The 139,938-nt window shown below is 49.5% G+C and overlaps 5 protein-coding genes and 1 non-coding gene across 9 annotated transcripts; 4 read left to right on the forward strand and 2 right to left on the reverse strand.

The window, feature by feature from the left end:
- The first annotated feature begins 6,308 nt into the window (after positions 1 to 6,308).
- Positions 6,309 to 10,505, forward strand: EMC4 (ER membrane protein complex subunit 4). Of its 3 annotated transcripts, none has more exons than XM_055791411.1 (6): positions 6,309 to 6,501; positions 6,603 to 6,702; positions 6,841 to 6,994; positions 7,623 to 7,783; positions 7,908 to 7,975; positions 10,323 to 10,505. In XM_055791411.1, the coding sequence occupies exons 1-5, from the start codon at positions 6,428 to 6,430 to the stop codon at positions 7,941 to 7,943; spliced, it is 525 nt and encodes a 174-aa protein (XP_055647386.1). In that variant the 5' UTR covers positions 6,309 to 6,427; the 3' UTR covers positions 7,944 to 7,975; positions 10,323 to 10,505. The 3 variants fall into 3 exon arrangements, 2 of the variants coding, with proteins under 2 accessions (XP_055647386.1, XP_055647385.1); XR_008744877.1 differs by having other exon boundaries at positions 6,310 to 6,501; positions 7,908 to 8,075; XM_055791410.1 differs by having other exon boundaries at positions 6,310 to 6,501; positions 7,908 to 10,505.
- A 22,698-nt stretch (positions 10,506 to 33,203) lies between these two features.
- LOC101911045 (uncharacterized) lies at positions 33,204 to 37,730 on the forward strand. The gene is made up of 4 exons (XR_008744815.1): positions 33,204 to 35,071; positions 36,101 to 36,217; positions 36,524 to 36,676; positions 37,437 to 37,730. It is a non-coding gene; the product is annotated as an uncharacterized LOC101911045 (transcript).
- Positions 37,731 to 41,494: 3,764 nt separating this feature from the next.
- TOMM5 (translocase of outer mitochondrial membrane 5) lies at positions 41,495 to 42,567 on the reverse strand. The gene is made up of 2 exons (XM_055791627.1): positions 42,383 to 42,567; positions 41,495 to 42,014 (listed from the first exon to the last, which is right to left on the reverse strand). The coding sequence occupies exons 1-2, from the start codon at positions 42,501 to 42,503 to the stop codon at positions 41,980 to 41,982; spliced, it is 156 nt and encodes a 51-aa protein (XP_055647602.1). The 5' UTR covers positions 42,504 to 42,567; the 3' UTR covers positions 41,495 to 41,979.
- A 249-nt stretch (positions 42,568 to 42,816) lies between these two features.
- FRMPD1 (FERM and PDZ domain containing 1) lies at positions 42,817 to 103,908 on the forward strand. The gene is given in 18 exon segments (XM_027784844.2): positions 42,817 to 43,325; positions 79,261 to 79,417; positions 80,682 to 80,786; positions 81,580 to 81,737; positions 83,707 to 83,809; positions 84,142 to 84,187; positions 86,337 to 86,444; positions 90,505 to 90,600; positions 93,031 to 93,156; positions 94,289 to 94,408; positions 94,701 to 94,837; positions 96,081 to 96,207; positions 96,605 to 96,700; positions 97,967 to 98,149; positions 98,581 to 98,728; positions 99,395 to 100,201; positions 101,586 to 103,075; positions 103,077 to 103,908. Coding segments are annotated over 16 exon segments (4,422 nt in total). The 5' UTR covers positions 42,817 to 43,325; positions 79,261 to 79,417; positions 80,682 to 80,685; the 3' UTR covers positions 103,653 to 103,908.
- A 1,439-nt stretch (positions 103,909 to 105,347) lies between these two features.
- Positions 105,348 to 110,698, reverse strand: TRMT10B (tRNA methyltransferase 10B). The gene is made up of 8 exons (XM_055790384.1): positions 110,517 to 110,698; positions 110,328 to 110,436; positions 110,109 to 110,233; positions 108,679 to 108,831; positions 108,012 to 108,090; positions 107,097 to 107,164; positions 106,655 to 106,778; positions 105,348 to 106,085 (listed from the first exon to the last, which is right to left on the reverse strand). Exons 1-8 carry the CDS (start codon positions 110,673 to 110,675, stop codon positions 105,979 to 105,981), a joined length of 924 nt encoding a protein of 307 aa, XP_055646359.1. The 5' UTR covers positions 110,676 to 110,698; the 3' UTR covers positions 105,348 to 105,978.
- Positions 110,699 to 120,356: 9,658 nt separating this feature from the next.
- On the forward strand, positions 120,357 to 135,773 carry DCAF10 (DDB1 and CUL4 associated factor 10). 2 transcript variants are annotated; one of them, XM_055791025.1, is made up of 7 exons: positions 120,357 to 120,689; positions 124,367 to 124,480; positions 129,437 to 129,634; positions 130,066 to 130,268; positions 131,062 to 131,172; positions 132,413 to 132,558; positions 134,236 to 135,773. In XM_055791025.1, exons 1-7 carry the CDS (start codon positions 120,397 to 120,399, stop codon positions 134,578 to 134,580), a joined length of 1,410 nt encoding a protein of 469 aa, XP_055647000.1. In that variant the 5' UTR covers positions 120,357 to 120,396; the 3' UTR covers positions 134,581 to 135,773. The 2 variants fall into 2 exon arrangements, with proteins under 2 accessions (XP_055647000.1, XP_055646998.1); XM_055791023.1 differs by having other exon boundaries at positions 120,360 to 120,689; positions 134,212 to 135,773.
- The last annotated feature ends 4,165 nt before the right edge of the window (positions 135,774 to 139,938 follow it).

A 139,938-nucleotide genomic window follows, 5' to 3' on the forward strand; every position in this document is an offset into this window, starting at 1 on the left:
CATTGTAATACCAAAGCACACCTCCCTCTCAAAGCTACCTGCCTCCAAGGTATGACCACCCCTCACTAAGCATGCACTTTATATTTTTATTGACTGTACCTTTAAAGGTAAAGCAAGAGGATTTGACACCTGGAAGTAACAAAAGTATGTATGACTAGAGTCACACAAGCTCCAGTGAGAAGTAAAGAGATAATACAAGTTAGGAAGAGGAAAAGTTAGAGAAGACTCCATCGTAGTTATTGGAATCAGTCGAAGGGCTGTTTGACAAACCTGTCTTCTCCCCAGTAGAGCTGCCTGTCTGCTAAGAACTACCCTGTACTCTATGCACGCTTAATGATTAACTCCAGCTGACTTTTATTAGTGATTAGATTTTGTGTGCATACTATTTCACATTTGTTCTTGCAGTCAGGGTACTACCAATGGTGATCTTGAACCTTAATCTGTCACAAATCTCTATAACAAAAAATTCTCAGCTGAGCTCGGGTTTGTGTGATTTTCTGGAAACTTGAATAATTGATTTGACTAGTGAATCTATCACCGTGAATCCCTGAATAGGATGGGTGAATCACGCTCCAATGCCATGTGCTGTCCGGTAGAGTCTGTAGCAAGCTGTGACAGGCTGGTCAGGCACAAAGTTCTTGTCTTTCCTGGGGCATTGACAGACTAGCTGAACACAAAGGGTTGGGGGAAAACCTCCCCCTAATGTGACAGTGATAAAGAAAAGCAAGGGCAATGGACCTACAGAGGAGATTCAGTACTTGGGAATAAAATGGCAAGATGGACATCATATGTGCCTATGGATGTGGTCAACAAGACAGCAACTACTTCTCCGCTAGCTAACACAAAGGGAACACAAGATTTCCTAGGCCTTGTAGGGTTCTGGAGAATGCGTATTCTAGGTTATAGTCAGCTGATGAGCCTTCTCTACTGAGTAATCCAAGAGAAGAACTACTTTGACTGGGGTTCTGAGCCTTTGAGCAGGTCAAACAGGAGCTTGTGCAGTAGCTCTTGGGCCTGTCTGGACTGGACCAGCTGTGCAAAATGCACTCTACACTGCAGCTGGGGAGCATGGTCTCACATGGAGCCTCTGGCAGAAAACATCAGGAGGAATTCAAGGTTGACCATTAGGGGGTTTGGGCCTGGGGTATTGAGGATCAGAAGCCCACTACACTCCAACTGAAACAGAAACAGCAGCAGCATATGAGGGGGTTCGAGCTGCTTCAGAAGTTGTTGGTACAGCAGCACATCTCCTCTTGGCACCCCTATTGCCTGTGCTACACTAGATGTTCAAAGGAAACATCCCCTCCAAAGATCATGCAAAGCATGCTACACGGAATAAGTGGGTAGTATTGACGATGGAACAAGCTTGACTGGGACCCAGCTGCCCAGGAATCCTGGAAGAGATCGTAGCAAGAAGGTAGAGGGTCTGGGTTGTTGCCTGAGGAGGTGGCTCACGCCTAAGAGGTAACACCATATAATGAGCTATGAGAAGATGCAAGGCATTATGCTTTGTTCACTGATGGATCCTGTCATGTGGTACAAAACCGTTGGAAGTGGAAAGCTGCTGTGCGGAATCCCACACAATAAGTTGTTGAGGCCCCTGAAGGAGAAGCTAAGTCAAGTGAGTTTGCAGAAATGAAAGCCATCCAACTAGCCCTAGAGACTGCTGAATGACAAAAGTGGTCAGTACTCTATACTCAAGTATAGTCTATACTGACTATATTGGACCACTGTCACGAACACGGCAAGGCAAGGACTACATAGTCACTCACCATGGTGGAAGCAACTACTGGTTGGCTAGAAGTATACCCTGTAAACCATGCAACTGCCTGAAGCACCATCTTGGGCCTTTAAAGGCAGATTTTGTGGATGTGGTACCCCCAGAAAGAATTGAATCAGACGACGGGACTTACCTCCGAAATAACCTCGTAAAGTCCCGGGCGAAGAAACGTGGCACTGAGTAGGTGTATCACATCCCCTATCAGCCACGAGCCTTTGGAAAGACCGAGAGAGATAACGGCCTGTTAAAACCTCCACTGAGTGCGTTGGGCAGTGGTGCATGGAAGCGCTGGGATACAAAGCTAGCGGAAGCCACTTGGCTGGTTAACACTAGAGGATCTGCTAACCATCCTGATCCTGTAGGAGCAAACCCCCTCTGGTGCTGTGGGAGGAGATAAGGTCCCCACACCACACACAGGAAAGTGGCTGGGCAAGGTGCTGTGGGTTGCTCCTCCCAGGGGAAAAAGCCAACCCGTTCATGACAGTGTCTTCACACAAGGACCTGTGCGTACTTAAGTGGTTATTGGGAAGGACGGGGAGACCTGGTGTGTGCCTCAAAGAGATTTAACCCTAGGGGAAAAATCATCTGTGACGTGAGTTGTATGTTGTAGGAAGGAATGTAGTTGGAATGACCTGAACTGATGAAGAGTGAGTTTCACCAGGAACCTGACAAGTGCAACGATGACCCAAACCAAGCTGATGTTGGTGTCCCACAACTGAACATACCACTTCTGTCCTGAGCACCCATCTTGACAGATGGGGCCCAAGCAAAGGACGGGGAGTAGCAGTTAGTGAGAATGTACAAATCTGTATGTTGGGTATAAAGACGCTTTAAGTATGTCATTAAAGTTGTAAGTGTTGGTAAGAAGGGATTTCAGTCATGAGAATTAAATACAATGGAGTAGTTAGGAAAGACAGATAGATACATATGTGTATGTATGTATTAAATTATGTGGGACCTGAGCGTGATGCAAGTGATACGGAAAGTGGTGGAGACTGTACTGGGTCTGGCTGAGCCCGAGTTAATTCTGCCCACAGCAGTCCTCACATTGCTGTGCTTCAGCTAGAAAGGTGTTGGTGTTCAGTCACTGCTGAGCAGCGCTAGCACAGCATCAAGGCCATCTCTCCAACATCCCCCCTCACCAGCAGGCTGGGGGTGAGCAAGAATTTGGGAGGGGACGCAGCCAGGACGGCTGACCCAAGCTGACTGAAGGGATATTCCATACCATATGATGTCTGCTCAGCAATAAAAGCTAAGAGAAAGGAGGAGGAAGAATAATTTATGACATTTGTCTTCTGGAGCAACCGCTACAGGTCCTGCGGCCCTGCTTCCTGGGAAGTGGCCAGACATCACCAGCTGATGGGGAGTAGCAAATAATGTCTTTTGTTTTCCTTTGCTTCTGCATGCAACCTTTGCTATTGCTTTATTAGACTGCCTTTATCTTGACCCACGAGGTTTTTTTCATCTTATTTTCTCCCCCCATGTCCTGCTGAGGAGGGGATAGAGCAGCTTGGTGAGCACCTGGCATCCAGCCAAGGTCAGCCCACCACAGGGGTAAAAGAAAGACAGCCCAGAATTAAAAAACAGGGAGCAGGAGCTGGATACAGAGAGACGTAGAAAAAAATTCAGAAGGCCACAGGGTACAGGGCAGCGTTGGTAGAAGAGGAAAAAGTTATTCTGGGGAACTGAACAGGCACAAGAGGGAGACAGAGGCAGGGACAGGCAGGCAGGAAGGCAGAAATGTAGAGAAGAGTGACAAAGATCTGCTGCAGCCACCAATCACACACTGCACAGGGCTACTGTGACAACCAACCCAACTCCAGCACAGCCAAAACCAGGACTGCTCCTTCCCATCCTATGATAGCTGTGCAGGTATGAGTCCCTCAGTCTCCATAATAAAACATCAATAAATTGTCCATTTTTTTTTTTTTTTGGACATTTGCTGTAGTCATGTAGTCCATGACTCGGGCTCCAGGACAGGAGAGGCAGCGCAGGGCCTCGGAGAGGAGCTCAGGTGGGGTCACTCCTCCTCCACCAATTTAGGTGGCTCCAGCTGCGCCACTTCCTACCACATAAGCACCTCCAACGAGATGTCCATACAGCATCCCTTGGCACCAGGCCACAGGGTTTACTGTCACAGCAATCCCCTGGCTTCTTCTCTGGGGGCAGCTGCAGGCCAGCAGATCTTCAGGGTGTAGCTGCTCCGGTGGGGACTTCTCCACAAGTCCCCGTGGCAACTTCTGGAGTTGGGTGGGAGATGAAGCAGGACAGAGTGGAAAGAGAGGGGGAAAAGGGCACAGGGGGACTGAGAAAGGGGGAGAGGGACAGACCGGAGTCGGGAGACAAACAGAGAGGGGGGCAGAAGCAGGGACAAGGAGAAGAACGCAGCAGTGCTGCGGGGCAGGACAGGGGCAGAGAAGGAGAAGAGAGGGAGAAAGGACAGGGGGGAATGAAAGGGGAGAGGCGGATGGCGAGAGGGGTAAAAAGGAGCAGGGAGGAGGAAAGGGATGGGGAAAGCGATGGGATAAAGGGAGAGAGAAATTAAGAAGACCCAGGGGCAGGACAGGGAGATGGGGAGGCAGGAGGAGAGAAGGAAAAGGGAGAGGCAAAGGAGCAGGAGGAGGGAAAGATAGGAAGGGGAGAGGGACAGAGGGGTGGGGGAAGGGGAGGGTATACAGGGTGAGGAAGGACTAAGGAGCCAGAGAGGAAGGAGGGTACAGTGAGGAGGGCTGGAACAGGGAGAAAAAAAAAACAACCCCAAGTTGAAAAAAAGAAGGGTAGCAAGACATCAAAATACTGCCCTAAGAAATAAAAAGGAGAAAAAAAGTAAAACAAATCTAGAAATCAACCCACACAAGAAATAACACTATAAGTCAAAAAAAACAACCCAAGTTAAAAAAAAAAAAATCAAAATAGCTTAAGAACTAAAATATATGCTAAAAAAAGAAAAAATAACAAGAAAAAAAAACTACAAGGAAAAAAAGAGAGAAAACCAACCCCAAGAGATCAAATTAACCCAAGAAATCAAAAAAAAATTAAATAACCCACAAGAAAATAAGGGGGAAGGGAAAAAAAAAAGAAGGAAAAAAGAAAAAAAAAAAAGAACAAAAATTACCCCCTCCCCGTTGTGAATGGGCGATTTAGATTGCTTAGAGAACCACCAGCAAACGTATTAGCAAAAGCAGTTTTATTGAAATATAAGGCTGTAAAACTGTGACTTAAAAGTTCAATAGCAAGGTTAGCTCTATTGCTGTACTGCACAGTAATTTGAAAAAAGATTCTAAACTACCAAGGCAGAGCCCAGGTTACCAAGACAAAAATCAAAGTTAACAGGTCACAACTCAGTTACTGTAAAACAAAGTTATGCGCGGTATTGGTCACTTAACAAGGATCTGCCGTTGGCGAAAGGCACCTTTGCCCCGACAACCCCAGAGATGTGTCCCAGCCCCAGGGGAGATCACTGCTGCCACAGAGAGCTGGCAGGGTTCAAGGTCAGCTCGCTTTGGGCTGTCAAATACGGAATAAAGTGCTTGGCTCACAGTCAAATTACCCGTGATGGCAAAGGCATGCATGAGACTCCTTGTAGCGACAACTGGCTTTTGTTCCTTGAGAAACGAGTCTTGGAAACGCCACCTGCTATTCATGTCTTAATTGCACTTAATTTTTAATGTCTTAAAAGCACAGGCTGGTGTTTCCAAGCTCACACGCCTGGATGCTCACTGGGTCACACCGCTCCTCTGTGGGGTCTCCAGGAGTTCTTCACCCATCTACGGTGCAGGCCTTTGCTTCCTTTGGAGCCTTTACCAAACTACTGCCAGTCTGGTTCAGGAGTTGAGTGCCTCCATCAGCCCCTCTCCAAGAAATAAATTAAAAAAAAAAAAACCCAAACAAACAAAAAAAAAGAAACCACAAAAAAACACAAAAAAATCAAAAACCAAAAAAACCCACCCACAAACCCACCCCCCCCCCCAAAACCAAAAAAACCCACAAAAAACCCTAAAAAACCCCCAAAAATAAAAAGGAAAAAAGTCTGCCCCAGGAAATCAAAAGCAGTCCTGGAAGAAGTTAAAAAATAAAACCAACAAAAAAAAAAAAAAAAAAAAAAGGAAAAACCAACCCAAAGAAATAAAAAACCACAGAGCCAAGAAATAAAATACGAAAAGCAAAATCCTTCTCAAGAAAGAACTAAATAAATAAGTACTTTAAAAGTAAATGAATAATAAAGAGGCCAGCCGCAAGAACTTTAAAAAGAGAAGAAAAAAAAAAAAAAAAAGTACAAACCAGCGTAAGGACGCGGCACGGGCTGCAACAAGGCGGGCCGGGGGTGAAAGCTGGAGCGACCGGGGGCTGGGGGGGCGCGGCCAGAGCGTCCCCGCCACCGGCCCCGGCCGGAACCCGCGGCCGGAACCTTTAGTTCCAGGCAGGAACGGACCGGGAGGGAGCTGCAGGGCGCGGGTGGCCTGTGGCGCTGCTATAAGGAAGGACGCGGGGCTGCTGTAGGGCTGGGGGGGGTGTCGGTGTCTGCGGGGTTCCTGTGGGGCTGCTATGGGGTAGGGCGTAGCGAAGGCGCCGCGTAGGCCCCAGGCGCCCGGGGTTGTTTGCCGGGACACGCCCCGTGACTCCGCTTCCTGTTCGGGCGCTCGCAGGATGGCGGCGGCGGCGGCGGTTCGGGGCCGGCGGTTCAAGTGGTCGCTGGAGCTGGCGGCGGCGCCGGGGGGGCGGTGAGGCCCCGGGGTGTGGGGGGAGGGGGGATTTGGGGGGCGGATGTGGGGGGTCCAGGGAGCTCCTTGGCCTCACCTGCCCTCCTCTATCCCACCCCCAGGCCCCGCGGAGCCGCCGAGGGCCGCGGGCCGCTGGGGTTCGCCGAGCGGCAGCTGGGGGAGGGCGGCGTCCACGAGAGCGACAAAATCCTCATGGAGAAGGTGGGCGGGGGGGGACCCGGGAGGGAGAGGGACGTCCCCTACGCCGGGTTCCCCCGTGGAGGGGATCGTCCCCGTCCCCCATGGCTGGGTACGAGGTATCCCCACATGGCGGACGCCTCGTTGGCCTCTTTCCTGCAGCGTTGCTGGGACGTGGCACTGGCGCCGCTGAAGCAGATCCCCATGAACTTGTTCATCATGTACATGGCCGGCAACACCATCTCCATCTTCCCTGCAATGATGGTGTGCATGATGGGCTGGCGGCCGCTGCAGGCCCTCATGTCCCTCTCTGCCAGTGAGTACAACCCCACGCTACAGCCCCGGGTGACAGCTCCCTGGGTGATCCCCCGTGGTCGTTCTCTGCCATGTGACGGTTCGCCCAAATACTTGTGGTGGTTCCCTGGCCCGTACCTCTTCTGGCAACATTCATCCCCACATATCTCCCAGCAGTGGTCCCTGCAACAGACCCCACCACATACGTTCCCCTCCAACAGTTGCCCCTATGTCAGTTGCCCCCACGTGTCCCTCAACAGTTGTACCTGTGACAGTCACCCCCTCGTGTCCCTGAACGGTTGCCCACGTGTCAGTTGTTCCCCCGTGTTCGCTAACAGTCACCCCCACATCACTCACCCCCATGCATCCCCCCCGCCCCCAGTTGACCCTGTTGCAGTCAACTTGTATGTCAGACCCTGCCCCACACCCCCTAACAGTCACCCATGTGACAGTCATCCCTACGTTGTCACTGCCATGCGTTCCTCGACAGCCATCGCCATGCCATCCACCCTGCGCCTCCCCCACCGCTTCCCCCATGATGCTCCCCGGCTGCTCCCCACTCATCATTACCCCGGTCCCCTGCAGTGCCACACGTGGGTGACAGTGACGGGGTCCCCCAGTCCCAGTGTCCCACCCTGTTCCCCCTGCAGCACTGAAGGCCCTGGAAAGCTCAAGCCGGCGGGCCCTCCAGGGGCTGGTGTTCCTGGTGGGCAACGGGCTGGGGCTGGCCCTGGCCCTCTACAAGTGCCAGGCCATGGGGCTGCTGCCCACCCGCCCTTCCGACTGGTTGGCCTTCGTCGCCCCACCACAGGTGCGTCCAGATGCCAGGGTCCCCCCACCCCCGCTGCCCTGCACGCCAGGGTTCCCGCTGGCCTGGCCGGCAGGGTCCCCCCGCTCACCCCCCTTCTCTCTCTCTCTCTCTCTTACCTTGGCAGCGGATGGAGTTCACTGGGGGGGGCCTGATCCTGTGACCCAACTCGCCTGTCCACCAGTAAAGGCAGAGGCAAGGCTGGTGAAGTTACTCTGGGGAAAAATTCAGAGGGTTTGGAGGTTCAGCCTTAGGAGGCACCAGGATGGGTTGAAGCGAAAACCGTTTATTGGTGGTATGTGCTGAGAGCGCTGGGGCCTGTACTGGTAGTGCCAGGGCCCATACTGGGGACACTGGGAGTGCACTGCAGGAGTGTTGAAGCCTGTACTGAGAGTGCCCTGAGAGCCTTGGGGCCTGTACTGGGAGTGCACTGGAGCAGCAGTCAGAGCCTTGGGGCCCATACTGGGAGCCTTAGGGCCCTTACTGGGAGCACTGGGGGAACCTTGGGGATCACACTGGGAATGCACTGGAGCTGCACTTGGAGCCTCAGGGCCCATACTGAGTGCATACTGGGCCTTAGGTTGCATACTGGCAACGCTGGGATTGGGGCCCATACTGGGATCATCCTTGGAGAGGTGCAGCCCAGGCTGGTACTGTACTGGGAATACTGAGTCCATACTAGGATCTTAGTTTAAGTGTAGCTCACATTGCCGTCATACTGGGAGCGCTGCGTCCACACTGGTAGTGTTGGGGCCATACTGGGATCCTACTTGAAGAGTTACGACCCAGACTGGCATTTGATCGCATTTGCTTGCCCTGTTTTGGCCTATTCTCCCAGTTCTTGCCCCAACCCCCGTAACTGGCTGGTTTTGCCCCTTGTTGCCTTGGGTTTGCCTTTTTTTTTTCCCCCGGTTTTGACCTGTTCTGCCTTGTTTGTGCCCGGGTTTGTCCCTCCCGTTTCCCCTGTTTTCCCTGTTTCTCCATTTCTTCTCTGTTTTCCATTATTTCCCTCACTTTCTCCAAGTTTCTTCTGGTTTTTTCCTGGGTTTACTCCTTTGCCACCATTTCCTTCCTTTCCCCCCATTCCCAAGCCATTTCCCCACATTTTTCCTGTTTTCCCACAATTTCTCTCGGTTTTCTATGTTCCTGTTTTCCCCTGGGGTATTCCTGTTTCTGCCCCATTTTACCCTGTTTTCCCCCATTTCCTTTGGTTTTGCCCTGGTTTTCTCCCTACTGTTTGCCCATTTGTGCACCAGTGTTTCACTGTGTTTCCCTTTTCTCTTGTTTTTTTCCCCACATTTTTCCCCATTTTCACTCATTTTTGCCCCATTTCTTTCCCCATTCCCCCCATTTTCACTCGGCTCCTCCCCCCCTTTTTCCCATTTACCCATGTCTTCCATTTTCTGTCATTTTTCCCCAGTTTCCCCATCTTGCCCCAGTTTCTTCCTCCATCCTGTCGTTTTCCCAGTTACTCCCTTATTCCCATTTGTCTCCGTATTCTCCCCTATCTCCCCCTTTTATCTCTTTTTTTTTTTCTTTCCTTACTTTCTCCCTGCTTTTTGCCCTGCTTTATCCCCCATTCCCCCCTTTTTTTCCCGTTCCTGCCATTTCTTTTATTCTGGCCACCAGCAGCACCAGCCAATCCCACTCACTCATTCAGTCACTCTGTCACATGTGCATATGTGGCACACATTCCACCTCCCCAGTGTCCACCAGTAAGCATTGGTATGCACCAGTGCCCACTTGTGTCCCCCCCCAACATTCCCCCCCATCTCCCAGTATGGCCCAGAGCTCCCCCTGCCTCCCAGCGCAGCCCACAGCCCCAGAACCCTCCTCCCCAGTATGCCCCCATGCCTCCCAGCACCTTCCAGTATGGCCCAAGACTCTCCCAGTATGGCCCAGAGCCTCCTCATGCCCCCCAGCATAGCCCAGAGCCCTAGATCCATGCCTCCCAGAATGGACCACTGCTTCCCAGTGAGTCCCAGTATGGTCCAGCTCCATGCCGTGTGGCCCAGCACCTTCCCCGTAGAGCCCAAAGTCTCCTACTGACTCCCAGTACAGCCCAGACAGCTAGAAGAGCACTCGGCTCGCCGGGTGGTCCTACACGAAAGTGCGCAGCTGGGTTACCATAACTACACGGGGTACAGATGGCGAAAGCGTGGTGAGCTTTGCCAAGTTCGACTTCCTCCAGTGCCAGTCCTGGTTAAAGATGCGAAGATGAAAATACGATACCGACATTGAAACAGCCAGAGCCTGCAAGTGTCATCCCACGTCTCCCGGTATAGCTAAGTGCCCTTCCCAGCAGTCCCAGTATGATCCAGGGCACCACAGTGATTCCCAGCGTGGCCCAGAGCCCCATCCCAATATAGCACGCTGCCCTCCCAGTGATTCCCAGTACACCCCAGTGCCCTGCCAGAGCACACCAGACCCCCCCAGTGGCACTCACAGGCTCCCCCCCAACCCCTGCACAGGGGAGCTTGCGATAGGGCAGAGCCTCCCTCCCGCACGTTGTACAGTATGTGCTTGGCAATAAAATCTGCAGGGAAGAAAGAGGAAGAGGGGACATTTGGAGCTATGGCGTTTGTCCTTCCAAGTCAAGAGTCAGGTGAGATGGAGCCCTGCTTTCCTGGAGACGGCTGAACACCTGCCTGCCGATGGGAAGGACTTCCTTACGTTTTGCTTGCGGGCAGCTTTTGCTTTTAACTATTAAAATGTCCTTACCGGAGCCCAAGTTTCCTACTTTTACCCTTTTATTCTCTCCAAACAGCTCCTGGGGGGGCAGTAGGGCAGGTAGCTGTGTGGGGCTTGGCTGCCGCCCGTGGTTATATGACAACAGACAAATATGTTGGGTATGGATATATTAAGGTTAGGCTGCTAAGACTGTTACACACGTGAAATGACAAACCATCGGACCCCAAACTCTTTAGTCTCTATAGGTGAAGTACCAGCTGAGGGGTCTGCTGCTTCCCTATTACAGGCTGCACCAAAATTGACCTGCAAGTGCTTTGACTCAACGTATGACAATATCATATCAGCCCTGGAGCTACGCTAGGCATAACTACTTTTACCTAGGATTTAGAATGACGGGATATTGCCTCGAAAACTTTCCCCATATAACTCCCGTGTGTGGCCACGCAGAAGCCGAACAGCACCTAGCGTTTGGCAGTAGGTTATCCTCCACTGAATGGAAATATCAGACACGTAACACTGCGTCCTGTCACGTATCTGATTTTTTCCTGTACAGTGAACAGCCCATCCTTGGATGGCTGCCTTGGATATAAAGGATATATTTTTCATGGTCGTGTTACAACTTGAGGATCAAGAAGAGATTCACTTTGACGTGGGATGGAATACAGTACGCTATTCCCTGACTACACCAAGGATTCAAACACAGCTCTACGTTGTCACACCAGGTTTTAGCTAAGGAATTAAGAACAAATCCCACAGAACAAGGGGTGATGGTATATCAATATATCAAAGACATTTTAATTGCAGGAGATTCTCCCGAGAAGGTCCAAAGAATGTGTGGTGGCGTCCTAGCCCGTCTGAAATGTGAGGGGGTTAGCATCCTGTTGCCAAAAATCGTAACCAAGAAAATGCTCCAAACCAAGTAATAGTTTAGCAAGCTGACATCGGTTTATTGCAGCACTGAGTGCATGGGGGGATTCTTCCTCCTAACATGCATATCAAGTTATTTGAGGGTATAGATTATATACAATAAATATCTATATTCATAGTCCATTGCATATTCATTGTCATACACACAGGGTTGGTTGCAAGTTTCTCGCTTCCAATGCAAGTTCGTATTCTTCCTCAGATAGCACTGATGAAGCTTTTTTACTAATCTGCATGCTCCCCAAGTGGGGTTTTGTCCTGTTTCAGGGGAGCTATCAGAGGTCCCGAGCTCCCACTGCCACAATTACCTTTGTCTTACTTTCAACTAATTCTCTGCTGATGTCTGTGGACTGCAACACCTTAGCAGCCTGCCTTCTCTTGCAGCCAGGACTACCTCATTTGAAGTCGTCTTTTTGCATTTTATTTTTACTTAACTTGGATAACGGTGTTCTTTTAACCATCTGTTCTTTGTTTCCTGACTTTGTGACATGAGCAAAAGAAGCAGAACCTAGTTCTCTCTTCTTGCTAACTAAATTGGTTTAAGTCCTTGGTATCAATCCCTGAGGCTAAATAGTGGGGCTCTAACCTAAAGGTTAAATTTTTAGGCATAACTTGGCAAGGGGGCAGATGATATATTCCCTCTGATACCTTACAGTAAATATCCAAGTTAAATTCACCCTTTGCTACGAAGGAGTTTTGACAAGCCCTAGGAACTTCAGGATTTTGAGGATTTTGGCAAGCTTGTCTCCACAATTTAGCATAATTGCCTGAACCTTATGCAATCTACTAAAGATGCGTGCTACCTGGGAGTGGACAGTTGCTCATGAAGTAGCATTTTGTTCATTAATATGCAGTGGTTTAGAATATCAGCCCACGGGCCCAATAATAGCGGGGGGGCCTTTAGCCTACATATAGGACTCACAGAAAGAAGATCCCATGGGAATTCTGGCAACCAGCTCCCAATAAGGCTCGGTTTACTGCTATACAGTTAGGATTGAAGGAGCAGCACAGTTCCCAAGCATGGTATTCACCTTGGGGAAAAAATCACTACCGATGGTTTAAACAGCCCTGTTAGATGCAGAATCCATCACTTTAGATCCACCCTTAGAAACGCAAACTCCATTCCCTATCCTTAAAAAAGCAAAAGAGCCTATTCCCATTCCGCAGAGAATTGTGCACTCTGGTGCGATTCAGAAAACAGTGATGCACGTAGCTGTGGCAGTGTGCTCCCCTGCCACTAACCCCACCTGCTGAAGCCATAACCATTGTTGTGATGTTGTCCACCTTACTCTGGATTTTGGGGGATAGATGGCAGCATGATAGCCAAAGGCTTTCTGGAATGGTGAAACAGACGTCTTGCTGACATGCAAATATGACTATTACTTTATAAACAGTCGGCAGCCCAGGGCTCATGGAGCTCTCCTGCATGGCAGCCGGCTGCACGGCAGGATCTCCCCTTGAGTTCAGTCTTGAGGCTTGTCAGGGTTACTCCTCGAAGCTGAGATTCCTTGCTGCAAAAGATCCTTGGTGAGTGATTGCATGCTAAACTTTGAAATCTTAGCTAAGTGGTATAAAGGATTGATTGTGAATATATAATCCTTTAGACATAAACTGTTGACCAAGTCTTGGACTGGGGTTGGGTCTAGCTGCATCTAGAGTCCTCTGTGAGAAGGAGTTCTGAAACCAAGGGGGTTCTTGCTGAACCTCATGACTCCATGGGAGGATCTCCATGACAGTCTTCTCTGACCTTGTCCTCTGTGTAGTAAATAACCAAGTGTACCAAACCACTTGCATTTAACATTAGACTTTGTTACCTCACTCTTTTATATCAATGAAGTGCGGTGTTCTCTCTTACGAGCAAAGTGGATGACTCCACCTGAGACAACAGAACGTCGCCACTGGGTGGATGGAGGAACAGGCCTTACAGGGAAGTTCACAGGCGTGTAATATCCAGTGGCAAGAAGCTGCTGAACCACCCCTTGCTACGCTGCCTTCACCCATTCATGGTGCACCACTCCCATCTGATTTACAACAGGATGCTGTGGCTTGGTCTAAGGTTTGGTTTAACAGATGGATCAGCTCAAAGGGTTAAAGGGGAACGGAAGGGAAGGGCTACCCACATGTGGCCCTCAGGTGGGACATCTGAAGCACAAGAAGTAGCGGGATCAGGTCAGTTGGCTGAGCTCTAGCCGGTCATGCCAGGAGCCCAACAGGGCGCTGAGGCGAGTGTACTCATTCCGATGTGGCCTGGTCTATGTGGCCACCTGCGGCTTCCACACTGGAAAGCTGAAGGATGAAAAATTAAAGGAAGGAAAGCCCGGGGAAAAGGTCAATAGGAAAAGCTGTATTTAATACCTCAAAGCAGAGCAGTGGAAACCCTCTTCAAACTGGGCACATACCAACACATACAAAGGCCACATATTTACAATCCAGATGGGATCATGACATAGATCATTTGTCTAAAGAACATAAAGCAATAATGTTGATCTTTCACATAACATGTATACACTATTCCACCTCTGGCCTGGTAGTTCTGGGTTGGCTACAAGACAACTTAAGACATATGGGTAGCCTGGATCTATATCAATAGGTTGGCCTTCAAGGGGGGGCCTATTTCTAAAACAGAACGCTGAGATTTTATAATTAGGAGCCTTTTTTGTGCAGATGCCCAAGCCAATATTTTAGCTGGACAACACTGGCCTAACCTGAGGCATGGTAAACACTTGTGGTTCTTTGTGCTGGTTTTGGCTGGGATAGAGTGAATGTTCTTCATAGTAGGTAGGATGGTGCTATGTTTCGGTGATGAAAAAAGTGCTGGTAACTCTCCAACGTTGTAGCTGCTCCTGAGCAGGGCTTGCACAGCAGCATCAAGGCCAGCAAGCAGGCTGGGGGCACAAGGACCTGGGCAGGGGGACACAGCTGGAACAGCTGCTGACCCCAACTGACCCGAGGGGTATCCCCTGCCCGATGGCATCACGCTCAGCAGGTGACACTGGGGGAAGCAGGAGGAAGGGGGGGGATGTTCAGAGTGATGGCATTTGACTTCCCAAGTCCCCATCACATGTGATAGAACCCTGCTTTCCTGGAGATGACTGAACACCTCCCTGCTCATGGGAAAAGGTGATTGAATTCCTTGGTTTGCTTTGCTCGTGGGCACGGCTTGGCTTTCTCTTTACCTAATTAAACTGTCGTTATCTCAACCCATGAGTTTGTTTTCTCACTTTGCTGATTCTCACCCCATTGTGGGGGCAGTGAGCGAGCAGCGATGTGGTGGTTAGTCACCAGCTGGGATTACACCATGACATTCTTGTGGCAAATGAATTTTAAAAGGAGCTTTACCAGGAACTCCAAATAAATTGGAGTATATTTTAACCTGGGCAGAGATTATTAGTGGTTTAGGTACAGCCCACCCATTCTTCAGGCTAGTGCAAAATGCCTAATTTTAGGATTAAGACAACGGTGTACCCACCTGCCTTTACTCTCTGTGATTCAATCAGACAATCAACCACATTTCAAAAAGTAAAGATATACACAGATGGGCTGAAACCCAAGGATTTAGATAGATTTTCCACATTCCTTGTCATCCCCAGTACAATGTTATCATTGAATGCTGGGATGGACTTCTTAACATTAGTGTAAAATTGGAATTTACACTCAGACCAGTCAGTCCAAAACCTCAACCAGTATTTCCCCATATCACAATTAGACACATCGTCTTAATGACACAGTGACTGCTTTAAGCAACCAACAGACCATAACCAGTAGTCTGAGCTGGAAAGTTTTTGATACCAGCTGCAGCATAACTTTAAGTGAAAATTATAATCATCAGTTACGTGTTAATAACTGTCTGAACTAATAATCTGCAAAAAGGAAGATTTCACTGAGTATTACAAACACCCCTCTGAAGCACCATGTGGAAGGTGCTTGACCGTCAGAGTAACACAAATCTCATTTCTGAGCAATGGATACCCAAATTATTTAACATTCAAAAAGAGACAAAGTGGATTTGTGTTTTCCTTCAGGTTACTCTAACCACAACATCAGGAAATGGAAACTCATACTATCTTCCCTGGTAATACCTTGTTCATGATACTGATTGACAATTTGGCATGAAATGAAACAAGCTTATATTGATTCTGACCAAAAAATCTCACGGACCTGTAATAATGAATCAACAAGTGCAAACAAAGGTGGTTTTAATGGCTTGGAACTCCAGAATCTCACATGAATGTTAATAGAACAAACTGTCGAAGATACAATTTCACTGCACCTAATTCTCCAGGCTGCAAGCTGCCAAGTAATGCTTGGCTGAGTACTAACAATAATTGGGACACAGGTGGCCCAAACAACATATCTGGCTGTTTAGACTGTAACTCTCTTTGGACAATACGTTTAAGCCAAACGTGCTTAATGAAATTCAGTGTTTCCCTAATCCACTGTGTTCATTCTGTAAACATCACAATGGTTCTGGGCACTTAAATCAACTGGGTGGTTCTGGCTTTGGGCCACCACAGCAGGCTGCACTTCTACCATAGCACTCTTAGTCCTTACGCATTTTGATCTAAACATTTAGCCTTTAATTTGCACCACAACCATTACCCTGTAGGTAGGAACTATGGAGTGTTCAAACCCATCGTGACAGGACCAACTAAATGAAGTTTCTCTTGGCAGAAGAGATACAGCCTCAGCATCATCCTGTAGCCATCCTGGACAGGAGCACTCAGGGGCCACCTTTGGGCAGCAGAGCTGGGCCAGCAGATGGACCCAAGGCTGGGCTGATGTGCCCCAAGGCACTTCTCACAGTGGTGATAATTCCTCACCTGCTGGTGCAAGTGGATATAAGGAATGGGCTTGCAACACGCTGTTGCAGAGTCTTTGTAGAAATGCTTACAGCGGTAGGACTCTGTCCGATGCACTCTTAATCTTTCTTATGTATGTGCTTAATTCACTTCAAGGGGTACCACAAAATTTCCTCAACAAGGTGACTCAGCAACATGTCTGAGTCATCTCACCAACCTTTCACCAACTAGTCCAAGAAAAAACCCTGCTCAGGGGTCTGCCAGCAGACTGCTCCTGGCTATGGTCTTGGCTTCCAGGCCTTGCAGCATGGGCATAGCACATCTTAATGGAATTAGCTCTCATTCTAGCTGCTGGCTTTGTGCTTTTCTGTATTGTGTCTTGCTTCAAATCTCTTGTGTATATCACTTTTACCTGAAGCAGTACTGTAACCTCAGTTCTCAGCTGACAAACCCTCACTTAAGTTACACCACCATTGCTGGGCCTGAGGCAAGTGTAAGTACTCCATCTCACACATGAAGAGGCAGGAGAGATGCGGTGTAGTCTCACCTGCAGTGACCCACCAGCAGCTGTAGGCCCAGGGGTGAAGTGGCAGGAACTGCTGTAAACGCAACCTGGTTATAGTGGGGGGAAAGACTGTCAGAAGGTTCCTGTCAAAACACTGACAGAAAAAATGCCAGCAGGCCGGGGAACCCAGGGCACCCTTGAGAAGCACAGCTGAGTACCTCAAAACCAGAGACATCATGAGATACCATCAATAAGCACAAACCCCAGAAACTGCTTATCATCTAGAGAGGTGAAAAGAGTCAAAAAGGTGGAAAACAGCCTGGAGGAACCGGTGACAGCTATTGGCTGTTTCAGATGGAAGAACAGAAAAACAGTCTGGAAAAGTAAAAATTCATCTGAGAGAACAGAAAAAAAACATTGTCTGTTGACAGTCTCAGGCTGAAACCAGAAGTTAGCAACATCTATAGGCTGCTTCAGGTGGTGGTGTCCTATGCCTTCTTACTTCTCTGGGATATAAAAAATTACGTGCTTTCTACCCAGAATGAAGCCTCTCTCTCCCTCTCCAAGTGTTCCCCCTGTGTGGACTTTTTGTACAAGGTCTCAACAGACTGGACCCTGGCCAGGGACACCTGGCTGACTGCAGACTCCAAGAAGCTGATGACGTTTCAAGTGAAACTTTGTCCATTGTTGACTGGCCTCTCCCCTGGAGCAGTCTGATGAGCACCATACTGCAACTACTTTGAATATTTATATGCACAGGCACACATGTCAGTAATTAATCATAAGTATACTTGCTGCTAATATGGAAATACATATGTCCTTGCTACTTTAGTACTACTGCTAATATTGAAATACACGTACCCTTGTTTTCTTTAGTAGTGATAATTTTTGTAATAACTTGAGATATCTCTATACTTGCTTCTTGGTAGTAGTTTTGTAGTAAATTGACATAAATATATATATATATATATACATACACACAGAATCACAGAATGGTTTGTTTTGCAAAGGACCTTTAAAGAATATCTATTCCAACCCCCTGCCATGGGCAGGGACACCTTCCACTGGTGTTGCTCAAAGACCCTTGCAATCTGGCCTTGGACAACTCCAGTGATGGGGCATCCACAGCTTCTCTGGGCAACTCTCACAGTCCGTTTGGATTGCTCAAATGTACAGGACAACATACTCTGCAAGTTATTCTATGAGTTCATTAAGAAATACAACAAACAAGCATGAAAAACGAGGGCAAATCACCTTTTTCCAAACTAGTCTGCCATGTGAATTCACTCATTCACCATCCAAGTCATGTAATTCTTAATTCATGCACCTATGAGCAAAAAATCAGTTTTCTGGCTGATGGTGAGAGTACACATCCTTCCTCCTCCATCACCATACAGGCATCCTCTGTATCACACCAGGAAGCACAAAATCCTCAGCAGTCCAGCTGCTGTTGGATTTGCTTCAAAAGGTTTTGGAATAAGCTGAGGTTTTGTACCTTCCACCTTGAATGTTTGGTCTATACCATTTCCATAAGTTAGCGGATCCTAACAAAACTGCCAGACAATTGATATGCAAAAATGATGGCTGCAGGAGACAGCCAGCTGTAGGTGATAACAGCAGCATAATGGCCCTTTAGTTCTTTCTGGCTACCTGCCCTGTGTAGGTGATGCTCACATTTTGACCTAATGGTACAGCTCCCAGCATACATCAGGCCTTAGCATGAGCAATATTAGCAAAAATGTGAGCAGAAATTGAGTGAACAGCCAAAGCAACCTGTTCCAGTGTCTCACCACCCTCATTGTAAAACATTTCTTCCTTATGTCCAATCTAAACCTACCCTCTTTCACTTTAAAACCATTGTCCCTTGTCCTGTCACTAGAGTCCTTGGTAAAAAGCCTCTCTCTGTCTTTCTTATAAGCCCCCTTTATATTCTGAAAGGCTGCTATAAGGCTCCCCAGAGGTTTCCCTTCTCCAGGATGAACAAACCCGATTCAGCCTTTCCTCACAGCAGAAGTGTTCCAGCTCTCACATCACTTCCATGGCCTCCTCTGGATCTGCTCGAACAGGTCCATGTCTTTCTTTTGCTTGGGACCACACAGCTGGATGCAGGACTTCAGGTGGAGTCTCACAAGAGCAGAGTAGAGGGGGAGAATCACCTCCTTTGACATGCTTCTTTTGAGGCGGCCCAGGATACAGCTGGCTTTCTGGGCTGCAGGCACACATGACTGGCTCGTTCCATGTTTTGTCTGCCAGTATCCTCAAGTCCTTCTCTTCAGGGCTTCTCTCCATCCACTCATCCCCCAGCTTGTATTGATACTGGGGATTGCCCTGACCCAGGTGCCAGACTTTGCACTTGACCTTGTTGAACTTCATGAGGCCCACATGGGCCCATTCCTCGAGCCTGTCAATGACATAAGCCCATATATGATGTGAGATACAAGATATAACACAGATTAGAGTCCAATAAATATTTAGAGCCTTCCTACAGTCTAGTTGAACATGCAGATATAGTAAGTTCTGGTTTCACAAAGCCCATTTCCAATAAGCAATTAAAATACGGATGTGCTATAAAGCCTCACATTCTCTCTGTCTACAGCGTTTCCAACACTGTATGAACTTCTGCTCCACAGCCTCAAGCTGCACCAGGGGAGGTTTAGATTTGGGTGAATAAAAAATTTATTCACCAAAAGGGTTATCAAGCATTGGGAACAGGCTGCTGAGGAAAGTGTTGGAGTCACCGTCCCTGGAGGTATTTACAGGATGTGTAGATGTGGCGCTTGGTGGCTTGGCTTAGTGGCGGAGCTGGCGGTGCTACGTTAATGATTGGACTCAATGACCTTAAGGGTCCTTTCCAATATAATGATGCTATGATTCCCTGATTAATACAATGAAAAGGAACAGAAGGAATGTGACAGCATTGAAGGAAAAAGGCTACATCTCATCCTCCCTTAAACACAGATTGAGAGCTACAGCATTTCAAATCCACAGTGATCTGGACAGAGCAAACAAGTAACATTTGTTCTCTGTCTCTTCCAGTGCAAAATCCCCGGAGCATCAAATGCAAGTAGCTGCCATACTCCAAGCAAATGAAGACATTTCTTTTACAGGATTTCCCACCCCCACCCCCACCACCCCACCACCGCCATCCAAATACTTACAAAATAGCCTGTAAACTTCTTGTTGCAGGACAGCTATTGATTATGAAAATGCCTGTAACTTCAAAACAACTCAGAAAGCAATGGATAAAAGAAACCAAAAATCATTTGAGGGCTACTTAACAAAAATCTGAGGAAATAAAAGAAGAGTTCTGAAAACATTTGCTCGGCTCTTCTGGTCTTCCTTAGGCAATTAATTGCTGTTTGCCACTGCTGTAGGAAAGATAGCAGGTTTGTCAGACATTTACTCTGACGCAATCAGAACCTTTCTTAGGCTCCTCTAAAAATCAAAGTCAAGCAATGAAAGCACCTGGAAACTTGCAAAATGCATACCTCTTCTTAACACTTTGGCCCTTCAGGAAAGCAGGTGTATGCTCATACAAACCCAGAAAAATATGTTCCTAATTTTAGGCCAATATTGCATGTTCATGGTGTACACAGTAACTGGACATTTAAGAAAAGAACCTGGTGACTTTTCAGGTGTGTAAATGAAGTATGTAAAATATATTCACTTTATACACACACACATATTAAAATCTATATTGAGACAGCTGAAAAAAATTCTTTAAGGCCTGTATGTGGCTGTAAGTCAACCTGCAAATTATAATGCACATAATTTTTAGCCTAATTTCACCTTGACAAATTGCAGAAGGATTTGTATGCAAAACATGCTGGTATACTGAAGTATTGAGTGCGTAACTGACCACAGAGTACTTAGTCATGAATACAGTTAATATCCTGATTAGACAGGTGTCATCTTGCCTCATTCTTAAGCTGCGATTGTGTAGGGAGGTATCATTTAGCAATATTTATTTAGTATTAATGTAATGTAAATATTAAATAATACTAATAATTATCACTTGTGACATAGTCACAGTGGTGAAGCCTTTCTTTTTTTGTGCCATCAGCATTTACTACATACTATAAGAAAAAATTTCATCACATGTCAAAGATACTGACTTTAAAGGCAGAATTCAGAGTAACCAAGAGTGGGTATGTACAAAATGTCCTTAGAAATCCACCCTATGAAAGAGCAATTAATTTGATTTTGTCTGCCTGACACGTAAAAAGCAAGCAGAAGCAATGAGATGCCATACCCTCACCTTCTCAGCAAACACCTTCTGTTGGGAATGTCATGAACAACAAGAGCTGAGCTCTGCTGAATTTGTTGTGTCCCAAGAAGTTTTGATTTGCTTTAACAGGCTAATGGTATCTCTGCGGAGCAATAGAAAAAGTCATGCCAGGCTCTGGGAGTGAAGGAGGGCAATTTAATTTTATATTAGAGCATCACAGAATCACAGACTGGTCAGGGCTGGAAGACACCTCTGGAGACCATCTAGGTCAACCCCCTGCTCAGGCAGGCTCTCCTACAGCAGCCTGCACAGTGTCGTGGCCGGGTGGTTTTTGAATGTCTCCAGAGGAGATGCCACAGCCTCTCTGGGCAGCCTCTTCCAGCACTCCGTCACCCTCAAAGAAAAGAAGTTTTTCCTCGTGTTCAGAAGGAACCTCCTGTGTTGCAGATTGTGCCTGTTGCCTCCGTCCTGGTCCTGTCACTGGGCACCACTGAAAAGAGCCCAGCCCCGTCCTCCTGACACTCGCCCTTAAGGTATTTGCAGATACTGACAAGATCCCCTCTCAGTCTCCTCCAGGCTAAACAGGCCCAGCTCCCTCAGCCTGTCCTCATCAGAGAGATGCTCCAGCCCCCTCATCAGCTTCGTACCCCTCCACTGGAGCCTTTCCAGTAGCTCCCTGTCCCTCTTGAACTGGGCAGCCCAGCACTGGGCGCAGCACTCCAGATGCGGCCTCACCAGGGCGGAGCAGAGGGGGAGGGTCACCTCCCTCCACCTGCTGGCCCCGCTCCTCCTCATGGACCCCAGGATCCCCCTGGCCACCTTGGCCACAAAGTCACACGGCTGGCCCATGGGCATCTTGCTGCCCACCAGCACTCCCAGGTCCCAGTCCGCAGAGCTGCCCCCCAGCAGGTCAGCCCCAGCCCGTACTGGTGTGGGGGGCTGTTCCTCCCCAGGTGCGGGACCCTGTTATGTGACCTTACTAGGACTTCTCTGAATGAGCTTTGTCCTGATGCAAGCGGACTCAGCTTAGGAGACCTTTGCTTGCTGCCAGGGAGGACGCTGTTGGAAGGACAAAGGGTGAAGCAGAAGCCTGCCAGGTGGATGTAAGGGGGTCGTGCATGGAGAGGAGGTGATGCCAACAGTGCAACGCGTCAGCGAGCAGGACAGGAAGGGTGGTCTGGGAGAGCATGATAAAAGCCACGGTGGCAACGCTGTTTGCAGCAAAGCGGGTGCATGGGGCATGCCCGCCGAGAGCGCGTGGGAGCGCAGGTGTGCCTGGCAGGGGGTGGGCAGCAGCCGCGGTGTGTGCCCCAGGACCAAGGGCCGTGCTGGGGCCCGGTGCAGTGGAAGGCTGCGGGTGGAAGGGCCAAGGCCGGTGTGCATGGGGGTGCAGCCGGTGCGCAGGCAGCGGGTGCGTGCAGGAGGGCGCGGTGGCAGGGCGGGCGTGCTGCGGCGAAGGTGCAGGGGCATGCCTGGGGGGGGATCTGTGCGGGGATTCGTGTGCCTTCGCGTGTGCCCCCCCCCCCCCCCCCCCACGTGCGTGTCAGGGTCGCACAGGTGCGGGGGGAGGCGCGGGCCCGTCGCACGCTGCCCGCCCTGCGCGGCGCCCCCCAGGCACGGCGGGGCGGGCACGGCGGGGGGTGGCGGCGGGGCATCTGCTCCCCGGCTGCCCCGTGAAAACCGGCGGCGCCTGCAGCCGTGTTCCCACCGTCCCGGACCGCCCTGCCGGGTCTGCAGTCCGCACCATGCCCGCGCCACCCGCGCCGCCGCTGCTGCTGCCGTTGCTGCTGCCACCGCTGCTGCTGCCGCTGCCGCCGCCGCCGGTCTTGGCCCCAGCCCCGGGCCCCGGCCCCGGTCTGGGCGCGACGGCGGAGGGGTGCGGATCCTGCGAGGCGTCCCAGTGCCCGTCGTCGGCCTGCGTGGTGCCCGGGCTGCGGGCGCGGAACGCCTGCGGGTGCTGCGTGCTCTGCCTAAGGCTGGGGGGCGACCCCCGCGGCTGCCGCGATGCCGTCGGGGCGCGGGCACGGCGCTGCCGGCAGAGCCTGGCGTGCGCCAGCCGGCGGCGGCCCGGCGGCCCGGACCCCCAGGCCTCCCGGAGCTGCCTCTGCCGGCCGGCCGGCACCGCCTGCGGCCCCGACGGGCGGTGGTGCGGCGGCCCCCGCGCCCTGCGACTCCGCATCCGCCACCGCCGGGCCGCCCGCCGCCGCCGCTGGGGCACCCGCCGCCGGGGCACCCGCCGCCGCCGCTTCCTCGATGCTACCGCCGCCCGGTGCCAGCCCGGTGGGTACGCCGGCCGCCCCGCCAGGCGCCGGGGAGCCCGAGCCCCCGCGCCGGTGTCGCGGCTGGGGGGGGCGGGGAGGTGTCGGGGATGGCCGGGTGCGGGGCGGAGGCTGCGGTGGGAGGTTTGCGGGCGGATTTTTAAGCACCGGCTCTCCTCCCTTGGCTGTGCGTCCCCTTCCCCGAACGATGCTCCAGGCGCAGAAGGGGACACAGGAAAAAAGCAAGCGTCTCCCAGCGCTGTCCCAGTGGAGGGTACCGGCTCCTCCGTGGGTGGCCCGTGACTTAGTACGCCCACGTCCTTTGGGTCACCTCAGGACACAAAAGCGCTGCCGTTCCAAGTTAAGACATGCGCTGGTCCAGTTTGGGGGATGTGCAATGCTGCCAGACTGATAGCTTGTACGGTTTAAAGCGGTTTTAAGTTTAAATACATTTGCTGGTGCCAGAGATGGCACCCTACTAATTAAGCAAATGGCAAAATAGAACCAAATAGCAAGATTCTTCTGCATTCTGAAACAAAATCATCACCATTAGGAAAGGGGAAAAAAAAGAAAACTACAATTTTTCCATTCGAGGTTGCATTCTTTACTTGTATCCTGCAATTCTGTACTCTTGTGCATATCTGAATAACCAGAGGCTTGAATTCTGTAAGGAAACACACTTAAAATGCTTTAAACTCATGTGGTATTTTGAGAAGGAATTTGTACCGCCAGGAAGTTCAGTTCTTAAACCTTAGCATCTCTTGTTAGCAGGTTTTTAACATACACTTAGATATCCATCTGCTCAGCGTGGTAAGCAACCCATGAAATTAACTGATTGAAGTAATCCTGTCCTCAGTGGTACACCTAACTCAGCCAAAACCTGCACGCTGTACAAAGCCCAGTACCCAGAGGAAATCTTCTGTTACCTCCTGGGTATATCAGCTATAGCACCCAACATGGAGAGAAGGACAGGACAACGCTGCATGAAGGTGCGTTTGTGGGATGAGGACTTCAACAACACAGAGCATTGTGTGGGCATTGCAGACTGCCCCTGTGGTCTCTGTTGCATGGTAGAGGTAAATCCTTTCTTAGGGCCGTTTGCTCTCTGCTAGCTCTTCTGGTATGGAGGAATCGGGCTCAGCTCTTTCAGTGTCTGCATCTGCATCTGTGTGTCTTGTGTGCCTGTGTCCCTTTCTGCAGCTTTTTTTACTCAAAACCCCCTGCTAAATACAATTTATGTTCTCCTGAGTCTTTGTCCCATTGTTCCAGTCATGGTATAAATGCACTCAAAGATGGGGGCAGGGGGGACAGACAGGATGAGGGATGAGGGGACGACACACATTTGCGAGTAAATACCTTGTTATATCATAACTCAGAAGCAGTAATTTATTCAGCTGTAATCACAGGGACAGGTTTTAGCTGTCCCCATGGGACACTGGTGGAAGCTGGGTAACAGCTGCTTCCTTTGCTATTTGTGATCAAAAACATCCTTTCTGGTATGTTTATTTTTTAATGAGCTTCCCTGAGGCCCTTGATGGGAGTTGGGAAGATCCTACTGGATTATCAGTTTCTCATTGTCTAGCCTTCTTGTCACAGTTCTGGTGCACCCATAAGAAGCTATACACTGAAATTGGTTTAAATATTGGAGAAAAGTACCCTTTGCAGTGGATTTCTGGTCATTAATAAGGGATTGAAACCCAAGGCATGGACAAACACTGCTTGTTCAGCTCTGGCAACAGCAGCAAATGCCTCTACAAAAGTCTTCATGGAATTTTCCAGATAAGCCCAGAGTTTCTGTATTTCTTGATGTCTGAGCTTCTGAAGTGAGAGAGACTTCCATGTGACATTTTAATTGCTCGCAGGCTGCTTTGAGGAGCTGACACCGAAAGTGATTTTTACAATATCATGAATGTATCAGTCAATATGTAATCTCCTTCCATCTCTACAGAGTTTTTTCTCACTCTCCCAGATCCTCTCACTGACTCAAACAGCAAAAGGTTAGGCAGAAGCCTTGCTAAATTAAGTGCCAGTGGAGATACAATTCAATATTTATAAATGAGGCTTCTTTTGGTGAGTCTTCTTGGTGTAGTGCTTTCTAGTGCTCTGAAATTAATTATCTGTTGTATTACTTCCATGTGCTATAACGATTGCTGATTGCACTCTTAGGAAAGGGATATACTATTATCTGCTGACTTTGTTCCAAATACTGGTTGCTTTACAGAGTAGAAGTCCTTTTATGGGCAAATTTTTTGGTTGCCAACCTGAAAGTTAATATTATCTGCAGGCTTGGCTGAGTAAAGTTGCAGAGAATGTCTCTGTTGGTGCCTGAATTACACAGCGCAAAGCAGGGGAATTTTGCAGAAAACAAGAAGCATGGTTATTTTCATCTCCCAAAAGCACAGCATAAAAGGTGATGAGAACATTTGGTTCTTTCCAGCCTTCAGATTTAACAAATTACATGTTTCCACTCAGCTGAGGTTTATTTCTTTAACTGGACCCTCTGCAGTTTGGGCCAAATGTTAATACTAGGCTTGCTGTATCCATGTAACAATAATAATCTCAACTGAAAACCACATAAAAGAGTACATCACTCAGTCCTCTGAGGAGGCAGGTGATGGTGGAGACATCCTTGGCCACCAGAGGGTCACAGGTTTTGCCGTCCAGCAGCAGCTCCAATCCAACTCTGACTTAGGACTTGTAGCTTCTTAAGTTTTATAGGCAGTGCTCTGCGTGCTGCTACGCATCGCTGTTCTGTGGCAAGGTTATCACAGCCTGGTTTGCTGGCTGCCTGGGACCTTCAAGGCCAGTAAAGAGGGAAGAAGTCTGCCTGGTGCACAGGACCTTCAGGGCCTGGTGAGGAGGGGAAAGGGGACTGGTATGTGACCAACTCTCAGTCACAGAGCATGGCCGTTTGCTTGGGTTAGCTGTGCTAACCGTATTACCAGGGGCCAGGAGCAAGGGATACTGGTCACAATCCTCTTTCAGTAGCAGCAGAGCAAATGTCTTGGGCAGTGGGCTGTGATATGTGCAAGCATTGCATTCCAAAGACACTGGGAAGTAGGTAGGCCTGCAGGTCTGGATGCTTTGGTGCTGTCCATCAGTAGCACACATTTGGCAGACACCCGTGTGTGTGCAAGCCACAGCAGCTGGAGTAACAAATGAAAGTGCGCTGGAAAATACGGAGCAGAGTGGATGTGTGCTCAACCAGCTTGCTGGCAACAGACCGAAGAACATGATCTGAAGGAGCGGGGCTAAACCCCAAGCTTCACAGTGCATTCAGAGTGTGCTGCTAGCTACTAGCACACCCTCCTTACTTCGCTGTTAGGAAATCCACACTGGAGACAGAGCTCTTCCATGCCTTGTGTCTCGCTGGGAAACAAGGAAGACTGGAGCAGGCTTATTTGTACAGCTGAAACGAAAACAAGAGAGCACCTTACCTGGGTGAACATTCCAGGCTGCAGAAGAAGCGGACTTCCCTAATTTGTTCTCTTGAATAGCGTGAGAGTATTGTGACAGAGAAGAGCTGGCTTGTGCATCCTTCCCCTTCATGGGGCCCCACGTAGCCCCTACTCCATGCTGAAGGGGACAACTTTTGGGGGCAGGCTTAGTAAGCCAGTAAACCGTCATGCAGGGTTCAGCCCAGGCTCCGTAGCGAAACCCACTTCCCAGTGCAGAAGGAGCAGTGGGGCCTTCAGTTTCAGTGGGAACTGTAAAGGTTCGTTGCTTCTGCAAATAAATCAAAATCCATCACCCTTAACTTCCTTCCATCCTCCTGGTTCTCCAGAGGGTTTGGGGTGAAATTCAGGTCCCTTGCTTGTCTTTGGCAGGCAGGCAGGCTGGAGGTTTCAGTAATTAACTGTAACCAAAGAAGCATAGCTATATACTTGGGATCATTCATTATTAAAGCTCACTATCAAGGCTTAGGCACTTTGGCAGATGTTGCGAGTGCTTCTGTCCCTGGTGAAGTCAATGAAACTGTGCATCCAGCCCTGTTTAAAAATATTTACAATGTCTTGCTGGTGCTGGTGTGCCTTGATCTGGTTCTGCAGTCAAGATGCAGCCACTGGCTTTTCAGGGCTGATAATATCTCGTCTGTTCTGTGTGTCTTTCTCTCTCTCTGTGCTTGCATATGCATTTTAAAGTCTTCATTAGAGCAGCATGACAGCTGCTCAGTTTGAGACACGGCTTTTGTTACATTAAAAGTGCTTTGTGGCAGTTCAGCCTGTGCAGATCTACAGAAATACTTCAACGCCTCAGCACTGTAAAGCATCTTGGGCTTGTTGTGTGAAGCAGGAAGGACAGTTTTTAGCATAGAATCATTTAGGTTGGAAAAGACCTTCAAGATCGAATCCAAACGCTAACCCAGGACTGCCAAGTCCATCGGTGAACCATGTCCCTAAGCATTGCATCTATGTGCTTTTTAAACACCCTCAGGGATGGTGACTCCACCACCTCCCTGGGCAGCCTGTTTCAATGCCTGACCACCCTTTCTGTGAAGAAATTTTTCCTAATGCCCAATCTAAACCTCTCCTGGTGCAACTTGAGGCTGTTCCCTCTTGTCCTGTTGCTTGGTGCTTGGGAGAAGAGACCAACTAGGGAGCGATAAAGTCCCCCCCCAGAGTGTCCTCCAGGCTAAACACCCCCGGTTCCCCCAGCCGCACTTCATCAGACTGGTGCCCCAGCCCCTTCCCCAGCCCCGTTGCCCATCTCTGGACACGCTCCAGCACCTCTACGTCCCTCTTAAAGTGAGGGGCCCAAAACTGAACCCATGACTTAAGGTGCGGCTGCAGCAGTGCCCAGTACAGTGCTGCACTGTGAGTTTGTGAAGTGCAAAAAACGTTCACAGAAACTAAGGGATGGGTGTATGTGAGCAGGACCTGTCTTCCTTCCCATAATCGTTTCCCCTTACAAGCTGCCCATTATAGTGTTTTAAAAATGTTATTCCTAACCGTGAATGTTCTTTCACATGTGCTTATATGTTGAAAAGATGCCACAATCCCGAACAGTCTCAGTGTCTCATCTAATTTCCACCTGAAACGCCCTGCTCGCTACCTCTGTGTGACTGTAGTGTTGAAGCAATTCCCTGAAATGTTTGTTAAAATGTCCTACCAGGAATAAAACTCTGGCAGTAGCAAGAATTGGAAAACAATTTTGCTATGGAAAAAGTTTGCTATGTCAAGAGGCTTTTTACCCAGACATGACCTGTCAACTGGGAAGCGCAGTGATACTTCTGTAGCCATTGCACCCTCAGACGCTTTTTGCTTCTTTGGCTAACTTCTTTTCATTCCAGCCCTCTTTTAAGCCCTCCTTTTACCTAAACTGAAAGAGAAGCAGTAGGGGGTTTGTGTTTTAACAGGATTCTGCTGCATTCAGGTCAGTGGTGGTATGAAAAATCATCAAAAATCAAAAAACTGCCTCTGCACAGCCTGGGAGCCAGCCACCATTAATGGAACTGCTGTAACTGCCCTGTTAATCCTGTAGTTTCCCTGGACAACGGTCACTTTTTCTGGCACCATTTGTGGCTGCAGCCCTCAGCAGGGTACTGCCTTGCTGCCGGAGCCCCGAGATGTCCGTGAGAGCATCTCCACCCAAGGGGAGGCTGGCCAGCACTGCCTCGCAAGGTGCTGGCTGCTGGGTCACCTGTCCGTGTCTCCTACAGCTGCTGGGTCACAGCTGGATATGTGGTCTGCAGAGCTGGTGCATGGAGCTGTGCGCTCGAGAAAACACGAGTGGCAGGGGGTATTCTGGCAGCTCGTAAAGGAAGGTGCAGGCTTTCACATGGTAGATGAAACTGCTGGTGGGGAACTTACAACGAGCCTGAACTTCAGCAAAGGGCAACAACTGTCTTTCCTATCTCATGGGTTATTAGTTCTGATTTATGCACAGCAAATAATAGGCACTTGCAGCATCAGGGAATGGGGGGTGTGCAGGAATGATTATGGGGCAGACTTTGCCTCGCAGGGAAAAATTAGATCCCTTAAGAACATGAGAGAGGTAAGGAATGCATTTTGAATTGCGCACAGCCTGTCCTCTGAGGCTTGAAGGAGATGGTCAGCTAAGACACCCCAAGCACTTTTATCTCTATTGAATAGCATCTGTCTTTCTTAGGGAGAGGACTGAGTAGAGACGGCCGCTGTTTATTTGGGAATTGTTTTCTCTCAAGCACCAGGACAGTAACTTGTTTATAGCCCCTCCTAAGATGCCTCTGGACATCTAGGGCTCTGTGGCTGCATGAGAGAATCCCAAGCAGAAGATTAGTGCAATTTAAATGAATGGTTGCACATGCCTAATAGATTCTTGTTTGGCAAATACATCAGCTGTGTTCAGACAAAAAAAATTTACCAATTCCTTTGGATTCTGACCAAGGCAGGCCCAGAAATAGCTAAGCCTGTTACACAGCCTGGTCATGGAAAAGACTGTTTGTAAATGGGGAAAACACAGGAGAAAGGACTTCTCCAGCTGTGTTCCTATGCTTGTGACATGTTTAGTAACTACAGGACGCCTGGAATATCACTTTGTGAAAATTGGAACAGGTCTTCATGCCTGAGAGCCACTCAAATGCCATTCAGCTTCGGATGCAAACCTGTAGTTAGCTGAACTAAGCTATTAAATGTTCTGCATTAGAACTGCAATTTAAATACTGAATAGCATAGATCACTAGCATTATCCTTTCACATGACAAGTGATGCACAAAATGTTATGTTTCCCTCTTGTAAGCAATGCCCAAAGAAAGCCTTCTGCTGTTAGGTTCTCCTGCATTTTCTTTTTTATTTTAAAACTTGTCATGAAAAAAGGTCTAAAATGGCAACTGGTTGAAGGACAGCTGCTATTACGATAACAAATATCATGACTAAAAACCCATGATAAACTTCGCCAAAGACGGGGGTTCTTGTTCTCAGAGACCTCACCGTGTTTAATAATCTGCTCCCTACATTTCAGTAACTTCTGTATCATCCCGAAGTGCAGAATGTAGCGGAGTTGTGCTGTTGAATGTGTGTATTGCTGCAGCCAGCATTTGTGAGCATGTAGTACCAATACATGGGCTTTCCCTGGGAGCCGCGCACCTGTGAGGCCTGAGCATCTAGGGCATGTTGCCTGTATCCCCCAGGAAGGAGAGGTGGTGGTCCTTGCTGTTCAGAGATATGATGTGATCTGGGGTCTGCATAGATACCTCCTTCCCATGGCTGGTCATGCCCAGAGCATTTACACACAGCAGTAGGTACATGGCAAAGCCTGGGATTGCCCAGTCAGCGCTGAACTGTGCTGGCACTTCCCTTGGCTGTGAAATTCACACTCCCTTCTGGCCCTGAAGCTCGACGTGGTCTGCATCAGCTGGCACCTTATCTGGGCCTTCTTCAGAATGGGTGCATCAGGATGTGTTGACTTGTTTCATTTCAGCAGCTTTCATTTTCTATCATCTGCATTTTCCGTTTGCATTTTTGATGGCACTGGTTTTGTCCGTGGACACTGTTGGGAATATGTCATGCATGGGGAAAGTAAACAGTACTATTTACAGTCCTCAGGCTTACTGCATGAAAGATCTGGAGTGGTGAAACCCCTTTCTAATACAAGGAAGGGGAAGTAATTTGAAGAGAGAAGATACAGAAACATCTGGTGGATGAAAAAGCATCCATCAGAGATTGGAGATTTACCAAGACTGTGAATCGAATTTAAGACCAGGAGGTTCTTGTGCACCTGACCAGGCAGCTTTGCGCTCAGTTAATCAGCAGAAGGGCAAAGATGATCTGCTGTTCTGTTTACAGTGACTCATTGCCAGTGATTTCAGCCACAGAAGTACACATTTTAAATTACTTTGTTACGAGATAGGTTTAAAAATGACAAAATTACAGCTAGTGCTTTTGCTTCTGTGTTAACAAAGCTGATGCTTTTTTCCTGTTGCTGCCACCCTTACTTTGATTTACATTCGTTCTTTCCTGCCTAAGTATGGCAATGTAAGCACTACCAGACAAAATCTACAGCTTTACATTGTGCTTTCTAGCAAAAAGCTGTACACTACAACAGAATACCAGTGAAATAATTCTTTTTAGAAAACTTCTGCCTTCCTGGCTTTTTTCCATTCCTTAACAGGGTGAATGCAATCACTTACTGTTCTTTGCATGCCTGTGATAACACAGATCCACTAACTTGTGTCATATTAGGGAATTATGGAGGATTTTGTAGGGAAACCATTTCACAGAAGCACCTCAGAAGCAGTCAGTGGCCTGGAAGTTGATTTCTCATTATCATTTCCCCATCTGCATCAGTAGAATATGTTTCCGAAGTCAAATGCCATTTTTCTGGCAGCCATCCGAAACACACCTAAACAAAATAGCCTCAGGCAAATTCTGTATCACTCTGAACACCTGATGAAGCCAACATGAAGCCTGCACCACAGTAGCGTGGTCTTTAAAGACAGTACTTGTAAAAAATCCCACTAGAGATGCACTGAAGTAGCGCTGGCTGTGAGTGAGATTTGAAATGGTGATGAACAGAAAAACATACAAACTTGAATTGTTTCCAAAATACCCACCAGTTCCCCATTTGTTGCAACTTTGTTGAAATAAAAAGGGCTTTCATTCCTCAGCGGCAAAACCATCTGTGATGTCACCGTAAGAGAGCTTCACAAGCTGAAAACTCACTATCCAGGCATCTCCATCCATTTATGGGTGCTAATTCTTAACAAAATGAGGAGCTTGTACTTAATTTTCAGACTTCAGGATTGCCATTCAGGCAAGCAGGAGAACAGCTTGCCAGGGATGGGTTCCCAGCTTACACCTGGTTCATCTGGCTTCAGCACAAGTGTGGACCTGCGCTGTACTTCTGTGTAGGTCAGCAGCCCCTCCCCAGCTGTATTTCTTCAATGCAATTGGTCTTTCTATGGGATCCAAAGCAGTTTATGCTGCATTTGATATGCAAACACCTGAATCAAACATACTTTAATCATCTTTTCCTCTGATAACACTAACACCTTCCCCTTCCCCTGGCGAATGAGGGTGAGAGAAATCAGCGATGCCAGTGCCAGCGTGCTCAGTGTGATACCTCATTGGTACTATATAGTGGAGTTGTCACCAGAATCCTGTTTTACCAAAGCAGGGATGTGTGGACAGGTGTGTGAGCCAGGCAGTGAAAGAACAAGCGCGTGCTTCAAGTTACCATCAGTCTGAAAGTTGCTGATGTCAGGTGCAATTTCCCAGCCTCTACCCCCCTGTCACACTCCTTTCTTCAGTGCAGCCCTTGTGAGGTTTGCTTGCCAACCTCTTACCTGCTCTTCTTTTTCTGCAGTGTTAAATTGCATCTTCTTTCATGTTCCTTTTCCCTGTGTCTGTCTCCCTCTGACAACGGGAGATCATGGAGCGCGAACAAAGCAGAGATTGCTTTATGCGCTTGGAGTGTGGGACTGCAGCATGGATGGAGGAACATCTGGTTGTTCCAGGAGATGGTTAACATGAGACACTCTGTCCCCATGTCTGAAGACAGCAAGGGGTAGGTTCACTGTGTGACTGACTGGACAGGGAGAACCTTTATGTGCATGCATGGGATATAAACTTCAGAGAAGATAGTAGAAAGACCTTTAGACCAAAGATAGGGTCTGGGGGAACAGAACAGCTGAAAATATGAGCTGCAACTAAGCAACCATGAAACGGTGGGAATGGCGTGGCAGAGACTGTCTTCTTTCCGTGCTTGCATTCAGATAATCCAGTTGATGACCCTCGGTCTGTAAGTCAGCAGAGGATCCTCAGTACTGGCTGCTCTCCAGCCAAGGTAATGTAAGAGCAATGGCACTGATACAGAAAGTGGTCTAATAAGGCAGGGGAAGTAAAAACCATGTTACTTTCCAGCTCAAACAGAATGGCAGGGAACTCGACAGATGGAAAATAAGCCAAGCCCAGAACTGCTATTGCCATATTTGGAAAAAAAATAAAAATAATAATAAAAAAAAGATGTTGCAAACAATGGGGAACATTTAGATACGGTGAGTGTCAGATTCCTTCCTGGTAATGGACTCAATGACTGTGGGAGCAACACAGTTCAGAGGATCAAAGGGCTATACAGAGAAGTAGGTCAGGGTGAGGGTTGTGGGACAAAGTTTTCATACCTAGAAATGTTGAAATGTTTTAGGGTGTGAAAACATGCCCTTGAACATTATCTTTGCAAAGAACAGGTTTTTAGGTGGATTTGTTGTATCATTTTTGCATTATTGCTGTTGTTTTACCCCAGTGAGCAGCTAAGCCCCATGCAGCCCCTTTCTCACTCCCCCACAGTGGGATGGGGGGGGAGAGAATCAGAAGGGTAAAAGTGGGAAAGCTCATGGGGTGAGGTAAAGACAGTTTCAAGGTAAAGCAAGAGCTGCACACAAGCAAAACAACATAAGGAATTAATTTACCGCTTCCCATTGGCAGGGAGGTGTTAAGGCATCTCCAGAAAAGCAGGGCTCCATCTCATGTAACACCATCACTCTGAACATCCCCCCCTTCCTCCTGCTTCCCCCAGTGTCACCTGCTGAGCGTGATGCCATCGGGCAGGGGATACCCCTCGGGTCAGTTGGGGTCAGCAGCTGTTCCAGCTGTGTCCCCCTGCCCAGGTCCTTGTGCCCCCAGCCTGCTTGCTGGCCTTGATGCTGCTGTGCAAGCCCTGCTCAGGAGCAGCTACAACGTTGGAGAGCTACCAAGCACTTTTTTCATCACAAAGCCAAAACATAGCACCATCCCACCTTCTACAAAGAAAATTCACTCTCTCCCAGCCAAAACTATAGTTCTGTAGTACAGCAGCATTAACTTGTGTGGTTTTGCCCTTCATAACGGCATGGTGCATATGGCACCAAGAAAAAAAAAAATTACAAATTTCTCTCCTATAAAACTGGAAGTAGGTCATCTTCTCTGAGGGTCAGCAAGGTAAAAGCAAGCACATGTTGCTGATTCTTGTCCAATTTTTCGTCCCCCAGTATCCCCAAACCCTTCTCTGCAGGGGTCTTCTCAGCCCCTTCATCTCCCCAGTATTGATACTGAGGGATGCCCTCACCCAGGTGCAGGACCTTGCACCTGGCCTTGTTGAACCTCATGAGGTTCATATAGGCCTGTCAAGATCTGTCTGGGATCTTGACTTCACACCTGGAAGTTGCCACCGGTGCTACTCCCTTACACAACACTCCAAACATGAGCTTGATGCCATGCTGATTCTTTGCTCGGGTTGTGTTTTTCAAATGTCCTCGTCCACCAGCTCAGTGGTCTTATGCAAAGGCGTGTGGCGCTGGGGTTAGAGTAATGGGGACAGACAGACAGACACATCAGTCAGCATAGAGTAAGCACCTTTGGTCTAACACAAATCCAGACTGCAACCCAAGAGTCCCAGTCCTCATTCTGCCTGGACAACCTTGTCCTTCATACCCAGCCTTCATCCTTCCACAGCAGCTGCAGCAGGTTCTCATTCTGTGACCTTCTTGGTTGTGGGGGTATTTACACCTTTTCTGGCACAGCAGCCTTGCACTGAGCTGGTGTCACAGCGTGGCCGATGCCCTGTGTCCCCTGAGGTTCACAGCTGCCCTTCTGCAGCAAGGCGCATATGCCAAGTCAGTGCCCTGTCCTGCCTGCCTGCCCTGCCGCTGGTGCTGGGAGCTGCGTGGGGTGGGAGAAATGCCATCCGCAAAGCAGAGCAGCAAAGTGTTACAGGAAAAGCGAGCTTCCCTGACAGGGAAGCAGAAGGCCCAAGCAGTTTCTGGGAATGCTGGCCATGCCAGGTGGCCACATCACCTCCAGGAAAGTGTCTTGTTTTCTTCCAGTTCCCACGATCATTTTGTCACCACAGAAAATTCACAACATCACCAGGGCCCAGGTGTACCCGTCCTGTGACACGAAGGCAGTGTCCACGGCTGTTGGCACCTGGAGAAAGGTATGCTGGGACTCTGGTACAGGAGGCTCACCTTCATTGTCTAGCAGCAGATGTGGTTCTGCATTCCCATGCTCACATTCTGTGTTGCTGCACCACATTTCAGGTAATTCAATTCATCATCCGCATACACGCTGAAAGCAGAGTAGGGACAATTTCTTCCAACGCTTCAGCAGCCGGTAGTGCCCATGTGGTGGGGAGGTCTAGTCCTCATCTCCCCAAAGGTTATCATGAATCCAAGCATCTTCTCATGGTAATGTAATCTAGTGAACAACGTCAGAGTGCCTTGTCAAGCACTACAAATTAGAGAATGGTTTTAGCAGTCAGTACCACAACTGGGATGTACGCCCAGCAGACATCTGCCCACGCATCTAGTAAAACAGAGACTACTTGGTGCTACTGGTTTGCTGGATGGTTTTATCTCCGTGTCTGAAAGTGCCTTGCTCTGTGATGACGTCAGCCTGAGGCGTCTCGAAGCCACACTGCACAAAAAAATTTTTGCCTAAAACCTTAGAGACTTCAAAGCAAGCGCAATTTTCTCAACCCTTCAGATACACAGAGAACCGAGTCTGTAGGGGTCAATGCTGCAGCACAGGAGGATGCTGAGCAATAGGCATATTGAGCAGTGCTTTGAAGTATCCAAAGCCCCAGTACCTGTGACAGAAGGTTTCTGCTCTTTGCTGCTGACACAGGAGCTACACTGAGAGACCAAGTGAGCTCAGGCGTTCTTAGGGGTGAATAGGGCTCAAATTCAGGGCAATGAGGAAGAAGGGGATGAGAGTCTTGGCACAGGCTGGGTGTAGGCAGAAAGAGGTGCATTTCACCAGCATATTTCCCTGGAGCTGCAGAGAGCACCTGTCCAGTGAGCATCACCCTGCTTCTCCCTGCTCCCTGCCCTGCATGCAGCTCCTCTGCCTGCTTGTCCAAGCATGTCAGTGACAGCATGTTCAGAGACAATTATCACGAGTAAATGCTTCTAATGGATTTCATGGATGTCCTCTAACATCTTCACACTCCTATGAAACTCTGCAGGTCTCAGAGTCACACAGAGGAGTCACCCTCCTGGAGGAGCTGCCTGGAGACAGAGCAAACACGGCTGTTCAGGCTTGGGGAGGACCTTTGCAGGATGAAGGCACAGGGTGGGTTTTGGTAAGTTCAGCACAGCAGGTACATGGGACAGGCTTGGACAGGCAGCACCCAAGGTCTTGGTGGTAGTGAGAAGTGACAAAGTTCAAACGGTGAAAGCAGTAAGAGAAGGACCAAAGAGGACCTTCCGGGCAGACACGTCACACAGAGCAGATTGCCCTCGTAACTGTCTAGAGGAGCAGTATTTTGTGCCTGTTTTGAACGAACAGCAAACTTCAAATGTGCTTAGTTGTGAGAGTGGTTCCGGGGTGCTGTTCAGAATGTATGTGCCTGTTGATAATAAACTATTTTCTGTGATGGTTTTGCCAGATTGACCAACTAATGAAGGAAGATGAGGGGGTCTACCGGTGTCACGTTGCCAACACGGCTGGAGAGGCACATGCAGATGGGAGCATCACGGTCCTTGAGCAGAACAGAAACAAGGAGGCATACCTTCTGGCACAGGACAACCCTGCCTAGCAGGTAACGCTAACAATAACAGTGCATGCCATTACCAGGAGCTAGCTGGCTTTGGCACACTCTCCTTCCACTGCACAAATCAGGGTTTGTAGATGAGAAAGCAGCCAGCTGCAGGGAAGGACTTGGTCAGATGTGTTGCGTGTATTTGGATTGTCCTTCTCTAGAGCAACTGACAAGGTCGTCCCGTGCAACAGAGAAGGGTATTTCAATGTACCAGCCTTCCCCTATCCCAACAAGGGCACAAGCAGCTTTGCTGGCATGAAACGTTGCTGGGTGGTTCTTTTAATAAAGCGCAGATGGGAATGCAAGTCATACCCTTGACAAAGTATCAGCTGCTGGCAGGAATGAATCCTTTCCAGAAAGGAGAATGAAGACGAGACAGGTAAATGAATGCTAATATTTTACATTCAGCCATAGGAACAGACTTCTGTGAGGCTCTGTCACTCCTAGTATTTGTACCATGACATTAGTCCCTGCTGTAATGCATTCCAGTGAGACAGCATAGGTTATGCTGGGCCAGCAAGTAGTACAATGGTGAATTGTCTGCCGTGTGTAAAGCAAGATTTGAAACTGGGAGGTCAGGGTGTGGGAAAGAAGAGGAAGAGAGGAGTGTGTCACTTCAAAGCTATTCTGGAAATGCAGTATCTTATGCCGAAATTGAATCTTTGGTAGAGTCAGAGCGGGGCTTTTAAGAAAAGTTCAGTTTCCTATGAAAGACTTACTTGGTAATGTTGTCTGAAATCTGCCCTCTCCCTTGTTCCAGGAAGAAGGCATTTGTTCACTCAAGAAGAGCCGAACCGCAAAGCACATGCTAGAAAACAGTCAGTGGCTACCTTTGCTTCCTTTGCCATAGGAGTTTGGAAAATGTTGCATTAATACTCTTACTATAGGCTTACTGTCAGTTTTATACATCTTCCTGCTTGGAAACTATGCAATTAGTTTTGAAAATACCTAGTTGAAAATGCACATTAATACTGAAAATTCATGGAATATCAGTAGGGGAAAAATAGAGCAATAAAAGCATTTGAAAAGCAGTAAAATACCATTTTAAGTGGCATTCTCTCTCTGGCCTGTTTTCTTATGCATCTCACATGAAGTTAGAGTTTCTAACGCTGCGGAAAAGGTCACCATTTGTTAATTCCCACCCATGTTTGCCCCCAGGAGAAAACCTTGCAGCATAACTAGGAAGACTAGGCAGTTTTAAAGCAAGCCATTTTTGAGCAACCTGAACACGTAAGTAAAGCTTTGCTTACAAATTTCATCTGCTTATGCAGTTGTCACTGGATTTGCACCCCAGCCGGAATTTTCCCCTTTGGGGTCAAACATCTGCAGCCCTTCTGGGACATGTTTGTTCCTGTCTGGCTGCAGAGCAGGGCACTCTGGCTTCTGGGTGGGAGGACCATGCCCTGCACACCACCCAAGGACAGAACACAGATGATGCGCTCAGAGTGAGGTGGTGTGGGGCATGCAACCTGCACCAGGCTGCTGGTGCACCACATGGCAGGGGTCAGAGGAGAAGTCCCTTGTGCTGCTTTCCTCCTGTTATTACAGGAGGGCTGCACCAACACCAACATCCCTCTCGCCCCCATCCTCAGTGCTCTGGCACTTGTGTGTGGGCAGCACGTGGACCTTGCCACCTGTGTCTGAGCCTTTCTCGCTGCTGCTGCTGCTGCAGGCCAGCGGTTGGTTCTTTCAGAGTCCTGACAGATGCTTGGCTTGGAGCCTGACTTTTTTTTTCCCCCCTGGAGCACCAGCTACTTGAGGGTGCCATGCTGCGTACACAAGAGCTGAACAGCAAAAGAAGGAGCTGCCGCACCTCCACCTGCCCTATCATCAACCTGGCTGCTGAGTTTGTACCACCAGGTGTGCTCCGAGGGTGTTTTGCTATAGATGGGTGTCACACCCAAACATGGAGTTGTTTCTGGAAGCTAGTAAATCACGGGCAGTCAGCCACCCAGGAAATTTACTGTCCCTGGAGATGCTGGTTATGTTGCACCCAGGACTGGCAAAAGCAATGCAGCACAGCTGTGGCATTTGCTGGGTTATAAAGGTTTGGCTTCTATAGGGCAGAAATCCAAAGCAGAGTTCTCTCGAAGTAAAAAACGCAAAAAAGATAAGTTAAGAGTTGTCTCCTAGGAAATAATGCCCTCTGGTTCTACCACTGTGGTGCATCTGGCTCAGAGCGTGCTTCCATGCAAAGCTGAAATTAGAAATGAGGAGAAATCTATGGCACACAAAACAAAGAATAAAAAGTGGATGTGGTCTAGAAGCAAAGAAGCTGGTGCTAATAATTATGCAGAGAGCCAGAGGTGGTAAGTAAAATGAGAAAAGCACAAGTCCTTTATGACTGCTTGCCTGCTGCAATGAAACAGGACAGTGAGTCTGTTCCAGTAAAGTGCGAATACGAAACAACTCCTGAAATCTCTTTTCCACTCTGTAGATTTGCGCTCTTGCACGCTTTTCTCCCACAGAATGGAGGCCTAGCCGATGAAGTCAGTCTCTGCTCACTTGTGTTGCCTATAAAATGTATAGATAAATAAATAAATTGTATAAATAATCTTATACATGTGATATGCCAGGAAATGGCAGAAAGCCAGAGGCACAAAGGTGAAGTGCTGCCACTGTGATCTGTTTCCTGCATCCACATTACAGACTAGGTTACCAAAAAACAAAAAAATAAAAAAAAAGGGGAAGAAACACCAGTCCAGGCAGTTCCTTTAGCTAAAGCGGACATACTGGTTAACCAAGAGACTGGGAGTTCAAATACGTGTGCCTGTATATATATATATATATATACATTCCAGCCATATATGAGTGCTTGGCACTATACCTACACCCTTTCCTAATCATGGTAATAGCTTACCCACAGCAGCAAAAGCAACGCAATGCGACCGCGCATAGGAGCAGCAGCGATGTGGTTAATCCTTACAAGCACTTCAGCAACGAAGCCCTGTGCTGCCTTGGACAGAGATCTGGGGCCCGTGTTTTCAACCTGGGGTTTTTCCACTGTGCTTGTACTCTTCTGCGCTATGTTTTATTCAAGGGTCGTAGATAAAATAACTGCTTGCTGTTGGTATGTTAGGCGCTACATGTGCCACATCATACCAAACAGATTGTCACAGCAGCTGTTACCCTAAAGAATTCCATAGACCTAGAGCTCAGGCAGGCTGATCCTGTTATACCATCCACACAGAGAAAGTGGAGCAAGCCACAGATGTTACAATGGGATGAAGCTGTGTCAGGGCAAGTTCAGACTGCATGGTAGGAAAAGGTTCTTCACTGACAGTCACTGGACAAGGTTCCTCAAGGAAGTATCCAGGGCACCAAGCCTGTTAGCATTCAAGGAGCATGTGAAAAACACCTTTAGTCGTGGTTTGGTTTTGGGTCGTCCAGTAAGGACCAAGGAGTCGGACTTGGTGGTCCTTATGGTTCACTTCCAAGTAGAGATATTCTTTGAGTCTACGATGAAGTCCAGGCACAATCAGATCCAGAAGAGAATAAAGCTCTAGTAGACACCAGTGCACAGTGTAACCCAATGCCATCAAGCCATACCGGGCAGAAGCCCTTTCTATTTCTGGAGTGACAGGGATCCCAACAGCCAACTGTATTGGAGGCTGAAGTAAGATGACTAGGAAGAAGTGGCAAAAGCACCCCGCTGCGACTGGCCCAGAGGCTCTGTGCATCCGCGGCCCAGACTCTCAGGAGAGGGTATTTCAAGGGCCCAGAAGGGTACCGGTGGGCTTTGGGTATAGCTGCCTTGGAGACAGAGGAAATTAAGCAGCTGCCTACCTTGCCCAGTCTCTCGAAGACCCTTCTGTTGTGGGATTGCTGAAGGTCAATGAACAACAGGTGCCTGTCCTGCATCTTTCCTGCATTGCAGGACTGTTTTGACAGATGGAGCCCAACATCATGGACTAAATGAACTCAATGGACTTTATTATAGAGATGGTCCATAGACTAAGGGAACGATACCTGTGTGTTTGTATCAAAAGACAGGTAAGGTGATGGTGGTTACCTGGGATCTACTGGAAATTGTGGGACCGGGGTGTGATGCAAACAGTATAGAACGAGGGTGGAGACTGTCCTGGTTTTAGCTGGGATAGAAATTTTCTTCCTAGTAGCTGCTGTTCTGTTTAGATTTAGTACGAGGACAACACACTGATGACAACACACTGATGGTTTAGTTGTAGCCAAGTTGTCCTTACCCTAAGTCAAAGACTTCAGTTTCCCATACCGTGCCAGTGAAGAGGTGCACAAGATGCCGGGAGGGAGCACAGCCAGGACAGCTGACCCCAACGGGCCGAAGGGCTAAACCATACCACAGAACATCATGCTCCGTGTATAAACCGGGGAGAGTTTGCCAGTGGCCGGCCGATCACTGCTTGGGGACTGGCTGGGCAGCGGCCAGTAACTGTATTGTGCATCACTTGTTTTTCACGCCTTTTATTCCTCTCTTTTTGTTATCTGCCTTTTCATTACTTGTCATTATAGTTTCCTTTACTTCAATTATTAATTCTTTCTTACCCCAACCCACGTGTTTTACCTTTTTTCTGATTCTCCTTCCCATCTCACTGGTGCAGGGAGGAGGAAAAGCGAGGGACTGAGCAGCTGCATGGTACTTAGTAGCTGGCTGGGGTTAAACCACCACAAAACCACATTAATGCATCATTGCCATGTCTTTTTCACTCTCCTTTGCTTTTCCTCAATACAAGTTGATTTTAAAGGTGGAGAAGAAAGTAAGCCTAAGACAAGAGCCAGGGAAATAACTCCAGATGACCTCTAGCTTGAGTGACGGTTATTAAAAATAAAGCACTACCAAAGTTAAGTAACACAACTGCTCCTCCATTTATTTAAAATAAAACTGCTTGTGAACTGAACTCATTGAAGACTTCCTTTTTCATACAGAAAAGTTCGGTAAGGTTGATGGCCATAGCATGTGGCAGTTTAGAGGTAGCTGCATAACAGAGCAACTTGCCAGCGCTTAACACTTCAAACAAAATGGCGATGGGCAGCGTTTTGGTTTGGTTTTTTTTTTTTTAAACAGTACAAGAAATGTTCCATCACAAGTCATAGCTTGATGCTACTAGGGAGTATTCTGTGACCAGAATTGCCCTGCAGGGGCAACAGACATCTTCCCCATCCTCCAACCTAAGCTGTCACTCTCAGGTCAGATAGGCTTAAGCGAAACATTTTAGAACCATTTAGTACTGGATGTCTGCCTCTGGCACAATGTTTAATTAAAAAAAAAAAACAGGGGAAAGCAGCTCCGGTCCATTTCATGTTTTCATATATTGTGTCTGAAGTGGTCATATGCTGTCCAGCTTCTTCAGGATGAAAGGAGCTGCAAGCAGAAAAGAAAACTGCATGAACCTCGCTGAAGAAGCAGTTATTCCCCAGTAAGTCTGTAACAAAACAGCATCTAAAATATTCAGAGGCTGGGCGAAGGACTACTTTCTGCCTCCCAGGCGGTCCCTTCTCTCTCCGCACGCCTGCTTTAACGAGCGAGGCAGCACGATTCCAGGGGGGAACCAGCAGGAACGGCAGCCAGGAGCGCTGCCGGGCCGCCGGGCCTCATCGCGGCCCCGGGTAAGCACCCAGCCACCGGGCCGCGCCGCCGCGGGCCGAGGCGGTCAGGAGGCTGCCAGGAGCAAGGCCGGCGATACAGGCCGCCATCGCGTCTGCTGCGGTCTCGGCCGCCCCAGCACTTACTGATCCGCAGCAGCGCAACGTAGATGAGGAAGTTGCGGACGGAGGTGAGGACGTCGCGGCGCATCTTCCGCTTCAGCTCCTCCGGGTCCATCTTGGGCCCCAGCCCCTCGATGCGGAACATGCTGCGCCCGGCGCGGTGCGGGCCGCCGGCGGGACGCGCGCGGCGCAGGCGCGAGAGGGGCGGGGGGGGGGCGGGGCGGGCGGCGCGTACGCAGTGAGGCGCGGCCAAGGCCCCGCCCTCCGGGGGCCGCCCGGCCCCGCCCTCCGGGGGCCGCCCGGCCCCGCCCTCCGGGGGCCGCCCGGCCCCGCCCTCCGGGGGCCGCCCGGCCCCGCCCTCCGGGGGCCGCCCGGCCCCGCCCTCCGGGGGCCGCCCGGCCCCGCCCTCCGGGGGCCGCCCGGCCCCGCCCTCCGGGGGCCGCCCGGCCCCGCCCTCCGGGGGCCGCCCGGCCCCGCCGTGAGGCCGCGGGAGCTGCTTCCGCAGCGCGGTACTGGCGGTCTTTGCCCTGGCGGTCCCGGTAACGGGCGCGTTCCGCCGCTGCCGGGGTGGGAGGGCTCAGGCGGCCCGCGGAAGAGGCCCGCTCTGTTGGCGGGGCGGGGCGGGGCGGTGTCCCGCGGCTGGACGGAGGCCTGCCCCCCAGGGGACGCGGCGGCGGCCTGGCCCGGCGGCTGGGCGGGCCTGCGGCGGGGGCCGGGGCTCGCGGCCGGCCGCTGGCGGGGGTGCTCGTCCTGGCTGTGCCGGCCGGCGGCGGGGCGGGGACCTCGGGGGCCCTGCGGGCGGAGTTCTTCCGGTCCCGCCCGCAGCAGCGCGGCCTCCCCGCTCCCGCCCGGCCGGGCGGCTGCCTGGTCTACCGGAGCAGGCAGAGCTGGGTCTGCGGTGGGTAGCTGTGCCGCCAGCCTGGAAGCTGCCCGGTCCGTGGGTGTGAACTCGGGGAGCCTTTTGCAGGTGAGTGCACGGAGCAGTTCTGGTTAAGTGTAGCTGTGCTGGAGGAGTCATGCGGGCCACCGGGAGCTTCTCTCCTGTCGTGGTTTAACCCCGGCCAGCAACCAAGCCCCACGCAGCTGCTTGCTCACTGTCCCCACGGTGGGATGGGGAGAGGATCGGAAGAGTAAAAGAGACAAAAACTCGTAGGCTGAGATAAAGACAGTTTAATAGGGAAAGCGAAAGCCGCGCACACAAGCAAAGCAAAACAAAGAATTCATTCACCACTTCCCATGGGCAGGTGGGTGGTCAGCTGTCCCCAGGACAGCAGTGTTCCGTCATGCAATAACGGCTACTTGGGAAGACAAATGCCATAATGCCGAATGTTCCCCCCTGCCTTCTTCTTGCCCCAGTTTATATACACTCTGCATGACATCATATGGTATGGAATATCCCTTTGGCTAGTTCTGATCAGCTGTCCTGGCTGTGTCCCCTCCCAATTTCTTGTGCTCCTCCAGCCTTGTCGCTGGTCGGGCCTGAGAAACGGGAAAGGTCCTTGACTTAGTATAATATTACCCAGCAACGATCAAACACAATGCTGTTAACATTGTTCTCGCAGCAATGCAATACACAGCACTGCAATAGCTACTAAGAAGAAACTTAACTCTGTCCCAGGCAAACCCAGGCCACTCCTCAGCCCAGTGCTTGCCCTTAGAAGGCAGAGGGCAGTGAGCAGACTTAGGACAACCCTACAGAGTAAAGCACAGAGAGACTGTCCAATGCCTGTCAAGTCTGTTGCAGATAATAGCGCTTGGAACATCTGTAAGTGACAACCTCTGTGACTAATGGTGGTCCTGAGAAGCTGCAGTTAATCTAAGTGATGGGTACTAGACACTTGTCTGGGAATGGGGATGCATCATAGGGCTGCTTAGGAGAGACGGACACAGATGAAACAGAGCCCGCTTCTGTGGGTTGCACATCGTGATGGTTCAAAGCATGTCAGCACAGCAGCCTCAAACTCAGCACCTCTGGCCATGCCATCACATCTGCTGCTGCGAACCCCACTGGCTTCCCCATTTGTGTGGTACTACCACGTGAGTTGTGCAGGAGAACACGATCCTGAAGAACAGACTAGTCTCAATGTTCTCAATCGCTGGGAAGAGAGGGTTATAGCTGCACCAAGCAGGAGAAGCAGTTGCCTTGCTGGCCCCTCTGACCTATTCCTGGTGCCTTCTAAGTAACCTGTTTACAGTGCGACTTAATAGATACCTGTTTTTCTCTAACTGAAGTGAAGAATTTATCTGGCTGTGAGTCAACCTGCTTCTAGCTCTGCTAGCTTTCCTGACTCACACACCATCTCCTGAATTACGCACCATTGTCTTTTGTACCGCTGCTGATCTGCAGTAACTGACTTAGCTGTTCTGCTTTGTTTAGAACACAAGACCCTTCACTCCAGCACAGAACCCCACCGTGCAAGATCTTTTTTTGCCTTTTGTAAATGCAACCCCCATTCCCAAACAAGTCCCGGGAGACCGTCGGAGGCCAGTAATACTTAATAACAGGTACAGAAAGACTGAGAAGACCAGGGATCTTGGCTTTGGAGTGGCCTCTGGCCAACCCCAAAGCCCCCGCTCCAGGAGTTGGATGTCACAGGAAGGTGGGCTGTGTATGAATTTCAGTTAAGATACTGGATGACTATGAATGCTAACTGGAATTGTGCCCTTTTTTAGGGGGAGGAGCTGGTTCAGGCCTGAGACCAGGCCCACCCAGATAAGTGTGTACACAGCCGTCAAGTCTCACTCTTGAGCTCCATCCACACATACAGGCTTCAGCCAGCGATTTCCAGCCTGTGGCAGGCAGCAATGCTTTCAGCAGCTCTCCTCAGATGCCGGGAACACCTTCAGAGATGGGCACGGGCACTACTGGTGCCTGGAGTGGACCAAACAAGCAGGCAGAGGCTTGTGGCTCTCCCCATCACCCCCACAAGACATCTGGGTTCCACAGCCCACCCTGCTCTGCCTGCTTGCTTGATAGGCAGTAGGTAGATAATTCAAAAACCCAGATTTGTCTCAGCTAAGCTGCCTATGACCTGAGGCAAAGCCAATTACAGAGCAGCTGCTTTCATTGTGCCAGTGATTAACAGGGGCTAATTGCATCTCCCATTAGCTGGGGGAGCTTTCCTGCTTTTCTGTGGTACCTCAAGGGTCCACCCTGACTTTGCAAAGGATGGCCAAGGGAAAGTGTTCCTGAATCACCCTATTCTGAGCACATTTGCAGGACATTCAATACCAATTCCCAGCGCAAATGAAGGGTCAAACTCTTCTGGTCAAAAAAAGTTGTAAAACTGCCCTCCTGAGAGCATTACAGCAAGGTCCAGGAGAAAAACACGACAGAGCTGCCCAGATCTGCAGCTGATATAAACTAGCTTTGTTCTGCTGGCTTCCAGGTAATCTCATTGATTTACTTGTGGTTTCATTCTGGATGTTGGATTTCTCTGGTCTTTGCTAGCAGAAACGGATTGGCAGGTCCCCAGCCCATGTTAGCAGAAGAGCAAGGAGTTTCATCCTACATTTCAAGACTGTTGGTCTTCCCAGTCTTGTTTTGTATTTGAAAAGCAGAAGTGATGCTGCTTTCCCAGACGTTGCTCTGGAGAAGATAAAGGAACTTGGGCAATTCTGGGCATAGCTGAATCAAACATGACACAGTATTGGAGAGACTGGAGCAAGGAAAAGACAAAAAAATGCTGTTAAGGAGCAACGTGAATGAGAACTCTGCCAGGGCATTGACTGGAGAGTTGTTTCACTGGGGCCACCCTATACTCCTTGTCCTTTTGTAAAATAGGGGGATGAGAAACATTTCCTTTGGGAGAAACCCACATTGGATAGGGAGGAGACTTCAGATGTGGAGTGACTGGCAAGGAACAGAAGACATTGGCTTTGGGTTTTGACAGCAGCATGAACAACTTCCCGAGCTGCCCTTGAAATGTTTGTGTCAATTTTCCAGAATTCCCTCAAACCTCCAAACTGCACGATTTTGACAGCTCGTATTATGTTCTTAGTTTTACTCAGCCCTGTAATTGCATGAAAATTTTAGCTTTCATTTACTGGGGCTACAGGCAGACATGACATGCGGAATTGAACTCTAAAACTCGAGGAGAGTTATAAAGCGGGGATGTTTATTGCAGTGCTGGGTGCAAGGGGGGTTGCTCCTCCTCACTTGCACACTGTTTCAACAAGCTGGCTGATATTTATTGTACAAAGTTACGAAAATACATAAGGTTTCCAAAAATTCATTATCATAATCTCCTCCCTCTGGCACCTCTTCAAGATGTACTTTTCACCTTCTTGGGCAGTTGCCTAAAGTTCCTGCTTACCTTTGCATACATTAGCAGCCTGTTGTTTAGTTTCTGTTACCTACTAGAGTTCTTCACGTGTCTTCCATCATCTAACCTTTTGTTCAAGTGTAACGCATCTGCTGGCTAACGATGAGCCCTTCCTTACTGCCCACTCTAAACATGTCAAGCTAATACGTGCCCACGGGGCTGGTTTTAAATCTATATCAGACGACTAGACACTGACCGAACGCTGGCTAGAGGTTAAGGTCTTTGAACAGAACATGGGCAACTGCATGACATGGCTGCGTATCGCAGGTGACAGTATGGAAAGCTGACAAAAGCTGCGGATGATGCCACAAGGGACAGCTGGATCTCCCAAGTGATTAAGGAGTAGTGATGTGAGAGGAAAGGCCAAACTTCACAGATAACTGGGGACAAGCAGTGGGGTCTTTCTGGGGCAAGGCCAGCACACTAGTGAGAACTCAGACTTCTTGCCCCAGGGGTCCTCCCCATCCCATGAAGTGCTGGCACTGGCTCTGGGGTAAGACTGGGCTAGTGCAGAAGGCAGGCAGTAAATAGCACTCAGAAATTAAACCTGTCCCGCCTGCCCTTTTTGAGACTTCAGACAGGTTGGGGCTGGGGCAGATGGGAGAACTCGCCAAGATGGCTTGATCCTCCTTGATGGAGATGTTTTGTGAAGTGGCCTTCTATACACTGTTCTGCAGTGTCTCTCCAGGGCTGCTCCCGCATGGTGGAAACAGCTTATCAGCCAGCTGAAAGGACAGCATTAGCTTGCCCTGGTTCCTTCAGCATCTACCAGTAAGATTCAGAGAAGTGCCAGAAACCTCCACCTCTAGAGCTGTACCAGGACGTTTATTGCTGTTGCATATGTATCAAGGGCGGTTTAGAGGCCCAGGGGAAGCCTTGCAGAAGCACTAAAGGGAGGCAAAGTAGATAGTGCTGGAGCCTTGGTGCTACCTACCAAGTTGACCATTTCACCCCATCAAAAGAATCCATATTGATACATACACTAATGACAGCATTTGCCTTTGTTCAAACAAAAATACTTTCTCTTTTTCTGGCCAATAAATTTCAGCCTGCCATTCCATAGTGTCTCTCTACAGACTCCGCACAGCAATCAGACTGTACATTTTTGGGGCTTCATCAAACCAGGCCGAAAAGCAAATTAATGTGACTGCCAATTGAAGCTGAAGGGACAGTTCCCACCCACCCCACTGATGCCATCCAGCTTCTCAGGCCTGGTGTAGAGGGTAATGCCATCTCTCCTAGTGTGTGAGCACACTAATAGTGTGCGTGGCCCTTGCTGCTGGCGTCTAATGCTCAGTGTCTTGGCTTCCCAGTGCCTTGCAGCTGGAGCATCCATACTTACTGCTTTCAATTCTGCTGGTCTGAAGACCGGATAGTGTGACTAAAGACCATATGTACGCTGAGTCCAGGACCGATGCATCTACTGCAGGCAGTGCTGCACAGGCACACGAGAAGATACCGGTATCTAACCCAGCCTTAACCAGGGCAAAGGTGAGTTAGACCAGCTTAGGCTGGTTGATGTAACGCAAGGCAGGTCTCCTTCAAACGAGAATGCTCTGGCAGAAGCTCCCAAACAGGACTGCCCATGCAGTATTGCCTGTGAGACTTGGTCTGCCATTTCTGTCCACAGGCTGTTTTCTTTTGGGACAGTCACTAGTGAACAGCTTTCATCTTTATTTCCTGTTTTCCAGCCTGGATCTGCAGCCTCTGGCGTTGATATAGTGAAAAAAACGTAAAACTCTGCAGCAGGCAGAAGCTGCACAGGTAACAGAAACATCAGCCCCAGAGGAAGAGCGAAGGGCAGGAGCTCAGCGCTTGGCGAAGGGACAGTTAGTACCGATGGAGATGAGCTCCACAAGAATGTCAATAAGGAGCCGTCTGACTAGGGCATGCTAACTGCTGAAAGAAAACAAACCAGGGGAAAAGTTCGTCCTTTTCCCCAACGGCCCCCACCCCAAAGAGGATGGATCCCCCGGCGGGGGATCGTGGTGATACAGATTAAAACCGGCCCCGTGGGCACGTATTAGCTTGAGTGTTCAGAGTGGACAATAAGGAAGGACCAAGCATTAATGTCTGCATAATTAATGTATGCAAAGATAAACAGGAACTTCAGGGAACTGCCCAAGGAGTTGGAAAATACATCTTGAAGAGGCGCCAGAGGGGGATTCTGAATGTTCGGAAACCTTTCTGTATATGCCTGACTTTGTATAATAAATATCGGGCTGCTTGTTGAAACGGTGTGCAAGTGAGGAGGAGCGACCGCCCTTGCACTCAGCGCCGCAATAAACATACCTGCTTTGTAACTCCTTGAGCGGTAGAGTTCGATTCCGCACGTCAGTGTGAAGGTCAGAAGAGATGACAAGGGCTGTTATATAGCGTTCTGCAAGTTTCCAGTAAGTTTGTCTAGTCAGATGGTGCACCGATAAATGCAGCTATCATAGGTGGTGCCTGAGGCAGCTGCACTGCAAGATCAGTGCCCATTGCTCACTCAGTAGGGCTACAGTAACAGACACCCAGAGGTGGCATGGTCTTGTGTCCATTCGTCCTCTCTCCTCAGTTCTGAGGCATGTAATATTGTCCGTGTCTCCCCGCAGACAGAAAAAGTCTACCACGGTTAGAGCTCTGCCTCTTGACTTTATCAAATCTGAAGTCTTTTCCTTTCAACTAATTCCAGCCAGAAGCTCTGGCATGTATTGCAGCTAACGGCAGCTACTTAGGGCCAGGAAAGCCAGCAGTGTCAGTCACACCTTTCCAGCAGGACTCTTGGCAACTGTACAAGGGGGAAGACTCTCTGGCACAGATAACTTTGTTGAATGAGATTCCAAAACGGAATCTACATCTAGTCCTGCTAACACCGTGCTGTGGCAGAGCTGTCAGCTGGATGGCTAATCCAAAGGGAAAGCCAAATTACAAGGAGCTTAAGCAGGGGAAAAATTTTAAAACCAGATCGCACTGACCTCTTCGAGGAACAACGTAGGAGGCTGCACAGGTTCTTGTGCAGGGGTACATTTGGTATAGTGCTGCTGGGGAGAGTGACACCCTTAGATGGCAATAGGACTGGGGGAGAGATGTTATTTCTCTGCAGAGCAAGCAGCAAATAATGAGGCAGTGTTCAGGCCTACAGGGTATCCTGGGGGTTGTGTAAACTGGGTGATTAAAAGGAGCAAAACGATACCAGAGCAGACAGTCCAGCAATGTAAATCCACACAGAGCTGCTAAAACACAGCGTAACAGTTCCAGGAGAGGAAGCCTCATGCCCTCCTCTCACCTGTGCATTGCAGTGGGCACAGTGAAAAGGCACCAGAGAGACACAGGGCAAAGAGACGGCGCCAACCACACGAACAGCTGAGTCCTTAGGGCACCTTGAGCTGGAAGCCTCCCACTTCACAGCTGTGTTGTGCTTCTACCCAGCTCCCCAATCCCCTTTGCTCCCTTTTGCTGTGGCTCATATCTCCCCAGCAGCCTCACCAGCTACGTCCTGCTTAGTGGGGACCTGGGGCAGGGGAACAGTTCTTGATGCGTAGCAGGAGGAGAAGGAGTAGCAAGACTGGTCTGGCCTCTCCCCTCAGACCCTTGCATGCTCACCACATGTCTGGACACCTGGGGTTTGGCACCTCAGGGGGCCAGATGGTGACACAGGTTGATTTTCTGTAGCAGTATTTCCTTTACCATCAGAGGTCACCATCGCACCACGCATCTCCGTGTGATGATGTGGCTTTACTCCGCGCTGCCTGCATTGGCAGACAGGTTAGTGCTCAGGCAGCAAAGCTTAATTTGCAGTTCCTAGAGGAAGCACGCATCCAACAAGGGGTTCTGCTTTTCCATTCGCCACCTCCACCTGCCGCCTCACCGAGATGTCATACTCAGGCCATCTCTGTCTGTCCTGAGGCTGTACCTGTAGTGGTTGCTGCACAGAGCTGGAAGGAGACCAGCACAGCAGCCTCAAGCTGCAGCATGGAGGGGGCTAGTGCCGATGCTCCAGCCTCCCCTGTCTGCTTCTGCCAGACTGTTGGAACTGGCTCACTCGTGAAAAAGTCATCTTTGTTCCCTGTAGGGAAGGCTGGATCCAGCAGCCCAAGAGAGGTGAGGCTGCTGCACCCAGGCTCAGCCAGCAGTGAGGCTGAGCAGCTATTAACAGAAAGCATGTGCATACACATGCACACCCTTACAGTGCTGCAGTGGATTGACCCTGAGTGGACACCAGGTGCCCCCCAAAGCTGCTCTATCACTTCCCCTCCTCGGCTGGACAGGGGAGAGAAAATATAACAAAAGGTTCGTGAGGCATGTTAAAGACAGGGAGAGATCGCTCACCAATTATAATCATGGGCAAAACAGACTCAGCTTGGGGAAGTTAGCTTAATTTATTACTATTCAAATTAAAATAGGATAATAAGAAATAAAAGCACATCCCAAAAACACCTTCCCCCTACCCCCTTCCCTTCTTCCTGAGCTCAGCTTCACTCCCAATTTCTCTCCCTCCTTCCCACCAGCAGCGCAGGGGGATGGGGAACAGGGGCTGTGGTCAGTTCATCACACGCTGCCTCTGCCACTCCTTCCTCCACAGGGGAAGGGCTCCTCACACCCTGCCCCTGCTCCAGCATGATGTCCCTCCAGTGAGAGACAGACAGTCATGAATTGCTCCAGCTTGAGTCCTTTCCCACAAAACTGCTCCAGCGTGGGTCCTTTCCGTGGGGTGCAGCCCCTCAGGCACAGCCTGCTCCAGTGTGGGTCCCCACGGTTTCACAAGTCCTGCCAGCAAACCTGCTCCAGCCCGGGTTCCTCTCTCCACGGGACCACAGGTCCTGCCAGGAGCCCACTCCAGCGTGGGCTGCCCATGGGTCACAGCCTCCTTCGAGCATCCCTCTGCTCTGGTGGGGGGCCCTCTCCGGCTGCAGGTGGGGATCTGCTCCACTGTGGGCCTCCACGGCCTGAGGGTGGACAGCCTACCTCACACCGTGGGCTTCACCACAGGCTGCTGGAAAATCTCTGCTCCAGTGCCTGGAGCACCTCATGGCCTCCTGCGCAGACCTGAGTGTCTGCAGAGTTGTTCTTCTCACTTCTCTCTCCAGCTGCTATTGCTGTTGCACAGTTTTCCCTGCCTTCTTAAACATTAACATATCCCATAACGAGGTACCTATGTACGATGTTACGTTATGAGCCATGTTACGATGGCTCAGCCTTGGCCAGTGGTGGATCCATCTCGGAGCCAGCTGGCACTGGCTCCATTTGACACAAGGGAAGCTTCTAGCAGCTTCTCACAGAAGCCACCCCTGTAGCCCCCCTGCTCCCAAAACTGTGCCGTGAAACCCAATACAAGTTCGCAGGTACATGGCTGTGGATATATGTGTCACATATACATGGCTGGCCACACGCATCAGTGCAGACAGGAGCCCTGAGCACTCACGCAAATGCAGACAGCACCAGCAGCCTCGATGTGCTCCCCTTTGTGGCCTGAGACCACCATGAAAACACATGCACACTGTACAGAGTCCCTCATTCAAGAAGGATGCTAGAAGTGGAGTTGAATTAAGGTGGCAGCAAGACAGGCTATGCTGACCCAGCGTAGGGCATGACCAGACAAGCATCCCGATCAGAAATCAGTTTCTGTGTTGCTGACCCTTTTTATCACCTTACCCCTCTGTTTTCACATGTTCATCCTGCCTGAACTGCGTCAATTCCCATGTTTCCCCACATTTGGTTCCTCCCCTGGGCATCCCGTTAATAAGCTTTGTGCAATCCTGGGATGCTCTTCCCCTGCCCGCTGTAGCGTGTCCCATACCCCTGGCAGAGACCCCTGGGTCCGTGAGGGGCTGGGGAGAGGGCAGGTGTCCCCCAGCCTGTGGGGCTGAGTTCCCCTGGGACTGGGAGGAGCTGAGCAGGGGCTCACCCCTCTGTGTTGGGGTGTGCATTCAACAGTTCTGGGTGCCACCACCCTGGGCCTTGTCCCCAGGCATTGCTCCCACACTGGGCTCCCAGGCCTGGGGACGCTCTGGTGCCTGCCTACAGAAATTCAGGGGAGGCTCAGCAGCCACTGGGCGTGCTGGGGTGCTCCCAGGAGTTTCCATGGGCTGTGGAGGGACCAGCCTCTCCCCAGCAGGCTCTGGGAGGTCCCTCGCAGGCTGCTCTCCTCCAGTGACTTTCCTCCAGAGGTGAAGTGTGCGAGGGATCACACTCACAACCCGGACGATGAAGCAGGGTTGCCTCCTTGGTGCTGACACAGCCAAGAAGGTGGTGGGGAATGTTCGGCACCAGCCTTAGGGCCAGAGAGCAATTTGGCTTCTCAAGGTTCCTGTGGGATGTGGGTGTCACCAGGTGCTCCAGCGACCACTCTATGGGCCAGCGCAGCTCTGTCCCTCCCCTTCTCCAGCGGTGCTCCTCAAAGAGCCCAAGTGGAAGGGCTTCACCATGGCCCCTGGTGCCAGCTCTTGTCATGCCTGTCTTCCTTCACCCCACGTAACCTGTGCATGGTGACTGGTGGTGCCAGCCTGGGCCATATCGGGATGATCACTGGCCAGTGATTTGACGTGGCTTATGTGAAGGATACCAACGGCAAGAGCTTTGCCGCCAGGCTCTCCAGCATCTTCGTTATTGGCAAAGTCAGCTTGCACAGCCCCGATGTGGGTGGCTTCTCTCCCATTGCTGGGGGCTGCTGGCTGACACCAAGAGGCATGCGTGTCTTCCGTGGGCAGCTGCCTTTCCACACGGTGAAGCTCCAGCCCTGGCATCAGCTGTGACTCCGCTCCCAGTGGTTCTGCCTGCTCTGGGATGACCGCTCTGGGAAGGGGAAGCATCCATGAGAAGCATCCAGCTGCCTCTGCTGTCTCGCTGTCTGCCATGGGCTCTCCTGTCCAGCTTGGAAGCGGGTGGCGTTTCGATCTTGGCTGAAGTGCGTTCTTGATGGATGTGACTGAAACAGAGACAGATGTAGGCCTGTACGCCTTCGGCGAGTTCCTAAGGAGCTTCTGCTGATCCAGCGCCACAGCTCTGTGTCTGTGGCCCAGCACAGGCAGGGTCTGGCTTCTGCTGCTTTTCCCCCCTGAATGGGAAAGCTCTGCCCCCTCCGGGCTTCCTGGTGGGGAGGTGGCTTCTTCCCCTTTGCTGAAGGGCAACGAGCCGTGGATCTCCTTGCCTTGTGGAAAGGGCATCCACCTGACCAGTGCTGAAAAAGAAAGACCAGAGACTGGCGGCCGAGCGGAGCAGTGTGTGAACTCCACCTCGGGCCCACGGTGGTCCTTTCAGTGTATTCATGAAACCATTTACTGAATGGCTGAAGGTGGGGCTGGGGGGCTGGAGAGCAGCAGTGCCTGTGGGGAAGGCCCAGACACCGAGGTGGCAGGGGCGGGCAGCGTGCCCACACAGCAAGGGCTGTGCTAGCCAGGGCATGGGTGGCACCGTGGGAAGAGGTTCCACCGTGCCGTGGGCCCAGGGAACGCCATGCCCGGGTACCGGCTGCGGGCTGGGGCTGCCGGATCCAGGCAGACACGGGGCCGGTAAGCTCTCGACTCGTTCTGCATCCTCCCCTAGGCAGAGCTCGATACATTCCTATTGCTCCTCACACCAAGAGCAAATCCACCACCTCTCCTTGCTGGCCCTGTCTCTCCTAAGATGTACGCAGCCAACCATGACAGCATTCAGGTCGTGCAAGCTATCCCCTCACGTGTCTGTAATTACAATGAGATCACGGCCCTGCGACCTCACACAGGTCTCTAATTCTTCCTGCTTTTTCTCCATGCTGTGTGTGCTGGGGTACCACTATTTTGGAGAGGTAGGTTGGAGAGGTGCAAGTGGATCCACCATAGCCACACGTGCTCCTTGGGGTGGCTGGCTGCCTGGCGCTCAGCTTGGCAGGCAGCTAAGGAGCATACATCACTGTTCTGGTTGGCCTGGCTTATTCCCCAGTTTGATGCGATGGCGTGAGCATTGCCACTTTGGACCCATGCCCCCGAGCCCTGCAATTTAAAGCCCGCCTCACCAAGCTGGCCAGCCTGCTGCCAAAGAGTCCCTTGTCTCTTCTAGACAGGTGGATCCCATCCCTCCTTAGCAGGCTATAGCCAAAGAAGGTCCCGTTGTCATGAAGGGGCCCAGGGAGGCTGTGGGACCACCAAGTCTGCATTTTCTCAGACTCTGATGGGACACACCCCTGAGTCTGGTCAGAGAGTTTTGTTCAACTCCAAAATACAAAATGGGCAGCATAGATACCTCTTGGCTCTTCCTCCTGACTCAAGATGCCCGTGTGCACAGCCCAGCCCTGCTACTTCTGCTGCAGCAGACCCTGGTGCATCCTTTCCACTCAGGATCCTCTGCCTTTGCAGCCATGGAGCCCAACATAGGAAGCAGCGGGGCTCACAGGGGCAAGGAGGGAAGCCAAGGCTATACATACGATCAGCTTTTCACTCCATTCCTCCACTGCTCGCATTTGCAAGAGGAGCAGGAGAGAATGAGAATCTCTTGCTTGGAATCTTGTGTCCTGCAGCACGGCGCCACACCGGTACCTGAACATACTCCAGGCTGACAGAAGATTGCTGCTGGTTCAGGGATACAAAACCTGTTTCAGTCTCTGTAAGGAAAGCCTTGCCTGGGTATGATTTCGGAATGAGAGGCACAAGGCATGAAAGTGCTCCTGGCAAGTCATAGACATGGCTGTAAAAGAAGAGATGAAGGGCAGCAGGAATGCCCTGATGCTGGGACTAGAAGGAAAGCCTTGATCATGCACTGCTGGGGAGGGACTTGCCCATGGATGGCATGCAGCACTGCTCTCACTGCCATTGATGAGAGCACCAGAGCACTGGAGGAGGGTCTGAAAAACAGAGGGGCAAGTGGCTCATGTAGGTGCTCCTACACCCCCCTGCAATGGGGAGGTTCTTTATGAGACCGTGGTGATGCAGTGCCGTGCAAACATTAGGTACAACAGACCAAGTTTAGGATAGAACTGAAATGTTCAAAGTCCTTGGTTTGAATCACAGAGAGGCGAGTAGAAAGGCAGCTTGAGGGGGTCCAGCCAGACTGCTGGGACACCCTGAGGACAGAGGTTGACTCAAAACACAGGTCCCACGGAGCGAGGCCAGCAGAGGCCCCAGCTGGTCCAGAGCTGGAGTGCCAGAGGCACAGGCAACAGCCGAGGGTGCCAGCTCTGCTCAGTGTGGAGAAGAGGGAGCACAGGGGCCCTCCAGCTCTGCCTGCTGACATGGGCCTTGCCTCCACCCATCTTTCTGCCAGGATGGACCAGGCATAGACAGGCACTGAGGGGAAATGGTCAGCTTTTATTGGCCTCAGAAAGTGTCCAGGCCTGATCCCACCAAAACTGTGACATGAGGCTGGCAGCACAATGACCTCTCAGGGCAGCTGAATGTCTGGGGTGCCATCCCTGCACCCATCCCTCATGTGCCTCCCTGTGCCGCACCCTCTGGATGCTGCGCAGGCTCAGGGCCAGCCAGCATCTTCAGGGACCCCTTCACAGAGGGTGTGTGTGACATCCCAGTGTGTGTGACACCCCAGTGACCTTCGGGTGTCACTGGGGATCTGCTACGGCTTGGGGCTCATCTTTTGTGCATCACCGAAGTCAGCATTCCCAAGCTGTGATTTTCTTCTGGGAGACACAATACTGAAAGCAGTGTTATTTGACCAGTCATATTGGAATCTGCCTTACTGAGGTCACGTGAGGCCAGATAGTTTGAAATCCCCCATCGGTTCTCAATTCAGGCATCCCAGGGATGTCCCCACCACTCCAGGTCTGTTTTATCTCCATTAAGCCAGTCCTATCAGCCTGCTGTGGTCTGGGAGTACAGCACAAAGGGCTCAGGGTACCCTGGCACTCCTGGCATCCCAAGGGAAGATTTCTCTTCCTGCTCTTTCCCCTTAATTTTGGGAGGAGATGAACAGGTGCCCCTGCTGCTCATGATGCTGCCCAAGCTGCTGCGAGAACCTCTGTGCTGCTTTGTACATGCAGGGGGTGAAACCAGCCCTAAAAGCTTCACTTGGAAGTGAAAAAAAAATAAATGCTAAAAATCAATGCCAGAGCCTCAAGGCAAATACTTCAGACTTACCATCCATTTACCTGTGATCTGGACAGGGAGAGACAGAGCCAATAGGAAATGTGATCCCACCAAAACTGTGACACGTAACCACAGCTTGCTCTGCCCATGCACCAAGTGGTTGAACATGATTCCTGGTGTCTTCAGGTTTAATGCACTGATGTTTATGCTGAAGAGAACCAGAAAGGAGACATCATTTGTCTGTATCGCTTTAAGAAGCAATCGCTACTCTAAGTAGAATCAGAGCCTATAGCATGCTACCCGTCAGTCTGGGAGGGTCTGAATGCGTTTCTACCTTCAGGGTAAATGTTTTCTGGTCGCTTATATCGTTAACAGAAGTGTTTCTCTTGTCACACTGTTTCCTTTTTGCCTTCTACCACAGATGAAAAACTGTGGGTTCCTTTTTGAGCTTCTTGTCTTGAAACACATTGACAAAGAGGTGAGAAGGAAGATGGATGTTTCAAGGGCAAATTGGGGACTGTATAGTTTGCCTCTGGTATATTTGAGCTATTCTGCTTCGTGGGTTAATCTGTCTATTCCTTGCTAAGGGATCTGAAAGGGTTTCCTTAACAACAGATCGGTGAGGGGTGCCTGCACAGCAGGCTTTGGAGCTTCTCGGTGCTGGCTCTTGGCCTGATTTGCTGTCCACGCTTAAGCAGCCAGCTATTAGTCAGAGCATCAGGGTGAGCTGTAAACAGGCAAGGCATGCCCTTCTTATGGGCACAGAGGCAGGAGAGATCTACAGGAGAGATTCAGAGAGATGCCCTGGTTCAAACTACAGACTGGCCTGCCAAACAGGTCTTCCCACCGGGGAGAGAGAGCACACAGAAGGGCTCGGACCCACACATGCCCTTCTCACAGGTGCCACTTCTCTGGAAGGACTCCAGCGCAACCAGCTCTGCCACACATCTTTCACACCTCTTTTGTCTTCTGAGCTGCTTTGTCTTCCTCTGGTCACAAATGCGATGTTGTTGTATTTTAAGAAGGTATCCTGGGCTGCATAAGAAGCGGCATGGACACCAGGCTGAGAGATGTGCTTCTGCCCCTCTGCTCTGCTCTGCTCTGGTGGGATCCCATGTGCTGTACTGTATCCAGCTCTGGGGCCCCCAGTACAAGAAAGGCCTGGAGCTGTTGGAGCAGGTCCAGAGGAGGGCTACAAAACTGATCAGAGGGCTGGAGCACCTCTCCTATGAGGAAAGGCTGAGGGAGGTGGGGTTCCTCAGCCTGGAGAACAGAAAGCTCCAGAGAGACCTTACTGTGGCCTTTCAGAACTTAAAGGGGGTTTATAAGAAAGATGGGGACAGACTTTTTAGCAGGGTCTGTAGCGATAGTACAAGGGGTAGTGGTTTTCAGCTAAAAGAGGGTCAACCCAGACTTGATATAAGGAAGACATTTGTGACAACGGAGGTGGTGAAACACTGGCACAGGTTTCCCAGGGAGGCGGTAGGTGCCCCGTCCCTGGAAACACTCAAGGCCAGGCTGGATGGGGCTCTGAGCAACTTGATCTAGTTGAAGGTGTCCCTGCTCATTGCAGGGGGGGTGGGCTAGATGGTCTTTAAAGGTCCCTTCCAACGCAAACCAATCTGTGATTTTATGATTCTGAGGTAGTTTGTGTCACTCACATAATGCTCAATGACCTTTGATGGCTCAAACATCATCAGATAGCTGGGCTGGGCAGCAGCAGCAGAATGGCATGGCCAACCACTCAGAGAGGGCTGAAGGATGGAAGTGTGCCTTGCCTGCAGTTTTATCCTGCAGAAGGGCAAGCAGAATGTCAGGGAACTTGAGCTGTTCCCCATGGAACCAAAAAACTGCAGCACACAGGCACTCAAACATGGCTGGGAAGCCCTGCCACATTCAGACTAAGGAACTCTGAGAGAAGGGCTGACTAATCCACTAAGTTTGATTTTTCAGATAGGTGAAATGTGAAGGCTTTTTCTCCTTCATGAAATCTTAGTAATTCTTCTTCAGCAGATGCAGCTTTCTGGATCCTTAAGCCCAGCAATTCCAGAGCAATTATCTGCATCATGGAACATGGATATTGTTTCACAGGTTCAGCTCATGACTAGGATGAGCTCCCAGAGGTTTAATATTCTTGCATTCTTCACAGAAAGAGCTTGGCAGGCAAGCAGCAACAAGTTGGAAGCTCCCATATAGTTTTGAAATGTTTCCTCAGACAGAAGTCTTCTATGGGTCAGCTGTGACATGATGAAAGCATGAGCAATGAAGAACACTATTTAGAGAAAAAATGTCTCATCACTTTCTGGAGAAATGTTTCCCAGGCTCCTGACAGAATAATCAGAGAGAAGAAAACTACATGCTCAGTTCCACCACATGCAGGTACAAATCTAATACGTTTGGCAGCTTGGCATGAAGCTCTGAATTGTCGTCTTAGTGGATACCAGTTTTCATCACCAGGAGAGAGAACTATGGCTTAATTTATTTTTTAATTCATTAAGCTTCTACTTCCTGCGTGGATCGCTTTGAAAACATCATTCCGGGGCACTGGTAGGAAGGGAAATGTGATGCAGATTGTCTAGGAAAGGTGCATGAATCAGCAGTTGATGCAGAACCTTTCCCTGGACACTGTTTAGTGTTATGTTAATTACAGATGCCAGGCCCCAGCCTAATTTTTGGTTAAATTCAGTGACTACAAAGTTGTAGTGATTGTGAAAGGTGCCAGACAAACTCAGCTTTTACAGCAGCAGTGAAGAAAAATAACCATCGTTTCTGTGGGTGTGTTGATTTGGGAGAGGGTTTCAAGTCTCTGAAAAAGGAGCAGAAAGAGCAGCAAAGGTAAAGGCAGAAGGACCCGCAGTGCAGAAGTGTTCTGGCTAATTAGAGAGTATGAAAGAGCAAAACCAGAAAGGCACAAACCAGAAAAAATCAATACCTTTCAGTATGTGAGTCTTTGTTTCCTGACCAGCCTTGTGCTAAATAAAGAGCTGCAGACAGTTGCAGGGGAATTTAAACACAGAGCAGGGCATTTTTGCAGCAAAGGCTGGTGTCAGAGATGGGAAAAGAAGAGCTGACACAGTGGTTGTAGGTTCCTGTGTCCCCATTTGTGCAGTGCCAAATGAAAGTCGTGCAGTGCCAGGCGATGTCCAAGCAGCCCTGCACCCCACTTTCTTTGTCCTTAGCACCACTAAGCCCTTTGTGCCTAGAGTACCAGGAGCAAGAGCACTGCACACTGTGTTACGTGATAAAAGTGGCTCTGCACACCCACGGAGGAGTACGGAGGGGCAATAGCAGGGTAGGAAGCCGAAATAATGCCCTGCCCTGTCTACTCCCAGGCCCATACGGTAGTCACTAGCCCACGAGAGGCCCGCTTCCACAAGCCGTAAGGAGCACAGAGGCACAAAGGGAGTTGGAAACACAAATTAGGGACTCAAAGGAATGGCAAATCTGTCCAGGGCCCTCCCAGGGCTGTCCCAGGAAAGCCTCAGCCCCACAGTCCAGGCATGAAACCATCAAAAGGAGTCTGTGTCTGAGCACCCTGGGACTCTGCCATCAACATGCTGTGGGGTGCAGGGGAAGAGCGTTCCGAGATTCTGCAAAGCCTGTTACACAGGATGCCCAGGGGAGGAACCAAATGTGGGGAAACACAGGAATTGACATGGTTTGGGGAGAACCAACAAGTGAAAACAGAGGGTTAAGACAATAAAAATGGCCGGCAGCATAGAAACTGTCTTCTGGTCAGGATGTTTGTCTGGCCATGCCCTGCAACGGGTCAGAGCAGCCTGTCTTGTTGCCTGATACAGCTCCACTCCTAATGTTCTTCCTGAGTGAGGGACTCTGGGGTGTGTGGTGTGGGTGTGCAAGCGAGCGTGCAAGTGCTGGTGATGATCCAGCTGGGTGAGCGGCGAGGAGGTTATGTGGCCATGGACTTGGGGAGTGGGGGTCTCTAGGGGTGAGACCACCGGAGGGGCTGGCTACTGGGGCAACCGGGGCAGTCCTGGGCAGCTCTGTATGTTTGGTGTGCGCGGGAGGGTCTGGTCCAGCAGCTGGAGTGGGGCCACGGCTTCAGGCCGTTGTATGGGCTTGTAGGTGCCAGCGACTGGTGACGCTGGGACCCAAGGGGGAGCTATACTGGGCTGCCAGTATCTGTGGCTGGCTGCTGGAGGGACCCACGCTGTACACGCACGGGCTGATAAACCGGAGAGGGGAACAAGCTGAGGCTGCGGGTGCTGATGTTGGATGATGTAAGCAACAGCCCCGGGCGTGTGGGTTTCGGCGCGCCTTTGGGGCACCTTCCCAGTCCCGCTGCTGCTCGGACCCGGCGGGCAACGGCGTGCAGCAGCTTCACCTCCATCAGGCACCCCCGGGGACACCCCGCCCCGCCCCCGGCCCCCGCCCCGCCCCCTTCCACCGGCAGGGGCGGGGCAACCCGCCCCCCGGCCCCGCCCCGCTGCCCGGCCCCGCCTTCCCGGGCAGAGGCCGCACCTGCCCCGCCGCCGGCGCCGCCGCGGGCTCCGCGCTCCGCTTCTGGCAGCAGGTAACGGGGCAGCTTCCGCAGCAGCGGCGGCGGCGGGCGGGGGTCCCCTCCCGTGCCGGGAGCTGCGGGAGCCCCCGACGGCGCGGCGGCTGCGGGGCCGCTTTTCCTTGCCGCCGGCTCGGTCCGGCCGGGCTCCGCCCTGCGCCCCTTGCAGCGGCCGCGGCTGCCCCGGGGCCCCTCGGGCGGGCTCCCCGCGTCGGTCGGCGCGGCCCCGCCGCAGCCTCCGCCGAGGAGCGGGCCGGGAGCCGCGGAGCGTCTGGCGGGGCGGGCCGGGGGCCCGACCGGCGTTGCCGCGGCGGGCGGGTGGGTTGGGCCCCGGTGGATCCCGGTGCCAGCGCAGGTGCGGAGCCGCGCGGGTCCGCCGGGACGCTCCAAAGCGGCTGGAGCGATGAGGTGGTGCAGTAAGTAGTGCCGCCGGTTGCGCTCCGCATCGGCTGTTTCTCCAAAGCCACGTGGAAAATTGCTTTGCTGCTGGAGGCAACGCCAACGGCAGGCGCGTCTGCCCCAAAACTGTCATCAAAGAAACCGGTGCTACCGGGCTGGCTTAGCCGGTCGCCAGGCTGATACGGTGGGAGAAATCCACGAACCCAGGACTCCAGCAGAAAGCCAGCACCTCTGAGTTCTGGTCTAGTGCCCTGCTGTTAGCTGCTATCCAGAAATACCCGTCTTGCTGGGTGGTAGCTGCTTGGACGGTGTCTGTGTGAATGAAATGGTCGTTACTTAGAGTTTCGTGTGCCTGACTTCGTTCAGGGGACTTGTTCAGTGGTTTTTGGGCCTGATCTTGCACCAAACGCCGTGAGGTAATTTTCTTTTTCAGCGGAGGAAGCTATACATGCCTCACTCCCCTCCCCCCCCTCCCCCGCAACCCCCAAACCGACAACAAAACGAGCAGATAAGTTCCCAACCCCTCACTGTTGTCGAATTCATAGTCAATTATTTTTGCCTTTTAACAATGGGATAATACTGTGAGAGGAATGTCACCTGAGCTGGGGGGAGCGGAAAGTCAGAGTGGCTTTAACATGCAAACATCAGATCCAGCATTCTGGAGAGCATCTTCATTACAAAGGACGGTGGTCTCAATAGGCAAAGGCGGGATCTCTGCAGGGCAGCTGGAGCACAGAGATCAGGCTCTGTGAAGGACAGCAGATAAGGGCGGGGTGGCATTGCGTATTCGGCTGGGCTGGGAGGTGTTACAGATTTGTGTTGCTGGCCAAAGTGATTGGATTTGTTCCGTTTGTATGTGCTCATGATGGCTATCTAACCGCTGACGACATACCTGCCAGCTTCCACCTGGGTATAACCTATTCTGGATTTGCATGCTGGTCTCCACCTCTTGAGCATCACACATTTTTGCTACTACTCTGCGACAGCTTGTCTGTGGCTCCCGTGTTGAAGACGGGTTTACTGCAGTACTGGGAAGCTATCTGAAATTTTTCCTTCCTGGCAGATTTGGCTGAGACAACCTGCTGATGGGATGTGGGAGATAAGGCTGAATGCTCTAAAGGGGCTGTAAGGCAAGAAGTGTTGGGAAACCCATTAGTTATGGGGGCCTTGTCCTGGAGGGGCAGTCCAGCTGGCCCAGAACCTCCAGAACTGGAGATGGAAATGATAGTCATGTTAAATAGGAGGCCCTCAGTGAATCGTTTCCTCTGCTTTGGCTCTTTCTGTGGTCCTGTTCCCGCTCCCATATGGGGTTCTCTGTAGCAAGGCAGAGAGAGAAATGTTCAGAGGGCTATCGTGTAACTGGATAAAAATCCAGGCTGGAAAAGAAAAAAAAAAATAAATTCTGGAAGTCTGCAAGGCAGCATTTCACTCTCCCTGCATAAATTCCAACTGACATCAGCTAGAGAGGCACGTGACCCTTGCCCCATCCCTCCATTTGTGAATCTGCCCGTGCAGCTCTAGGAAGACTGATGAGTAAGCTGTGGGACCAAACTGGTGGGAAGGCCAAAAGCAAATAATTGCAAGGATACAGCACAACTGCAAGGAAGAGGCTGGCCCTCTGTCCAGGTCCATGACGCTACAGGGATAATAGAGATGGAGACAGGTCTTTCTCAGACAAGAGTAGAGGGGTGAGAGGGCTCTGGATGGATAGGGGGCTTGAAAGAAGCCAGTGAAGCCTTCCAGGAGATGGCAGGTGAAGTTCTTCTCCACCCAAGCTTCCCAGTCATGTCCTGTACCAGATGCAGCTGCTATGGGAAAGAGTGGCTTGGCAGCAGAAGTGGTGGCATTCGTCTGCCTATGGCCTTGCAGCTGAGTGTGGAGCTTGCTGTGGTGGAGACTCCTTTGCTTCTGTAGTTTAGCCGTTGGTAGCAAGGCATATGGCACGCATTTCCAAGTGTAGTGCTATCTGATTTATCCTGCATTTCGCTCGTCTAAGTTTCAGTAAATGACACTCTAAATTCTTGCTGAGCAAGCTGCTAGCAAATAGAGAAGTGTGTTTAATGCTGGTTAGTTACCTGGGATCTAATTCTTGCAAAAAGCCTGGCATTTTTAAAGCTGAAGACAAGCTGTTAGGCTTCCATGAAGTGGCTCTGTGTGCAGCACGAAATTCCCAAATCAGTATTTTTCAAGGGCATGTATTTCCCCCTTTATTCTTCGTTTGTTGGCATTTACCAAAAGGCTACGCAGAAGTGGTTTCCCAGCATAAAGTCTCCATGCTTGGTGAAATCTGAGGCATGGGTAAAGATCATCTTTACCCACAGATGCGGAGGAACCTGGTTTGTTGCCTGCCCTGAACTTGTGTACGCTGAGGTGAGATTTCTTCTGGGTAAACAGTCCCAGGAAGACACTGGAAATACTCCAGAGTGCCAGACTTTACAGGCAGGGATTTTGGTCCAAGGTCTGCACCAGGACGTCGAGATCAGTGCCAATACGTGGAGTTCTGCACAGAATCTTCCCCGCCCCCGTTGCGCAAATTCTAAGTGGCATGACATTGTTGCAAACTGGGCTAGCTTCTTGGTTTCATGGTATTGTGCACACAGAAGCTGGGGAAGGGATCTGACGACACACTGAGGGAGACAGTTCTTTTTATCACTGTGAAAGTAAGTTACTCTTGGAAATTAGAGAGGAATATTCTTTCAGGGCTGTCAGTTCTTGTCCAGATAGATATAGCTAAAGGGATGATCTTCACGCACTTCCACACAAGTTTATTTTTAGAAGTGAAAGCTGTTCTGGAGGGGAGGTATCGATTTTTCTCCTTTCCACCTTGAACATTCTGTTTATTGTTTTCCTCAGTTTGTGTGTAATGGACCATACACAAAGCTATTCTTACTTCTCCCCTTTACTCTAAATACATAAGCCTTTGCTAAAACAATTTTTATTTGGTGCCTGAAGTCTTTGCATGCTATGCCCAGAACCTCATATTTTAAAACTGTCATGGTTTAACCCCAGCACGCAACTAAGTACCATGCAGCTGCTTGCTCACTCTTTCTTTTTTTTTTCTTTTCCCCCAAGCCGACTCATGGGATGGGGAGGAGTACTGGAAAAAGGTAAAACCCATGGGTTGTGGTAATAACAATTTAATAATTGAAATGAAAAAAATACTACTAATAATTGGAATGAAAAGGGATATAGCAAAAAGAGAAATCAAACTCAGAGGGGGGGGAAAAAACCCCAAAGTGATGCACAATACCATTGCTTATCACTCACTGACCGATGCCCAGCCAGTGCCTGAACAGCGAGCAGCAAGCCTGGCCAGCTCCCCCAGTTTCTATGCTGAGCATGATGTTCTATGGTATGGAATATCCGTTCAGCCAGTTTGGGTCAGCTGTCCTAGCTGTGCCCCCTCCCAATTTCTTATGCCCCCTCCAGCCCTCTTGCTGGCAGGGCCCAAGAAACTGAAAAGCCTTAGTGCAAACATTACTTAGCAATAACTAAAAACATTACTGTGTTATCAAGGTACGAAATTTAAACCACAGCAACACAGCACTATACCACCTACTAAGAAGAAAACTAACTCTATGCTAGCCGAAACCAGGACAAAAAGTAATTCAGCTGTGGGATCTTTTATGTCTGCAGGAAAGCGGAGCACAATGAGGGTGCAGACTTGCCAATGACTTCAGAAAGCAAGCTAACAGCTGGCACTGCCCTGCAGATTGGTTGGGAAGAGCACCAGTGAATGGTTAACTTGTGCCTCGTGGTCACTAATAACTTCTGGCCTCCAGCAGTACATCTGGTCAAGCTGAAAGAGACAAAGGGACCATCTTCATGACTATGTGGCAGAAATAGATGTGATCTGGCAGGACCGCTCACCCTGTTCCTTGATGTTTGTGTCTGTTCTCAGGCAAACTACAACATGTGTTCTCCCTGAGTCTGACCAGGTGTTACTTGGCTTTTGTTTAAAGATGCTACATGACAAATTCCTCTGGGCCTCTTGGAAGATGGCTCTACTAGGTGATGCTGTGGAGCTTCAGCTTCACCCTTCAGCCAGCCAGCGGCCACTGGTAACTTCCTCTGTTGTTCTGCTGCAACAAAGCCCTGCTCCAGGGCTTGGCATGGAGCCACCTTGCCAGCAGCGCTGGCACCAGGTCCCAGCAGCACTGAGTCTGTGCCCTCACCAATAAGCCATGTGTCTGCAGGTTGCACGGGGTCCCGTGCCATTCCTCTCCTCCATGGGCACTTCAACCCAAGACCTTGCCGGTCCAGGGGCGCATCCCCAGGGCAGGTTCCCCTGCAGGCTGTGGCTGGGGCTCTGAGAAGCTTTGTCTCAAGTGACATGCATCTGTGAAAATACTGTGGTCTTTCTGAGCCAGAGCATGTCTGTGTAAAACCTGACCAGTGCTGTGGGAAAGAGGAAGGTGGGAGGACTCAGGCAGTCAGAACACGCATGTACAGGCAGCGCAGGCGGTGTCTCTGGAGATGTTCCTCCAGAAGGTCTTCCTGGGAAGCCTTATCTGTGTATAGCAATTGCATCAGGCAGCATTCAGCAGCACCATGGCCTGAAGCAGAACCTCCTCTGTCTTCCCTGGGTTGCCAAGTGCTCGGAATTCTCCTGCTGACTCTTTTTGACTTAATGTCAGGTGGAAAATTTCTTTGTTGTTTTGGCAGGGGGCTTTTTTTTTTTTCCTCCTGGCAGCAGCTGTTTGTAGGCGGAAACCTGGGTTTCCAATAACACTAAAAAGCAGCTGTGCTTTTTTTTTTCTTCTTTTTTTTTTTTTTTCCCCTTCTGTGGGGGTTGGTAATAGTGGTAATTATTTTCCTGACATGACAAAGAAGTGCTGAACGTAGAAGGTTTTTCTATTTTGGATGAGAAGGAAATAATGCTATGACTTAGCAGCACTTCGTGAGAACTGCAGCATGAGTGCGTGGTATTTCTGACATGGATTATGCCTTCTGAAACACTTCATGGCTTTCTTACCATATGAGGTGCTTCTTTCCTCCTTTAAGACTGGAGGATACAGTGCAGCATGGCAGGAGTCCAGTCAAGGACCGTGACTTCCTCAGTAGCTGCAGAAGGCATCAGAAGTGACACTTCCTCAAGCTGCTGTGGTCTGTCTGGTTCACACAGTGTTGGTCTGTTTTTCCCCATTCCAAAGCTGCCTTGGCTCTAAGGATGGATGGATGAGTGGGCGTGGTGGTGGCTGTCCCTTTGCTGCTTGAGCTGTGATGAGCCACTCAAGTGCAAAGTATGTTCATCCTGTAGAAACAAAACCCTAAAACCCCCAGGTGCGTGGATGGCTTCATGAAAAACTGAATCAGATTGGTGCTTATGCCTAAGGTGGTTGGTGACAGCAGCTGACAAGCCAGAACTTGCTCAGCTGCTCACTGAAAACATGGTAATCCGAGGTGGTGACTGCTTGCTTGAATGGCTGGAGAAGGCTTGTGCACAGTGGCACTGTGATCAGATGGTGGTAGACTTGGCTGGTCTTGCTTGGCAGACAAGGTGATGTGTTTGTGGAACAGCACAGGTTCTCCTGGCTGCCAATAGCGGGAGATGGACAGAAGAGTGTGTAGGATTCTTCTGGAGTGCTGCCCCCGGACCAACCTGAAGGGACATGGCCGTACATCTGCACAGCACTAGGTCACGAGCTTGCTGACCCACTGGCTGGTGCTGTAGGGCTCCGTCCCCTTTTTAATCAAGTCGAAGCTGGTCATTTTCTGGGTCCAAGCTCTGCTTTCGTAACGTGGAGAGGCCAGGATGAAGAGCTCAGGACTGTCACGCAGTCAGAGGGACATCAGGTCAGCTGTGAAGTCCTTGGTAAGGAGAGCAGGCCACCCTGTGGTACTAAAGCAATTATAACCAGGGACCCAGAGGTGATCAGACAAGCGGCTGACATAAGAGTGTAGAGGATAAACTCTGCTGAACAGACCTCGGTCCTGTTAGTGACATCTGGCAATATCGAGCAGTGTCAAGGGAATGTTTTCCTTCTGAGGAGAAGCAGTGCTGCTGTAATGGGTAAGGGGACTGACATCATGGCGCACAAGGATGTTTACGGCCATGGGGAGGATCCTGCTCTGGACCTTCTTCCCTGGGCAGCGGGATGAGTCCCAGATGGGCCCATGACTCTCACAGGCAGAAAGTTGTGTGTGGACAGTTTGGGCAGGCCTTTGATCTGGGCAAGCCCCATGTGAATCCAACGTGTCTCTGCAAAAACCAGGGAAACATCACAGACTTGCTCAGGGAAAACTTCTCCTGCTTCTCTTGACTTAGGAGACAGGATGACCATAGTGGGTTTTTTTATTTATTTTATTTTATTTCCTTTTTGCATGGGTTATGTTATTTAAATGTGTGATTGTGGAAACTATAACAGCAACAGCTCAGTCACAGCCAAATAATGAAAGCAGCGTGGCTCACCCCAGCCCATGTGTTCCTTTTTCCTTAACTGTTCACCTGCCTTGCTGCAGGGGCTGGAGATGGGAGTCATGGCTGGGGCCTGTAAGGATCCTTGATTTCCGTAAAAAAACCCACCAAACATCTTTGTCATTGGAAGAGAAAGGAGACCTACCCTGTCAATGTCCGCTGTATTTGCATAGAGATGAGCCTGGGGAGACTCCCAGGGGATGTGGAAGCTGGGAGGTAAATGAGTCAGAGCATCTCAGTGGCTTTTCAGGGTTGGTGTCTTGGGTAAAATGTCTCCTAAGAAGAGAAGAGCCCTAGTGGGCCAGGTGCTACACAGGCAGAAACATCCTTGGAGCGGTTTCTAGTATCATCTTCCCACCTGGGATTTACTTGCATTCTGGTGGGAGCGCAGGTTGCCATGGAAGCTTTAATCTCAGTCCTGTGGCCCAGCTATCTTCCCTGACCATATCTCGGAGAGTATCTTTAGAAGCCATTGTGGAAAAAACTGAAAATTACTGTTCTGTCCTAGTGTCTTGTCAGGGCTGGCTGACCTTCAAAAGCTTTGCTGCAGAGATGCCCAGCCTGCCAAAAGTGTCTTCTGATGCAGCCCAGGCTCACAATGAACTATGTAAAGAATGAGCTCAGTTTTCTGCTGCCTGCCTAGGAGGCAAAGAATGTGCTTACGCCCTGGTGGTACTTGGACAAGAACAGCAGCTGAAGGAGCAGACATCACCAGTTGTGATCGATACCTCCTTACCTGTAGTTGACCCATTACGTGACCCAGATCCTCCTGGCTGGTTGGCAGAGGCGTGCATTCAGCTGTTTGGGAACCTGCCTGTTCTCCTGAACCTGCAGCTGCCTGACTCGAGGAGCTCCACACCCGGTTCTGCTGTTGAGTGTGAAGACTCCTTCCTTGGCTGAGGGACCACAGATGGAGTCTCTTGTCTGACAGAAGCCCGTGATTTCTCTGGAGCCAGGGGCATTCATTGGCTCTGGAGGACTTCAAAAGGAACTTGGGCTGAACCTTTCTTTTGCTATCCCTGTGATCTCTGGAAGCAGGTGGAAAAAACATGGGGCTTTCTGGCAGCAGAGAGGCCAAGCATTACCTGAAGGACTTCTTTGTGCTCTTCTCCAAACCAAGGAGACCGGCCATATGGCAAAAGCACATCCTGCTTCTAAAGTTTCTGCTTTACAGACCTTATGAGGGCAGCATGCAGCACATAACTGGTATCCAGAGAAGACCATGCCTGATGAGTTGGGGTAGTCTGGGCAGGGACCAGCACCACTTCATCTCTGAACTGCACAGTGTGAGGATGTGTCACCAGCTACACAGGAGGTAAAATCATAGAATCACAGGTTGGTTTGCGTTGGAAGGGACCTTTAAAGACCATCTAGCCCACCCCCCCTGCAATGAGCAGGGACACCTTCAACTAGATCAAGTTGCTCAGAGCCCCATCCAGCCTGGCCTTGAGTGTTTCCAGGGACGGGGCACCTACCGCCTCCCTGGGAAACCTGTGCCAGTGTTTCACCACCTCCGTTGTCACAAATGTCTTCCTTATATCAAGTCTGGGTTGACCCTCTTTTAGCTGAAAACCACTACCCCTTGTACTATCGCTACAGACCCTGCTAAAAAGTCTGTCCCCATCTTTCTTATAAACCCCCTTTAAGTTCTGAAAGGCCACAGTAAGGTCTCTCTGGAGCTTTCTGTTCTCCAGGCTGAGGAACCCCACCTCCCTCAGCCTTTCCTCATAGGAGAGGTGCTCCAGCCCTCTGATCAGTTTTGTAGCCCTCCTCTGGACCTGCTCCAACAGCTCCAGGCCTTTCTTGTACTGGGGGCCCCAGAGCTGGATACAGTACAGCACATGGGATCCCACCAGAGCAGAGCAGAGCAGAGGGGCAGAAGCACGTCTCTCAGCCTGGTGTCCATGCCGCTTCTTATGCAGTCCAGGGTGCTGGTGGGTTTCTGGGCTGTGAGCGCATATTGCCAGCTCATGTCCAGCTTTTCATCCACCAGTACCCCCAAGGCCCTCTAGGCAGGGCTGCTCTCAATCCCTTCATCCCCCAGCCTGTGTGGATACCAAGGGTTGCTGTGACGCAGGCACAGCAGCTTGCACTTTGCCTTGTTGAACTCATGAGGTTCACATGGGCCCATTTCTCAAATTTATCCACGTCCCCCTAAATGGCATCCCATCCCTCATGCATGTCAACTGCACCACACAGCTTGGTGTCATTTGTAGACTTGCTGAGGATGCACTTAATCCTGCTGTGTCACTGATGAATATATTAAACAGTACTTGTCCCAGTATAGACCCCCTGAGGGACACCACTGATCTCCATCTGGACACTGAGCCATTGACCACTACCCTTTGGATGCAACCATTCACCCAGTTCCTTATCACCGCCATCAAATCCATCTCTATCCAATTTAGAAATTTGTGGGGGACCCTATCCAAGGCCTTACAAAGTCCAGATAGGTGACATCAGTAGCTCTTCCTTTGTCCTCTGATGTAGTCACTCCATTGTAGAAGACAGCTGGGTTGGTCAGGCAAGAAGTGCCATCGGTGAAGCCAGGCTGGCTGTCTTGAATTACCTCCTTGTCCTCTGTGAGCCTTAACATAGTGTCTAGGAGTATCTGTTCCATGATCTTCCCAGGCACAGAGGTGAGGCTAGCAGCTTGGTAGTTCCCAGGGTCCTCCTTTCTACCCTTCTAAAAAATGGGTGCAATGTTTCCCTTTTTCCACTCAGTGGAGACTTCACCTGACTACCATGACTTTTCCGATATCAGGGAGTGCCTTGGCAACTACATCAGCTGGTTCCCTCAGGGCTCCTCGATGCATCTCATCAGGTCCCATAGACTTACATATGTTCAGGTTCCTCAGGTGGTCTGAAGCTTGATCTCATACAGTGCTCCTCCAGTCCCTGCTTTGAGGTCTAGCGAGATTGCTGGTGAAGACTGAGTCAAAAAAGTTGTTGAGTACCTCAGTCTTTTACTCGTCCATTTTTACCAGCTTGCCAGTTGTGTTCTTCAGGGGTGTGTGCTTTCTTTGACCTTCCTTTTCTGGCTGACATGCCTATAGAAGCCCTTTGTATCCCTTGCCAAGTTCAGCTCCAGCTGTGCCTTGGCCTTCCTGACCCCATCCCTACACAACTGGGCAACATCCCTATGCTCTTCGCAGGATACCTGTCCCTGCTTCCACTGCCTGTGCATTTTCTTCTTCCCTTTAGTTTGTCCAGCACGTGTAGATGCACCGTCATTCACGTTAACAGTTGACTGACCTTCCAAATCCAGACCCACATGCCTGTTGTATAGAGGCACCTGGGAAGGTGAGGTGGGCAAGGAGGGGGTTCACCTGCTGCCCCAGGCATAGACTTGCCTCCATTCACTCCTTTCCTTCAAGTTTACTGCTTTCTGCCTAGTGATGGGAGGATCACTTTGATCTTGTGTTTTTCTCGTGGATGTTTCTGCCTCAGGGAGGGCAGAGCATGGTTCCGCTAGCACCTTCAGCCTTTTCGGCAAGAATAGCTACAGTCTGGATAGTGGCAGGACTGTGGACTTGCTTATGTTCCTCTACCAAGAAAAGGCAAAGATATGATGAAATGCACAACCCTGTCATGGCTATTTTTCACAGCTTGTTCTGGAAGAGGGCTTTTACAGCTGCAGTGCACAGCATCCTCATAGCACCACATGCCTAGCACGGACACCTCTGCTTTGTCTCCACAGGAACTGCTGAAGTTCAGCATCACTGTGATTACTTTGAATCCCATGAGCTCTGCTCTGGAATTAGCTGTCTGTCAAAGGACAACAGTAAAGATGAGACTCTGAGGCTGCGTTAGCAGCGATGAGTGGTGTTTGTACCAGCAGTCTTGCTGCAGCTCCATAAAGGAGCATTTGGAAGAGGACAGGAGGCCATTTTTGGAGCTGGAAGCCTTTGCTGAGGAGCAGCAGCCTGCTTTTTAAAGACCTAACCCGGTGCACAGGTTTTGACCTTGCATCAAAAGAGAGATACAGCTTCGATGAAAAGCAGAGGGAACCAGCACAAAGCACTGTGTTTACACTTCGGGCCGTAGCCCTCACTGCTGTTGAATTTTGCTGCCTTTATTTTCAACACCACACATTTTGACTGCAAGCCCTAAGGCTTCTCCAGTTAAGAGAAACATTCTGCAGAAGGAATGGCCTCCCCTACGGCAGCTGCTGGGGAGGTTGCTGGTGGTGTTGGGGTCCTTGGCATGTTAGGGTGGCCAGAGGCAGGGCTTGTGTCTTCCATGATCAGACAACCTTGTTGCACGTGGTGAGGCTCCCTGTGAAGGCTATGTGGGATTAGCTGGAGCTTAGAGGTTGGAGCTGGCTGCTCTCCTGATTACTATAGGGTGGCCGGGGGACTGACTTGGAGATGGGAGGTGGAAGAAGCCTTAGAAGCCCTTTACTCCCTTAGGGAATTCACATGTGAGTCAGGGAGTACTACATTAATCTTTGAGTAGCTGCACAGGCCCCTGATATGTGCTCCTTATACCCCACAGAGAGCAAGTTACAGTAATTGGGTACCTGCTGCCAAGCCTGGCTTCATCTTCCGCTGGCAGCATCATCAGGGCTGGCAGCAACAGTGTTAAGGCAAATGCTGATCATCTGCTTTTCAAGAAGAAGGGTGCATCTTGTAAAGAAGAAAATGTAGCTGTTCCAGATCTGCTCTAAATAGACGTATTATCATAGTAATATTTGTGTCGTAGCTGATGATTCCCAGTATTTAGAACAAATCAGGCCCCAAACTTCAGGAAATTTAACGCAACCAACCACCTTTAATTCCTCTCCGTTTGCCTCATGAGGATGCAGCTGGGATCGTGTATCAAAGGTATTTTTGTTGCTGCTCTAAGGGTCAGATACTTCACTCCCATAGTAAGAATTAAACTGAATCTGAAACTTCCAGCCACCAGTACAACTCTAGAGCAGGGGCTCTAGGAATGTCCATATGAGGGAGGCTGGGCTGTGGTAAGTTGTTAGTGCTGATGTGAAGATCTTTAAGTGCACCCTCTGTGTTGCCTGCAGCTGGATGCCCTGCCCTGCCAAGTGAATCACTGATGTCCACAAGAGGTTTTGAGATATTTTCAGGGAGATGCAGGTGCAAGTTGCCCCTTTAAAGCAAAAGAAAGGGATTTTCTTCAGCTGGCTTGACCCCCTTGGACAATGTCTGTGGGAGAAGGCAGAAGATGGGTCATTTTTCTCACTGTGTCCTAGCACTCGGAGCTCAGCACAGACAGCTGGAGTCAGGCAAAATCACAGACTGGCTGGGGTTGGAAGGGACCTTTGGAGATCATCTAGACCAACCCCCTGCTCAGGCAGGCTCTCCTAAAGCAAGTCACACAGAGTTGTGTCCAGGTGTGTTTCGTACGTCTCCAGAGAAGGAGATGCCACAGCCTCTCTGGGCAGCCTCTTCCAGCACTCCGTCACCCTCAAAGAAAAGAAGTTTTTCCTCGTGTTCAGAAGGAACCTCCTGTGTTGCAGATTGTGCCTGTTGCCTCCGTCCTGGTCCTGTCACTGGGCACCACTGAAAAGAGCCCAGCCCCGTCCTCCTGACACTCGCCCTTAAGGTATTTGCAGATACTGACAAGATCCCCTCTCAGTCTCCTCCAGGCTAAACAGGCCCAGCTCCCTCAGCCTGTCCTCACGAGAGAGATGCTCCAGCCCCCTCATCAGCTTCGTACCCCTCCACTGGAGCCTTTCCAGTAGCTCCCTGTCCCTCTTGAACTGGGCAGCCCAGCACTGGGTACAGCACTCCAGATGCGGCCTCACCAGGGCGGAGCAGAGGGGGAGGGTCACCTCCCTCCACCTGCTGGCCCCGCTCCTCCTCATGGACCCCAGGATCCCCCTGGCCACCTTGGCCACAAAGTCACACGGCTGGCCCATGGGCATCTTGCTGCCCACCAGCACTCCCAGGTCCCAGTCCGCAGAGCTGCCCCCCAGCAGGTCAGCCCCAGCCCGTACTGGTGTGGGGGGCTGTTCCTCCCCAGGTGCGGGACCCTACACTTGCCTTTGCTGAACTTCATTAGGTTGCCCTCCACCCAGCTCTCCAGCCTGCCCAGGTCTCACTGAATGGCAATGCAGCCATCTGATGTATCAAGCCGCTCCTCCCAGTTTTGTATCATCACCAAACTTTCTGGGGGTGCTCTTGGTGCCTTCATCCAGATCACCGATGAAAAGGTTGAACAGGACTGGACCCAGCACTGACCCCTGGGGAACACCGCTAGCTACAGGCCTCCAGCCAGATTTTGTGCCCCTGGACACAGCCCTCTGAGTGCTGCCGTTCAGCCAGTTCTCGATCCACCTCACTGTCCGCTCATCTCACCCACATTCCTTAAGTTTGTGCATGAGGATGTTATGAGAGACAGTACCAAAGCCTTGCTGAGGTCAAGACAGACAACATCTGCTGCTCTCCCCTCATCTACCCAAGCCAGTCGTTCCATCAGAGAAGGCTATCAGGTTGGTCAAGCGTGATTTCCCCTTGGTGAATCTATGTTGACTACTTCTGATAACTTTCTTTTCTTCCGCATGCTTAAGAGGTGACATCCAGGATGAGCTGTTGTATCCCCTTTTCAGGGATAGAGGTGAGGCTGACCAACCTGTAGTTCCCTGGGCTTTCCTTCTTGCCCTTTTTGAAGACAGGAGTGACACTGGCTTTCCTCCAGTCCTCAGGCACCTCTCCTGTCCCCCATGACCTTTCACAGGTGATGGGGATTGTCTTGGCAATAACATCTGCCAGTTCCCTGAGCGCTTGGGTGGTGCATCCCATCGGGGCCCATGGATTTGTGGGTGCCAGGTTTGCTTAAGTGATCTCTAACCTGATCCTCCTCAATCGAGGCAGACTCTTCCTTTCTCCACACTTCCTCTCTTGCCCCTGGGGTCTGGGATTCCTGAGGGCTATCCTTAGCAGTAAAGACTGAAGCAAAGGAAGCATTCAGTGACTCTGCTTTCTGTGTGTCCTTTTTCACCAGGGCACCCACCTCATTCAGCCATGGGCCCACATTTTCCCTAGTCACCCTTCTCCTGCTGCTGTACTTGAAGAAGCCCTTCTTGTTGTCCTTGACCTCCCTCACCAGATTTAATCCCAATGGACCTTAGCCTTCCTCATCACATCCCTGCATACTCTGACAACGTTCCTATATTCCTTTCAAATGGCTTGTCCCTTTTTTTGCATCCCATAAACTTCCTTATTCTGTTTGAGGTTTTTCAGAAGCTTCTTGCTCGTCCATGCAGGTTCTCCTGCCCCCTTTGCTTGATTTCTTACTCATAGGGGTGCACCAATACTGAACTTGAAGAAAGTGATGCTGGAATATTAGACGTTCTCTTGGACCCCCTACCTTCCAGAGCCCTAACCCATGGGATTCCTCCAAGTAGGTCCTTGAAGAGGCCAAAATTAGCTCTCCTGAAGTCCAGGGTTGTAATCCTACTTGTTGTCCTGTGTCTTCCATGCAGGATCCTGAACTCCACCATCTCAGGGTCACTACAGCCAAGGCTGCTCCCAGCCTTCACATCCCCAGCCAGTCCTTCTTACTGAGTATAAGGTCTAGGAGCACACCTCACCTCATTGGCTCCTCCACCACCTGTGTCAAAAAGTTATCAGCAACACTTTGCAGGAACCTCTTGGACTGTATGTGCCTAGCTGTGTTGTTTTTCCAGAAGATAGCATGGTGGTTGAAGTCCCCAAAAGAACCAGGGCCTCTGATTGTGGGGCTACCTTCAGCTGTCTGTAGAAGGCCTCATTGATGTCCTATTCCTGATCAGGGGGCCTGACCGACAACAATGTCCCCCGTGTTGGCCTGCCTCTTAATCTTTACCCATAAGCTCTCAACTCACTCTTTGTCCATGCCCAGGCAGAGCTGAATACATTCCTATTGCTCCCTCACAGAAAGAACAATTCCACCACCTCTCCTGCTGGCCTGTCTCTCCTAAAAAGTACACATCAACCATGGCAGCATCCTGCTCATGCGAGCTATCCCCCCGTGTCTCTGTAACAGCAACGAGGTCACGGCCCTGTGACTGCACACAGATCTCTAATTCTTCCTGCTTATTCCCCATGCTGCATGCGTTGGTGTACAGGCATTTCAGAGAGGTAATTGAGCAGGCAGGGTGCAAGGGGATCCACCCTTGAGGTGGCTGGGCTTCTGGCGCTCAGCTTGGCAGGCAGCTAAGGAGCATACATCACTGTTCTGGTTGGCCTGGCTTATTCCCCAGTTTGATGCGATGGCGTGAGCATTGCCAATTTGGACCCATGCCCCCGAGCCCTGCAATTTAAAGCCCGCCTCACCAAGCTGGCCAGCCTGCTGCCAAAGAGTCCCTTGTCTCTTCTAGACAGGTCTCATCCCTCCCTAACAAGCTATAGTCATTGAAAAATGACCTGCCTGCCCATGGTGTCCTCTTGTGTGCTCCCCCCTAGGCTGCTTGTTCTGGTTGCTCTCAGGTGGCCTGCCTGATGTCTCTGGCAGAATCAAAAACCTGTATAAGAAAAGCAACCATGCTGAATATCCTGAAGATAACCTCGGTTATCCTTGTTCTGTCTGCTAGTTACTCCGAGGAAGTCTGGATTGCGGCCTAGTGCGGTCTCAGCAATGCGTGCTCTTGCAAGGTGCCGGTGGGGAAAAAATTGCAGCAAAAGAGCAAGGACTGTGTTCCCTCAAACCCCTGTACTCTTTGTAGCCTTGCAGGGCTGCTGGCCACATGCGCTGTGGTTTGTATGTTGAAGGCTTGCTGCATGGGCAGTGAATCACGAGCCACAGTCCTCTGTTCACCCAGAGGAGCACTGAAGTGTCACAGCTTTTTGTCAGTACCCATTATTGTGACTGCACTTTGAGGATCGGGGGGAATGGCACATTATACACTCTTTGGTTTTTATTATTGCCTTTCTTGAAATTGCTCACCACTGTCTGGCATCCTTTACAATAAGTACTTAGAAAGATGTTTCCAAAAGCCCAGATGAGTGAAGATATGGGTGGACCACATCCAGAGGTGTTTTATGACAGCTTATTGCAACTATTTCTACTCATGCAGTTCTCTGCCATCAGTGAGTGGAGGAAACCGGCTGATTCTCACTACTGCTGTTGCTGCTACATTTTGATGGTAATGAACACTTTAAAACAAAAATGCAGTTTGAAAAGTAGCAGAAAAAGATTTTCCATCAGAAAATTTCAGTTTGATGAGTTAATACTTTCCATGTAACGACATGAGAAAATGTGAAATGTTTTCCTTGAAAGTGGGTTTGGTTTTTGTTTTTTTTCCTGCCAGTCAAATCTGAGCTAGCTGGCTGAGTACTCCTCCATTTGGTGCTTTCTGCCTGATTGCACAGTTGGCACCCATTTATCAATGGCTTCCTCTCCTTGTATGATGGGCTGCCACCGACTTTCTGCTCCACTTTGGAGTGGGCAAGAACTGAGTGAGGTGAGGTCACATCTGTGTTATCCTTGTTTGCAGCCTTCTGTGCCACTGCAATGGCTGAAGGGGAGGCTATGGAACAGGAGGCTGGCGGGGAGCAGTGTTCTCGCTGCTGTGGTAGATGTGCATGACACACAGACAGTGAAGGCTGGTAGTTCTTGTGTCCTTTCCCTCCATGCAGGTGACAATGCACTTACCCACAACTGCTCTCAGTTGCACTGCCCCGTGGCTGCCTGCTGTGAGGTTTCCCAAGGTTCTGATCTTCAAGTCAGTGTTGTTCCTGAAGAGCCAGAACCACCCACCCAGGTTTCCTCTGACACACCAAGCAATGGCCACGTGAATGGGTCAGTTAGCCACACAAATGCCTGACAAGTCTTAATTTCCTCTGCCAGAGTTTAGGGATCCTTGTGTATTAGGATCCTAGCCCACTCAGGCTGCTTAGTGATGTGCTCAACAGCTTAAGGGCTTGGCTCAAAAATAGTTGCGAAAGGGCAGGTGGGAGAAGGACTCAGGTTGGAGGGTTCATAGGACGTCTTTGAAGCAAGGAGGTGGTGCGAGCTGCACAACGCATGATGGATCTGTGCAAAAGATTGAGTAGTCCTGTCCTACTCAGTGGATGTGTGGGTGCTGTCTGCCCTGGGGACACCGTGAAAAAGAAGGCTGCTGCCTTGTGTTTTGCTCTGTTATAGGGAAATACCTACCAAAACTGCTTCTTCTAAGACACCTATTGTTTGGCTCAAACATTCTGGTTTATTAAAGGACATTGTGCGTTTTTTTCTCTTAGTATTGCATCTGGGTTTTTTCAGCATTTATGTTTGTTCCTCAGGCTTTTCCTCCTGCGGGTTAAGAGGTTTTGTCCAGAAATAGCGTTTTGTGAAGCACAGCAAAAGCGTAGAAAAGAAAGGCTGGCTTTCTGCAAAGAAGTAAAAGGTACGGAGCAGTGTTAGAGTGTGGAGCTGTACATGGAGGTAGTGAGAAAGCACCAGAGAACAACTAATCTCAGCACATCAGTAGCTGAAGCAGGTGACTTGTAGGCACCCAAACAGAGAGCCTCTTGGGATGAAGGACCAGCTGCAAGAAGGACTTTTCCCGTGGCTCAAAGTGAGGTGTTAGAGTGTTGGAAGGAATGTAGGCAAGCCAAAGCCCTTTATGCTACCGAGAAGAGAGATGAAGTCAAAGTCAGAAGGTGATTCCAGCCGTACTGTTGCACAAGTGTCTATGGAGCTGACTGTCAGAAGCAGTGAAATGCTGGGGCTGAAAGGGAGCATGCTAAGCATGGACAATGACTGCTCAGGCCTTGGTCTGACACGTTCTATCTGTGTCTTTCAGGCTGCAGAACTTCTATGCTTCTACTTGTTCTGTGGTTACTTCCCAGTCACCTTCTGGAAAGGGAGCAGATTTCACATCCTACAATACAGAAAACACCATTTGATTGCCAGGGTACTCGTTTTTCATTCAGAGATGCAGCTCTGAGGCAGATACAGAAGCACTGCGGCTGAAGGAGCAGTTTTGAATTGTGTTGCATAAGAAAGAGCAGCCAAGAGAATGCACAGAAAGAACTCCCCGAGGGCTGAATTTTGTGGCCCTTTCCCCTCTTTTCTGTCCATTGCTACACCAGTCTGAAATGGGCCAGAATAGCTTCCGGGGAGGGAAAGAGACATCAACAAATGTTGGTCATGTCTTCTCATCCTTGTTGGAAAAGATGAGTTGGGAGGAGTGTTGTGAGCTGGGAGGGTGCTGGGGGGAGAGTTCCAGTTTATGTGCAGACAGAATGTTCTGTGCCTCATTTCTGTCAGCTTCAAACTAACTCTCTTTTATCTGAAGTTAACTTACTAATACTTCTCTAATACAGCTCCTGCTATGGACCAGCAGTCCGCTGTCCTCTGCACTGTCTCAGCATAACGGACAATGTCCCCAATGTGCAGAACTTACTGTCTGAGCAGAAGACACAAGGGAGGACCTCAGGACCTACAAAGCTTGCAAGCTGACCAGAAGACACAGCGTGAAAGGTAGATATAGTAATTCTGTTTCCTTGCTGAAATGCAAGTGAAATACAAGAGTTTATATCCTTCGTGGCTTCTTGTAGATGCAGACATATTTTCTGTTTCATTTTGTGTTTGGTTTACTTGCAGCCCACAGCTCTTTCCAGTGTCTGAATAACAGAAATAGTCACCTGTATCAAGGAAGACACAATGTTAAAGTGGCAAATTATCTGTATTAGTAGAGGAATTGTGGACTGGCAGGTTCATTTTGGGGTCTGGAAGCTGACCTAACCATTGTATCTTCAAAAGAAGGAACATTTTTGGGTGCAATTAAAGTCACAATGAATTATCTAGAGAACCAAACCCTTCTAATGCTGCAGTTCTTCAGTTCAGTAGGACTAAAACCGTCCTACCAACAGTAAAGGGTACACGCACAAGGAGCAGGTTGGGTGAGCAACCATTTTCATATTGTTGACCTAGGGCTTTTAAGTGGAAGATCCAGGATGAGCCACTCACTTTACTGATTTCTGGAACCATGTATGTTTGCAGAGCTCCAGGACTAGCGGATTTCAGGACACTGGACCAGTTTTATCAGAGAAAAATTTGAGCTTATGACCTGTGTTTAGAGACTGCTGCTGCTAGTGCAAACAGCAGTCTGTAGCAGCTTGCACTGGCCACTCGGTTTCTTGCTTCATTACTGCTCTCTGCAGAATTTCTGTGGCTGTGTTCATCTGAGAGGAAATCTGTCACAGGGAGGGAATACACCAGTTCTCTGCCTCCCCAAGGCAGTTAGGAGTTTGCTGTAGGTGTCACTGCCATGCCCTGAAGTGTCTGGCCCACTGAGGCTGAAGGCTGTGTACTTGCCCCTGAGATGATGGTCAGTGGAAGAAGCATGCCTAGTTTGGATCAGCGTACAGGTGGGTGTTACCAAGCTTACAATTCAGAGATCCCAGATTAAAATAGAGAAGGGCTTTCCCATGACTAGATATATCATCACAGGATCCAGAAACCGGGAAAGAAGAATACAGAGGTTACTGGGTTATTCTCTACCATGAGTAGCTAACGCGCTATAACCACCAACATGGACTAACCAAAAGCACCAGGCAAGGGGAGACTGGATGGGCAAGAAGAATCAGATTAAGTGTTCCACATATTAACATCCTCTGTTAAAGCATGTGGTCTTCCCAAGGTGCCAACGGATGTCTTTATTACAGGAGAGTTGTGAATCGGTGTTGATAACTGAACAGTGTCTAGAAGATTTCTGTTTTCCTGTGGTTTCTGTCCCTTTCAGGTAAATGGAAGATTTGGAGGCTAACTTAATCCAGACACGCAAAGCATGTAGAATAGAGCAAGTGGTAGCAAAATGGCTTCATCGCTCTCGGGACGGTGCATCCAGGTAAACATGTTTTTTGTGAAAGAAATATCTGTTGATCACCTTTGATCAGAGACAGCACAAGCTTGTTCCCAACAAACGGGTGGTCAGGGGTTGCAGATCTTATTCACTGTTTCAGTTGCTCTTGGGAACTATGCATGCAATAATCCCTAGGGAAAACAATGTTTTTAAGCTTCCCCCTTGGTTTCCAGGGTCAGAGGTTCCTGCTTTAACCCATTCTGGTTTTGTGAGCCACAGCTGCAGAAATACAATACTACTCAATGCGAAATACAGTTTTCTTGCAGGTGGGGTTGTACTCCTCTTTGTGTCTTGCTGTTGGCCCTTGTTTTTAGGGCAAGACTGGGCCCAGCTCACAGCTGCTTTACTTTCCTAAGGTCTGTAAATCAAAAGTAAGCTGGACTGGATCCTGGAAGAAGTAGAGAGCTGTAAGTTCTCTCACTGCCTTGCTGGAGAAGGGTGTTGCTGTGATCTGTGGAGGTCGGGGCTTGCTGTGGGGCACACCTGGAGTTCTCCCACTATGTGACCACTGGGCTGGGGTAGCTGGAAGAGTTGTGGTTACAACCAGCTAGTGCCATTGTTCTGATGTCTTCAGTTTTCTGTGGAGCCTCGGGGATCACCGCAGGCCTGCACAGTGCAGAGCCACCCATGGGTACCCAGAGAAGTGCTGGCCTCCCTGTGTACTGGTGCAGCCCACTGAAAGTGGGGAGGAGGGGCGTGTATGTGTGTGGATCCATGCCCCTTCAATAAATTATCTTCCGACTGTATATTAATTAATCACTGGCTTCTTGTCTGACAGGGGCAGAGTGTCTGTGACAGACAGCACCAGTGATGGCAGTGGCCAGCCTGCCAGCCGTGTCAAACTTACTGTCACAGTATACAAAGATTTGATCCTCCATCACTATGGCTTTGAAATCTGTCCAAACCTTCCTCTTACGATTGCATCTGTCACTGCAGGTAAGCACCATTTCCTTCTCTCTGCAATCACAGATGTGACAGGCCTGAGTCGTCCCAGATAGCCTTAGTGACAAACTCCTGCAAGATTATGAGTTTCTCAGGTACCTCTGGTTGGCATGTGATCCTTGAATACTGAGGGCAGAAGGCTGTGTGCCTGTGGCGTGCAGAGTGCTTGAACATCTACCTGAATGTGATGACATGAAAGAAGTCTAAGCCAGTGGCAGCTTTACCACAAATCCTTTGCCTGCACTTGGACACAGCTGACCTTCAGGCATGCAAAGAGCTGCTTCAGAGCAAAGTTCTTTCCGGTGTTTCATCTGAAATGCATAGGAAGAATTTCATCTAATCTTAAAGAGTTCTTATTCCGCAGTGGCCCCAGTGATCTGTTGTTGAAAATGCTCTATGGGCTTACAACCCTGTAATGCCAAGAGGATCACTGTGAGTAACAGACAGCCCAGGTGAAATTCTGCTTCAGTCAAGCAGATCAACCCCTCCAGTTATAAAAAGGAGCGTTATAACTCTGCTTTTAAGGTGCCGGGGTGGGGGTTGAATCAAAACCTGTGAATCTGTTTTTTCTTTACCTTTCATTTTTGTAATGGGGACACAAAAATGCCTGATTTTTTTCCTGTTGGTGTGTGACAGCCAGAGGAAGTCTATGCCTGAGCTGGACAGGTAGGTGTTGTGGGGAGGGTGGCTGGACAGCTGGCCTGAGCTCTGCCTCTGGCTGCTCCTGTGGGCTGTGGCATTGTCTGTCTGCCTGGGGGAACCATCCGAGTGCTTGCTCCTGTGCTTGTGGGCTGTTGAGCGTAAAGGCACTACAGTATGGTCTCTTGTCCTTTCCCACTGCTTTTGAGTGAAATTTTCTCTTTATACCCTTTCCCACTGAAATGCGGCTGAATCAGCTGAGAGTCTTGGGGTCTAGGAAGTAGGGAAGGGGGTTTTCTGTTACACTTTTCTTTCTGCCTAATCAGAAGAATCAACATTTTATTAAAAGTGAGGCACAAAGAAACCTGTCCTTTTAAGTGCTGTCCTGTCCTGCGGGAGCCCACCGCTAAAAGCCCCATGTTTAATTCCAAATGATTGTGTGTTTTGCATTTCATGTACGCTACCTGGCATTGGGGTCTCCTTGAGGGGCAGGTGACAGGTGCGAGGTGGGTGCATGGGCAAACTCTGTCTGGCAGGGAAGTTCAACAGGGTGCTGCTGTTGCAACTGCTGGTGGAACCGGGGGCTGAATGTGTGCTCCTCACTCTTAGGCTGGAGATACACCTCCTCCTTAGCCCCTTGGATCCTGTGGCTGCTACTTTCCTGGAAAGCAAAGCTCAGAAACCATCTTTTTGCCTTGTTGTGGGTCCTGCCAGCAGACAGCATGGTTAAGGGAGGCCTTCTCCGTGCTCTCCCAGGTTGCAGAGGGGAGTCGCCATGCTGGGAATGCAGCCCACATCTCCCGAGGACTGCTGCAGCACTTTGGTCTGGATGGCGGCGTGCTGGCGTATGCAGTCAGCTGCTGGGGTGAGACCCGCAGGGTCAGGCCATGGTGCAGACCTGCAGAGAGGAAGCGCTGGCTGCGGCAGCTCGCAGGTGGGTGAAGGGCAAGGCAGTGCTGCTACCCCGCAGTGCTCCTGCGGCTTCCCAAGAGCCTGTGAGTCCTTCTGCTGCACCCCAGGCAGGCCATCCCTGAAGCGGCTGTGACAAGGGGAAGGACATGGCGCAAGAGGGATTTTCTGTGGTGCAGGGGCAGCTCGTGGGACAGGCGGAGAGCCCAGGTGAGGCAGCATGGGCATGGGCAGTGGTACACCAGCTGGCATAAGGGCCCAGTGTCCTTTGGGTCCTTCGTATTGTGCCACCCAGTACAGCTGCTGAGGCAGGTGGGTGCCAGGCGAGGTGAGGAGCTGACGATGAACGTCCCCAGTGCGAGGAGGCCTGCCGGCGCGGTGCTGCTGTGACTAACAGTGTGCTGGTCACCCGCAGGGAGCACTGCCGAAGGGAAGCTGCAGCCAGGCGACCAGCTCCTCAGGATAAACTCTACCGCAGTGGATGACATGTCTGTCGAACGAGCGGCTGACATCATCAGGTGTGGTCCCTCATGGCCCGTGGGACGAGGCGGCGGAGGGCTGAGAGGGGAGGTGCGGGGACTGGGTCTCATCAAGGGTGGCGAAGGCACATGGCCCTGTGGGCCTGACACATGGAGCTGGGCCTCGCTCAGTGGGGCCTGCCCCGCAGGACCAGCCCCGGGGAGCAGGGTGCCCCCTCTTTCCTCCGCCATGTTGCTGCTTGCTGGCTGGGAGCGGTCCCTCACGGGGCGGGCGGAGGGGCTAAAGGCCTCACAGGCACCATCTGCCACAATGGTGGGGAGAAAGGCACAGGCATCTGCTGACCCTGGCTGACTGCGTGTCTCTGTTGCAGGGAGGCTGGTGACGAGCTCCTCCTAACTGTCCTGCGCTGCACGTCGGTAAATGGCCTTTCTTCAGCACTCTCAGCATGCCCTGCGGCACTGCTCCAAGGTGGCCGTGCCCAGCAGCATGGCCCTCAGGGAAGGTGGGGTGGCTGGGCTAGCACACAGGCTTCGCAGGGGCCAGGAGGCCACAACTGACTAGGATGTAGGCAGATCTCTTCAGCAAGTGGTGGCCGAGCCCACCATGGACAGCCCGGCATGCTCCCTGTGTGCTGGGGCTTTCTGGGCCATGGAGGCACCCTGAGCACGAAAGGCAGGTGCTGGGGCTGCAGGCCCACATGTGCCTTAGGTGCTGCTTGGAAGCTCCTGAGGTTTTCCTTGTTGAGTGCTGGCAAAATTTTCTCCAGCTGTGTCTGGTTAAGGGCCAGGGCCTGGGTGTGAATCGTACTTTGGGAATAGAAGGAAGTTTTAGTACAAAACTTTGGTGCTGATTGCCCATTTCTGTAGCATAAAATTCCCCAGAAAACACGTGCTGCCAACGTGACGTGTATATCCATGTGGTTTTCAATGTGTGCAAAAGCTGAGCTGCAAAGCAAGGACAAAATTGGGTTTGTGTGCTTTTTGGCTTCTCGTGATGTATGAAAGTGGCCTGAGGGGGATTTCCCCCCTGCTTCTCCCTGGAAAGCATTTGGGAAGTGTTTTTCATTTGTTTGGAGGTTTTTTTATTTTTATTTATTCTTAGAAACAAGAATGATGGCTCCTTCAGTTGACTTACTGGAACTCTCAGGCTTAAGGTCATGAGATTTCTTGGCCACTTAGTAAAGGTACATTAAACAGAAGATCTCTTAAATATATTTTTCCTGCCCAGAGTTTCCCAGGTGTTGGCATTCAGTGGATGTGCACAAAGCCAAAGTAACCAGAACAATTTTAAGAAGACCCACCGAACAGTGGCTTCCCTGTTTTGTGAATCTGATCTCTCTTGCCTAGTATGTTGGCTGTCGTTCTTGCCAGCACTTGATCCGTCTGTAGAGATCAAGGAAGAAGTGAGTTAGTTATGCAAGACCTGAATGCTTGCCAAAAGGGGGAAAATGAAACGGCTTTTCAGAGAGAAAAGGCTTTGGAAAACTTCATGGGATTTGGAACACCCTTCACAGGCCTTCATGCATTGTGGAGAAGCAAATAGGGCACAAACCCATTTTTGTTTTTTCCTTTGCAGGTCACTTTAAGGACATCTCCAAATACAGCCAAGGCTGATCTTGGGTTTGGGGTTGGCTCTTGCCCCACTGTGAAGGCAGCTGTGCTTAGAGCTGAGAGGTAACACCTCCTGTTGATGGACACCAGCCCCTCTGCCGGGGCTGCTCTGGCCACACTAGAAGGGAAGCGGGAGCCCTTGGCCCTCCTTAGGGCAGCTGTGGGCCGTGATGCTCCCTACAGCCCCGCAGACTCTGGAAGGGATTGCTGGCCGGACACAGACACTCCCGCCTGCCTCCCTTCCTCCATCCTCGCTAAATGGCCTATGGGCAAGATGGGGCTTTGGCAGGTTGGAGGCACCTGCGCTTCTGGCAAGAGTGTAGGGATTGCTCCGCCTCAAAGTTGTCTAGGAGGATACTGAGGTATAGTGCCTCTCTTCTTCTTAGGGAATATCATGCTTTCCCAGAGCAGGACATTTGGGCACAAAACCTCGGTGGTTCCTAGGCTTACATGGAGTTTGGTAGGACCCTGTAATGGTGAAAGCACGTTTATGTGACAACAGTGCAACGAAGTCAAGTTGGCATTTTCCCTTTTGGGCAGTTTTCTTAAATATTTGCAATATGAAGAGTATGCTCTAGAAACCCCAGCTGAGCTGGGAAGTTTCTTGCTGTGTTCTTGTGAGGCACTGACAGTGCGTGGGTTGTCCGTCACTGCAAGGCGCTCTGCAGTTTATTGTACTGTTAGCCTCACTGCAAGCCAGCTGTTGGTACATTAACAGTCATTCTGCAGGATCCTGACTTCATTGCAGGAGTTGAAGGGTTGCCTAAACACAGTAGCTGGTTATCATGCAGTGAAATTAGGAGTATGTACATGTGTGTCCACCTGTTGGACAGCCGGAGTTGGGTTCAGAAGGCAGGAACTGCCCGGGTCAAAAAGGCCTTTAGCAAGCCTCCTCTGCCTCTCATATGGAACAGCAACAGACTGAGCTGCCGACTGAGTGCTGTTATTTTTTCAGGGTGGGCCTAAGTCATCGTTTCTTACTGCAGAGAAGAGGGCAAGGCTAAAAACAAACCCTGTGAAAGTACGGTTTGCAGAGGAAGTGCTGGTGAATGGACACACGCAGGTCAGTGGGGCATGGCTGCAGCAGGTGCAGGGGGCACTGCATGCTGGGAAGAAACGGGTCTGTCCTGTGGACAGATGCCAGGTTGGGGTTAGCATGACCAGGACCTACAGAGTGGCTGCACCCTCTCTGTGCTAGTCTGCCCTGGATAAGCATCCAGGCATCCAATCCCAGCTTGTTTCCTAGGCTCACAGGTGATGGCGGGGGCGGGGGGGGGGGGGGGGGAAGTGCTGATATCCAGAGGGTTTTATCTTTGATTTGTTTACTCAGAGTAATGGAAAATACTTGCATATACTACTTTTGTCTTTTTACAATCAGGTAAACTTTAAACCAGGATTACACAGCTGTGGGAGGTAGCAAGCATCTTGTGAGGTGCCAATCTCTCCATAGTAAACCTTAGACTGAAGTTTGGGCATGACAAATCCTAACACTGAAGATGAGAGGTGGATCCTACTGTCCATGCCAGGTTTATTTGCAGCCAAAGTAGCTGCGGTGTCTCTTCCTGGCCCTCAGCAGTGTTCAGGCAGCTTTGCGTACAGAGAGTTTGGTACTGGTGGTTTTGCTTTGCTCTTAAATTTTGACATGTTTTCTAGGTGATAGGGTGACAGCTTGTTGTGTTTCATATCCTTGCAGAAGGTTTCAACAGAGCATTCAAGCTACCTCTGTAACAGACCATCTGCAAGCTGAGCCAGCCTGTTCTTATGTGAAACAAGATCCCAGCTCACTGGAGGAGTGCTGCAAATTTAGGGTTTCTACCACTGGGAACAAATAAGCTGGGTAGATATGGATCTGCCTGTAGCAGAAAAGGACAAGCAGTGAGAACACTTGCAGCTTCCCTGAAGCGCAAACAGCTCTTAAATGATTCCTTTTTATTTCCGTGTAACTTAGTAAGCTCAGTGTCATTGGGATGGACTGGGGTCAGCTGGGGAATCTTTATTGAGTTTTCCTTTTTCCTTTTGGGCTGAAAAATTTCAGTGGTCAAAATCCCCCACTCATGTCCCCTGCTCTTGAGTGCTGTTCAGTTGTTCAGATCTGACCCAATCTTGCTGCTTTGCACTTTGCAGTGATGATGAACCATCCCCTAGGCCCTTTTCTTCTTCCCTTCTGGGCTGTCTCTTGTTTCCCATCTCTGGTGGTAGCGAGCTCTCCTGACCCAGCTCAGGCAGAGCATCCCTGTGGCAGGTGTTTCTTCTTCTCTCCCTGCACCAGGCTAAAGGCGATGTTTTGCGAATGTGAATGCTTTGGTGCTTGTGCCTGACTCCAGGCATGCTGGGACTCCTTCATCTCTGGCTTGCTCTCCAGAGCAGGAGAGGGTCAGGCATGACTCCTGACATGTTTACCAGTAAGTCTCTCTAGACTCTGGGATCCTTTCTTTCCTGCTAAGTTGTTGCCAGATGTGCTAGAGCTGCTGCAACTTGCCTGTGCTCTACTAAGGGCTGTGTTCACATCCCTCAGATCTTACTGACAGGTAATCGTGTCCTGCCTGAGCATTATGGGAGGTGGGCCACCCTTCCTGACACACATACTGGACCCCTTACGTTGTTGGGAGATGGAACAGAGAAGAGGAGAATGTGCTCTGGAAATGGTCCCAGGCAGACATGACTGAGAGGCCTTGGGCAAGGCTGATCATAGGATACAGCCAGACATGAAAATGTCAGCAGTCTCTTCTTTTTCTTATAGCTGTAGGGTCACAGTAGTATCTGCCTGGGAGCTTCCGTGGAGCTGTTTCAGCCAGAGGTTGGGCGCTCCGTTGTAGTTTATGGAGGTCTCAGATCTGTGCCGTTCGCTTACTGATTGCGAGGTAGATCTTGAGAGGCCTGAAGAAGGTAATTCCAGAGGGAATGCTGTACTCTGCACTTCCTACAAAGCCCCTTCCGATATTCTGCTGAGCAAAGTTAACCATACCTTTGCAAGTGCAGAAAAGGGACAAAGTCATTTAATGAGAACATAAAGGTAAGAGAAATTAATCTGGGTGTTGGGGTACCACAGGTGTTAGCTTCCCTTTTTACCAGTTGGATATGGACCCTGTTTTGACAATAAAATATTAGCAGAAAGGGAGAGTAAATGAATTTGTTGCACATTTTATGACTTCTTTCTGGAAAAGCGCTATTCACCATAGACAGCAGCAACTGTGCTTGAGTGTTTTAGAACTGCTTTCCTTTCAGTGGACTGATGTATTAAGACAGCCAAAATGGGTATTAGGGCCCTGGAAAACTGCAAAGCCTCCTGTTTCAGTAAATATACTGCTCTTGTCATCTTAATGGAGCATTGCTAAATGATCTTTGTGGCAACTGGAAGGAACTCGGAGGCTGCCTTCTGCAGATGAAACCTGAAACTCCAAGCTGGGAACATAAATTGTTAATAAGCCTCAGTGCTATCAAGCCTCCATTTTCTGTTGCGAACTTATTATGTATTTCCATAAAACTGGATGATATGCAAGAGACTGGTCCCTCAGGATCCTCAGGTCAGTGTCATTATTAGAAGCTGGGGGCCTAGCTGTAACATGGAGTTAATCAGCCTTGCACTAGACAAAACAGGAGGGTTACAGCTGCTTACGCCATAGCAGCAGCTTTCCAAATTAATTCATAGTAATCTATTAGAGCCTGCACAAAAGGAGAGAAATCCCATCTGGGTGTTCTGGCCAGCTAATTGGATCTAACTAGGAGAGTGGTGAATCTTAATTTCTATACGAATTTTTATATATATATATTTTTGTATAATTTTTATATAGATTTCAAGTTTTGCTGTGCGCTGGCTATACAAGGCCCCATTGATCTGATAGGCAGAAGGTGCGAGAGCTGCCGGAGAAAATGTGCAGTTGGTGTAAACCAGCATCCCTTTTCTGAAAGTGGTGGAGGACCCAAAGCCTGTCAGAGATGTGATGTGTTTGTGCTACTTTGCAGAAAGGAGTTAGAGCTTGGGCTCAGAAATGGTGGCAATGTTCACTCTTTTTCCTCAGTAATGACTGTAGGCAGCTTGAACCCCACAAAAGAGGGAGGGGAGGAACAAGGAACAAGATTCAGAAGCATTCTGTGTTTGTTCTGGTAGTACTTCCAGGATATATGGGCTGTATATCAAGAGGGACCATGGTTATGAGATTGATAAGGTATCGAACAGCAAATGAAACACAGGAGAGGTCACCTTAGAAATTCCATCCTCAGCCTTGAGACTGTCATGACAACTTTTTAAGATAGCAAAAATGTGGTGGTCCAAGAACGTAAGAAAGGTATGCTGAATGGGAAGTCCAGGGGTGGAGGAGTAAATCTTCTTAGCACTGAACAAGAAGAATAAGGCTGAAAACAAGGAACGTGCAAATGAGCTCTACCAAAGGGAGTAACGTGGGAGGCTGAAAGGTGCAGCTCTAGACAGCCCCAAAAGGACAGAGACCAAGAACCCAGACCCTTCTCAGAGCATCCAATGGAGGTGCTTTTGCTATGGAAGTCATTGCCTTGTCTAATGCATTTGAGACCTATCTCAAGAAACCCTGGTGATACCATCTCCTGTTTGGGAAGACCCAGAGTCACAAATCTTAGGGCAATCCTCAACAGAAGTTGGGTTTGCTGAATCCTACAGCCTTCCCATAGCGTGCAAGATCTGTTTGTGGTAGCATGGAGGGTTTGGGTAGCTTTTGAGTTGAAGTCATGGCTGCTGCCAGTGGGACAGTGTCAGTGTCGGGGTTAGTGCTGCTGGTGCCCAGTAACAGGACAATGTCTTTTCTGGCAGACATCTGACCTTTTCTGGTAATGAGCTGGCAAGATGTCTCTCAGCTTTCAGTATCTGCCAGATCTTCCTGCGCCATGTGGGAGCTGAACAGTGGGCATATCTGGGCCATGTGCAGCTATTGCACTGCTTGGAAATTTATGATAAAGGCATTTATAAATGCTTTCTTTCCCTTGTTCCATGCCAGAAGCATAATCAGGAAATAAAGCTTGGTGCCACAGAAGAGTATTGCAAAAGCAGAGAAAGATGTCCATTTATACCGGGATGTGCTGCGTCAGGCAGAGAAGCCTGGTGCCCGGAGGCTTAACATCCAAGGATTAGTGCTGTTGCTTTTGTTCTGCAGGGGAATTCTCTTCTCTGTATGCCCAATGTTCTCAAGGTATACTTGGAAAATGGACAGACGAAGGCTTTCAGGTTTGAGACAAGCACTACAGTGAAGGTAATGATGCTTGGTTGTCTGTCTTTGTTCTCACCACCTGAGTTCAATCCAGTAGCAAAGGTGCATGCAGTGGAACTTGCAACCTCTTGGTTGTATTGACCAGCTAGTGGGAACTGGATTGCTGACTGATGCTGAGCGTGCTGGATTTTCCATGCCCTTCCTGCAGAGGAGGCACTGCTTTGGTTCACCCCTGTTTTCTTCTCAGCAACCAGCTGTCACAGAACTAGCAGGAACTTGGCTATGAGACCACTACAGCTTTGCGAACTGTGATTGAAGTTGGGCCAAGAGGACAGGTTGGTGGGGGACTGGCAGATCAGCAGCTGTCCAGACAAATGTTGCTTTCCTTGGAAACCACACGGAAGAATACAGAGGAGGTTTTTTAATACAGCACTGACAACGTGCATCCCTGAGAGAGAGAACCAGTCTCCTGGCTTGGGACTTCGGCAGTGAAGTCCAGGTTTGGATATCACATGAACTCAGCAAGTGCAGTTGTGCCAGTTATTTAAAGTGCCTCATTTCTGCACTGGTGATAATGTTCCCCTGTGCCGACAGGAAGACTGATTAACCCCTCGAGATGAAAAAGCAGTACCGCCTTCCTAGGATCACTTGAGCTTGGAGGCATTATAGACAAGTTACCATAATTTTCTTCACAATACAAGGTGCTCATCTCCAGTGCCATTAATCTAGCACTTTCCTTAATTGCCGTGTTTAGACACAGGCTTACAAATTTAAGTTTTTCTAGCCTGGTCTATAGAGTTGTGCAGTATTTACGCTGGAGTTAATAAGATTTGCCTGTACACAGTAATTGGAGGCCATGATTTTTTTTCAAGGATATATGGTATCCTGCAGCAGTGCAGTTACTGTGGAAAAGATGCATGATGGACAGGCATTGTGGAGTTATCATGCTGAAAGAACATCAAGGGGGAAGCAAGGAGATCTTATTTATAATGCACAGAAAACTTTCCTCAGAAAGGAGTTTATTGTGTGGTGCATCTGGACTTCACAAAACTGTTGTGGTCTCTCATTCAAGTAAGTTTCTGCAGGTCTTGTGACTTGCAAGGCAGAGAAAAAGAAAATAATGAAATAAAGCAAGAAAGTAGTAAGGAAAGGAGTGATGATTTATAAAGAGATACTTATTTTCCAACCTGCAAGGCATTAATTTCAAAACAATGGATTAGCTCTTCATGTTTGACTTGAGTTGCTCATGTCAGACCTGGAACAAATTTTTCCCTACTGGAGTTGAGTGCAACCCTCACCAGAATCATCACAGAAACACTCAAAGGGGTAAAATGCTTCCTAAGTTAGGTGTTTTCAGAAGTTCCTCTGCTGTTTGAGAGATCCTTGCTTAAAGCTGAGATGAGTCAAACATTTATGCTTGCCTCAAGAGGTTTGAGTGAGTCAAAGGAGTTGTCTTTCAATTTGTATTCAGTCAAGCCTTATGTAATGCTTTCTGTTTGGCAAAAATAAACTTAGTCATTTCCATGACACTTAGTATTCCAACACAATTCTACATACAATTGAAACACCACTTTCAGCCAAATTTGTTAAGACTTTTGCAACTATGCTCTCAAGTTGTTGTTTATTGGTGGGGAGAAGTGTTTTTCATAAGTTCGCTATAGTTTCTTCAAAAGGTGTCATAGAGTTCTAGCAAGCTAGACTGGTTAGCAGCAAACTTTTGGATCAAGGGTGAAAGAAGGTGCTCAACAACACCAAACTAAAAACTGCAAGCCCAAAACTTTCTGCGTAAAGCAGCCCAGGACGTGCAGCTTTAGGAAACAGATTTGATGCCTGTTATACCCTGAAGTTTGCATCTTACTACACTCTTACCACAGCAAGCTGTAGTTTTCCTACCTTGTCTTCCTGATCTACTGAAATGTGTTGTCCTCCCTTTATCTGTGCTTCCTCTGCAGTTCCCTTGACTCCCTTCCTTACCAGCTGGCTGGCATCAGTGGACATGGGTGGCTCTGACGACCATCCTGCTGACTGCCTGACTGGCATATTCTTTCATTGCCCAGACATCCAGCTGGGATGGCACAGCAGCTACCTGCCAAGCTTCTGCTTGGTGTTCCAAAGAGGTTGCCGTCTCCCATGCCTTCACTTCTGATCAGCTTGCAGGCTTTGTATAACCTTGAGACCTCTGTGGTTTGTCTAGGTCGATGGGTCCAGAAGTGGTCAGTGAAGAGGTATAAGCAGTACATCATATAGGCATTAGTTTCCTGTGAAACAGCACTAAAAATGTCATGCTGTGTTGCAGCACCAGGCATGTTCTTGGCTGCAGAGAATTTTGTGTCTGGCCAGTGCCCTTTCAGTGCTGTCCCACACAGCTGCCAGCACAGGCTGGAAATATCCATGTTTGTGTGGTGTGCTAGTGGTGCTCAGCAGCTCTGTGTCCGAATTCTGTTTGACCATTTATGTGCCTTCCCTTCTCAGGACATTGTTCTCACCTTGAAGGAGAAGCTCTCCATCCAAAGCATTGTGCACTTTGCCCTTGCTCTGGAGGAGCAGTACAACATGGCAAAGATCCACCTGCTGCATGAGGAGGAGCTCATTGAGCAGGTGAGAAGAGCCCCTTGCATGTCCTTGCAGCCATGCTGGGAGGGGGCACCAGTACGAATGAATTGTGGCCGGTGAGATGCAGAGAGAGCTGAGCTCGTGACAGTGTCACAAGAGGGAATGAGCTCGGCCCCATCTCCAGAGATGCTGTCCTCTCTGCCTGTTGCATGTGTCACCCCTACATTGACCAGAGCCTTTGGAGAAATGGTGCTTTCATAAGCATCACATTGTTTAGAGAGCCCACAGAGCAATACCTGTGGGCTGGTACTGCTTGGACTACATCAGACGACTGAGGATGAACATGCTTTGTGCCACCTATCAGACAGGTCCATCTACAGAGGACTGTTTGAGACCGTCTTAAAATAGCTGCATACCCAGCTATTTACGATTCCGTAGGTAGTCAAGAGAGTTAATCCAGCCAGGTGCCACTTGGATGAAATTCTCAATCTGCAAACATGAGGTTAGCTCTGACAGTAATTCTGTTGCTCTGCTAGTAAATCTGAGCTGATCTAAGGTGTGAGAATGTGCCCACTTGGTAGATTCATCTCCGTGCTGTTGACTGTTGATTGGTGATCCACTGTGATGCAGAGAAGGTTCAGTAGCTGATGCTGTCCAACCGCTGAGCACGCGTGCCTGAGAATTTCTGCTTTGTTTGAGTTGGTGAGCCTGTATAGGATTTGCCCAGAATAAAATATGCTAATTTATAATGCAGGGGTTAATGTATTGACATTATGATGATGAACCAAGTGTCTGTTTAGCACTGCTGTATCTTATGACTGACGTTAAAAGCAGAGAAGCTTGCCCTTTCCTCTGTCATTATATGGCCTTCATGCCTCTGTCCTAGCTTATCTACTGCAAGTATACGAGATCAATGGGTATTTAATGAAGTTTTGCTGTCAAAGGACTTCCAAGCTACCACAGGGAGAAGTAAAAAACCAGAAGAACCAAAGATAAAATTACAAACCCTAGCAGTCTCCTTCTGATTGCGAAGGACAACAGCTAATCTGCAGCCAGCCCAGTTGCCAGTAGCTTTACATGATTTCTATGAGTTCATACAAGCCAGAGGCTTACTGTGCATTTGTGAAGGGAGGGACTACAGCAGTAGTTGTGGCGTAATGCTGTTTGTCTGTTGCAGGTGGTCCAAAAACGAGAATGTCATGACTACCGGTGCCTCTTCAGAGTCTGCTTTGTCCCAAAGGATCCCTTAGACCTCCTGCAGGAAGACCCAATTGCCTTTGAGTATCTCTACCTGCAGGTGAAATCGAGGCATTCCATGCTTCAGGATCTCTTCTCACCCAATTCTCATTTCTGCTTGAAACCAAAGCATACTTCAGGCCAGTTCAGTTATAGGATTGTGAAATGCAAAGCTCTTAAAAACAGAGCATTCGGATTCAGTTTGCCTTAAATTCTTAAATCAACTATTAGTTGGCTTTTTAACAGAAAGAGATTGAAATGAGCCAGGTGGCTTCGTTTATTTGGTTCATGGTAGCCATATCCTGACTTCTTGAGCTCCTGTCATCATGCTAACTCTGCTCTCTTTGTTCCAGAGCTGCAGCGACGTACTTCATGAAAGATTTGCTGTGGAAATGAAATGCAGTGTGGCATTACGTCTAGCTGCTCTACACATACAGGAGAGGATCTATGCTTGTGCTCAGCCACAGAAAGTATCCTTGAAATACATTGAGTAAGTTCCCAGACTTCTGTATCATGTTGTGACTAAGCCTGGCAAAAGAAGGAGCCAGCTAAAAGTGGCATCAGCTCTATGTTTGCCCGTTCTGGATAGAAAACTGTCTTTGACCCAGAGAGACTGCAGTCTCTTGGTTGTGCCAGTCATTTTAGGGCAAGGTGGCTTCACAAGCCTCCCTGTCTTTAACCGGCTGAGCTGCTTGAACAATCTGGACCTTATAGCGTCTGGGCACATCCCTAAACTGAGGGAGGTTCTGTACTGTAGTTAGAGCGGGGACGTGAAATTGCCAGCCTCTCACATAGTTGTGGTTAGCTGGGCTGCTCCTGCCAGTATACTAAGATTTGCATGCAGTAGTTGAGAGAGAGGATAATCATCAGCTTTGCACAGCCAGTACTTTACATCTCTTCATCCACCAGAGCTACATCAGAAGTATCTAATTTCAACATAGGTGATAGGTCCTGTGAAGTAGTGGGATCTGGGGAAAAAAAAAATAAATGCTTTCACAAGCAGCAGGTGTGCTGTGCTGCACGGCAGTGGTCTTAGACCACGCTTGCCCTAAAGAGCAACCCTGCTTTAAGAACTTGTGATGAGCCAGTAATTAAATAACAGTGTGGTAACTGCACCGTTGAGCTTCTGCCAGCCCATGCAAGCACCACTGATACCTTGCATACAGCCAGACATCTCTAACCACTTAGAGTTACTGGAGAGTGAGAAGCGACTGTAGACAAATGCAGCATTCTTGGTTCCTGAATATTTAATGCGGGGGCTTGAACAAACTGTTCAGCAGAACAGATGGCCCACAGCGTTGGGTCTAGGGAACTGGAGATGTCAAAATGTAATGTCACAATGTCTTGTGACCGAAGGAAAGTGACTGTAAAGGCAGAATCTTCATCCGCTGTGTGGCAAGGACAGGTGAAGACCATTATGCTGACGAAGCTTGTAGGTTGTCTCCTGTATAACCACGTAAAAAGAGGCATTCTACCTGAAAGTGCACGCTGCTCCAACCCCACCTCCAAACCCAGAAGCAGATGCACACAGGAGTGAATGTGCGTGAGGCAGGCAGGTTGCATGAGCCATGCAGACATGTTACAGCACCCTGAGGCTGGGTGCATCCTGGTCTAGCATGGTGTCTTTGCCTTTCCCTACCTCTGGCCAGCTGCCCTGCTGCACATTTTACTGTGTGGCTGGGGAACAGCACAGCTGGGGGTCCCCTTTGCTTCCTTTCCTGTCTTTCTGGCAGGAGGGACTGGGGAATCGAAAACTTCATCTCACCAACTTTGCTTCGAAACATGAGTGGGAAGGACATCAAGAAAGCCATCAGCTACCACATGAAGCGTAACCAGGTGCTACTGGACCCTCGGCAGAAGGTAGTGTGTGTCCCCTGGGTTCAAGGTGCTGCCCCCCAGGATGGCGGCAGCATCTCTCCAGGCCAAAGAGGCAATGTCTTTCCTCTGTGGGTTGCTTCTCTGTGGCATCACTTGGGGCTTTTCTCGTATCTTTTCCTCTTGTAACTTCCTCTGCTGCACACGTAACGCTAATATCCCTGTGCAGTGTGTTCTGCTGCAGTTTGCTTGCGGGGTTGCCAAACGGCAGCCGTGGTAATGTGGGATGGTCCTGTACATCTGTGGCCTATCCAGACCAAGCTAGATGCGTTGGTCAAATACTAAGTCCTGTATCAAAAGAACATCTTATAGCCTACAGGCTAGCTCGCAAACATCAATCTGTCATGTTCCTAAACAGTATTTCTTCTCTTGCAAAATGAAGCATATGCTCGCAGCAGTTCAAGTGCGCCTGAGCTACCTGCAAATACTGGGAGACCTAAAGATGTACAATGGGAAGATCTTTAATGCCACCCTGATGGTACGAGTGCTGTTTATTTATGTAATCGGGTTTTGGCGTACTGTCCTATTGCCTTGCTTTCTGCACCTGTTATGACAGTGTACTTGGACAATAACTGCAAAGTTAGGGCACAAGAAGCAGTTCTAACCCTTTTTCTTCACCAGTGGGTAAGATCGTGTCTTAACCAAAGCAAACCCTAGGTAAAGCAGAAATATTGAAATATTTTTCTGAATTGATTGTTGATGTGAGACTAGCAACCTCTTACTGAGTCTCCTTCCCTATCTTTGCTTTGATGCTCATAGAAAATGTAACATTAGCCTTGGCGGTGCTGTTTCAGCCAGCCCCAGTCACATCGCTTTTCCTTGTCCTGGGATGTCATAATAAATACTGGTGACAGCCTCTGCTAGGGTAACTCAGCATAGTTCCATTGAAGTGAACAGCATACCAGCCTACACAAAATTATGCATATTTTTTCTAATGGAAAGTTTTCACTCTTGCTCTTCAGGCGAGCTGTCTATATTTGGTATGTTGTAAATTACTGAAGAGATCTTGGGGGTGGTTCATGAACTCTTGGAAATATATTTGTCACGCTTAAACCTTACTGTAAAAAAGAACATTTCCCTTATCACAAGAAGTTTCTTGTTTTGGTTTGGTTGGGTTTTTTTCACCTGTCCCCACTTGGATCTGTACTGAACTGTGAACCACAGCTGTTTAGTACAGAGAGCTGAGCAGCACAGGTAGCTCTGTACCAGTAGAGGACCTTACTGATGGGTTGCAGTAATTCCTAGGTCTGCACTTGTGCGCAAATAGAATGATTTCTTCCAAATTATACGGGCATTACATAATTTTTTTAAGTGTCTGATGCTAACAGAAAGTGTTGACATTTCTTCCGAAGTCAAAAATGCCTTCGTGAAGTTTCTGGCCAGCTCCAGTAGGTCTCGCTAGGTCTGTCTGGCACAGCCTGGCAGGTGACACTTCCGATAGCAACCTGCTGCTGCCCACCTCTTTGGATCTGCTAGATGGCTGATGCATCTCTGGGGCTACCTGCCTTGGGGGGCACAGGGGAGCTGGCGGTCCCCAAGGCAGAGAAGAGAACGGCCAGGAGCAGGTGACCTGACTGCCTGTAAGTAACGAGGGGCTCCTTTGCTGATGGTTACAGCCCAGTTGTAAAGAGAGTCCAGTGTTCAGGTACCACGCAAGATCAGATGGCTGAGGAGTCCCTGCCTGGCACAGGTGAATGGGTTCCTGCTGAGATTTTTGCTACAGATTTAACCTTTCCCCCTACAGCTACAGGACAGAGAATCATATGTTGCCTTGCTGGTGGGTGCCAAGTATGGGGTGAGCCAGATTATCAATAATAAGCTCAACATCATAACAAGTCTGGCGGAGTTTGCAAACATCAGCAGGGTGGAGCTTACAGAGGAGTCTGAAAAAGTGAGCATGGTGAAAATCTACCTGCAGGATCTGAAGGTATGCGGTCCTTTCATGATGGCCAGCATGTGGTTGTGTCGGGGCCAGAGAGGAAGTAGAGGAGTTATTCACACCGTCTATTCTTTTCAAAATCTGACATTTAGGTGATGGTGTCATCAGTACAAAAGGCTTAGAACAGACTCAGAAGGGAAAGCTCATAGGAAGAATACAAAATGACTGAAGGAAAGTGATTCTTCCTGCAGTACTCCATCAGTGAGACATATGAAAGAAACAAAACGAGAAAAAACCAATTGCTCATCTTTCTCTGTGCCTCATGCAGAAACAGAGTGCTCTGCAATGATGGCAGTATGGGAGAGGGAATGGATTTTCAGTGTGCAGCACGTAGTTGCAGATTGTCATACAAGCGGTATTTGTCTATGCTAACATTTTTTACTGTTTCCTCCACCACCACCACCCCCTCACCAAAAAAGCTGCTGACTCTGCTGCTGGAATCAAACAGTGCAAAAGATCTTGTCTGCCTCATCATTGGCTATTACAGACTGTTCGTGGATGCAAATATCTCCATATTTACCTGGGGAGAGAAAAAACAGCAACTGCATCGTGTCTCAGCTGAAGAAGGTTTAAAAAAACCCCAGTCATTTTTTGGCCAAAGGGTGGGGAGAAAGTGGGTGGATCCTCCAGCATTAAAGGTGTTATTTCCTCCTGGGAATAGCATCATACTAGACCAGTAGCCTAGGGGTGTGCAGTGCCAGGTTTCCATCACCCCCAGACACGTTGGGCAGGGGAAGAGCACCAGTAACTGGCAGCTTTTCCCGGGAAGTGAAGGCTGAGTGTCTGTCATCGAAATGGCAAACGCGGCACTGAGCGCTTGTGCTCTTTTCACCAGCCTCCTGAGCAATTTCCCTGCTGCTGGCATCCCTCAGCCAGGAGAGAGAGGATCTGTTTGCCTTGCTGTCCTGTCCCTTGTCAGCGTAACTGCAGCCTCGTAGGTGTTGCAGACTGAGGCTTTAGGTAAGGGTTTAGCTGGCTGCTCTTCTGCAGCTCCCTCCGGTACTGCTCTGCAGTAAAAACAGGCAAAGCAGGCAGGAGGAACCAAGCCTCTGCGGACAGGTTGTGGCCCTGCAGTTCAGATTGCACCTTCTTCACCTTGTTTGCTGAGGAGCAAGTGAGGGCAGAGCTCTGTGGGCTTTGCATCCCTGCTGTGCAGACAAGTTCCTAGCCTTTGTCTGGCTGTTCCTCCTTTCTGCTGCAAAGAACGGGCTGACAGATGTGTTTAAATCCCAGGCTACGAATCTCGAACTTGCAGTGATTCTGAAGACTCCTGGGAGCTGGATTCCTCCTCAGAGCATTGCGTGGATGCTCCTTTAGCATACAGCAGCACCCAGTGGAAGGAGGAGGAGCTGGGAGAGCTCCACAGTCTGGAGAAGGACAGCACAAAGCCCCAAGCTGGAGGAGGTGACCAGTGTGGTGGGGGTGACAATGCAACAGACAGCGCATCCGAGACTTCAGATTCAGCCAACACCGAGAGCCGAGGGTTTAAGACAAGTGGCTCCAGTGACTCTATGGACGCACTGGAGGAAGATGAGTTGGAAGCTTGCTCTTCCTCCAGGCCGGAGTTCTTCCACTTCTACACACCAACAGTGCAGGAGATGAGCAGCTCATACAAGAGCTTCCCCATTCATGCTGCAGGAGGCTCCAGCAGGGCCGAAACCAGAGACTACTTCTGTTTCTTGCAGGTGCCACATGCAGAGGAGCCTGGGTGTGAAGACGGACCCTCTGAGCAGAGAGGGGACGGCACTGGTGTGTCTGTGCTGGAGACCAAGCTGTCTGAGAAAAACGCCGTGGGCTATTACAACCTGTGCTACAGCGTATCCCCTGCAGGCAGCATGGAGAGGAACAACATCGGGGGCAGCCTTCAAAGAAGCCCTTGGGAAGATGGGTTGGCCCAGGAAGAGGCACTGTGTGGAGCAGAAGGGATGGCAGAGGCAAGCGACCTCATTTTGGAGCCACCCCCGGGCTTTGGTGACACCAGCTCTGAGGAGGAGTTCTATGATGCTGCAGACAGGCTCAGCCCTCTGGATGCCCTGGCAGGTAAACCCTCACCCATGTGATGCAGGTCACCTTCCACCCCCTGGGCTGGAGTGTTGCCTGTTTACCCTGTGAAGTTTTCCTGGAGGGATAATCTTTCAGCTCTTCATAGTTTTCCCAAGATTTTTGAAGGGCCTTTCAACGCCCATTCTTCATGAGCCACTCTTCAGCAGAAATACAGTGGGTGTGCACACAGGGGGCAGAGCCGCAGCTTTGCAGGGAGATTTGTCATCACATCTAAGCATTGGATCCTAGAAAAAGGTCAGTTTTGAAATGAGTCTGGCGTTCTGGAAAGTTCTCACGTTTCTGCAGGAGTTCCAGAATACCGATGTATGGCTCTGCTTGATCCTAAAGCCAACACACTCCATGAGTAAGTAAGTTCTGTGCATCCTTCTACGTGAGCTGGATCTTGGCTGATGAAAAGAGTGATGAGTCCCAAAAACAGAACACAGAAAAGATGTGTGTCCCTGCACCGACAGGGTGGTTTGTGGCAAATATTCCCATTGTCAGACAGTACCTTTACTCTGCAATCTTCCTTCAAGCTGAGGAGAGCTAAAAAGTGTAAAATATTATTGTTCCATGCACACCCAAGATCAAAAATAATTTTCAGGTCAGGGGCATATTTCATAACTGGGTCAGGGAGCCTTGTGGCTGAGCAGCTCCCTAGTAGTAGGTACAATTTTGCCTTGCATTGATGCACAGTAACAATACCATGTTCAGGCACTAAATTGTTATGTCTGGAAATGTGGAATAAAGCTACTACTTTTAATGCACCTTTTTTAAAAAAAAAAAAAAAACTGCCCAGGTGGATGTTCTCTAGAACTTTGAAGATCAGATTTTGACCCATTTTATTAGGGGCTAAAGACTATTACTGTGTTCACTTGAGGAGGTTCACTTGCCAGGACGCACACAACCTGTGATGAGCAGAATTTCAGCAGAAATTCCCAACCTGGAATTTCTGGTGTTTCTTTTCAGTGTTAATAGAGGTACAGCTGTAGGCAGTACTCCCTGTAGCTGGAGTTTATCCAAAATTATCACCAAATTTAACTTGAGAATTACAGCTGTACCTGCAGTCAGATCAAGCAGCTCCAGTAAACAAGGGGAGAGACTACGCAGTGCCCTTCTTCGCTGCTCTTGGACTTTAAGTTGTAGCCATGGGCCCAGACTCTGTTTTGCTTGACATAACTGATTCCAAATGGGTGCTTGATCATAACACAGGGACAGTTTTCTTTGGCACTTGGGAGCCAGGCTTTGCTGCCAAACACTGATGCCTGCAATTGCAGGACCTGTGTTAAAGAGCGTTTTGGCCCACTGCATAGACTCCTGGATATTCCGCTGCCTGTGGCTGTTTCCTGACTTGCATGGGTTTTTTTTTTCTTGCCAGCAGGCTACAATATGATGTCCCCATCCCAAGAGGGTACAGACAACTCCTTCTGCACCCTGAAGAAACCAAGATGTTACAGCTTGGAGGAGGACCTGATGACAAGGCAGACAGCAAGGGAGAAGCACAGGAAGGAGAAGGAGCTGACATACACCAAAAGCCTGAGGAAGAGGAGGTCTTTCTTGAAAACTGATTACACCTCGCAGGTCACTTTCCCCTTGGCTTTGCCAGGCTCTCTGCAGAGCTGCTGCTCCTGGCCACCCTCCCCACCACGCCTTGCTCAGTGCCCTGCTCCACGCTCGTCAGAGGACATCAAGAAGGATGCAGCACTGGGGCTTCCTGCAGCCACCCAGGCCCGGAGAGATGCTGCTAGCTCAAATACATCTTCTGACCTGATGGAAATGGAGCCTGACACCCTGGAAACAAAATCACTGACTGACTCCGTGCTTTCTTCCATTTCAGCTGTTCGCCTGCCAGGTGACCTGCACAGGGAGGAGAGTGCAGGTGTCACCACGCATGTGGACGGTGGTCTCCAACCTGCACATGCTGTACATCCACCTTCCCTGTCCCTGGAGGAAGCTGTGCCCCTTCCTGGGGGACAAAGCAGAGCTGCTGAGGGAAGTTCCTCCATGAAGGCATGTACTGGGTGGCTGAGTGAGGAGAGCTGTGTGGCCACCGGCAGTTGGCTGGCCCAAGTGGCACTGGAGGAGGCGGGTGAGGTGGTGGCAGCCCAGCATACAACTGGTGATGTACCCCCATTCCTGGGCCAAGAGGTAACCTGCCCTGCTAACGGACACATGCTGCTGCCATCAGCTCATGGTCCCAGTGTGGCATCTCCCCTTGAGGTTGCCCAGGACCAGGACCTCACATCACCCAGCCCATCTCAGGAAAGGGTAGATAGCCCACGAGAGCTTTTGGCCTCTCAGAAGACCTGTGGGTGCCTGGGGGCTGATGCTGTCAGAAAGGAGATGCAAACAGCTCCAGCTGAATCACCCTTTGAGAAAGAGTTGGTAAGCAGCCAGGATGAAGCAGAGCCCAGAAAAGACATGGGAAATGGGGCTCACAAGCAGCTGCAGCCTGTTCAGACCCCTCTTCCTAAAGAACAGGCTGGTGAGGTGGGGAAGGACTCTCCTCTGACTCCATCTCTAAGGCTTTCCGTCTCCTCAGGCCCAATTCCCTTGGGCTCACTGGGGAAAAGAGCAGGAGATCATGGGGCTTCAAAACTCTGCTTTCTCTGCTTTAACTACAAGAAGGATGAGCAGACCCCTTCTGACCCCATCATGACCAGGTCCTTGGCTTTTTCCACAGTGAAGATGACCTCTCCACCACAGCTTGGGGTGGACAAGTGCAGCTGTCGGCTGTCCTATATCAGCTGCTTCCATAGAGCTGATGACAAGGGGGAACATGAAACCACCATCCCCACGTGCAGCACGTTTGTGGGGCCTCTCACCACACCACCATCCAGCGGCTGCGGTCTTCCTGGGACCTCTCTGAGCCGTTACCCCGGTCTCCATTGGGAGGGATGCAGCATGGGAGGACCCTCATGTCCAAGCCCTCAGCCAGCTGAAGGACCAAGCAAGAATGAGCCCTGCAGATTTCTCCTGCTTCCTAGCCTACACCACAGAGCTTCAGGAGGTCGTTGGGAAGCTCTCTGGGAATGAAGCAACCCACCTGCAAGATCAATGTGCAGAGCAGGGTGCTGAAAGTAAGGGTGCCCTTGGATTAGCCTCTCAGGAGCTGCTGTCCAGTTGCCAGGAGTTCCTGAAAACAGAGCAGTCCCTCCAAGAGCTGCAGGGGGCACTCAGGGTGACGTTTGACCACCTGGTCCAGCTAGCAGTGGCCTGCTTCCAGGTGACGCACTGCCAGCTGTGCAGGCAGAGGCAGCAGGAGCTCGGGGCCGCGCTTGTGGATGTGGTGGGCACCTACCACCAGCTTGTGCAGGCCGTTCACCAGCAGCTTCACAGGCAAGGCTGCCCAGATCTGGGTGCCAAGCTCCTCGCCCACCAACATACAGCCTTTACAGCTGCCATGTTTTGTCTCCTGCAGCAGTTCAGGGTACCCCCCTTGTCGTGACGGGGCGGTTCGGTGGCGCGCACACACACGCATCGGGTGGGGAAGAGCCCAGCCGCGTTCCCTTCTCTACCCTAACAGGCTCTCCCCATCAGGATGTGTAGCATCAATAACGGTCACGGGACTTGTCCATGCATGTTGGCTTCGCTGCGCCAAGAGCTGCCCTGGCCGGGGGGTGGGCACAGGGCAGGGCATCCTGCCCTCCAGCCTAGCTTCGTGGAATTCTGCGTACACAATCTGTATGTAAGAGGCAAACTCACAGAGCGCTCTCAACGCTTTATGTATCTTGCCTGGGGCTTGTCCCTCACTTCCCAAAGGCCTGGCAGGTGGCCAGTCTCAAAGGGTTGTCCTAGCCACCTTCTGTCACCTGTGGAGAAAGGTGGGGCTTTTTGGCCTGCCCTTCCTCCCATTCCTTACTCTCCAAGGCAGACCCGGAAGTAGAGCGATGTCAAATAGCAGTGCGAAGGAACGCAGGCTGCTCTGGCCACCTCCTGTGGCTGAGGATGTGCCTGGGCTTGTAAGAGAAACCTCTTTGGCAACAAAACTATATACTAGTATTTAGCTGTGTCGCCTTACAAGAGCAGAAGAGAGAGTTGTCCGGGGTGAGGGAGGCAACACCATATCCTACTCTTCCGATACGGTTTCTGTGTCAGCCAGCTTTTCTATTCCCGTTTTGCTAGCGCTGGAGAAAGTCCCTCATTAACCCTCCACGCTACTTTGGATCCGTGTCTTCCAGAAGGCACAGGTAAGGCCTTCAGACTGAAATGACCTTCACAGCCGTGAGGATGACCCGTTACGCCGGCCTCCCTAGGAGAGGGCAAGCCTCTTTTGCCAGCTTTTTCAGTAGCTCTTCTCCCATCGCGCACGGCACAGCCCTGGCAAGCATGAGCCATCTGCCCTTAGGTACCATCCTGTTGCGCATCCTAGTCAGCACTCCGGTGCTGGAGGCGCGATTTCACCCCCCCACCCCCCTGGATGAAGACAGCAGAGGCAGGTCCCCGATTGCTGGCATCTAACTTTGGGACTTCCTCCTCCGAGGGATGCTGCACACACCTCTGTCCCCAAGCACCAGGGCAGCATGGGGACAGTATTGTCCTGTGGTTCTGTAACATCAGAGGGAGGCCACCTCCACTTTTTTTTTGCTCGTTCCATGGAATGCTTCTGGAGGGCTTTAAGGCAAGTCCTTGCAGTTGAACCCAGGTGTGGAAGAGGAGAGCAGCTGGGGCAGAAAGGAGTGTCACAGCCCCTCGGAGACCTCTCTATCCAGGCAGATTCCCAAGAGCCAGGCAAGCAAACACCCAGCAACCTTTGTTATCCCTGCACCAAACCCCCCAGAACCGCTGCTCTCGCACTGTGCCTGCAGACAGCCAAGCTAGCAAGCCAAGGGCAGTCTGCTCTGCTGACCAGACAGGGACAGGGTGGCCACAGTACCTCCAGCCACTGGGTTAGCATATGCTGCTACCTAGCAAACTCAGGGGCTCAAGTAGCAGGTTAAAGTCTCTTACACAGGAGCCCAAGTGCAGACCTCTAACTACACACCAACAGCTGATGGAACAGGGAGACATGAAGAGTAAGAACTGGAAGAGCACGTGGGATGCTGGGTGAACCCGGAGGGCACAGCAAAGCAACGGGCACCAGCAAACACAAATTCAGCTTGTGTGGGGAGCAACAACCACCAGTAACTGTAAAGATGCAATCGGAGTTTAAGAGTAAACATTTTATTTTAGCGTAGATGCACAGAATTAGCTGTAGGCTTCAACAACTCGCCAAGTCTTCAATTGGTTTAAAGTAGTTAGGACATGGTGCACCTAAGAATAGTTTCTCCACTGGGGAGCCACTTCCCATGTGGTGTTCCCCAGCTGAAACAGCACTGTCCTTTTTCCGTGGGAAGGAATCTTCCTCACCACCGAGCTTTGCAATTCTAACTTCACCTTACTTACTGTTTAATCGAGGTGAAATAGCCTAAAGCTCTCATCCCCGTTCCAGAACAAATGTAGATGCAGGAGTCAGAAACACTCTAAGCAGCATCTGCAATGAAGCAAAACTGAATTCCTGTCAAGTTTTCACTTGATCCCAGGGCTCAATCAGTTGTGGGTTTTTTTTTCTGTTCAAGGGGAAAAGTAATTCCCAGCATTGTACTGCTGAGGTAGAACACGACACTCTCGACAAGGTCCTCAAACAAGATTTAAGCAGAGCTGTTTTCTCTATGCACATTCATGCTGGTTACTCTGCTTGAAATCTGGAGTTTGCCTTTCTTGTATGCACAGCTCCTTACCATCAAAAAATAAAAAGAGTTTTCTTGTGCATTGTCACGCTGAGGTATTTCCACTTATTTCCCCGCATCTGGTAGCACATAACCTTTTCCAGAAGAAACTCCCGCTTTCAAAGCTGCTGGCCAGCATCGCGTCTCGTAGTAAGTTGCTAAGACATCAAAGACTGTTGGGAACAGAGAGATGTACCACGCTGTGAAACCGGTGTATCAGTAGCAGGCTCTACAATACACCACCACCACCACCCCGATTGCAAAACATCAGGACGTGGTAATAGCTGATGCCAGAGAAGGTTAGCATGGAGTCTGCATTCCCTCCCATGTCAAATCTGGTGAGTGAGTGAGTGAGTGAGTGAGTGAGGCTAATTTGAAGATGGCTTTGGGGAGCTCTGGTTAGGAACAGCAGAGGCTGCGTCAACTAAAGCAAGGTGCCCGCAGTCACCATGCTGACGGACCCGTGCTGTCCTGTCTGTGCCGCTGACCATACACCCGGAAGCGCATCATACCCGTGTCTCCACATCAGGGCTCCCCTAGAACACGCAGTGGCCTCCAGCAGCTATGCCTGGTGCTCTGCAGTGCCCTCTGCCCCCTCTGCTTGTGCTGATGGAGACGGCAATGGCTTCTCCCCCCATTACTGAGCACTGGCCCCCCGTTTTGCAAACCACTGCTTAGTGCTCGACAGCCTCCCCCCCTCCTCCAGCCCAGGCAACCGACAGGACACAGCGCAGCCTCGCACCTTGATTAATGGCCAGCGTCTCCGAGTGGTAGTTTTTGGTGTTAACTGCTTTCACCATGTACTCACGAATGGGGAGGCGGGCTGTTTGCAAGGACTGCTCTTGTGCCCTCTGCAGGGTCAGCTTCTGCAAGAGAAATAAGAACAAGGTGCCCTGTGCGCACAAACTTGCACATGCAGAGCACAGAGCACGCACATCATTTTGGGTACAAGCAGCTACGAAGGTGAAAACCGTCCCGGGGCTTGTTTCACTGTGACTGCTGCAGTCTCTCAGCCTGGTGCTGGATCCCCACAGAACCTTGAGGAAAGATGGGTGTTGGCACAATAGTGATATGTCGAATTGATGCAGCAGCAGCACCAGGTGCTACTAACGGGGACGTCTCTGCTCTCATGAGAGAATGGGGAAGCCAACAGCCTCAGGTTCTGACAAGTGAATACTACTCACCTTGTGAATACTTTCATCCACCAGGCCTCCAAGGACATACACTTTATTTGGATCAATATCTTCAAGGACTAGAAAAAAAGATTACTTGCTCACCACCACACAACAGTAAAATTCTGCATTACACCCTTCTCTGAGCAAGACTCCACTTCCATGAGAATGCTGTGGACAGAGCTGCCCTTCACCCTGTAGCCTCAGGCTGTGCAGGAGTGTGAAGCTTCAGAGACGGAAGGGTCCGCCTGAACTGCAGGCAGGCTGACTGAAGGGGGAGATCAGACTCAGGCTGAAAGCACAAAGCACCAGAGATATCACACGTTGTTCCCCTTAACCACTGTCAGTTCTGAGATGTGGCTGATGTGTCCATCTGATCCCAAGCAGCCTGCAGGCGCCTCCCACTCACCTCCTAAAACATTTCCCAACCCTTAACAGATTCTTTATCAGAGTAAGGCATTTGCATCAAACAAGAAAGGGATCTACATCCCCAGAAATATATGGGCAGTCAGAAATGGAGGAAGAGGAGAACACACACAGAGCAGCAAATGAAGCAATCAAGGGAACGTTGTAGCTGCTGCATTATTTCAGAGAAAGATGTCATTTAGACTGTATCCAAAACTGCCCCAGCATCTCCACTTCGCCCCTTCGTAGCATTACAAACGGCAGTGGGTCTACACACAGGTTTTAAGTTCAGTCTGCTGCAGATCACACACAACCCTGAGTCAAAACCTCATCCCCTGTCACAGCAGATGGAAACAGGAATAGGTTTAGCATCAGATACAAGTACAGGGTACGTCTTGCAATTTGAGACAGCAAATGCTTGGAATCGAATCACCTGAAGTATGAAACAGTCTTAAGAAGAAAAGCTTAAAAATCAACATCTTTCCCCAGTTCCTCTGTGCCTAAAGCATGTAAAATATTTACCATTGTCGGAGTCAGGAGTGAGATAAACAATCGCATCTAAAGGAAATAGGTCCAGGTAACTTTCTTGAGTTGTATCCATCTGAAAAATGCAAGACAGGGAGAAAAGCAGGCCATTTGCCCCAAGTCCATCTCTCAGAGCAAAACCTATTCTCAGACACAAACGTACCAGAACTTGACACTACCGACTTAGGTGTTTGAACTCCTACAGATAAGAGTTTGGGTTTGTTTTTTTATTTTTTTTTTAAATTGGAAAATGTTTCTGTATGAGCACTGAACAATATATCCCTCAAAATCCATTAAATTCTCTTCTCATCAAAATCCCTAAATGTGGCTTGAGGAAGGGAGAGCAGCAGTAATTACCTAACTTTAAATGAGATCTGAATTCTTAAAGAGATTCAGGAATCTCCACTTCAGGTGTTTTTCTCCCCTCACCGTTACCAGGTGCAGGCCCACAAGTGCTGTAGAACACACGGCTCAATGTCGCTGCTGTGACATTGTCTAAGGGCAAGAAGACCTGACCTTAACCCCTGTCACCGAGCTGCATTCCCACGCCACCCCCAGCTCTCGTTCCAGCCCACCGCAGCCTGTCTCGGACCAAAACTGAGGGCAACCACCGTGGCTATGGGGTGCTACAAACCTGGAAACCACTGTGGCCAGAGACCCTTACCAAGTAACTGGAGAAGCCGTCGTTCATGCGAAGACACTCCTTGTAGATCAACGAACCCACCACGAACTCTGTCAGACAGAGCCAAAACGGCTTCTTGGCCCGCCTGTTTGCCCCGTAGAGTCTCCTGATCTGGGATGCGAGGCGGCTTGTTTCCTTCCAACAAATAACAAGCACAATGACTCACAAGTCTAGGAGCAAAGGGGTAACACAACCAACAAAAGTTGCATTCAGGGTCTGCAGATGTCTGCAACGCTTGTGTCACCGGCTGGTTACTAAGATCTGAAAAGGCTGTTTGTGGGGAGCACAGCTTGGGGAAGCCCCCCGAGAGCTGGGTGTGCAGCCAGCCCGTGCTGGAGACCAGGCAGCACGTGGGCAGGCCCGGGGGTCGAGGGACAGGCAGAGGCTGGACGGGCCAGCATCCCCCGCAGGGGCTGCACCCAGAAAAGCTGTTGCATGTTCTCTAACACACCCCGGCTGCAGGTGAGCTGGAGGGATTCTTAGCACAGCTTGAACAAGCCAGCAAGCGGCCCCAGCCACCTCCTCCACCCCCTTAGACACCTTCCATAGAGGGACGGACAGAGGAGAAGCACAGCTGCCAGGCCGTGTCAAGGTTGCGATGGGGCACGTCCCCGGCATCTCCTGAGGACCTGCCAGGCCAGCAGGCAGCACTGGGGCAGGAGGGCACTGCAGGCAGTGTTCCAGATCTGCTAATAAGTTAGAATTAATTGACTTTATTTGATTTTATAAAATCATTTGGAATAAGAAATATATTTTAATGAAACTTGTACTTGCACAGCAAAAGCTGCTATGAAATCCTCTGTACAGCCCTGCAGCAAGGCCAAAAGCATAGGTCAGAATCACCTAGTAGGAATGATTAGAACGTAGATAACAGACTTAAGATTCAAGACGATTGAAGATAATTGGATACAGTATTTACAGGTAGACTGGGGAGAGGATTTCTTTGCATTTGACTAGTCTTCTGTATGTAGAAAGTGTATTGAAATGTCAGAATACAGAATTAATGGGAAGTGGGGGGAGTCGACTGGAACAGCTTGTAGTTACCTGCCAAGAAACCGTGAACTTTAGTAAAAGGCAATTCTGGCAGGGGGAGATCGCGACCACCGACTCATATACCACCTACCCAAATCGTACCCCAGACCCATTTCTGGACCTTTCTAACCTTTACTGCGCAGAACCAGAGACGGGAGGAGGGTATGTTAATGATTTTCAGGAAATACCATGATTATGCATGAATACTTAATGAATACATTCTCTATATGGTGTCTGATTCTGAAGCTTGGTGTGCGTTGATCGTGAGAGGAGTCGCTCACGCACCCGACCGTCAATAAAGAAGTGTCTGCTTATCTACATCACATCGGTGTCGGTAAATTCTTTGTTCCGAGATTTCGGTAACAGCAGGACCCTCGTACCTTCTCTGTCATGCGATCGGCCACGCCGAGGTCCACGCAAAGCCGGGGCCCCGCCGCCCGGGCCTGCAGAAGCCGTTCCTTTGCGAGGGTGGCCGGCACCTTCCCACCGTCCCGGAGGGCAGCCCCTGGGAGGCAGAGCACCGAAGGCAGCCAGGCCCCACGTCGGCCCACGGCCCGGGGCCCCTCGGCGGGGCCGCTCCGTGCCGCCCTGCCGCTCACCTGCCCCCTGGGCCCGCCGAGCCCGGCTCCTCTCCCGCTCCTGCCGCCGCTTCATCCTCTTGGCCGCCAGCACCCGCTCCCAGCGCCTCCGCTTCCGCAGCACGTTCCTCTGAGGGCGTCAGCGGGGCCTCAGGCCTGCGGGCCTACCGCCGCCGAGCCCGCGCCGCGTCCCGTCCCGGGGGCACTTACCGAGCACCGCGCCGCGCCGCCCACCCGCCCCGCGTCGGGCCCGACGGCCGACGGCTCGATACGCAGCAAGCGGAGGGCCTCGCAGGCCGCCTCCGCCTCAAGCCAGCTCCCGCCGCCCGCCATCGGCGCCGCTTCCTCATCGCTCCCGCCGCCCGCCATCGGCGCCGCTTCCGCTTCCGCTTCCGGGGCGGGGGGGAGGAGCTCGCTGGCCACGTCCCCTCGGGGCCACCGCGGCTCGCCCCTCCCGGTGCCGCGGAGGGGAGGGTGGGGACAGTGACAAACGTAGAGCGCTGCAGCAGGCAGAAGCTGCACAGGTAACAGAAACATCAGCCCCAGAGGAAGAGCGAAGGGCAGGAGCTCAGCGCTTGGCGAAGGGACAGTTAGTACCGATGGAGATGAGCTCCACAAGAATGTCAATAAGGAGCCGTCTGACTAGGGCATGCTAACTGCTGAAAGAAAACAAACCAGGGGAAAAGTTCGTCCTTTTCTCCAACGGCCCCCACCCCAAAGAGGATGGATCCCCCGGCGGGGGATCGTGGTGATACAGATTAAAACCGGCCCCGTGGGCACGTATTAGCTTGAGTGTTCAGAGTGGACAATAAGGAAGGACCAAGCATTAATGTCTGCATAATTAATGTATGCAAAGATAAACAGGAACTTCAGGGAACTGCCCAAGGAGTTGGAAAATACATCTTGAAGAGGCGCCAGAGGGGGATTCTGAATGTTCGGAAACCTTTCTGTATATGCCTGACTTTGTATAATAAATATGGGGCTGCTTGTTGAAACGGTGTGCAAGTGAGGAGGAGCGACCGCCCTTGCACTCAGCGCCGCAATAAACATACCTGCTTTGTAACTCCTTGAGCGGTAGAGTTCGATTCCGCACGTCAGGAACCCGCGGCGGGCGGAACCCGCGGCGGGCGGAACCCGCGGCGGGCGGAACCCGCGGCGGGCGGAACCCGCGGCGGGCGGAACCCGCGGCGGGCGGAACCCGCGGCGGGCGGAACCCGCGGCGGGCGGAACCCGCGGCGGGCGGAACCCCGTGCACCTGTCCGCGGTGGTGGGTGTTCAGCCATCGCCGGGAACAGGGATTTGGGGGGGGACAAACGCTGTCACTCCGAACGTCCCTTATATACAGAGCGTGGTGTTCTGCGGACTGGCCCTCTGGCCAGCTGGGGTCACCTGTCCTGGCTGTGTGTCGTCCCCCCCCCCCCCCCCTCGCTGGCAGGGCCCCAGAAACTGAGAAGTCCTTGACAATAGAAAAAGTTCTCAGCAACAACTAAACGTCAGTGTGTTATCAGCGTTGTTATCCTACTCAATCCAAAACACGGCACTGCAGGGGCTGCTAGGAAGAAAATTAACTTTATTCCAGCCAAAGCCAGGACAGGTGGTTTCTCCTTCTCGCTCAGGGCACTGCATGCCATCACAAACGGAGGGTAAATTTGTTGGGTACCTGTGCGCCATCCCTCTGCGAAGCAGCTCCCCATGTCACGCACCCCGCGTCCTCCAGTCCCGGATTTTTTTCTTCCACTGATGGAAAAAAAACCAACCACCAGGCCCTTCTGGTGTTGAACCAGATGTGTGGCTGACCGTTACACGATGGGAGTCCTTGCTTTCAATGGGCCTAAAGCTACTTGTTGCACCTCAGTGTATTTTTGCATTTATCCTCAGAAAGTTTCATTTCTGAGATGCTTTTAGTGTTTTTCTTATCATTTTCATAGGCAGCACCTGGATATGTTCTGGTACAGTATGTACAGCTGTTTCAGCATCTTCCTTCCTCGTAACAGCAAGCTGAGGTCTCTCTGCCCTGGTTATCGTGGTTAGTCATTTATGCTGCAGTAGTATGTTGGCATTTCAAGCCAGAATCCAAATACATGCCAAGCAAAACCACTCAGAGAATATGCGATCCAACAGGTTTGGTTTTCGCCTCAAAATTGTAGGGGACAGCATGCGGTGGTGGGGTGACTGGTGATCATGCAGTGTTCCTGGGAACATTCAGAACTGCTGCAGTGCATTCCAGGGAGCTGGGAAGATGCTCAAGATGCCTTTCAAACCCTACTGCCATGCCCGCACCAGCTGCACAACCATCTATGAGATGTGGCTGCTTTCGTCAAGCCCTTTACAACACAGCTGAAGAGCTAACAAGGCCTGTAGCCTAGAGACTGCAAGACCACACCTTCTTAACGGTATTACAAAGGGTGATACAGTCCTGCTGGTACCAAACCCTTTCCAGTGGTTCCAGTGTAACCGTGCTGTCTGCTTCAGGCCTCCAGAAGGCCTGATTCTGGTGTCATCGATTGTTCCGCAGGAGGAAAGGCACCTCTGGCTGGAAGAAGGCTGTTTGGCAGAAAACCAAAAAGGCCTTTCATTTATTCTTCATGCCCTTTTGTGGAAGATCTGTTAGGGACACTGCTGGATGTCCTTGTGATGTTGCGGTATGCAGACTAGGGGGAAACACCTTTTAAGATTGAGAGATGCCACGGGTTCAGCATTGGTGGAGACGGGCTGGTTCATGGCCAGTGAGGACAGCAAGGAGCAGCAGCCCATGGCCTGCAGCTGAGATGGTGCATAGGAGGGGGGCAAGGCGATGTGATGCTTGCTGCATGCCCACACAGCAGCTTCGGTAGAGTTGATTTTCTTCCTAGTAGCTGCTGCAGTGCGGTGTTTTGGATAGACGATGAGAACAATGTTGATAACACTGTGATGTTTTTAGCTGTTGCTAAGAAATGTTCATATTGAGTCAAGTACTTTTCAGTTTCTAGGGCCCTGCCAGCGAGAAGGCTGGAGGGGCACAAGAAGCCAGGACAGAGCAGGACCAGGACAGCTGCCCTGAACTAGCCAAAAGGGCTATTCCACACCACAGAGCATCATGCTCGGTATATAAACTGGATCTGTGTGTGTGTGTGTTGTGTTGGCCAGGGCCAGCAGATTGCCGCTCAGTGGTTGGCTGGGCATCGGTCAGCGAGTGGTGAGCAATTGTATTCTGCATCACCTGGGGCTTTTTTTCCTTGTCATCATCATCAGCATCATTGTTATTGTATTTCAATTATTAAATTGTCTTATCCCAAACCTCAAATTTTGTAGAGGAGGGAAGCTGGGTTAATTAACATTGATAATATACAACTGTGGGTTGGCTTCAGGGGCGGTGGGTTGGCCGATGTAGGTAAGGTGCAGGTGTGGCTGGTTCTGTTAAGTGGTTGAGAGCAAATGAAGAGAGAGCAGCTGAGGAAGAAGCAGAGAGAATGGGCCCTGGATGAGAGAGACTAGGAGAAGGCAGTAGAGTGAGTAGCATGAAGAGTATGTTGGTATGAGATGGTAAAAGACCTTGTTGCAGCTTGATAGTTTGGAGAGTGCTGTGAAAAGAATTTCACCTTTTTTCCCCCCCAATTCTCCTCCTCTTCCCACTGGCAGGAGGTGGGAGAGTGAGTGAGCAGCTGGGTGGTGCTTACTTGCTGGCTAGGATTAAACCACAGCAGGACTACAGCCAGGAATGGGACATGGGTTTCCTTTCCTAGAGCACCCACTGCCCTGCTAATGGAGCAGCAAGTCGCTTACGGTGGTGGAGGTGCCCCCAAGTCTTGTGGACTCAGCAGAAGTGGCTGAGGAAAAGTCCTCCCTTCCCAGGCTGCAGAAATGATATGTGCCCTTCCAAATAACAAACTTTCTTCTGTCCTTTCTCCCCAGCTTCAGCCTCCCCTAGCCTCAGGGGGGGCATGGAGGTGGTCCCAGGTGGCATACGGCACCAAGGATGAGAACGCTGCAAGGCTTGTTGCCCAGTACACAGTACCCAATAAGAAGGGCACGCCGTATGAATTGTGGAGCTCATAGAGGAAGCAGAAATTCAGGTGAAAAGATTTCTGCCGCAAGATTCTGTCAGCGGAAAGGGTCGAGAGTTTGAGTAGGTCACACGCCCTAAGAGAGCAGTTTTGGTCCCGTTAGGTCTAACAAAAACCTGACATTGAGGTGAGCAGCCCTCCTTGCAAAGCTCCTTCCAGTCTATGGGATGGGGATTTTATTGGAAATCCTGCAGAGTGTTGACAAGATTGTGACTCTGCCTGGTTCCACGGGACTAGTGGGTTGTTTCAGATGGCATCTTGTGCATGGGCTTTAGCTGGTGCACTGATGTGTATTTGTTTTTCTGAGAGAGCATCTGTATCTCCTTGAGACACTACTAGGAGTACTTTTTAACATTTTTAATGGAGAAAAAAACTGGCAGGAGATGTGTTGATGACAATATTAAAAGGCTTGGGGGTGTTTCTGCTTTTGAGCTTTGATTTTGTTTCTCCAAAGCCAAATGGGCTGCGCAGTGGCAGAACAGTAAAACCTAATGCAGAACTCTGTATAAGGGGAAAAAAGAGAGAATTGGACAAGTCTCTCCTTCCCTGCTGTTGTTGAGAAGGAATACCACACCATCCCTCCTGATTGTGAAAACACTCCACCAGCCACAGCTCCGTAGGGACTTCTCTCTTCCAAGAGCTTCCCGTCAGGGGAGTGCTGGTCCATCCCTCCCTATGCTTTCTGCCAGCCTGTTGAATCTCTGCTCTGCTACAGTTGCAGTGGCACCGGTGAAGCTTGCAGGATAAGGGAAGGAGTCGGCAGACTTGAGGGTAAATGTGATGTACAGGGCAGGAGTCAGCTCAAATGTCACTTGCTGTGGTGCAGAGCCCCGTGTGTCTGTGCGCTGGAGGGGTCAGCAAAGACCTCTGTGTAGGATCAAACCAACCTAGCAGACTTAGGTATCCAAACGGTGCTGCCAGTCTAGTTCCTCGGTGCCTGTTTGCCTAGGGAGGTGGTGTAATCACCGTTCCTAGAAGTTGTTCAAAAAAACCCTGCACAGATGCATGGTTTAGTGACGGACTTGGCAGTCCTGGGTTAATGGTTGGACCTGATGATCTTCAAGGTCTTTTCCAACCCAAATGTTTCTACGATTCTATGAAACTTATAGGTTGTGGAGGAAGACAGAAGAGCCTCCCCCTGATTAACTAACAGTAAACAGATGGGTGAGACAGGAGGAAGGCACAGGCAATTGTGTGGCAGTGGAGGGAGGTTGCCAGAAGGGTTTGTGACACCTGGGTTACTCCCCTTTTCCATAAACACCCTGAAGAACAGCAGCAAGTACGCTGATGGAGTCTGTGGGCAGTTACCACAGCCACAGAGAACCTAAACCGTTCAGAACAGCAGTGGGCAGCCAGGCACTGAGGCTGAACCCTGCCAACTGCTGGGATCCAGGCACAGGTGGGCACTGCGTTGGCTGATCCTGCATGTGAGAGGCAGCAAGTGATGCTCAGGAAAAGGCAGCCTCGCATGTCATCACAGAGGTGGCAGTTATCGGGGGCAGAGCAGCCAGAGAGATGTAGAGCAGCATCATTGCGCCAGCATATGCATCCACTTTGCGCTGGCACCTCGAATGGTGTGCTGTTGAGATTGGGTCAGCCTTGTCTTGCCTCCTGTAAGCTTGGAGGGAAGAGGAGAGCTACAGACTGTTTAGGATGGTGAAATGGGCACAGCAGCCTCTGTGCAGGGAGACCAAATGGAGACGGCCTCTCAGTTTGGAAAGGAGCTTGCCAGTGTGACCGCGGTCGTTACTGCTGTGGATGAAGTGAGCAGGGCAATCAGACCTGCTATGGAACTGCAGCAACACCTAATGAGGAACCGCATTATTATGTGTTCAGCTGTGTGTATAAATGGGCTCAAAGGGCAAGAGAATGCGACTGCAGAGAGTCCCCGGCAGTGCTGTGCTAACAGATTGTTCTCTAAGCCTCGTGCATTAATGTTGCCCTCTGTGTTCTGTGTTAAGTTACAAGTCTTGACTTTTTTCCTTGAACAGACTGGATTTCTGCCCAATGTCTCTGAGCCATGTCTCACTGACCTGCTGAATTTGGGGCTTTTTTTTTTTTTCCTTATTACAATGCCATTATGAACAGTAACACAGATAAACCATACAACCACCTCAAAACTGCCCTTCCCTTTGTAGATGTGAAAAGTTGCTAGAAGCGACATTTCTGACATCCTCAGATGTATTGCCTCACTGTGGCTTCTCCTAGCCCATAATAACAGCTGGCAGAGGCTGGAACTGCACAGCTGCTTCTGGCTTCGCTTGTATTGCTTTCAGCTTCATGCTTTTTAGCTTGTGGTTAAAAAGCAGCTCTTAAGCCGAGCTCTGCTGCCTCGCTGCACCGTGCTCTGTGTCACAACAAAGAAAGGAAAGGCTGCTGCCTAAGGGAAGATGAGCCAAGAACCGAGTGTGCTGGAAGGGTGCAGACAGAGGCACTGGTTTCATGGGAAAGGCTGTGGCCTCGTATTACTGGAACAGGGCAAATCTGGTGGTGGTGACCAGGGTCAGCCAGATTTCCCAGGCAAGTCCATAGGGACAAGGCAAGATCCAAGATCAAGCCAGAAAATTGGCTTGCGAGGGTGTCAGTCAGGTTCCAGACCCAGCAGGGTTATGCAGCCAGGCACTGCAGCCACAGCGTGGCTCAAGTTGGGTCACAGCCAAGGGCCCAGTGTAAAACAGCTCCCGAGGGAGGGGCAGGTCCTTGCTGAGCCTGCCTGCCTTCCCAACAGTTCTTGGTGATGAGCTGCCTGCAAAGCAGTGTGAAAAATTTGTGTGAGGAAGGCTGTGCCCTCTAGCACGTGATGCGCTGCTGTGGTGGGTTGACCTTGGCTGGATGCCACGTGCTCGCCACGCTCTTCTATCGTGCCCCTCCTCAGCAGAACAGGGAAGAGGGGGAGCAAATAAGATAGAAAAATAATTGTGGGTCATGATAAAGGCTGTTTAATGAAGCAATGGCAAAAGTTGCGCATGCAGAAGCGGAAAAATAAAAAACCCAAAAGATGTTATTCTCTACTTCCCCATCAGCAGGTGATGTTCAGGGAAGCAGGGCTTCTGTACCCGTAGCAGTTGCTCTGGAATACAAACAGTGCAAGTAGCAAGGTTTCCCCCTCCCCCCCCGCCCTTTCCTCCTCCTTTCTCTTAGCTTTTATATCTGAGCAGACATCATATGGTATGGAATGTCACTTTGGATCAGCTGTCCTGGCTGTGTCCCTTCCCAAGATCCTGCCCACTCTCAGCCTACCGGTGAGAGGTGTGTGTGGGTGGGTAAGGTTGGAGACACAGCCTTGATGCCGTGCGAATACTGCTCAGCGGCAGCCGAAACACTAGTGTGTTCTCACCACCTTTCTAGCTACCAACACAAGCACAGCACCGAGGGCTGCGAGGGGGGCTCGGCCGGATCTAATACAGCTGCACTGGGGAGCCTGGAGGCAGAGGTGCCTGCACCCTGCAGCAGCAGGGAGAGGAATGAAGTGCTTGCTGTGTGCTGGGATGCCTGTGCAGCAGGCAGGCAGCCTCTGCGTGCCCAGCGTGGAGATGAGGGCGAGCCGGCTGTAGGGAACTCCGCGTGGCTCTCCAGCCTGCGGGGAAAACGCAGCCTGAGGACTGCCTGTTCCTCCTTCATGTTTCCTGCTGGGTAGGTCACCGACGGGGCCTGTTGTCGTTGCTTTTGCTCTGCAGGTACGTTGGTAAAAGCTAGATTTTTGTCAACTAAGCTGGCGCGTGTAGGCTGCTCCTCCGGCTTATGGGAGATGAGAGCTTGGGAGGAGGGTCTCGGCAGGTTCTGGGGGCTCACTAGGAGCGCGGCCTTATGCCTCTCCCACATCATACGTGCAGTCTCTGTGTGAAGCTTTCTGCTCCGCTTGTGCTGCTGGCATGAAGCCATGCCCCTAGCTGTATGAGGGTCTGGTTTTCCCTTCTCATTCCCATACCTTTTTTTTTGTTTGACTTGAAGAGTAGGACTGTTTTGGATCCCGCCCTCTTCAGCATCTCTCCTGTACCGTTTGCAGCATTGCTACCTTCTGGCACTGAACCAGAGCAAGAAGATCTCTTCTTGTGACTCCTCTTTAGCCAGGAGGTTTATGCTCTTAAAAGACACTGGTTTTATGAAAATGTTTTCAAAGTCCAGTAAAGCAGTAGCTTTTATGGGGAGCAGGAGGGACCCTGATCTTCCCTGTGAAATGTAGTTTTGAAGAAACCCTGCTGCTACCTATCTTAAAAAAAGGCAAAGAGCATGAGTGCTGATATGCAGCCAGGTAAGTTCCTCAGACCCTCAGCGCTGTTGTGAAGCTGTTTGTGAAAATGGGTTGGGATTGATTCTGAGTATAGCAAGGCACAGCCACCTTTTCCACAGCTTCTTTAGAGCAGTCACTGGGCTAGATGCTCCTGTAGAAGTTACGGTTTGCCTACCTAGTGGTCACTAGAGGTTCGCAAAGCCTCAGTCCTAGGGTCCCTCCCTGTTCTTTTTGGTTGTTTCTTTCTGCCTTCAAAAGCTACCAATAGTTTACTTGCCTGAAACTTGCTTAGCAGCTTTTAAACACTGCGCTTTTCCGTAAAAGTAACAATAAAGCAAGGGGAAGAACAGACGACACCCTTCCTAGCCATCTGCCTCTGAGATGTACACGTACCAACCCAGCTTCCTACTCGGTGAGCAAGCAATTTTGGTCCTCTGAATTTTCCTGTTATGCAGAACTGTTGTCTTCCTGTTGGCCAGATCTCATGTCTCTCATCATAATTAGGTACCTCACAAGCAGCCACCCAGATGAATTGGTTACATGGATGATCATAGAAACACTGGTTTGGGTTGGAAGGGACCTTCAAAAAGTAACTGCACCCCACCTCCTTTGCGTGGTCCTTTGGGAGGTGGGAATGACCCTCTCATGTCTTTTTTTACCTGAAGTTTTGCTCCTTAAAGTCTACGTGGTGCCCAGCAATCCTGACGTGTCTGGAGCCCTAACTCAATACCTGGCTTAGTAGCATTACTGGTGAGCAACCAAACCAGTAGCTGGGGTGGGGGAGGACCTCGAGGTGAGGACCTGTGTATCTTCATCCACCTTCTGAGGAGGATGTGGGGAGGGACTGTTGACCTGCATAGCATTCATCCTGCTGCCTGCGTCCTTTGCCATTTTGATCTGGTCTGTGGAGGAACTTGCTACCAGCATCCCGGAAGGGTTGGGTTGTGTTTCAAAAACTCCTCCATGGCTTGCTCAGCGAAACCGCCAGAGTCCCCAAGATGAGAATGGCGGTAAAACAGAGGAGTCTTTTGATCGATGATAGCCGGGCCATCTGGTTTGGGTGCCGAGGAAGACGTACTGCCATCTCTTTGGTTTGCGGAGCATAAAAGGTGGTCAGCCAGTTAAGACTTGTTTACTGGGGCTGTCTGTGCTACCTCTGGGTTGTGTCTTCTCACAGACCATTGTATACTGGGAGCTGGCCAGCGCTGGAGTTCGCTCTTGCAGTCTCTCGAGCTGCCATCACCGAAGAGCATCGCCAGGAGCTGGAGAGCCACGGTATCGGCCGTGAGAACGCCGGGGGGGGGGGCGGGGCGCACAGGCACCAGAACTGCCTTTTCTGCCGCGTCCGATCGCATAGCTCGTTGCATCGACTGCGCGCAAAGCCCGGAGCCCACGCGATGGGCAGCACGGCACGCCCGGCGGCGCTCCCGGTGCCCGCGCCCCGACGGACGGACCGGGCTCGCACTCCGCACCGGGCTCGCACCGCCGCACCGAGCGCGGCATGTTTCGGACCGCGTAGACGGGTGACAGGGGCAGCGCCAGGCGCCTTCCCTCCCCGCTGCGCCCGGCGAGACTCCCGGGATAACCGGCGGCTCCGCTGCCGTGCTCGGGGAGGCCGCGGTCCGGGCGCTCGGCGGGTGACGCGTGTCTGGGCTCGCGCCGACCCGGTGCCCCGCGTCGCTTCCCCGGCGGAGGGACGGGCGCTCCGGCCGGGCGCGGCGGCGGCGGCTCCCGGAAGACGCGGCCCCGCCGCGGTCACGTGGGGCGGCGCGCAGGCGCGGGGCGGCCGGCAGGGCGGAGGGCGGCGGGCGGCGCGATGAGCGCGGAGGCGAAGGTCCCCCGGGCAGGGGCCAGCGGCCCGGCCGTCCCGGGGCCCGGCTCGCCCGCCGGCATGGAGCCGCCGGCCGCCCCCCCGCGGCCCGCCCCCGGCGGCGGGCTGTTCGGCTGGCTGCGCGGGCGCTGCCTGGGCCGCAGCGCCGCCGTGGACCCGGCGCGGGATACCTTCCGCGCCATGACCGGGCTGTACGGCTCCATCCAGCCCGCCGACTCCGTGTACCTCAGCACCCGCACGCACGGCGCCGTCTTCAACCTGGAGTACTCGCCCGACGGGTACGGGCCGCGCGTGGGGCTGCCCCGGGCCCCGCCGTCCCGGGCAGAGCGAGCGGCGGGGTGCACGCACCCGCCCGGCCGGGCTCCGCGGGAGGCCCCGGGGTGGGGTGGGGGGGCCCGGGGCGGAGGCCGCGGCCTGGGCCCGCTGCCCGGGGGTGCGCCGGCGCCTCCGCGGCCCTGCCCGCAGGAGCGGAGGCCGCGGCCGAGGCGCAGGGCGGAGAGCCGGGCTGGGGCACCGTGGCTTTAGGGCGGCGGGAGCCTGTCGGGCCGCCCCGGGCGCTGCCGGGCGCGGGACGTGGTTACGCACCGAGGGCTCCCGCGTTGCGGTACGCGGCTGTACCGGCGGCAGCGGGCGGCGGCCGGGTTCGGCCGGAGCCGAGCAAGCCCTGGCGCCCCGGCTCGGGGCCCAGCCAGCTGGGCAGGAGATGCTGGCATCCCTTCTGGCGCACGCTGTGCTTGTAGCTGACGTTTTCTTGCAGCCTGGGGTGGTCTCACGGTGTGGATAAGCCAGAATTAAAATCTTTGTCACCCTCGCTGGCTGGTCTGCTTTTTCTATTTTCAGTGAATTTTCATCAAGACAGAGCTCTGGTTTCCAGGAGCACCTGAACTGGTGATGGTTTTGCCATGGTTGTGCTGTAAATCTGAGGTTCAACTCCTTATTTGTTCCTCTCTTTTTCTCAAGAGGATAAAGTTTAAGCTCCGGAAACAATCAAAACCATTCCCAGGTGACTGTTGCTGGAAAACCATTTATTTTGTAGATTCCCCAGCCGTGTGTGTGCTTAAGGTTGGCAGGGCGCCGGGGTCCTGGCCGCTGTACTTGGCGGCACAAAGAAGCTGGGTGGGATTGCTCTGCTGGCTTAGCCACGGTGACTGAATTGCAAGAATACCCCGCAGGCGGATGTTCCGTACTGGTGTGGGAATCGTCAGCTGTAGTAGCAGTACACCTGGGCTGCGCTTTAAGGTTATTTGTGCGTGTTTCTGGCAAAAAGGGCGATTTTTGGGTTCTGCCTGCCCCCCCCCCCCTTGTGCCTGATGCTTGTGAGGCTGTATGGTGAGCTGAAGCAGGGACCTTCCCTGGCCGAAAACGAGCCCAGCAAAAAAGTTCTGCTGCCGAAGGAACGCGTCCGCAGACCTGGCGTTTTGCGTGGCTGCAGGGCTTGGCCCAGGAGGCTGCAAGTGGTGTTGGGCGTAGGTTGGGGCCATGACACTGAACCTCAGTCGCCTTTAATACCTTTACTTTAATATTTCAATAAGTGAAACAGCCCAAACCATGCTCGCTTCTGCATGAGCCTTTGCTGGTTAGGCTTGGCTTGGAGCAGTCACAAGACCTGGTCAGACCCGTCCTGTGCGATGGAGACTTCTGGTCTCCCTGGAGCCTCTCTCAGGGGAACCAGCTGTGGTTGTTGGTGCTGCATCGTTGTTCCTTGCCCCTTCTGTTGGCTTCTGGCTCCTCAAAGCACTGTTCTTGGGCCACGCCGGGAGTCTGGCCTTTCGGCTGGGTGAGTGCTGCCGGTTAGGTCCAGCCTGCCCTTGGGATGCTGCTCCTCAAGCGCTGACTTTGTGGACAGCAGGTGGCTGCCCTCTTGCCTTAACACTGCTGTACTGGTCAGAGGAACTTCTCAGCTTTCCTGGAGGTCAGCTTCACTAGTTTAGCAGGCCACCGTTCACTGTCACCGTACTTGGACTTCTTCAATGTACGTGAACCCAGTATGTGTCAACAGCCCGGGAGAGGCTGGTGCAAAGCCAGACAGGCTGCCCATGCTGCGAAGTTGGTGTTTTCTGTGCTTGTTGGGACCCCTGTGAATGCTCTGCAGAGATCTCTCTGGACTCATTCACAAATAACGTGTATTCTGGACAAAGTCCTGGTTTTTTTTCCTCTGAGAAAACCTTTAAATGGATACACAGAGGTCTTCGTGTGGGAAAGAAAAGATGCTGGTGTTTTGTTTGGGTTTTCTTTTTTTTTTTCTTTAAAAGAATTAATGTCCTTGAAGTTGTAGTTCTTGGAATTTGTTCTGGTTTTGGCAAGTGAATTAGGTGATGCACTAAAGTACTAAGTCTTGATCTGGGTTGTTCTGTGTCCTAAGAGTAGTAATGGCAGCGTGGTTGTGAAATCCATCTCAAAAAGCATGGATAACGATGAGCCATGTTCCCAGCCTGACTCTCTACTAACGCCCAATTTAAACTGATGCCAGTGCCCTGCTGTTGCTGCCTTTGACCGGCACACCACCACTACTGCATTTAGAAAACGATACCTTTTGTCAGAAGACTCTTTTTCTTTGTAGTTAATAGCTTGTAATGTCTGATAGCATGACTTCTTGCTCATTCAAAAAACTTTTAAAAACTTTGTTATGTAAGGTTTCAGTGAAAAAATGACTCAGCCGCAGAAAGTCTAGGCATTTGGAAGAAATGTTTGAACCGGTCTTCTGCCTTTAGCATTTACTGGCTTCGTACTGTGATGTAGCAAAATGCACGCTGTCAGCAGAGCTGCTTGAGTTTGGATTATTGGGGAAGGACGCTATGCTTTGCAGTTCACTTTAAAAACGCTTCTTCTGAATACACAGTCTGAATGTCATCTTTATGCTGCTTTTGGGTGGGTGCCAAACTAAATTTGCTGTCAAAGGCAGTGTTACGGAAGGAGATAAGGAGACGGTATGTTTTTAACCTCGAGAAGCTGGCTGGTGGACTTCGGCGCTGGCTGCTCGTTACAAAAGTGGTGGTGTGGCTGGGGTGACGTCTGTTAAGGTCTTAGGGGGGGGAAATATTGTCATAGCTGATAAAAGGAGGGAGATGGGAGAGGGTTCTTACCCTATGTTGGGTTAGCGCAGTGACAGAGTGTAAGTTATCCGAAGGTGGCTCGCGGGTTGTTGGCTTATGCACGTGCCCCTCCCCCCCCCCCCCCCCCCCCAAAAAAAAAAAAAAAAAAAAGTGTTGCCAGGGAACGGACAGAGGATACCATGGCATGGGCACAGTCGTCTGGGAAATCTGCAGTAGAATTCCAGAGTAGATGCTGTTGTCTTTTTTTTTTTTTTTTAAATGATTTTTCTTTCCTGCAGCATGAAGCAAATAATCCCCACATGAGTGACACAGCAGGTTTTCATGCCAGCGCTTTGATTCTTCTTTCTTCCCAGGCAGGAACCATGGAGTTCATGCACTCACTGCAGTGTTGGGGCAAATCTCCCTCAAGTAACTTCTGAAAAAAAAAACCAACCAACAACCCCACAACCCCAAAACACACTTAAGTGTGTGATTTAAATAATGCCATCGTTGGATCTGTGAAGTACATAACAAAAAAAACCACCTTTCATGTTAAAAAAAAAAAGTTAATTAAAAGATCATGTGGTCTTTCCAGCAAATGCACCAGCTGTGCCACAGCCAGGTAGGAGAAGAGTCACGGTCTCTCAAAAAGGAGTTAGAGAAGTTAAGTTCTCCGGAATAAAACACCGTGGTATTTTCTGCGTGTTTTGTGTGTTAGGTGCCGGAGAATAGGCATCTGCAAGAAGGCAGTACAAAAATATCAACACTGCTGCAAACTCTCTGCAGCGTAAGCAGAAAGCTAAGCTAATTGATGGTGAAGCTGTGTTTCTGTGAGGACAGGGAAAGGGAGGTAGCTGGATGCGCACAGGTGTCGTGTCTCTTACTGAATACAAATGTTTCTGCTTTGTTCTGCTACCCTGCAGGTCAGTGCTGACTGTTGCTTGTGAACAGACTGAAGTACTGCTTTTTGACCCAATATCTTCAAAGCACATCAAAACTCTCTCCGAAGCTCATGAGGACTGTGTCAATAACATCAGGTAGGTCAGAAGGAATATTTTGTCTCCGCCATAGATGCTTTTCTTACAACAGCGTGGTAAGTTTGTGTTGGGCACTTGCTTGGAGAGCGTGGGTTTTGCGATGCCGTTAGGTTGCAGTGTGCTTTGTGCCATTTTCCTTCTCTTTGGCACTGGAGGTCGGGAAATGCTGGAAGGGGGAAGAGGAGGAGTCTGAAAGTGGCGGTATATAATGCTGACAGGTGGTTTTGTTGGTGGAGGAGCTGCAGTTTTGGGGACGGGAAGAGTGTTAAGTTACTACTACCTGGTTTACCTGCCCTTTGGAATGCCCTGCGTGAACATAGTAAGTCAACGTAACAGGTAGTGTTTGATTTTGGCAAGTCTGAGACTGTAGCTATTCATGTGAATACAGCTGGTATTTTGAATTGTAAGCGTAACTGCCATAGTTGCATAGAGATTTCCGAAGAAAGATTGGCTGCTTTAGATACAGGTATGCTATAGAAGAGCTGGGAAAGGGGAAAGGCTTCCTCAATTCAACTTAAACTCAGTCTTTATGGTTTAAATCCTTTGTCTGATTCTTAGGATGAAGTGGGAATCAGCAAGCACAGGAACCCAGACCTTCAGTATTTTTGTCATGTAGTGTTTTTCCTTTTAATTTCTATTATTTGTAGCTGCTCTGGGTCTGAGGATAGACTTTGACATGTGAACTTAAGGCACTTCTTAATCTTGTGGACCATGTTGCAGCCTGTCTTCACTCAGATTCTCAAAGCAAAAAACCCAACCCAACCCAAACCCTAAACCCAAACGAAAAATCCCCCAAGAAAACTTGTGGAAGCAATCTGAGCGTTTCCTCTCAAAAGAGCTGAATGAGGGGTGCCAGTGCCTTTACACATTTGTCAGAGAAACTGATGTTTTCCTGAAACTGCTTGTCCTTTTTCAAGAGGCTGAAGTTTTACATCAGTTGGATTTCTTTCAGAAAAGCTGAAGTAAAAGCTGGGGCTAGCTGGCACAAATAGAAGAAGAGACGTTGAGAACATGCTTTCCTGTAAGGAAATACAGCTTTTCGCGTCTTGCATGCCAGTGGTTGTGCTTTAAACGTGCGTAGTTTTTAGATAAAGCTGGGTGCGAAATAAAGCCATGTTACCGAGAGATTGGAAGGCAAAGGCAAACCGGATTTATTGTGATTTTCATACATCCCTGATTCAGTATCTGATCCTTACATCCATACTGCTCTTGCTAGGGTTTGAAGTGAGTGAGTCTGGGTCATGTTTTACAAAGAGAGTTCTGCTGCATGCCCCTTGACTGTTTAGCTCTCTCTGTTGCAGTCAGCTGTGCTGGTCTTGAAAATTTATCTTATTACTTGGTTGAGAACAGCACTGAAACTTCCTGCCACTTTTTTCTCTTATTCATACCTTTCTTTCGACTTTGGCTGTCTGTGAGGCTTTGTACATCCGTTCTTGGTCCTTAAATGTCTTTTCTCTCTGTAGTTTGATAATTATACCGGTACTACCTCCAAGCAGATAACTCTCAGATCTACTGTTAATTACCAGACTGGCAATGTGTAGTAAACTCTTCTGCTTTCCTTTAAAATGCTTCCTAAAGCTTTGTTTTGCCTTTGTAGGATGTTGGCATCTTTTTCTGTTTTCCAGCATGTCCCCGGCATTTGTGTGTTGTTACAAACTTGCCTACAAGGAAGTTAGCTGTATTTGGTAACAGATGATTAGTACAGCATTACCTGGAGTGTTGTTTCCGCTTAGTGAGTAGGACACCAGGCACTGTAGCACTACAGAAATTCCTTGTAATAAGCACCGAAAAACCAAACACCGTTACCACTGTGCCCTGTCGCAGGTGCCTCAGAGGTACTTACCAGCAAGGAAGCATGTGGTGGTCATCTTCCAGCAAATCTGGGTACTTCACACAGTCTGCAAGAGCCAGTCCACACACACAGAGGTACTTGTTTGTTGCGTCTCTGCACAGAGATGGACGCTAGGTCCCAGATCCACACAGCTAGCACACCTCTTAACACATAGTAAAACTTCTTATATGCTTTGAACAATGGTTTACAGTTGGGTTTAGTTACACCTAATTAGCTTAGCTTCTTACCCAGATTTGTCCAATTCGCTATAGATACTTCCATTTTTCCTCCTCTCTTTTTCTTTTTAAAAGCAAGTAATTGCTCTGCCACAGTCACTGCAGATTTGTGCGTAATCGTCTGAAGCAGACATTGTATTTCCACCTGAATTTGATCAGGTTTTGAGCTTACCTAAAACTCTCCCGTAACAGAGCTCCGGGGCACAGCTGTGTTTCACGGAGTATTTGTTAGTGTTTTTTTAAAAATTGCTAGGTTAGTTTGAGGCCCTCTTAAGTTTTTTTGTTTTCTTAAGGAGGAAGATAATCTCTATTTACTTTCTCCGTGCCAGTCAGTTTTATGTGCCAGCGTCATACGCACCTTAAAGGAGCTGTTTTTCAAGTGAATCCTAGTCTACTTGGCCATCCCCTATATGAAAGCTGTCCAGTATCATTTGTACCTCCCAGTCAATTTCTTCCAAAACCTGTTTGTGGTGGGTGAAGCAGGGTTGCCTGTAGCATCCAAGGTAAAGGCAAACGTTGGATTTTTACAGGCAAGAGGTGTACTGTTTGACTTGCCCTGAAAATCTGAACTGTGGGATTCTTCCCATTGTAGTTGGTTATTTTTCATTGAGGTTGTTGCTATTTTTACATGATGTAGTCTGGTTCCAAGTCTTAAAGAGATAAAATGCTGTTTCTAGGGGTAACAACACGTCTCTGCTAGATTGTTCTTGCCTTAGCATTCATGTGAAGCTGCTTCTGGTGTTACTCAGATAGGTTTTATTTTCCCTTTTACGTCAGGTGGGGCTCTTTTTTTTTTTTTTCCCAAGTGCCTTCTTCAGGCATGAATTACAAACCTAAACCAGTATGCTTTGTCCTCCTAAAAGGGCATGCATAAATTGCAGTGGGAATGGAGCATGATAAACATTGATCTGTGAAATAATTCTATCCAGTGATTTTTCTCCCTGAACCAAATAATTTGTCTAGGTGCGCTTTCAAACAAAGGCTTGTCCTCAGTAGCTGTTTTTGAAAAGTCGTGTGTTTGCTTCAGTAACTTCTAAATTCAGTGCTGAATTCTAGCCCTTCTATCCCCTTCTTTCTGATAGAGTGTTTTCACATCAGCTATTCTTTCATTCTGTAATGATTTGAAGGTGGTCAGGCTGCTTCATGTGACTCCAGGCAAGAGTGATACATACATTGACTTTTGGCTGAAGACCAGAAATGATCGTGGTAAAGAATTGCCACCTGAGCAGGCTAAGTACTTAACCTGATCCGTGTAGGAATGTTGTGATTCCAACTCAAACCACTCAAATCTCACATGTACAACTGTATTAAAGGAGTTGGTAAATTTGGGTAGCTTGTGCCACTTGTGCAGCTGCTACTTCCAAAGATGATCTGAAATTCTCTACCCTCAACAGTGCTGTGCACTTGCACTTTGATACGTGTACCTGGTTTCGCACATTTGAAAAGCCCAACTTTGTGTGTCTGCTTCAAACACATGAACTGTAGTAGTGTGGGGGAAGAAAAGGCAGAAGGGATGGGTCCCTTGGTTTTTAATGGAGAGCATTGAGGTTGTCCAGGTGGTACCAAACATTCCTTGATGTGGGAGGTCTGCATGGCTCCTCCTGGCTCTGCAGCTGCAGCGAGCCATGCTCCTGGGGCACTGCGGGGGTGGACAGGCTCCAAAGCAAAAGATGAGCAAGGATGGAATGAAGTTACGGTTCTAGGGAAACGTGCAAACAGCGGCCAGTGTTCGGTTTGAAATCTGGTACATGTTTCCAAGATAGCAATACTGCGTGGAAAACCACAGGGCCAGCTTTGAGGTGTGCTCGGTGCAGACGTGCGGTGAGCCCCGGGCATCTGTGCAGGGCTGTGGCTGCGTCACAAGAGTGGCAGGAGGACTTCTTGGAAAGGGCCTTTGGGAGACCTGTCATCTGTAACAGCCTGCTGGTTAGCCCAGGGCTTTGGGTTGCCTCACCAGCGCCCTGAGAAGCCTGGTGCTGAGCGTTCCCAGGACAGGTGGTTCCACTGCTGCCTGTGCCACTTGGGGACAAGATCCGGTGAGAGCTTTCGTTGGGGGCTGACTACATCGCATGCCAAGGCAACCGTGTGTGGTACGGACCACCTCAGAGGTGGGGGTGTTCAGGCGTTGCTAAGGGAGACGTGGGCACCGTGTGTTTCGGCTGAGCTAGCGGAATGTGTGCCATACAGAGCAGCAAGGTTTAAAAGCGGTAGAGGACTAACAAAAGGTGATCTTTATTTTAAAAGCCTCCTTTGAGTTATGTTTGTGGTGGAGAAGAGAGGAAGATTTACAGTATAGCAGGGGAAGAATACGTAGGTAGAAATGAGAGTTAAGAAGAGCGTGTGCTTAATTACGAGCTGATAGGATCTTGTGTAGTCTGAAGTGATGATGGAATTCCCGTGTCTTCTGGTGCTGCCTGTCTGTAATAGTGAAAGAATCTGGCAGAAATGCAGTGGTGTCAAAGCTGACCAGTCCTTAGGACGTTTGTGTCTTGTAAAGACTTGGTAAGTTTAAACCTGAGTATTTTCCAGATGGGTAACTAATTTGGTTACCACACAGATTCTGTGTGAGCATTTGTTCCACTGGTGGTTTGGTGGTTGTGTGATCTTTACATGAATCATAAAAAAAAAAAAAAAAAACAAACCCACCCAAAAACCTTCAGCCATGCTTCTGTGGGTTTACTTGTTGGCTACTACAGATGTACTACTGGTTGGTATCCCACATAACTGGTTATTAATTGAACTGTTTTATTGGCAAATATTTTGCTGTGTGGGTTTTTTTTTTTTTTTGTGTGTGTGTGTGATCACTCTTATTTCTGTGATAGCTTAGATTTCTGCGTAGGAATATTTAAAAGGCACTGAGCAGCCACAGTGTTTCTCTCCCGTTTTCAGGTTTCTAGATAATCGACTCTTTGCGACCTGTTCTGATGACACTACAATAGCACTTTGGGATTTGAGAAAGCTGAACACTAAAGTGTGCACTTTACATGGTCACACCAGCTGGGTTAAGAACATCGAGTATGATACCAATACGAGATTACTAGTGACATCCGGGTTTGATGGAAATGTGATCATTTGGGACACAAACAGGTACGTGGCTGTGTTCGTGCCGTTGTGTTTCTAGAATACAAACAAAAGGGTAGGGTTCTTCTGCACAAGACTGAAAGCCTGCTGCTTTGAATGTTGCTCTAACGCGTTCTTAAATACTGAGATTAGTTTATAACCCTTATTGAGAACTTGGATCACCTTTATATGGTAATAGTCCAGTAGCTAAAAGGAGAGCTTTTCTTGCTGATGGGCCAAAACGTAGTCCTTCCTTTTTGAAAAGGTTCTGTCTTCGCTGCTGTGCTAGTATGAAAATGTGACTTGTGTCGTTTCATTAAAATCTGATTTAAGTAGTGTAAAGCAGTACTCAAAGAATGAAGAAGGATGCTTAGTGCATCTTGGACTTTCTGAACATCATTAGGTGCTTGAATCAAAGCTAATTGCAGCCACTTCTTTTGCTTTTGTTCGCTGCCCAGGTGCACGGAAGATGGATGTCCCCACAAGAAGTTTTTTCACACCCGTTTTCTTATGCGAATGAGGCTGACGCCAGACTGTTCCAAAATGCTGATCTCAACCTCCTCTGGATATCTTCTGATTTTGCACGACCTTGACCTAAACAAATCTTTAGAGGTTGGCAGCTACCCAATTTTAAGAGCTAGGAGGACAACCTCAAGTTCAGGTGAATGCTTATGGAAGGCCGTGGTGGCTTCTGTGTTAGAGGTTGTTTTACGGGATACTCTTGGCTAGCAAAAGGCGGCAGAGGTGGAGTTGGAAGGATTCTGCTGAAGAATGCTTTGGCGTGGTAGCTGCTCTTTTGTTCAGGGGTCACACACACCTACTGTTGAGTAAAGTGTCTAGGGTGATTTCTGGTGGCAGGACTTCAGTGCTACAGGCTACAACCTCTATAATTTTGTCACTAGCTTTGTCTCTAGCTTTATTTATCTACTGTCCTTGGTCCTGTAATGAAAAACCCGAAGCCGGTGTTGAGCAGGCTGAGCGGGTGTGAGCTGCAGCAGCTACTACTGACTGATGTGTAACGGTGTGGTTGCCCTTGACAGCCAGACCTGGAGGAATCGCCTCCTCTGAAGTCTCGCTGCTTGCTTGCTCCTGCTTTCTGGCAGTAACAGAACAAAATCCAGACAGAAACTCTGCCGTTTGGGGTGTCAGGATATAAAGGGAGTGGCCTGGGGAAAAATTCATACCCCAGCCTCTGGTGATGATGGTGCGTAAGAAGGAAGGAAGGAAGGCAGCTCCTCTCTTATCCCCAGTAGAGTTTGTTGTGCTGGCAGTTTTATTTGTAGGAGGCACAAAGACCACGGTCATTTTAGCCTATAAACTGAGCTTTGAAAATTGTTTTCTTTACAAGATGCCTTCCCCTTCCCCTTTACTTAACATTTCTGAGGAGGGTTGAGGGATGCGCACAAGCGCGCTGTGCTTAGCTGTTTTGTTCACGTAGCTGATGCTGTTTGCAGACATAACGTCATCAGGTTCTTCTGGTCCTCGAGCTGTTGGTTCACCGTGTCACCAAAATGATTCAGGTCCAGTGTCTGAGAAACACATGTCACGGTCCTCCCAGCGAGAAGGTAGGAAAAGATTAAAAAAATAAAAAATCATGGATTTTGACTTACATCTAAAAGTGCATAATAGTGAAAAGCGGCTTTTTTGTCTCTGTGACTTTTAAAATAATAGCGTTGCTATGACTTGTGTTAAACCAATGAAATACTGCTGCACACCACAGTCTGGGGATCTAATCAGTTTTTTATCCCAAGAAATCTGATAACAGCAACAGGATCTTTATTTTAATATTCATACATTATTGTTGTTACCTAGAGGTGCTCCCTTTTCCTTGCGTTTTTTCCTCGAACAAAGTTTGTGTGAATGACCTTTAGGGGAAAAAAAAACCCCACACCCCACTCCAACCCCCGAAAAATCCCCAACAAGAGCTATGTTTTGCTTTTTGTTTCTCTTAATGATGGGCATGTGTATCTGCAGTTTCTCCATGAGGAGCCAATAGCGTGGAAAAAGGCCATGCAAACAGATCTTACAACAAAAAAAAACGAACAAAAAAATAGCACGCAAACAGATCTTAAATGTGGACAGACTGTTATGTGAAGTTTTAATTACAAATGAAGTCATACCTCACGGCAGACCTATGAAGACTGATGACCCCGTGTTTATCAGGCTTCCTCTGAATCTAGGATAAACCTTCATAGCATCAATGTGAATTTGGCAAATCGGTAAACACTTTGTGAACCATATGCAATTTAAAATAAGTGTAATGTTAAGTTTTACCTACTCATGGTTGTTAAGTTACTCAGACGTACTTAACAAAAGGAGGAGCCTTATCTGGATGCCAGGCATGATTTATCTGTGAAAAGCTTTCTAGCAGTGAGGGGGGAAAAGGGAGGCAAGCTGCATGCGGTTGAGCAGACTTTGGAAAGGATTTGGAAAGGACATCATACAAGTTTGAGAACCAGCGGTTCTTACAAAAAACCCTCACTCTTGATACTTTTTTTTTTTTTTTTTTAATGATAATGAAGAGCATGTGTGTGGAAAGTTAGCTCTGACTTAGCTCACAATAGGAGGTGATTTAATGCAGGTCTTTGAAGGCAGATTTCAAAGTAGAAGCTATTTGAAAGCAAGACTGAGCTCATTGGTATCGGCCTCCCTTGTTCATATCACTGCTCTTTTGATTTATCCTTTTATAAAGGTGCTGTCTTTTCTAGCACTCGGATGCAAGTGTCATCAGTAGGCTGATGAGAGGGGTGACGATCGATGTATGGACTTCATTGAGACTTAACAGTTGCCTTCCCCTTCTGCTAGGTGGATCACCTAGAAATAGTTTGGAGGTCTTAACACCAGAAGTTCCTGGAGAAAGAGATCGAGGCAACTGCATTACATCACTACAGCTACATCCAAAAGGGTGGGCTACGCTTCTTCGGTGCTCAAGTAATACGGATGACCAGGAGGTAAAACAGTGGTGGTTTTTGGTTTGGTTTTTTTTTTTTAAGTACTTTGAGTAGATATATCAATCATATGGCTATATTGAAATTTCCTTGTTTTGGGGGGTACGTTTGCATTTGAATAAACTAGTCAGTTATTTCTGCTTACAAGTGCATTAATTTCACATCAAGATGATGAATTTTTTTTTTTTTTATAACCTCATATGACTTTGTATCCTGTATTCAGTACTCCCGTTGCCCAGCTCCTTCACAGACTATATTATGTAGGTCACAGCTCTCTTAAAAGTTTTCAGGCCGTACCTGTGCTGCCAAATACATGCCTTAAAAATATGTACCTGCCAAAATATAGGACACTTGAACTCGGAAAAGACCGAGTCTGAGAGAGCAGGTTGTGTTTGGGAGCACCTACTTCTGAAGTACCACCTTCCAGGTTAACTCAAGTTCACTTAGAACTTAAAGCCCAACCAGAGCCTTCAGAACACCTGGATTCCGCCAGATGGTCCTTTTGCAAGCACTTTTTTTTTTTTTTTTTTTGCCTAGGGTTATTTCAAAGTTAGCGGTGCGTGACAGTTGTGCAGAACACTGACACAGAGGTTTGAGACTTGTTTTCCAAAAGGACAAGTGATTCTTTGAATGCTTGACCAATAATAAAATCAGTTTAGTTAATTTGATAGCTGATGTAAGTTGGGTTTGGTTTGGTTTTGGGTATTTTGGGGGAGTGATTGTTGTTATTTTTTTAATTTGTGGGGTTTTTTTTAGAGGAAAGGCAGTCTTAGTTATGGTGACTTCTTACAGATGTGTAGAGGACTGAATGAAAGCCTAGCAGATTTGTTACAAATCTTAATGCTGGTTCTGTAAACTACTATACAACACCAAATTTTTTGAAAATGCAAGTATTATACTGGGTTATAGTGGTACTGATGATAGATGTAGGTATAATTTCCCGTAGTCCTAGTGTCTGCCTTACTCCCTTCTGTTAATATTTATTAGTATTGTCCCCTTTGTGTTTATTTCAGTGGAATACATGAAGCAAAACTAAGAACACTTCTTTTGTCTTGTGGCTGAAATTGAGTCTTTCAACATGATTAAACTTTGTCATAGAGCTGGTTTTGCATTTGGTTTGAGATTAGATAATTAGATTACACGTTGAAGTCTCTGGCTGTCTCACAAGTAACAAACTGGTTACAGAGCTGTTCATAACATTCCCTGAAAAGTCCCTTTCCCTCTTGTTTGAAGATTTCTTTCCTTTTGAAGTAAAGGACACAAAGTGTCAATGTTCAGTTGTAAATTTCAGTAGGCTGAGTTCTACTTATTGTAGATTTCATTTAAATGTTTACTAAATTAGAGCAGGTGCCTGGCCAAAGGATTAGGATTTGTTCTTTGCAGATAGAAACTAAATTTAAAAAATATTGTATCTAGCATCCATTTAATTAAAAAAGCAGCTCTGATGCTAGACAGCCGCTTTGCTTAGTTCAAAGCGGAGGAGATGCCAAGGGAAGTGGCCTGTTTTCAGTGTTTCGCATCACGCTTATCAAAGAGTAGATAACCAATACTTACAGGACATTCCTGCATTACTCACTGAACATGCAGTGGGAGGGAACGAGGATTCGCAGTGCTTTACCTTTCTTTCAATGTTCCTCTCTCTGCCTCTCCCTTTAGTGGACTTGTGTCTATGAATTCCAGGAAGGAGCCCCTGTGCGCCCTGTCTCACCTCGTTGTTCCCTGCGATTGACTCATTGCATTGAAGAAGCCAATGTGGGCCGGGGTTACATCAAAGAACTCTGTTTCAGTCCTGATGGCCGAATGATTTCATCCCCGCATGGTTTTGGGATCCGCTTGTTGGGATTTGATGCACACTGCAGCGAACTTGTCGACTGTTTGCCCAAAGAAGCTAGTCCACTGAAAGAAATCCGTTCCCTCTACTCTCACAGTGATGTGGTACTGACAACCAAGTTTTCTCCAACACACTGTCAGATTGCCTCGGGGTGCCTTAGCGGACGTGTTTCTCTGTATCAGCCAAAGTTCTAGGCACGGATTGCATCAACAGGACCTTCAGGTGTTTGTGGTTTTTTACTTCAGTTTAGTTGAAGTGTGGTCTTTCTGAAATCTCTTAAACCCAGATAAGGTCATAGGTACTATGATCTCTCAACACAACAACGGAACGCGTTTCCAGCCCAGCACTGTATGCGTTCTCATACTGCATCCACAAGTCCGTGCACTGTTTTCAGCCTCCCAAGCAGACCTCTGATGCTCTGTCGTCCGGTCATTGTTCTGGTTTGTTTGTATCATAATACTTGCTGGTAGTTTCCTTCAATGCAACTTGAAAGGGGCTCTTTGAAAGAAATGTAGATGGGGCAAGGGTAGCAGTTCAGCAGAAACTCACCCAGGCTCCCTGGGTACGACACCTCCGTGTTCCAAAGGAGCTGAACTTCCTCATGTGTGCTTCCTTGCACTTTTTCTGTTGCTGAAACTACTATATGGCGATTATTCCGTAACGAGCTGCTTTTCTACGTAACTAACACAATTAGCTTCTGTCACAAAAAGAAAAGAAAGTTTTGGTTTCATTTAGATATTAATTCGGTGGTTTGTGATTGGCTAGAAAAATGAGTCGACCTTCTGTAATGCTTTTGCAGCAGTTAAAGAATTCTGTTTTCTGTGATTGCATATATAGTGTTTACTGCCAGAAGGAAGAGGTGGTCTATATGGAGATGTAGCTGCATTTTTTTGTCAGAGAATTTAGTAGGAAAAGACTGGGGCAGGGAAGCAGGAGCTGAATGGGTGAAGACTCTGCCCTGTAACGACCGCAGACGAACTGTTTGGATGTTTCATGTGCCGAGGGTGTCCTTGCTCGGCTTCTCTTGGGCAAGTTTGACTCCTCAACCACCATGGTTTCTGTTGTAGGGAGCTTTCCGCATCAATAATGTAAACCTTTATCCTGCATTTGAAACTTAACCCTGAAGAATTTTCTGGGGGTGTTAAGGCTGGCTCCTACCTGACTGTTCTTCTGCACCTCACCTGCACTGTTGCTGTGAGAGGAATTTGTCTAGGACGTGTCTGTAGTATCACCAGATAAGCCTTTCTTCACATGTACTGTCAATTTGGGACTGGATTAAAAGCACGCCTGTCTACAGTAAGATCTATATGGATTTAACTGGGCTTATGGTAAGATGTGAAAAACATTCATGTTCACCATTAAATCACAAACGAAGTATGAATGCCAAGTTTTAGCCCTGCAGTTCATATGGCTAACCTTGTAAATGCAGTTATTTCAGTCTCGTATGTCCATATCAGTTTATAATATTCTCATCGCTTAGGTGTTCCAAGATTATTATTTTTTTTTTTTTTTCAGTATTTCACTAAGGTTTTGCTGACCAATCACACACTCAACTCGGCAGGAAACTTTACCTACAAGGGATTGTACTGTTTCAGTGTTCACTGTCTCCAGCTCAACAGAGCTTGCTTTTTTAAAAGCTGATTCTTACAAAACCTTTTGCAACTTTGGGGAAAAGGAAGACACCTATAAAGATGAGATGGCTGGAAACACATAAGCCTGACGATCCTCTTGTAACTTTGAATTTGCATAGGTAGCATACTGTGGTTGTTGGTGAAGTCATTGAAACTTAAGGCTCCTCTGCATGACGAGAAAAAAAAAATAATCTTCTATTCCCTGTTTTGGAGAATTTCTTTAGGAATTCGAAGCCTTCAATATTGGGCATTTGCTAATCTGAGGACTAGTTAGTTACTTCTGCATTGGGTTTCATCATCTATAGCAACGGACTGCTAAAGGATTACATTCGAGTAGTCAAGTATGTGCAGCTGACAAGACTCCTGCTGTTTGGTAGAAGGCCTGAACTTGCTGTTCTCATGGGTTTCTAACAGAATTAGTTGGTGATGGTATCATCCAGCTGGAGGAGTAAGTTTTAAAAATTTTTTTCTATTTCTTTTTTTTTTTAAGCAAATACACTCAGCTTAAAATGGAAATAAATGCCCATGGTCTTCTCAGGCAGGAACTTGTAGGTTGAAGTGTTCCATGGGGTATCTTGTGAGCAATTCCACTGTTGCTGAACCCATTGTCTTGAACTCGAAAGTAGACAGACGAAGTTGTAAATTAAGAGAGATGCCCCATTTTCTAAAACGCTGACTCTGAGGTTCCCACACTTGTACCTTTTGAATGCTTTTGGAACTTTTGCGTGCAAAGAACGCAATTTATGAAAAGGTATTTTTTCACTTTGTTAATCGGCCAAGCCGTGAAAAATGGGGCCTAGTGACTGAATGAAAAAAATACACAGGTGTATCTGAGACCAGTTAGAAATACATCACTTCCTTTAGCACCCAGCTCCTTTTGTGTACGCGTAAAAGCCTGTGAACCTGAACCTATGTTGGGGGCAGAGCTTCGATGTGTTAGAAACAGTTCAGGGGAGGTTTCCCCTTGTCTGTGACTTAAAACAGTGGCAGTGAATTGTGCAGAAAACTTTGAGGGCAGTTGTGGAATACAAGATTTTTATGCAAAAGAGGAGATACGCTACAAGGAGTTTGTAATTGGCCAAGCTGTTTGGGGGGGGGGAAAAAACCCACAAACCATCAGAATACTCCTGTAGTAGCATGTTGTAAAACTCGTGGATACTGCATTCTTGACGTTAGTCCAGTGAAGTGTTTGGTTTCCTGTTCCTGAAGTTCTGAAATTCAGAATTTTCAAACAGAATGCAGTGTGCCTGTGTGAACACTCACATTTCTCTGCATGCCCCTCCGCTAGAAGTTGTTAGGTTCTCCCCCCATCCCTGCGCTGGACGTGATGGTTTTTTCCACGTGCACTCTCTCTCCTCATTTCTAGGCTGCTTTTTTCTCATCTTCGTGTTTTACTAAACATCATTGGAGGGACTACAGGTAACATTTTGAAGAAATCTTCCTGTTTGCACAGGCTTGAACTGTGTTTGTTTTCGAGGCGAGGAAGCACCTGTGAAATCAAAAGCAGTGGTTGGGTGGGTCTGTTTGTTCGTTCTCATGGCTGGTTTTGGTTTTTCCTGTCAGAAGATCCTTGAACTGGTAGGTAGGTTGCTTATGACTTTAATTCGATGCCTGTTAATATGCACTGAGTGTTACTTTTTTAATTCTACCTCATGATACGCTGTTTTTTACCAGAGTATTGTGCTGAAACGTTGGAGACTGAACTTTCCTGTCTAAAGAACTGTTACTCCAAAGCGAGATATGTCACGACATCTAGGCATTACCTGCAGTGCATAGCACCAAGAACGGTGGGTTGACCCAACCCCTGTGAAAGCCGGGGCTGCTGAGCAGGAGTGTAGGACTGCTGGTAAAAGCTGAGCTTGTTAAGGGGGTTGATGATGATGATGATGATGGAGCTTTTGTGGCATGTCCAGCAGATTCCTATTAAGATGAATTCTGTCCCTGTATACTGTAGGAATGTGACTTAGTTCTGATTACATTTGTAAGAAGTTTGAGTAAGTAGGGTAATCTTACATTTTGATCATTTGATTGCTCCTTCTCAATGATACTTGGGCATTTTCAAATGAAAGTTCGTCTTATTTTACCTGTGAAGTTCACGGAACGCTTACTGAAACACTGTTCAGTAGTTGACAGCGGATATGCTTTGCAGTTGCATCTTGGTGGAAGGAGTGATTTTCAGTTCTCTCTGAATAATATTACCTTGCCTTACTGAATTCATGAAGTACTGGTTGGTAAGCTTTGGATGATTTCTAGATAGTACGAAAAAAAAAAAAAAAAAAGGTTTATCTTACTGTTATGTTTCAAAAGATGAGTTCTTAACCTTCCGCAACTCGATAGAAATGTCTGGAACAAATAGAAGGAAACGTTTCAAATGGTAGACGAAAGCCTGCACTAACAGCAAAATATGGTAGGGGCTTGTAACCAGAGATTTCTTTCAAGCGGTTTATTTTCAACCACTCAAGTGTTAACATCACTTGATAAATGTGACAGTATTTCTGTTGAAGACAGAGCTCTCAGTTGGATTGTAAAGCATGCAGGATGTTTTTTAAATGCATGGGGTTTGTATTCTTTTAACTTCTGTAGTAAAAGAATTCCTCCCTTCGCAGCATGGCAAATCAGCAGAAGCAGATGACCTGCATAATTAAGGTCTGTATAGGAACGTCAGCATATAGCAGCGTCTACAGGAATGGAACAAGTGCTCTTTTTGTAATAATCCAGTGACTGTTGTGGGAGCAAATGCATTTTCGGAGTGTTCGTTAGAGGTCAGTCTTTAAATCACTGCAGCACTGTTAAGATACTTGTGGGGAAGGAGACAGAAACTCTTAATAGGACTGTACAATGACATTCACGTGTGTGTACTTTGTGGGTGGGTGGGTGGGTGTTTGTGTGTATTTCAGTAAACATCCAGCCACGGGGCATCAGTCCACTTGTCAAACAGGGGTAGTTCAGGGAAAAAAGTGTAACCTCCCAACGGAACTATTTGGGATAGGAAAAAAGCACAGTGATGATGTAGACACACATGCACGTTTGTTTGCACTCTTGGAGGCTTGGCAAGGACAGTTTGATTGCCTACTACCAGAAGTAGAATGTAAACATCGGGTTTTTCTGGGGTTGGTTTTTTTTTCCTTTTTTTTTTTTTTTGTTTGGGGGGGGGGGGGGGGGGGGGGGGGGCAGGGAACATGACCTTGGTTGATTCTGTGAGGTTTTTTTTTTCTGTGGTGCTTTTTTTTTTATTTTTTATTTGGGTAACACTGATGTGGAGAAGGTCCTGATACCGTAAAACTGTTGCTATATGAAATGTGAACTCTTAGAAAAAAAGAAACACACTTGCCAAATGAAAGCTTTCAAAAAATCTAGTTTACAAGATTCTAAGAAGTTGCAGTAAAAGGAGAAAGTCAATGGCCCATAATATTTTTGTCCTGCAGGAAAAAGAAACTTCTCATTTCCTGATCTTAGTCAAAGGTGCATTTTCTTAAGCACAAAATGTCTTCAGTTAATTAATGTTTTTAATACCAGAACAAATTGTGCACGTAGAATATTTTGAAATACTTGAGATTTCATAGTAAAAATTGTAGCCTTTTAATACAGTATAGACAGTATCAGAACTACTCTGAAAATAATTGTACTTAAAGCCGTACAGTAACTTCCTATTTGTGGACAGTTTGTCTTGCTTGCATAATAAATTAAACATTTAATGATTCAATTCATTAAAATCTATTTTAATGTATTTATCTTACACGGAGCTGTGTTCTGTAATGCTCACCGGTTCTTGCCTCTTCCCCCCAGCAAAGTTAGGAAAAAAAAAAAAAAGATTGCTTCGAGCCAAACAGCCTCTGTAGGAAGGTTTCTCTCCCCCTGCAGGTTTCTTTGCGACTGTCCTTGCCACCCAGCATGCTCGTGAGAAAGAACACTTCACTCACA

The sequence above is a fragment of the Falco peregrinus genome, chromosome Z, assembly GCF_023634155.1.
Source record: "Falco peregrinus isolate bFalPer1 chromosome Z, bFalPer1.pri, whole genome shotgun sequence".
Classification (NCBI taxonomy): Eukaryota; Metazoa; Chordata; class Aves; order Falconiformes; family Falconidae; genus Falco; species Falco peregrinus.

What these genes read in the sequence shown, in the direction of transcription:
- TOMM5 (XM_055791627.1), bottom strand. Translation starts at nt 42,503, where the DNA reads ATGTTCCGCATCGAGGGGCTGGGGCCCAAGATGGACCCGGAGGAGCTG. An exon ending in CGTTGCGCTGCTGCGGATCA is followed by an intron (nt 42,015 to 42,382) that starts GTAAGTGCTGGG and finishes TTCTGCTTGCAG; the next exon opens with CTCCTTTCATCCTGAAGAAG.
- TRMT10B (XM_055790384.1), bottom strand. Translation starts at nt 110,675, where the DNA reads ATGGCGGGCGGCGGGAGCGATGAGGAAGCGGCGCCGATGGCGGGCGGC. An exon ending in ACGGCTTCTCCAGTTACTTG is followed by an intron (nt 108,091 to 108,678) that starts GTAAGGGTCTCT and finishes TGCATTTTTCAG; the next exon opens with ATGGATACAACTCAAGAAAG. An exon ending in TGGATGAAAGTATTCACAAG is followed by an intron (nt 106,779 to 107,096) that starts GTGAGTAGTATT and finishes TTTCTCTTGCAG; the next exon opens with AAGCTGACCCTGCAGAGGGC.
- DCAF10 (XM_055791023.1), top strand. Translation starts at nt 120,397, where the DNA reads ATGAGCGCGGAGGCGAAGGTCCCCCGGGCAGGGGCCAGCGGCCCGGCC. An exon ending in ATCATTTGGGACACAAACAG is followed by an intron (nt 129,635 to 130,065) that starts GTACGTGGCTGT and finishes TTCGCTGCCCAG; the next exon opens with GTGCACGGAAGATGGATGTC. An exon ending in ACGGTCCTCCCAGCGAGAAG is followed by an intron (nt 131,173 to 132,412) that starts GTAGGAAAAGAT and finishes CCCTTCTGCTAG; the next exon opens with GTGGATCACCTAGAAATAGT.
- EMC4 (XM_055791411.1), top strand. Translation starts at nt 6,428, where the DNA reads ATGGCGGCGGCGGCGGCGGTTCGGGGCCGGCGGTTCAAGTGGTCGCTG. An exon ending in GCGGCGGCGCCGGGGGGGCG is followed by an intron (nt 6,502 to 6,602) that starts GTGAGGCCCCGG and finishes TCCCACCCCCAG; the next exon opens with GCCCCGCGGAGCCGCCGAGG. An exon ending in CCTTCGTCGCCCCACCACAG is followed by an intron (nt 7,784 to 7,907) that starts GTGCGTCCAGAT and finishes TTACCTTGGCAG; the next exon opens with CGGATGGAGTTCACTGGGGG.